The sequence below is a fragment of the Grampus griseus genome, assembly GCF_964374135.1.
Source record: "Grampus griseus genome assembly, chromosome: 12".
NCBI lineage: Eukaryota > Metazoa > Chordata > Mammalia > Artiodactyla > Delphinidae > Grampus > Grampus griseus.
The window spans coordinates 7379412-7492400 of record NC_139006.1 but is presented as its reverse complement, the minus strand read 5'-3'; the positions used below and the strand labels follow the sequence as shown (position 1 = coordinate 7492400).

General features: G+C 50.9%; 2 protein-coding genes across 5 annotated transcripts; both read left to right on the top strand.

Moving 5' to 3' along the window:
• The first annotated feature begins 2506 nt into the window (after positions 1-2506).
• On the top strand, positions 2507-32302 carry BCL7A (BAF chromatin remodeling complex subunit BCL7A). 2 transcript variants are annotated; one of them, XM_082667958.1, is made up of 7 exons: positions 2507-2918; positions 3366-3461; positions 10381-10462; positions 13919-14015; positions 18659-18826; positions 25953-26137; positions 29420-32302. In XM_082667958.1, exons 2-7 carry the CDS (start codon positions 3370-3372, stop codon positions 29489-29491), a joined length of 696 nt encoding a protein of 231 aa, XP_082524084.1. In that variant the 5' UTR covers positions 2507-2918; positions 3366-3369; the 3' UTR covers positions 29492-32302. The 2 variants fall into 2 exon arrangements, with proteins under 2 accessions (XP_082524084.1, XP_082524085.1); XM_082667959.1 differs by lacking the exon at positions 2507-2918 and having other exon boundaries at positions 3249-3461; positions 25953-26074.
• A 13695-nt stretch (positions 32303-45997) lies between these two features.
• On the top strand, positions 45998-106055 carry MLXIP (MLX interacting protein; the record flags this gene model as incomplete). 3 transcript variants are annotated; one of them, XM_082667311.1, is made up of 17 exons in its annotated part: positions 45998-46410; positions 88402-88508; positions 89171-89256; positions 91023-91112; positions 91539-91580; positions 91932-92103; positions 92762-92851; positions 93425-93516; positions 94480-95134; positions 95566-95687; positions 95789-95969; positions 97926-98053; positions 98605-98706; positions 98801-98928; positions 99125-99248; positions 100653-100782; positions 101370-106055. In XM_082667311.1, 17 exons carry the CDS (start codon positions 45998-46000, stop codon positions 101489-101491), a joined length of 2784 nt encoding a protein of 927 aa, XP_082523437.1. In that variant the 3' UTR covers positions 101492-106055. The 3 variants fall into 3 exon arrangements, with proteins under 3 accessions (XP_082523437.1, XP_082523436.1, XP_082523438.1); XM_082667310.1 differs by having other exon boundaries at positions 95789-96005; XM_082667312.1 differs by lacking the exons at positions 99125-99248; positions 100653-100782; positions 101370-106055 and having other exon boundaries at positions 95789-96005; positions 98801-98960.
• Positions 106056-112989: the final 6934 nt, after the last annotated feature.

The window sequence follows — 112989 nt, the reverse complement described above, 5'->3', positions numbered from 1 at the left end:
ATGAGGCACAGTTAGGTCAAGACACAAGCCATGACTAAGTAACTCACCTCTGGAACCCCACGATCACTCCTTTAACGTGTCTAAGATTATCACAAACATTCAGAGAGAGCTTGACTTCCAGTCTCTGGTAACTAGTTATTCAGACCAACGCTCAAGCTGAAAGCAACTAAAAATGCTAGAACATATGCTAGAAAACATATTTTAAAAAATCCTAAAAGCCACCACATGCTGACAAGATAGCAAGGAATAGGTGAAACTGAAGGAAAAAGAGAACCCTGACAGCTAATCCAGCAAGGAAGCCACTCGAACCCTGTAGATATTTGCCAAGTCTGGCATATTTGAACTTCAGTGTGAATGGTTTTCTTGAGGCAAGAGGTCGGAAATCAAAGTCCAGGGTCCACACTGGGTGGGAGATGAGACCTTGCCCAGTGGTGTGCTGGTAAATGCTTATCACCAGCCCTTGGTGGGGTTGGGAAAGGGTCCTGATGTATTATAGCATTTGCCAATTTCCATAGCGTAAATGTTCCGCCATGGCTGATTTAGAACTATTGATAGGAGGTCACTGAACAGAGTTGGGAAGCGCAGGCTTGGCAGTCAGCTGCAGCACATCACTGACCCCACCCTGGGTACAATAAGCAAATCAGTCTCACTCACTTAGGCAACCTATATTGGCATCACCTGGGGGTCCAGGGACCCACGAGCCCTGAACTTGGATGTTGGTCATCCTGCACTAGCAGTGCCCTCAGGAGTCCGGCAGAGCAAATGTAAAGCAACTCGAGAGGAAGGTAACTTCACTCTAGGCCTCAGATTATCCCTATAAATAAATTTTAAAATACAATGTCCAGCAAGGTCAAGGAGAACCAGACAGATCACAAAGAAATAGGACACCATGAGTAAGAACCAGCAGAAACAGACTCTCAGATACTTCAAATATCAGAATGATCAGACACAGACTATAAAACAAGTGTGCTTTGTTGAAAGAAAGAAGTGTAAAACTATCCACAGGGGACAGGAAACTATAAAAAGTGCCGTACTACATTTATAAAGAACATTTGTAGAGAGCCTTATAGTTTAATCGGAGATCAAACACACAAACACCTTCGGGGCCATGTGGTAACAGAAATGAGTACAGCGACTGGGTGACACGTTGGTGGCCTAGTGAGCTCTATCTGAGGGGCACAGGGCTTCTCGGCTCCAGCTGACTGTTGCCGTGTGGCGCGTGGGGCCCAGTTCGCAGGTCTTCTGCTATCTCTAGAGAAGCTGGATATTTGGATTTCTTTGTATGGTGGCAAAATACACATAATGTAAAACTGGCCACTGTAACAATTTTAAAGTGTGCGATTCGGCGACAGAAAGCACATTCACAATGTTGTGCAACCATCACCACTACCTACTTTCAGAACTTTTTTATCACCCCAAAAGGAAAACCTGTACCCATTTGAAGTCACTCCCCATTCCCCCCCCCCCAGGGAGCGGCTATTAAGATGTCATCGATATCATCGTACGTCTGTCTGGCTTTCTGTCTCTAGGGATTTGCCTAGTCTAGATAACTCATATAAGTGGAATCATACAATATGTGTCTTTTTGTGACTGGCTTCTTTTACTTAGGATGTTTTCAAAGTTCATCCATGCCGTGGCGTGTATCAGTACTTTATTCCTTTTTGATGGCTGAATAATATTCTATTGTATAGATATGCCCATTTGTCCATTCATCATTCAGTACTTGGAGTTTTAAATATATGTTCCCATTTTTAATTCAAATATATGCTTTAAAAAGTTCTGTGTAACCTTAAGCATGTATCTGCTGGCCAGGTAAGTCAGAGGGCCAATGGTATGAGACTGCTGTCTTATGACCCACTGTTACATGTTTTCCCATATAATCCTCACATCAGGAACTTGGGGTTTGGGATGGTAAAAGGACATGCATAGGAAAAGGCCTGCAGTGCAGCTTCCACTCCGTATCGCCAGAAGCTTTTCTCCCCCAAACCAAAACCTCAGGGGAAAGGGCTTGGTTTTAGAATGAGCGGAAGACAAACATCTAGCTCATGGCTGTGTCCTTGAACTTCCCTGGGACTCAGTTTCCCTCCATGTAAAATGACTGATGTTGGGTTAGTTGATCTCCAAGGCACTGGGCTTGCTAACGGGGTCATTCTTTTTCCCCAGCATCCACCTGGGCACGAATTGGCTCTGGTCAAGATAATTTAGCTGCAGCTGAACATAAGGTTGAGGCCCCTGGCTTATCCTGGTAATTGCAGATTCGTGCGGAGCTGTCGTAAGGCACCACGGGGAAGAAACCAGCCCAGAAGTCCTCCTTGTCGCTGGCCAGTCCATTTTACCTGCCAGGGTCATTTGTGAGGTGGCAGCACCTGGGCTGAGCCTGGGACTTACATCAGGAGTGACTTAAACTCAACTCGTGGTTCTCGAACAGAAACCCCAGCGTGGGCTCCCTGACCTTATTTATGGCGAGGGCAACTTATCACTAGGAGGAAAGATCTAAGAGCCCCTGTTGAAATGCTGATAAATAATCATCGAGCTTTTACTGCGCCGAAAGCTCTTTCATAAGCAAGGTCGGATGTCTCTAGTGGTCACCCCAGGCACCTTTCCTCCCACCCTCGTTTTCCAAAAGGACGAAGGATAGGGAAGCGACGTCCTAGCTCGCGTATTTAAACCGGGCAGAGGGTCAGCAGAGGTCCGCGTTTCTCAACTCTTTCCAAGAGCGCCTCGCGTCCCGAATCGGCGCCTTCAACTCGGAGAAGTCGGGAGCCCCACAGGAAACTTCCATTACTGTAGACGCTGCCACACACCCGGGGCAGCGGATGGGCTGCCGCGCTGGCTCCCCAGGAATGCGCTCCCTCCACGGCCGGCCGCCCCGCCGGCCCGCCCTCTCCCGGGGAGCCCCCGGCACCTGCGGCCTCCGAGTAAGTGTCCGCGCGCACGTCCGCCGGCCCGCCTCCCCTCCGCGTGCCCGGAGCCGGGGGTCGCCGGGTACCCCTCGCCGCCTCCCCGGGGAGCGGGGGGTCGCGGGCGCCTCCCCCGGGTGGGCGGAGAGGCTCGCGGCGCTGCCCCGCGGCGGTAGCGGCGCCCGGAGGCCGCACTACCGGCGGCCGCGGCGGCGCTGCTCCCCCTGCTCGGTGCAGCTGCCGCCCGGCGCTTGCGCACTGGGCCCTGGGCGCGCGGCGGCACTAGGCTTTGTGTGTGTGTGTGTGTATGTGTGCGAGTGTGTGTGTGTCTGTGTGTGTGTGTGTGTGTGTGTCTGTGTGTGTGTCTCTGTGTGAGTGAGCGGGCGGGCGGGCGCGAGTGTGGCCGCCGCGGAGCGCGAGCAGGACCCGGCGGGCGCGCTCCCCCAGCCTCTCTCTCCCCGCCAGAACCATGTCGGGCAGGTCGGTTCGAGCCGAGACCAGGAGCCGGGCCAAAGATGATATCAAGAGGGTCATGGCGGCTATCGAGAAAGTGCGCAAATGGTAAGCGGAGGCGCCGGCTTGTTCTCTCGTTCGGTTGCAGGCTCGCGCCGCGGCCGCCCCGAACCCCGAGACCAGATACAAAAAGCCGGCGGGGCGCAGCGCCCCGGGCCGCCCGCGGGCCCAGGAGTTGGAGAGGGCGGGCGGCGCGCGAGCCGGGTCACCTGCGCGCGGCGGGGGCCGCGGCCGCTGCCCAGGTGCGCTCGCGCCTGTCGCCCACCTGGCGCGGCGGCGGCAGCCTGGAGGCGGCGGGCGCCCCGGGCCGGGCGGTGGAGCGGCGGGCAGTCCCCGGCGCGGCGCTCGGCTCCCGGGAGGGGGGCTCGGGGCCGGCCCCAGAAGCCATTTCGTTTTGTGCAAGTCACATGAAAGCGGCTTCCCGCGCGCCGGGGCCGCGATGCAGGCGGCAGAGGGGAGAGCGCGAGCTCCATTGTGCAGGCACCGAGCGGGCCGCCGCCGCCGTCTCCGTCTCCTACCCGCGCGCCCCGGGCGGCGCAGCGCCGGCCCCCGCGCCCTTGCCCGCGCCGGGCCTCCCTCTCTCCCTCCCTCCCTCCCTCCTCCCCGGCCGGCTGGCTGGCTGGCTCGCTCGCTCCCCGCCTCCCAGGCCCGGCGCCCTCGAGTCTGCGGAGTTTGCAGAGCGCGAGCCGTTTAAATTTAGCGCTTTGGGCTGCCTGGAGCGAGGGCTCTTGGCGAGGAAAAAAGATGGGGGCGAGCGCGAGGAGGAAACGCCGGCGGCGGCCGCGGGGCCCGGGGCTCCGGGCTCCCCCCTCCCGCCCCGCTGTGCCCGGACCCGGGCGCGGGGGTCTGGGCAAGCGAATGTTGGGGGCCAGACCCCGGTCCTGGGCCGCGTCTGCCTGTCCGAACCCGGCAGCTTGCGTTTGTTTTGCGGAGACAGCCGTTGTTTTTGTTCTCTGCGCGGGGGGCGAGGGGGACTCGGTGTCGGCCGTGCGGTTTCTCCAGCTCACGTGAGATTCCGTCCGGCGTGGCCTGGTTGTAATTAATACGACTGAACGTTTCCCCGGCCTCGTCCGGGTCTGTCTCGGAATCAGCCCGAGGGCCAGGCCCGAGGCGCGAGCCGATCGCCAGGTTGGGGCGGACTTGTTGAAAACTCCCAGCTCCCGGATTTCAACTTTATTATTTTTTTCCCACGGCCTCACCAGGGTCAGGGAGGGAGAGGAGCCGCAGCGCCGTTCGAGTGTCAGCGCCCGCGGGCTCATCCTGACCCTTTATTTAAAGCCTGCAAACCCCCGCAGGCCCCGTGGCAGGCTCTGTTTATGTTTAGGGGTGTCATTTCTTGAGTAACGCCTCGCCTCGGTCCCTCAAAACCACTGGGGGCTAGCCTCCAGTCTAGCCGTGTCACAAGTTAGCTGTCCTTTCTGAGTCAAACCCAACAAAAAAGGCAAGAGGAAAATCAATAAAGTCCACGTGCTCCCGGGCCTCCTATGGAAAGGGCTGTCTGCAGATGGCCGGATGCCCGGCCGAGGGCTGGGTTTGGCTCTAGTGGGACAAAGAATTTTCAGAACCGTGAGAAGGGAAGGCCTTCCAAAGTTGAGATCCAAGTCTTCCCTGCCGTGGGAGCTCCCCTGCGCCCCGTGCCCGGACTGGAGCCATTTAAAAATGGCAGAAACAGCTGCAGGCCAAAACGCACACGGGAAAACAAGCCCACCACCCCCTCTCCTGCGGGATTCCCAGAGGGAAGGCTGGAGTGGTCCCCTGCCTGAACGCCTGTGCAAAGAAAGAGCTGTTGTCTGGGCCTGAGTCCCTTCTGTCAGCAGCCTGGAGGTGAGAAAGGGGTGGGGGCCAGCTGCCTTTCCGTGCTGCGGGAGGCTTGGCGGGGCCTTGCGCTCCAGGTTCCCGGCCTGGCGGAGGCTCCTGCACCCTGACAGCTGCTCTGCTGGGAGGGCAGATGGAGCTGTGTGGGGTTTTCCACCCTGCCGGCCCCAGAGCAGCCGGCCTGGTGGCCCTCAGTGTTGCTTAGCCCGCTGCCGGCGAGGCCTGTGTTTGGGGGGACGAGAGGAGAACGTGTCTCCCTTCCTTTTTTGTGTCTTGGGAAACTACGAGTCAAGTCCCCTAGAAGACCTCAGGCTTTGGGATCTCATGGCTGGGCTTCCAGTGTGACCTTGGGCTAAGCACATAACTTCTCTAACCACGACAAGAGGTTCCTGTGCTACCTTCTCCCCTTCTGGAATAGCATCATGTCTCGAAAAGCACTTATCCTGCACACAGGAGCAGTCATTAAATGCGGTCCTTACTGTGGGGTAGAAACTTGCATTTTGCTGATTTTTTTTTTCTTTCTTTTTCTTTTTCTCCTGCCCATTCTAAGTAAAAAAAAGCCTTCGCCTTGTTTCCTGGGTTTCCCCAGCCCCGAGAAGCCAAATCTCACCCTCGCTGTGCCTTCAGAATGCGTCTTCCAGTCAGCCCTTGTGGTCTGGGGTTGTTTATTAACTGTGTGGCCACCAACTGTGCATTTCACCACTGGCTGGGACACTGGGTTGCCAGATTTAGCAAATAAAATTATGGGACACCCAGTTAAATTTGAATTTCAGGTAAACAAAGAAATAATATTTTTAAATACTTCCTTTTTTTAGTGTAAGTATGTCCCATGCACTAATTGAGACATACTTACACTAAAAAAATTATTCGTCATTTATCTGAAATTCCAATTTAACTCTGCATCCTGTTTTGTTTTGTTTTGTTTATTTAAATCCAGAATGGAGGTGCCTGGCATACCACTTAGCCTGTAAGCCTAGGGTGGTATTTCTCCTCAGTCCCAGGGACCCCTAAAAATTCCCCCTTCTGCCAGCCCTACCCTTCCCCTGCCCTGGAAAAAGCCAGCAGCCAGCCGTGGCCACCCTGTCGGTAGCTGCCGGCCGTTTCTCCTCTCCTTTCTGTGTCCCAGCAAGGCAGGTTGGTGGAGTGAGAGGCAGCTAGAACAAGAAGGAAGAACGAAATGGTGGGCTCCTTTTGGGGAAGCTGGGGCAGGGTTAGGAGGCCCCGTGTGGGCGGAGAAAAGCAGGGCAGGGGGAGTCCCTGGGCGGGAGGCAAAGCCTTGAGCCTCGAAGTAGGCTTAGGCCTGGGACCCCTGGATCCGTGGTCTGAAGGGTCCCTCGGTGGCTTGTGAAGACAGAGAGGCCTGTTCCCCGAGACTTCCCGCCTGTCTCTGGGGGCGGGGGGAGGTTTGACTGTGCCTAAACCCTCACCTTGGTACTTCCAGGGGCACCCTTCTACCAGGCACAGGGCAGGTCAAGCGGGCCTGGGCCTAGTTAGGATGAGGCCAGCTGTAGCCAGGCCTCCTGCAGCATCAAGGACTAGCCCTGAGAAGTGGATCGGAAGTGAGGGGTTCGGAGCCCACTTTGAGGGAGTCAGGTCACCCTGGCTGGCTAGCCCTTCCTTGGACCTGACCTTGGGGGAACATTAGAAATTGCCCTCGGTCTAGAGAATCTGGGGAGAAGGGTGCGCATAGTTTACACAGGAGCCTGTGCTGGGGAGGAGCGTTTGGGGCTCTATTCCTACAGCTGGGACCTCATTTGCTTCTTTTGTCCAGGAGCCCAAGCCTGGTGGGGAAGAGAGAGGCACTTAAGCCTGGCCTGGTTACCAGGGGCCAGCAAGGCAGGAGGGCTCAGGCCGTGCCCAGGGCAGCTTTGTGGCAAGGTTGGGCTGCGGCCTGGTGGTTGTGGTGAATCCGAGCCCAGTGCCTGCAGGTGGCGAGACCTGGGGGATCCGAGGGAGCCCCAGGGCCCCATCTGGAGAGAGTCAGTGCTCCTCGGGGCATGTGGGCCCCTCGTGGCCAGGACGTGTTTTTGAGAGTGGCCAGGAATCTGCATTTTAATGTGGGGTCTGGCTTCTTTTTTTTTTTTTTTAAGTCTGGTAATTGATTCAAATTTTTAAAAGTACCGTGGGGGCCAGACAAAACACGCCCGTTGGCTACTTGTTTGCCACTGCGGATGTAATTAAGTACAGCTTAATACCTTCCTTTGGGCTTGGGGGGCTGTGTGTTCTAGGGTGATGGATTTGGAGGTGGTAGTGGGAACTCTCAGCTGCTCTCTGGAGTCCCTGTGTCATTTCCCGAGGTGCTGCCAGGCCGCTGGCTTGATGACACACCCGGCGCTCCCTGGATGTGTCTCCGAAGTACCGGCTACTCACTCAGTGACTCGCCCCTGAGCTCTGGGGCCTGTGTCTCCCTGGGTGGCTGCTGGCCGGATACCAGGCTGAGGTCGGGTTCTCAATGTTCTTCCCTCTGTCCCATGGCCCCTCAATGCCCACACCTAGAAATGCAACTGGAGAACGGTTTCTAATCCCTGGGGTGAGTTGGGAACTCGGACCGAGGGAGGCACCAGAACCTAGCTGTGTTCAGGTCCGAACCTGCAGGGCCTGTAACCTCTCTGGGAAGCTACCTGCCACTTGGTACATTCCTCTTGGCTCAGGTGTGGGCTGCGAAGCCCAGATCTGGCATACTTTCTGCCCTGAGAGGTGTCCTGTGTATTGCAAGTCAATTACTTTTTTTTTTTTTTTAACACAATCAAGCCTTGGATTTGCTGACCTACTGGGGCCCGGGCCAAAGAAGCCAGTTGAGGGGCTTGTGAGTAATGAGTGCCTTTGGCCATTTGCATGGGATTTGGGCGATTTGTCCAGCTTCTGTCACCGATGTGCTCTGTGGAGTCATTTCTTAGTAGTTTTTCATGGGAGACAGAATAGCAGGGGTCAGAGCCCGTGTCCAGTCCTGGTTCTGCTGTTGACTAGCTGTGTGACCGTGAGCTACTGGTATAACTTCTCTGGGCCTCCCATTTCCCCATCTATAAAGTGGGGTGACAGTAGTCTCCCTCTCACAGGTCTGTTGGCAATTGTCGGGAGAGAGGGCATGTAAGTAAAGTGCTTGGCACGGAAGCCCTCAGCGCACAATGGCCATTAGGATTGTTGCTTTGTCACCAAGGTTGTTTCTTGGAATGTCTCTGTCCCTTCCAGGCACCTGCTGATTATTCAGCATGAAGGTGGGGAAAGACTTGGGGTCGTGAATCGTCCATCCTGCCTCTGAGAGGCTGGGGACAGGTGGGTGGTGACTTAGGTGCCTGACTTTGTTTAATTCTCTCAGGGCTAAACGGGGCAGGGATGGGGCAGGGGAGGTTACTCCAAAAAGCAGTGCGGCATGGAGCTTTGAACACCGGCTCTGGGGAGAATGACTCCACCTCCCCCTGCCTCAGTTTCTTTATCTGTCAGACAGGAAAGGTGACAGTTACTGCCACGAGAGGTTATGGGATGATTAGAGTGTGTACAGTGCTTAGCACACAGAAGGCACTAGAAATGGTCATAGTAGAATAAGGAAAAGCCAGGCCCTCGCTTCCGCCAGCCGGGGGCTTTGGGACCCGCGCAGGCACAGTTTGGGGTATGGAAGTGTCCGTGGTTTGGCTCAGCTGGTTTTGAGTGTGCTTGGGCACCCGGAACCCCCAGTGGTGAAGGGGTGCCAGGTGGCGGTAACGTGTCCCACCAGCTTGGGAGGGCTACTTGCCCATGGAGGAGAGGACCCAAGGCCAAGGTCTTGGTGGGGAGGCTGGACGAGGCGCCCACAGCCACACGTAATTCTCGGCTCCGGTGGACCCCGTGTCGCTAACATTGCTGAGGGCTCCCGGCCGCTATGCCATCTACAGCAGGTGTACGTCTGACTGTCCCATCAGTCGTGGACTCCAGAGCCCAGCTCCCTGGTTGAAACCCCAGCTTTCCTTCTGAGGGGGGCTCTCCCTTAGCCGTGGTGTCCTCAGGCACGCGGCCTCTGGCTGTCACTCCTAGTGTTAGGGGCAGGAGGTGACAGGACCTGACTCGTAGGCTGCCAGAGGTTGAGGACCGAAGTTGGGAGGCTGGGGTGATATAGCTAGAGAAGGACGATGCTCGAAGCAGAGAGGTAGGAGGAGAGAGTGGTAATTACCATCATCACCCTTAGTGGAAAGCAGTCACCCCCTTTCCTTCTCATGGCTTGTGATTTGCTTCTCACCATCAACCTGCCTTTGGCAGCTGGGGGCCCCTGGGCACTGTGCCCCAGGAGTTTAGGATGCGGCTGGGGGTGGATCTGGGGGCAGACGTTAGGAGCTGAGACCCTGGAACTGAAGCCTGTCTCCGAACCGACGTATAGGGTCTCAGGGCAGGCAACCTCCCGGCCGTGGCTGCCCGCAGACGGGGCTGTGCTTCCCTGTCGCAGCCCCTTGGTTTCAGCATCTGGGGACTGCCCTTGGGGCCGAGGCCACTGGGCATCCAGGTTCCCCCCTGCTCTCCATTCCCCGGGGCTGATCTAACTGGCATTTGCCCGGAAGAGCCTGGGGTGGTTACTCATGCTGTCAGCTCCTGCTTCCCTTCCCACGACCTCGGAGGCAGGGTGCAGGGTGAGGGGGGCAGGGTGAGCCCCTGGGTGCCCTTGGGGAAGACCCTCCCACCCTCACGGAGGAAGTGCCCTGTTGGTCTGAAGCCCTCTCTGCTGCCCAGAGGGTCTCGGGTGGCCCAGTTCGCCGGCTCTGGGGGGTGAAGGCTGGAGGAACCGGGGCTGATTCCCTCCATCCAGAGGAATCATCCCAGTGGCAGCCCCGCCCTCCCCTCCTGTCTCACGAGGCACTCTTCCAGGCACAGGAAGCAGTCGACATGCGACATGCTTTGTCTCACTCGCAGCAGCCTGGAGAGATTGACGACCCCATGTGGTCTAGGAGATGGGGAAACTGAGGCTCAGGCTGGCGAAGTGACTTGCCCAGGGGCCCCCAGCCAGCGAGCGGCAGAGCTAGGATTCAAGCCCTCGTCTGTGTGATCCGGAGATGTTCTCTCAGCCCTGCCTGGAGCTGTCACCGCGTCACAGCTGCTCCAAGGGAGTGCGGCCTGTGCCCCCTGCCGGCGTGAGCAAGGGCCTGCCCCCGAAGCCCCCTGGTAATGGGTTCTTCCTCATCCTCTGCAGGGAGAAGAAGTGGGTGACTGTGGGTGACACATCCCTGCGAATCTACAAGTGGGTCCCTGTGACGGAGCCAAAGGTTGACGATGTGAGTATGTGGGGCCGGTCCCCTGGGGTGGGGCTGTCCATCCACACTCCCTCCCATCACAGGGAGAGGGGGCTGTCCACTGCCACCCACCATGCGGGGACCCTGGGGCCAAGGCCACTTGGGCAGCAGAAGGACCCAGCTTAGGGCTGGAGAGGCTGCTGAACCTGTGTCTACCCCTCCCCCCATCATCCAGCCCCAGAGTTTGGCCCTCAGAGAGGTGGGGAATGTCCCCTGTAAGTCACCTCTTCAGGGCTGACAGCCCCATGGTTTGCCAGTGGGCACACTGCTTAGTGCAGAGTTATCCTCTCCCTGAGGCCCTGGGCACCATGGCTTTGCGGTGGGCTTGGCGGTACCTGCAGACAGGTACCTCCCCCATCGTTGTGGTGTCATTCCTGGCACCTGACCATCTGCCAGGCACTACTTTGTGGAGTGAGCTCTTTATCCACTCTGGACAAGGGAAGACACAGGCTCAGAGAGGCAAAGCCGTTTCCCCAGAGTCACACAGCAAATGTCAGGTCTTTTGACTCCAAAGCATATACTCTCCACTCTTGGAGAGCCTTCTGGTGGTTGGAGCTGCTGGTGAAGGGTGACCCCAGCGTGAAAGTCTGGTGCGGAGAAGCAGGGGCCATTGACAGGGGAGGGTTCCAGGAGGGGCGGCGACTATGACCGCTAGAGGAAGGCCTCGTGGCTGCGCTTGATCTCAGGGAGGCATTGATGACAGACCTGCCCCGCATCACGGATAGTTTTTCAGCTTGGTGGGTCCCAGGCCAGTTACCCTCAAAGACCCACAGGTCAGCTGCTCTCATTTCCAGTCAAAATCCAGAATGGTCCCACTGACAGGCCTTTGCATGGGCTGTTCGTCCTGCCTGAGTGCCTTCCCTACTATGCAAGGATGGCTCAGCTCACACTGACCACATGCCTCCAGTCGTGACAGTGGGCATGATTGGTAGGTTTCTAGGGGCCATAAAGCGGGGCAGAGACTTCCCTGGCGGTCCAGTGGTTAAGATTCCACAGTACCACTGCAGAGGGCACGGGTTCAATCCCTGGTCGGGGAACTAAGATCCTGCCTGCCGTGTGGCGTGGCCAAGAATAAAAAAAGAACCGCGGGATAAAGCCTCCCTCCACAGTCTCCAGTGACCTGCCCCACGAGTCGTGGGTCTCCTGGCAGGGCTGAGGCTCCATTCTTGACCCTTTGATCACATGCAGCCCCTGGGTGGGTCGGTGCTGGGCGGAGAACGTGGGGGCTCGTCATCCCCTCTGGTCCTCGCCTGGGCTGGTTCGTGGAGCCACCAGGGCTGCTTTCCCCAGAGGCACCGACATAGACTGTCCTGGCCTTTGGTGCCGGCCGTTCCGGAGGGAGAGCAGAGTGCAGCCAGCCTCCTCGAAGGCAGCTCCTGGCTCTTGCCCACGTCTGTGCCTTGCACATCATTAGGTGTTGTATAAACGCCGGTTGCGTTTGAGAAGATGTGGTCCCTGCTCTCAAGGAATTTATAATCTTGTTGGGGGAAGATAATTATAGAATAGCATGAAACAGACATCAGGGAAGTGCCAAGTGGATTGTGACGAAGGAGAGAATGTAATATATGGGCTGTCGGGAAGGACAGGGCAGCCTGGGGCTGGGCAAAGACCTCAAGATTTGGATTTGGACGGACTACCCCCAATTAACTTGTGATGCCAGACGGGTGACCCCACCTTGCTGGGTTAGTTCCCTCTTTTGTGCTGTAGAGCAGTAACATCCAGCTCCTGGGGTTTCTGCAACAGAGCAAAGGCAGTATATCATATGGGAAGAATTTAGCTCAGCACAGCTGTGCAGACAGTGCTCGGATGCTAATTCGCTGTCATCTCTGAGCCAAGATGTACAATACTCCTCCCCCCTTTCTCTAGGGTGGTGGGTCCCGCCCCTGGCTGAGCCTTAGATCCCCTGGGAGTCTCAACAAAATGCAGGTTCCCGGGCCTCACCCTGGATAGCTGGATCCGAATCTCTGATGGTTGTGGCCGGTAATCTTCAGTGGGAAGAGATAGCTTTCCATGTTTTTGTTTTTGGTTGGTTTATTTTTGGCCGCACGGCATGTGGGATCTTAGTTCCCTGACCAGGGATCAAACCCACGTCCCCTGCATTGGAAGCGTGGAGCCTTAACTACCTGACCGCCAACAGAAGTCCCTCTTTTCTTGTTTTCAAACACCCAGTAATGACGTGGTTACATCATTTTTTTTTTCTTCAGAACTCTTGAAAATTGTCTTCTCTTAAATAGGTAAAACACGTTACAAAATTCAATTGTTACTTTAAAACTCTTTTTTAAAACTAAAACGATTCACGTGCCATAAAATTCACTCTTTTAAAGTGTGCCAGTCAGTGTCGGTATATTTACAGTTGTGCAACCATCACCGCTATAATTCCAGAACATTTTCATTACCCCGAACACAAAACGCATACCCTCCCCAAGATCCTGGAAACCACCAGTCTACTTTCTGTTTCTATAGGTTTGCATATTCTTCAAATGTTACTTTTTTTTTACAGTCTTATCTTTTTATACATCTGCTTCCCATCCCGGCTGAACACCTCCAACCCCATCCAGCTCTTTTCCTTGGAGACAAGCAGTGTTTGTTTATCCTTCCAGAGAGCTCGTGCACGCAAAAATACAAACACACGCTCATTTATGCTCTTCCTTTACCACCAGTGGCAGCATCCTGTTCACATGTTCTGCACGTTTCTTTAATACATCTTGGAGATACTGAAATATTTTAATATGTGAATATTTCTGCGGATCCTTCCATATTAGTACAGGAAGAGCTTGTACTTGGACTCTGTGATTGTCACATCCCACTGCGTTGAATGAATGTACTGTAGTGTGTTTAACAAGTCTTTTACCAATGGACACAGTTAGGTTGTTTCCACACAATTCCATTCCATCCGTAAAAAATGGAACCATGTACAAAAGCATCCCCTTGACCTTTCCCTCCTCCCCTGGGCTTTCCCTCCTCACCTGGTCCCCAGTGTCGGGCCGGAAGTCAGCTGACTGTCTTTGAGGAAGGCAGTCCCAGGGGCCTGATGATGGTGGAAATGTGTGAGCTGTCTTTTCCATCCCTTACCTGGCATCCCTGTACTGTACCTGCTTCGGGCAGGGTGACCATGGCCTTTTCCCCAGAGGAAATTCCCGCCAGCCAGCGTGTTTGCATACCTGCGGGGCTGGCCCCAGAAGCAAGGCAGCCTTACCCCCAGCCTCCCAGCGCAGCCCCAGAAGCCTCCCCTCCACAGGGCTCCTTGATTTCAAAGCAGGTGAGCCTCCTCCTGGGACGTGTTCAAATGCGGGCCAGTGGAGCCCTCCAGAGCCCTGGGGGCTCCAGGATGAGTCAGCGGAATAAAATATTCATCTCGCTCCCCAGGGTCTCACTCGCGCGTGCACACACACACACACAATTTGATGACTCGGTTTCTGCTTCATTTTTCTCCTCCAGAAAAACAAGAACAAGAAAAAGGGCAAAGATGAGAAGTGTGGCTCAGAGGTGACCACCCCGGAGAACAGCTCCTCCCCGGGAATGATGGACATGCACGGTGAGCTCCCCGCAGCCAGCCAGCCAGCCGGGCCCCTCTCCTGCCCGCAGCACTTGGTTGTGTTTTTGTTTTACCAGCAGGTTTGTTCACATTCCAGTCGAGGGGTAGGAGGGCTGGGCAGGACCGGGAGGCTTCTGTGCCAAGGAGGAGGCTCAGCAGAGGAGAAGAAGCTGCTTTTCCCAGAGCAGCAAAGCCAAGAGTCATAAAATGAGCCAGAGACATTAAATAAGACCTCCTTCTCACCCAGTGACACAAATGTCACAGGACGTGTTCTGTTAGCCCCATGTGCCCAGGAAGTTTTTTGGGGGAATCTTATCTTTTTCCCTCCTGGGCCTGACATATCATATCAATGATTCTTATTTCCTATTTCGCTTGGGCTACTGGGAAGCTCTAACTGGATTTCTGACTTCATGTGAATCAGTCTGGGACCCTAGGACCTTCCCTTCTACATCAACTGCCTAACTTCCTTTGCTGTCTTGTTTCAAAAGTTGTAACCAGTGTCCCACTGATCAGATCCAGGCTGTTGACATGCTTTAGCCAGTCTGCAGTTGTTTTGATGCTGCTGGTGGGTTTTTTTTTTACCTTTTTATCTGAGAGGAAAGGCACAGATCGTAAGTGTGTGGCTCCATGAGATGTTCACAAACTGCACACACCTTTGTCACCAGCCCAAATCAGGACAGAATGTTCCCGGCAATCCCCGTGTTGTCCCCTCCCGGTCATTCCCCAACCCACCATGGAAAACCACTACCTGACTTCTAACCTCAGAGAGTTGAACCAGAAGTTTCTAAAAAATTGAGTTTCTGATATTTATAAATCAGAAAATTTGCATTTCTCCCATCCTTTGAGAAATCAGATCTGCCAGCCCTTGGGCGTGTTCTTCCTCGAGGCCGCAGCCCGCTGCAACAGGAGCAGCTGCCCCTGTGGGGAGAGCGTGGCCTCTCCAGACCCACCAGGCTCACCTCCTGTTCTGTCCCCAGCCTGGCCCTGCCGGTCTAGGAGCTCCCAGCACTTGCCTTTCTCTGTCTTGATCCCAGCTTCAGTGTCTTTGTACTTCTGACCACCCAAGCCTTTTTGCGCAACAAGGTGATGTTAGATAAATAAACAAGTAAGTCAAGAGGGAATATTGGTTGGATCTAGTTTGTAACCCTCCAGATCCGGGCTGTCTTACTCTGGGGGAAGGGAGGCCAGCAAACTTCCCCATTTGCCCAAACTGACTAGTCTGGAAAACAGTCACAAGCTCCAAGGGCAAGGAGTCTTGCTTGTTGCTGAACTGGCTTCAGAGAAGCACAGGGGGGGTGTTCACTGACAGTTAACGTGTCAAGAAAGTGACACACACACACACACACACACACACACACACACACACACACACACACACACACACACACACACACACACACACACACACACACACACAACAACTGGCCGTATAGTTTTAGTCGGGATGCATTTCATTTTCAGAAATAGGTATTTGAGTTGGGACGCACCCTGTCCCTCTGTCACTGGTTAGCATCCCCACTCTCTGGGGACTGAGGAGGCCCCTGGCCTGGCTCAGTTTCAGTTAATTCATAGAATTACAGGTGAGAACCTTTTCGAGCAGAGGGCAGGATCCCACCTGGATTCTAATGTGACTCTCCTAGGATCTACCCATCATGGTGTGATCCTGGGCTAGGTATTGAACACGTAGCCTTGGGGTGGTAATGCCTACTTCCCAAGGTCGTTATGAATATTGAATAAGATAATCCCTGAAAGGCCTTGGCGTACCAGTAGCTCACATTTAAGAAGCCGTCGCAGTGTGCCAAGCATCTTGCTCAGCCCATTTTGGGCATTACCTCATTTAATCCTGGTGATGAGCCACCTTTGTACAGACGGCGAAGGTAAGGCTCGAGGAGGCGAAGTAACTTGTGCAGAGTTAGGAAGTTCATAAAGGCCAGTGCTGGCATCTGCAGTCCTTTTGGAGGAGGCAGAATTCCAGTTCACGGCCACTAGCCCAGAAAAATCTAGAACACTGAGCAACCCAGGTCCCTGACTCAGGAACCATGCTCACCTCCCATTTTAGTACATGTGCAGCCGAGAAAGACCGAGTCCGCCTGCAGGAAGTGAAAGCTCAGGGAAAGCTATGGGCCCGGTTAGAGTTACCTGGAAGGCTACAGGCGGGAGGATGGCCACAGGAGGACATGAAGGGACAGGGCATCCGTCTCCAGGATCCACCTGAGGTCAGCCCAAGCATCCGGGTCACGCCGTTAACAGGTTACCGGGCAAGGCTCAGGGCAGCTGACTTGTTAAACATTAGCGCTTACTGTCCTTAATGAGCACGACCTAACGCTGGGACCCAGAGGTTGAGCCTCCGCCTTCCGTGCTTCCAACACACACGGCCATGTATCTCGGCATAGGAAGGAGGCTGAGATTTTCTCGAAAGGTAAATCGAGGGAGTTTATATCTTTTTTTTTTTAAGTCCCAGAATTCACGAGAGGATGCTTTTGTGTAATGAGCGCCCCAGAGTACACTTAAAATAAGATGCAATTTACCAAGTCAGGGCTGCAGGGCTGCCTGGCGCTTCCTCACCAGGTTGAGGTAGAGGAAAGACTCGGGGTTTGGGGCTGGTCTGCCCAGCCCGACCCAGGGGCTCTGCTGCTGGGACTCAGTTTCCCTATCCGGGAGGTTGTTGAGATTAAACGAGGTGACTGTAAATGCCCTGGCCTGGTGCCTGGCATGTAGTAGGTGCCCTGGATGTGTCGATGTGCTTCTCGTTTTCTCTCCTCTCCTTCCTTCCCTGTCTGTTTCTTTCTTTCTCTCTCTCTCATTTTTACAAAAATGGCCTTGATCCCAGGCGCACAGCATGGCCCAGGAAAGCAGGGTAACACCACATGGGTATCTGTAGTTTAAAATGACTCTTTGCTCGCTTCTCGGCCTTTCGGCTAAGATCGAGTGTAGTATCTGTTCTTATCAGTTTAATATCTGATACGTCCTCTATCCAAGGACAATATATTGAATGGATTTTTGGAGCAGGCGGTTGGAATAGGAGCTTGCTGTGTGTGGATGTGTGTCCCCTCCACACATCGACCTGGTATTGCAGTACCCCCAGGAATGGTGCACCCCCTTGGGGAATAACTCAGTATCAAAAGGCAAACTGTGGGGCCTTCCCTGGCGGTCCAGTGGTTAGGACTCAGCACTTTCACTGCTGAGGGCCTGGGTTTGATCCCTGGTCAGAGAACTAAGATCCCACAAGCCTCACGGTACGGCCAAAAAACTAATAAAATAAAATGACTCTTTGTGCCCAAGAAAGGGTGTCCAGGGCAAGGGGGGGGATGTGCCCCAGGATCCCCAGCTTGGCCCCCCAGCTCAACCCCTAATGCCCTTGCCCAGCTAACTTTCTTCCCCTTTTCCTTTTTATTATGAAAAAATGTCATAATAGAGAATAGTAGAGAGAATAGTATGATGAAACCCATGTGCCTACCCACCTAGGTTTTCGTAACGTTATGCCACATTTGCCTCATCTATTTTTTTGAATGTGTTAAGTTTTTTAATTGAACTACAATTTACAAGTAAAAAAATGCACAGCTCTCGAGTGTAAAATTCAGGGAATTCTGACAATTGTGTGCAGCCCATGCTAGAAGATTTTAAAGTGCGTTTCCCCACATCACGATACTTAAGTCTGTACCTAAACACTTCAGCACGCATCACTGATAAATGACATTTCTATCTACCCACTGTACCATTATCACTCCTAAAAAAATTAATTCCTTACTTTTAAACTCCAGACTGTATTCAGATTCCCCGTTTGTCCCAAAATGTCTCTCAGAGCTGGCACCTTCAAAACAGGGTACAGATAAATTCCATACGTCATGCCTAGTTGTGAGGTCTCTTAAATTTCTTTAATCTGTAATACGACAGTAATCTTCTCTGCTTCTCCTTTTATTTTTTTTTCTTTAGTTGCGTTGACTTGTTGGAAAGCCTGGGCTGGTTGTCCTGTAAAATATCCACTTTCTGTTGTGAACTTGTTGCCCTTTCTCTGCCTTTTATTTTGTATCAAGTGGAATTGGTCCACAGCTGGATCAGATCTGATGAAACGGTTTGACAGTGCTGCCTTGTGGGACCACTTTGGCCTTTGCAGTGCTTCAGAGCCAGGCCCACGAGATGTCTGGTTTCTTCACCCAGAACGAGACCTCACGTGACCCCCAAAGATTTTGTTTTATTTATTTATTTTTGGCCACACTGCGTGGCATGTAGGATCTTAGTTCCCCGACCAGGGATCAAACCCGAACCCGTGTTGCCTGCAGTGGGAGCTCGCATTCTTAACCACTGGACTGCCAGGGAAGTCCCCCTTTTTTTTTTTTTTTTTTTGGCCCAAAGATTTTCAATGTGCCGGGCCACCGTCTGCAGTCGGCTGCCGCTAACACAGGAGTCCCCTCAGTGAGTCGGGGAGGGGGAGCTCAGATGAGCCTCCACCCCGCGCAGGACGTGTGGGGCGGCCCTGGGTGGGCAGCTCAGCGGCCTCAGGAGGAAGAGGTGTCTCCTCCCCCGGGAGAGCGTCCTGTAGGGCTGCGGGCAGCAAGGCCGGGGGGACTGAGCCCCCCCAACGCCTTGAGTCAGCAGCCGCGGCATTTCACGCTGTGGTTCTGTTCCCCCCCCACCCTGTGCAGATGATAACAGCAACCAGAGCTCCATTGCAGACGCCTCCCCCATCAAACAGGAGAACAGCAGCAACTCCAGCCCCGCCCCCGAGCCCACCTCGGCCGCGCCCGGTGACGGCACCGATGCCAAGGCGGATGAGGCCCAGGCCGACGGGAAGGAGCTCCCCGGGGCCGAAGGTATGTGCCCTCAGGGGCTGGGCTCAGAGGCGGCCTCTCTCCGGCCAGCCTTCAGCCAGGCAGTTGGAAGGGTCTTTAAGGAGGTCCTGCCAAGTGCCGGCCCCCAGAAGGTGATGGTAGAAGAAAGGTAATGCCTGGAGCTCATATTCTTGAGGAGCAATTAAAAAGAATCATACAATGTAATATTTGGAAAATAAGTGCTTTGGAGAATTATAAAGTAAGAAAGGGGAGTGGGTTAGGGTTGCATTTTAAATAGGATAGTCAGGGAAGACCTCACTGAGAAGCTGACATGAGAGCAAACGAGGCTCAGGTTAGGGGAGGGAGCAAGCTCAGGTTAGGGGAGGGAGAAGAACATTGGGGGCGGTGCAAAGGCCCTGTGGCAGGAGCGTGCTCAGCGTGGCTGGGGAAGAAGGCATGAGGGTCTCAACAAGCGAGATGAGGTCAGAGAGGAGGCGGGACCTCGAGTGTCGGGGCTCATAGGCCACTTCACAGACCCGGGTCTTTATGCTGAGTGAGACAGGAGCCCTTGGGAGTTTGAATGCCGTGATATGAAGAATCACCTTGGTTGCCGTGATTGAATCAGACGATGGGGAGGCCAGGGCGGAGGCAGGGAGACCAGCGAGGGGGCTACTGTAGTTGTCCAGATGGGAGAGGATGGTGGCTGATGAGGTGGTAAGAAGGGGTCTGATTGCGGAGGACGTGTGTATACGTGTATATGTGTATTTATAGGCTGGTTTATTTTGAGGTTTCTGGCTTCTCTTTATTTGTTTAATCTTGAGTCTTCTGTTTATTTATTTATTTTAATGTTTGTTTATTTGGCTGCACTGGGTCTTGGTTGCGGGCGCGCGCAAACTCTTATTCATGGCACGTGGGATCTAGTTCCTCAACCAGGGATCGAACCTGGGCCCCGTACGTTGGGAGCACAGAGTCTTAGCCACTGGACCACCGGGGAAGTCCCTCTGGATTCTCTTTAAGTGAAAAATTTTCCAGTATACAGAAAAATTGAACAAATAGTATAATACTCTCCTGTATACCCACCAGCCAAACTCGTCAGTTGTTAATGTTTAATGTTTTGGGGTTTTTGGTTTTTGTTGGAGGGGGGTTGTGGTTTGGTTTGGTTTTTTGTGTTTTTTTGTGTTTTTTTGCTTTGCTTAAAAGTATTTTTTTCTGAGGCCATTTGACATTGAGTTGTAGACCTTATGACGTTTTGTCTCTAAACACTTCAGCATGCATCTTTTAAAAATAAGGACATTCTCTTACGTAGTCACGATGACCATTATTGCACCTAAGAAATTGAACAGTAGTCCCTGATTGTCTAATATCAAGGTGTGTTTCGGGGGCAGAGGTGAGAGTGTGTTCGATGGGCGGTGTGTGGGCTGTGAGAGAGGGGACTGGAGAGTGACTCTCGGCACCTGGAGGGACGGCCTTGCCCCCACCTGTGATGGGAGAGGTGGAAGGGCTGGGCCAGTGGGGTGTGGAGTGTGGAGGGGCAGGGCCAGGGCCATCTGGAGTGCCTGCAGATGCCCGAGTGCGGAGTTGGGGGTTCCAGGGAGAGGTCCGGGCTGATATGCTCTTACCTGGTGGGGCAAGGCAGCTGGCCTGGAGTCCGGGCTTCCAGATGCTTGCATCTCCTTGGGAGAAGGCCGTCCTGTGTTGCGGAATTCATTCACATCCCCTTCCGTTCTGTTCCACACACTTCACCCACGTCAGCCCCATGCAAAACTCCATGCCAGTCCTGGGTGACAGTCAGCTGAGTCCCACTCCTGACTCCCAAGAACTCGCGGGCAAGACAAGCACTGAAGCTGAGAATTACAGTCTACAGAGGTCGCAGACAGACTAGATCGAGCATGTGGTGTGCGGGTGTGACCATGGAGCCCAGTGGTGTTTTTATTTTTAATTGGAACTCGAGGCCGAAATTTTTTTTTTTATTGGAGTAAAATTGCTTTACAATGTTGTGTTAGTTTCTGCTGTACAGTGAAGTGAGTCAGCTATATGTATACCTGTATCCCCTCCTTGGACCTCCTTCCCCCCCATCTAGGTCATCACAGAGCACTGAGCTGAACTCCCTGTGCTTTACAGCAGGTTGTCGATGCCGAAATCGAAAAGTTGAGCGATTTCACTTAAAATAAGATCGATTTCCAGCCTCTCTTGAAAAGTGGGAAGATCTGGCAATACTGGACCTGCACTTCCATTGAGCAGCAACCAACTAGAGCAGAGATGTGTCTGCCTCTCCAGAGAGGGCCAGGAGGACCTACATTCACCAGTTACCACACTCCCCACCACACCCTATTGTCTCCCTGACGCTGAGGCCAAAGGCAGTTGCCATGTATTACACCGTGAGATCACTGTTGTTTTCTGTTTTTGTTTGTTTGTTTTTTTTGTCTCTGTGGCTTGTGGGATCTTAGTTCCCCGGCCAGGGATTGAACCCGGGCACTTGGCAGAGAAAGCGCAGAGTCCTAACCACTGGACCGCCAGGGAATTCCCTGTTTTTCTCATTGTTGATTTAAAAGGAAAGTTAATATGTTTCTTGAACCTTTTTCTCTAGTAAGAGTGGAAAAGTAAAAGGCTGAGAGGCTGGGGGAATGTACATTTCTTTGAGGAAGAAGAGAATATTCCTTTAGATTTTCTTTACAAAGCTTATTTGTGTTGGAATTAAATATTTGTCTCATTCATGGCACTGCCTGGCCCCTAAGGGGGCTTTTGAGCTCACAGTGAGATGCAGTAAGGAAAGGGAGCCTGGAAGGCTTCCCAGAGGAGGTGCTGTCTGACTTAGTCTTAAAGGATGAGCAGAGATAGGAGGGAACTGAGCAACCCAGGCAGAAGGGACTGCAGGGCAGTGCCTGGGAACGTGCGGGGGAAGATGCCCATGTGCCAGGAGCACCTCTGTGAAGGGGGTGCAGGTAACCCTACACAGGGGAAACAACCATGAATTAGGATGCAGATTGAAGTGCGCCCCCAGCTCTCCAGGGTCGTCCCCTTCCTCAGGGCGGACCACTGCTGAGTCTGTTTTGTAGCCTTCCAGAGACAGTCTGCACCTAGAAGCATCTGTATAAGATGATAACCTTTCTCTTTAGAACGCTTTCGCTTAGCCATCACCATGGAGATAATTCCACGTTAGGACACACGGGTTTGTCTTATTTTCTTTACCAGCCTATCATTGAATGACGTGAATGTGCCATGATTTATTTAAATAGTCCCCGCGTTGGTGGTCATTTGGGTTGTTTCTGTCTTTTTCCTACACCGACAGTGCTGGAGGGAGTCTTGTGTGCACGCCTCTTTGCTTCTTTGCTCAGGTGTGAGTGGGTGTGCAGGACGCGGCCCTGGAAGGGGGCTGTGGAGACGAAGGGCACGCCCTCTGTAGGCCCTGCGGGGTCTTCCTCCAGCGAGCCGGTGGGCGGAACGGCAGAGCAGGGCCTTTCAGCCTGGGCACTGTGGGCATGTGAGGCCGGATGAGTCTTTGCTGTGGGGAGTCCTGTGCGTGGCGGGGTATTAAGAAGCACCCCTGTCACTAGATGCCAGTGGCATGCCCCACCCCCAGTCGTGACACCAAAAATGTTTCTAGATGGGGCCAAATGTCCCCTGGGGGAGCAGGGGACAGAATCGTCCCCAGTTGAGAACTCTGTCCCAGGGACTTTGGCGCCGCCTTCTCCCGTGTACAGCACGTGGGCATCCCCTCTCGTTCCCATGGGGCCCCCCCGCCCAGGCCTGGCGGGGGGAGGTGCTGGGACGGGGCCGTGGACACAGGACAGCTCGTCACATCTGAGCCGACCCTTGCTGGCCGAGTGGCCTCAGGCCAGCAGCATCACCTGCGTGCCTTCCTGCTTCCTTGTTCATAAGATGAGACCAATAAAAGTTGCCTCTCCTCTGGAGGCTGGAAAGGAGGCGGGGCTCGCGGGGGTGGGGCAGCGGGAGGGCGGAGCGATCCTGGGGGAGCTGGGGGCGGGGCCTGCGGGGCCCGGTGCGGACCACTCCTGGCTTCTTGCTTGCTGGGTTTGTTTGTTTGCTTGTTTGTTTTTGCATTGGGAGTCTTAACCACTGGACCGCCAGGAAGTCCCAGTGGCTTCTTACTTTCTGGCCATAGCCTCGTTTCTCCCGTGTTTGGGGTGTGCGGCTGCTTTGCCCTAAAGGGTCCGGTAGAGCTCGGCAGCGGGATTACGTCTGGGGTCGGTGCTTCCATAACCTCTCCCTACCATCCGCAGCCCCACGCCCCATCACAGGTCCAGGTGGGAGCCACACCGGGGTCCCTCCTGGCCGGGCCAGGCCTCTGGGCCGGCACAGTTGCCCAGCTTTGACCAGGAGGGACCGCGCTGGCGGCCAGGCCTGCCTGCCCACAGCCCGGGGCTGCCGAGCTCCTGCGGGAAGGACAAGAGGCGGACCCTCGGGCCTTCCCAGGTTGGGGCCTACTGCCTGCGGGACAGGGCGGGTTGGTCGCCAGCTGTTGACCTTGCTTTGAACTTGTTTACTGCTGAGTGAGTTCAGGGAATGACATAATGTCCAAACTCCCTGGACTAAATTTAGGCCCTCGGAAAATAATTTCCCCTGAGCTGGTTCCAGTGCTGTTGGGTTAAGAGAATCAGGCCGCTGCAGCGAGGCCTGGAACGCTCCGCCAGCTCTAAGGCCAGTTCCCACTGCGCTCTTGGGCCGGTCAAGGGATTAGTGTGACTTTCTGGGTGACCGGCCACCTTCATGATTTCTAAGCCTGCAACGGGGCCCTTACCTTCCTCTCCACTCTGCAAAGCCCACCGGGTAGGGCAGGAAAGGATCTGTAGTCACAGAGAAGGAGGACGATAACGGCTGCAAAGGTTTGTTAAAGCAAACATATATTATGAACTAGAATATAAGGTTAACATGGATATTTTCTTTTTTTTAAATTGAGATGAAATTCCCGTAGCATAAAAGGAAGCATTTTAAATTGAGCAGTTCAGTACCGTTTAGCACATTCATAATGTTGTGCAGTCATCACCTCTGTCTAGTTCCAAACTGTTCTCATCACTCTAAAAGGAAACCCTGTATCTTTTGGCTGTCACTCCCCATTCCCCCCAGTCCCTAGCAACCACCAGCCTGGTTTCTGTCTCTGTGGACAGAGACAGAAACATTATCTGGACATTTCATATATATAAAGAGAGTCATGGAATATGTGACTTTTGGCGGACTTCTTTCAATCAGCATCATGTTTTCAAGGTTCGTCCACATTGTAGCCTGTGTCAGTGCTTCATTCCTTTTTATGGCTGAATAATATTCCATTGTGTGGATGGACCACATTTTGTTTATCCGTTCATCCGTTAATTGACATTTGGGCTGTTTCCACCTTTTGGCCGTCGTGAATAGTGTCGCTGTATTTGTGTACAGGTGTCAGTTTGAGGACCTGTTTTCAGTTCTTGTGGGTCTATCCTACAAATGGAATTGCTGAGTCGTACAGGAATTCTATTTTTAAATTTTTGAGGAACTGCTGTTACATGGATTTTAAAGGTAAAACTAAAAATATCAAAGATATGGCAGGTTTATGGGGAGTTTGTTTCTCTGCCCTAGATAATCCCTCATTTACTCCCACCTGGGATTATTTTGCTGCTTGGATACTTCTGTCTTTCCATTTAATCCTCACAGCGGCTCAACGGGGCGGCTACTGTCAACCTTGACTTGACGGAGGGTGAGGGATCTGAGACCCAGGAACAAGGGGCAGAGGCAGTATTAGAACCCAGGCCGGTTTCTAGACCCTGTGTCCCCCTCCCCAGACACCAGCTTGTAGGTGTAGCCCAGGGACCTCAGTGAGGTGGACCCCTGACCCTCCCCGTGGTGGCAGGAGAACCCAGCTCAGACCCTGGCGGGGTGTCGGGTTTCCTGGCACTGCCCTGAGCGATCAGGACTGCTGGTTTAGGGGAAGTGAGAGCGTGTGTTAACCGAAGCTCCCCTGGGCTCCCCTGGGATGGATGGGCTGAGGGTCAGCCTCCTTGGGAGGAGGGCTGCAGCTCCTTCCCGCCCTGTCCCCAGCCCTGGAGTGCTGCCTGCTTTCCCCCATTTCCCCATGTTGCTTGCCTGCTTTAGAACTTAAGCCTGGAATTTTTTTTCCCCTTTGTTATGCCTCTGCCTCAGAAACCCCAGAAAGTAAGGCGTTCTTGAGTATTTTAGTGCACTCTTTACACATTAGGGTGACATATGTTGTTGGTGTCTCGAATGCAAGCAGAGCTGAGCCCTGGGCGTGATGTGGCTGCTCCCTCCCTGCGCTCTGTGCCCAAAATAAGCTTCAGGTACGACGGCCGTTCCCCCTTCTTCCAAAGCCGCATCACCTCACACAACCCGCTAGGGCCTGCACCTTCCTTCTGCTGAAGGAATATGGTGGGGGGAGCAGGGAGACCGATGCATGAGAAACAGCTCAAATGACTGGCAAAACGGGACTCATTAAATAAGCGATTGCTTGATAGAATGCTGTGCGGCCATCTTGGAGGCTCTTGTATTTACAGAGTTTTTGAGGACATGTATTTTGGAGAAAGTCTTCCAAAATACTATGAGGTCCCTAGTTGGGGAGAGTGTAGAACTGTAGGCATGTAGGGAGAAAACATCTGGAAAGATGGATCCTCTAAATCCTCTAAAATGTTAGTGGTGTGGTAGCTGTGGATGGCAAGATAGTTGGTGATTTAATTTTTTTCTGTATTTTCTGTTTCTTGCAATGACAATCAGAAAAATATCCATATTATTAAGAGAAATGTTTACAAAGGGGCAAGTTACCTCTGTGGATTCCCCAGCTGGAGAAGGCAGGCTCCCTAAAGGAAGAGGGAGGAGTCAGCAGCCATGATGGTTGGAGCGTGCTGTGTCCACCAGAGGGCGCCAGGTGCACGCAGCACAAAGCATCCTGTAGCATCCTTTAGGTGGCCTCTCAGGGCACTTGGTAGGTAATAGGTGTGCAAGGGGAAGGGTCAGAGGCCGCAGGGCTAGAGTGGGGCCTGGCTGCTTAAAATGAGATCCCTAAGAATAAGCAAGGCACTTCCCAAGCCCCCCAGCCTCCTTGCCGTCCTGACAGACCGCCTGGCCACAAAACTACCCAATTCCAGGTATTTTTAGTAGTTGGTCCATCTGGCTCCGCATCTCCCGTGTCTGAAAACAGCTTCTGTCGTCTTGCTTTTTCCCTCAGATGCTTCTGACGAGCAGAATTCACAGTCTTCAATGGAAAACTCGATGAACAGTTCAGAGCAAGTAGAACGGCAGCCATCTGGAGATGTGGGTCTGGCCGCAGAGACATCCACAATCTCTCAGGTACCTCGGTCGAGGTCTCAGAGGGGCAGCCAGGTCGGCCAGGAGCCCGCTGGGGTGTCGGGGGTACGTCAAAAGGCGTTTTGCTGTTCTGTTGCGTTGTTTGCTCTTTGGACGATTGGAACTGTCTGGTACTCATTGAGCAGGATGTGTGAGCATCCTTCTGTGTCAGAGCTGGTCACTGGGGCCCATGGAGAAGGAGGAGACACACGGGTCTGGCCCTTGGGGTGGGTCCTTTATCCCAGCCTCAGCCTCACCACTTTGTTTATTCGGGTCCACAAAAGCACTGCCCGGTCTCAGTGACCCAAAGTCAACTTCCCTTAGAGCTGGGAAGATAAGACTTCAAAGTCCGAAATGCCCGATGAATCATCCTTTGGAATTTCGCGGCTGACAGCACTCCCCCTGCTCGGACCCCTTTCTGGGTCATCACTGTTTGCCACGATCTGGTCTGAATCAGACAGTGCAGACTCAGGTGGCTTTGTGGACAGGAGGAAATGTCCCGGGTTCGAATCCCAGATCCTTCACTTGGCACACATGAGCCTCAGCATCTCCAGCTGCTAAAATGGGATCACGGAACTGTCTTGGGGCCTGGGTGCGGGCGAGAGCAGAGAATGTGGCTAACACACTTAACACAGAGCTGCGCGCACGAGGTGCACCCGTGTTGCCTCGGCCTCCATGGTGATTTTTTTACCATCAGCCCTCTGTGCTTATCTAAGAGGTCTGAGGACTCAGGTATCAAAACTTCAACTAATAAGACTGTTTCCACTTTGCTGAGTATTTTCATACCTGGGGAGAAATTGACAAGTAGCAGAAAGAAGTCTATACTTCTGTCTGTCTGTACTCTGGGGAGCCTTCAAGCAGGCCTTCCGCAGAGGAAAGTGCCTCTCAGATTTTCACATCTCCAGCCCTTGGATCTGCAGCCCCCGTTCAGCCTGTAGAACACCCTTCCAAAGGCCCAAAGACCCAGAGGTGGTGTCGATGAAAGATGTCTTTGCAGTGGCAGAAAATCGGCCACAACCTAAGTGTATTGGAAGGATTCAATAAATCTGGGGTCATGGATAAAACAGCCTGCTATGCAGCTGTTAAAAAGAGTATGTTGACCCAGGTACAGATAGAGAACAAAGAAATATTCTCACAATGTGAAATGGAAAACACAAGGCAGAGCCTCGAGCATAGCACGAGCCCATTTGATTAAAACTGCGATACAAGTCAAAGCCTCATGTAGATAGATCTGGTAAAACCAAGAAGCAGCTGGGGTCTCCCGGCCTCTTGAACTCAGTGGAGGAAAGATAGCTTGAAACCTGGATCCACACCCTGGGGGCATGTAATGCTCTCCACTGACATCTGAAAAGTCCAGGGGTCTTCCATTCTAACACGCCTCCCCCACGCACTCCCATTTCCAGGGACCCAGACCTGAAATGGGATCTCTTCTGCCGTTTTCATGCTCACATAGACATGCCACCTGTCTCCAGAGCTGCGAGGTTTGTGAGCAAGGCGAAGGGTGCGCCGCACTAAAGCGAACAGCTTGGCCTTGGTGTGCAGCCATTCCTGTTCAAAAAAGAACAGCGCCTCCCCGTCCCCTTTCTCAGCCCCTCCCTCCTGCCCTCTCCCTTACGCAGGACAGTTGTCTTGTCTCCAGGGTCCACTCCCAAACTCACATACTGTCCCCCACCGCGCCCCCCATGCAAGTGCTCTGCAGACACTTCACCCGAACGGGATCCACCTTCCCCGGAAGGCAAGAGCTTTTAGCACTTTAATAAGGAAAAGGGAGGGGTGCCTCCCTGCTGTACCTGCTCTCAGGGTTTTCCTCAAGAAACTCATACACATCCTACATCAAGGCCCAGGGCTCTCTGTTTCACATTTATTGGGTACCCACTGTGTGTCGGGCAGTAAGCTGGGTACGAGGTAGCCCGGGTGAGCCAGCAGACATGGTCCCCCAGCCCTCGCGGGGCTCACGATGGGGTTGGCGGGTGTGGGGGGGGCGAGACACAGCTGGGAGACAGCAGACACAGGTGGGCCACAGTTCATGCCGCAGGAGGACGGGAGTGGGTCAGTGAGGAGATGCTTAATAGGAGCAGAGTGCCCTCCTGGATGGCGTAAGCGGGGGGCAGTGGAGGGCTGAGAAGTTAGGGAGGCGAGGGCAGGCTTTCTAGGCAGAGGGGACCGAGGGTGCACAGGTCCGGAGACAGGAGCCGTCCTGAGGAGCGGAAGGGGAGGCTGGACGAGGAGGACGGGACGGAGGGGAGAGTGGGAGGCCGCCTCTGCCTGGCGAGGAGCTGGGCTTCTGTTCTGAGGCCAGTGGGACAGCAGTCTATGTAGAATCTCTACTTTGAGAAGCTCTCTTGGGCTCTGCTCAAGGCCGGGTAGGGCGGCCGTGGAGCGGCTGCTGCACCAGTCAGATGAGGGTTGGAGGCTCATGTGTGGACAGGGTGGCAGGCAGAGGGCAGAGGGGGTGGGCCGAGGGTCTCTGGAGTTGGAGTTGGGCATGCGGGCATGGAGAGGAGGGAGGGCTCCAGGGTCCACTGTATCCCAGGCAGACAGTGGTGCTGTCGCCAGCTGTGGGAGCACCGGTTAGGACGGGCAAAGTCAGGAGCTGAATTCGGGTGGTGGGTCAGGTTGGAGCTGCCTGGGATGGTGGCGTGAGAAGGTCGAGGGAGAGGCAGACGAGTGAGCGTTGAACTTTTTTTTTTTTTTGCGGTACACGGGCCTCTCACTGTTGTGGCCTCTCCCGTTGCGGAGCACAGGCTCCGGACGCGCAGGCTCAGCGGCCATGGCTCACGGGCCCAGCCGCTCCGTGGCACGTGGGATCCTCCGGGACCGGGGCATGAACCCACGTCCCCTGCATCGGCAGGCGGACTCTCAACCACTGCGCCACCAGGGAAGCCCTGAACTTTCTGTTTTTTGAGTCCCGGGACTTCTTGGGAATTTGGTGGCAACGATGGACCCTTCCCCCAGAATAACAGACTTGTGTACATTCCACAGTGCTGAGTGTCTGCCCCGGGCCGGGCACCTGTGCTGAGCCCTGGATGAGCAGTTGTTAACACGGCCAGATTGGTCTAGCCTTCGAGCTTGCAGAGGTAAACCTGAAACTGCGGATATAATTACCCTGCAGCTAATGAGAGATTGGAAGACATGAGTGACATGGGCTTGGTGGACACAGGAGCAGCTTGGGTGTGAGGCTCCCCATGGGTCCACGAACCTTTTTAAGTCCACGAAAGGGTCACAGGGTCAGAACCGCGGACACCCGCCCTTGGGTCCTTCCTGGGCTGATCTGCAACCTCCCGGCTGACCTGAGTCGCTTTCCTGGGGTCTCAACCTGTGTTTCTCTTTTCTTCTTCTGCCCCCAAGGACCTGGAAGGAGTGCCACCCTCCAAAAAGATGAAACTGGAGGCGTCGCAACAAAACTCCGAGGAGATGTAGACACCGAGTTCAGTCCTCTGATCCACTTCTCACGGGAGATGCATCAGCAGGCCTAATTCTAGAACAACCTCACCCGAGCGGATCCCTGTTGGGTGCGAAGGGAACTACTAACTTTTCAAGTTTACCAAGTGCAAATCCAAGAAAACCTAGAATGGCGTAATTTCTCAGACACTGAAGAACTTCTTGCTGTGAAGCAAAACACTCGAATCTTGAAGTGACTGTCCTGGGGAAGGCGGGGTCGACAGCTCAGGAGCGTCTGCACACTGTCTCTGAAGCCAAGATTACATTTGTGTTGCTGCTGTATTTTTTTTTTTTTTTCCATTTCTCTATTTAAGGATGTAAGCTATCTGAGGGTGGTACCGATCAGGAATTCGCTTTTTCATCGAGGCTTTTCACTGTTCAACTGATTTCTTCCACTTTCTTTTTTTGTGCCTTGTGCCCTTGAGGTGACCTCTGGCATGTTTTCCTGGTTGTTTTGCATCTCCCCTTGCAAGTGCCCTCTTGGTTCAGTTCAGGCAGCCATTGCCCCAGTCCTCACATCTCTCTCCTCCCTGCCCCAGGACTTCAGCTGGAGCGGACCAGGCAGGGACAAGGAGAGCCCGAGGCTGCAGAAGAGCAGGACCTCCCCGGCAGCCTGACTTCCCGGTCCAGGGGGCTGAGGGACACACCCTGAGCCCCAGTGGGGGACAGCACCAGCCTCCAGGGTCCGAGGAGTCTCCGATGTCTGGGCACCGTCCCTAAGGGCTTCCGCAGAGCCCTTCGATTGTCCTGGCACCTCCCCCTCTGCCGCCACCACACCGCGTCCTCCCGCACCTCCGAGGACGGACTGGCTTCTGCCGCTGACTGCAGGGTTGTCTCCTTAAGACGATAAAGGGGCGGAGGAGGCTGGGAGCAGACGGGAGGAATAGCTGGTGCTGAACTTTCTCTCATAGGACGTTGCTTGGATTTCAAATCCACAGTCACCTGCTGCCCTCTGCTCGCCGCCCTCCCCCCCAGCTCCACCCGTCCCCACCTGCAGAGGAGGCGAGGTTGCAGTCGGCCAAAATCCAAAATCCGCTTGCTTCTACATACCGTTCCGACTCCCAGAGCCAACAGTTGGATCGTGTCTCATTCCCGGATGCGCCGACGCTCCCAGACGCTGCCATGGGGGAGTGGGCCTTGAGGGTTGGACCTCGAAGGCCAGAAACGAGGCACGGAGGACCTGGAGAGCTTTGCGCTCCTCCAGAAAGGGGCAGCCGGGTCCCTCCCCCGCCTCCATCCCCTGCCTGCACTGGGACAGCTTCATCTCACTAAAATGGAGATGCCTCCCCCCCCTTGGACAAACTGCCTAATTGTTGGGTTCTGAGGCCTGGTTTGCTCTTAATTCCTACACGGACTCCTCAGACCTTAACCCTTTCCCTGAGCTTTCTTTACTGCACTGGAGTTCCAACTCCCTTTGAGTTGTATGGCGGGGAGGGAGGGTTCGGGGGTTTGTTGGTGGTTTTATTCTTTTTTTCTGTTTGTTTGTTTGTTTTTGTTTTGGCTAATTGGTGCATATTCAGGTACCACCTTGTTCCCATGTGGATCTCTCTCCTGACCACCATGGAGAGCGTCTGCCAGATTCCATTTCTAAGAGTGTCTGAGGGTGAGGCTCTTACTTGTGTTTTAAGGGAGCCAATCTATTTCCTGCACTTCAAGAAGAATCAAAATGTTCCTGAATTTCAAATACCTCATGCAAAAATGTCTCCTGAAACAAGGGAAGAAAAAAAAAAAAAACGGACTTTGAAAATCTTAATGTTGAAGTTAGCGATGCCGAAAGGTTTGTCTTAAAAAAAAAAAAAATCCTTATCAATTTCGCCCCTTAGGCAGGCAGTTCTGCGGAGAACTGTGTCCTGCGTTACCTCTCAGCGTATCTCAAGGCGGCTTTACCTCCAGACCCTATAGAGTTAGAGTTAACTTTTTCCTTTGCAGCAAAACTCCATTTGGATGAAAGATGAATTCGGATATTTATTTCCTCTTCTTTTTTGGGAAACGAGAGGTTACAAGCAAGACAGCTGAAGGAGAATCACACACGCATCCGTGGAAACAGCAGGGTCCTCTCGACAGGCAAGGGGAGTGGACACGGTTAAGGATGAACGAAGAGGACACCCAGGATACGAGGCTGTCATTAGTTTTTCTCTGAAGTGCCTGAAGGTAGGAATGGGCCGGGGGTCGGGACCGACGGGGCCCCTCCACGGCCATGCCAGGCAGAGCGCCAGCGGCCCTGCACTCCATCCACGCCGGCCGGGAAGGCCTTCCACGCGGGATGATGAGACTGCAAAAATCCAGACGTGCTTCCTTCCCCGACGCGGCTCGCTCCTCAGCCGCCGTTCCCCACCCCTCGCCCCCAGTCCCACCACAGAATCTAAGACCTTTCAGCCGGCGAGCCAGAGGCGGGGGTCCTAAGCGAATGCCTTCCGCGGACACCAGGCCCCGCGGCCTAAAGGGCTCCCGGGGCAAACTTACTCCCCGAAAAACTTGAAGTTGGGGATGCTGCAGCTACACATTCCACAAAGTGCTGGCACTTAGCCCCATAACCCGAAGGCGGTAGACCGACTCAAAGGGTGGTGACCTCCCATTACCAACGATGTCATGGTTTGGAATGTTCATTATCAGCCAAGGACCTGCTTAGAGGTATAAAGACCTTTTTTCACTGTTACCTAATTTTTTTTTTCCTTAAGATTTTTTTTTTTGGTGTGTTGTACAGCAGTATAATTTTTCACTTATTTATTCCATCAGTAGATATGGTTTGTACAATGTACAATGGTTCCATTTCAGAAAATAAAAACTCAAATCATGAACACGATGCGATTTTTGTAGCATCATGATACAGAGTAAATAAAATCCAGTGGATGGTGAGAAGGTCCCCCACCGGCTGGCGTCTCCTGCACGGCCACGTGGCCCTGACTTTGTACACGACTTGCATGCAGGCACTGTGGCCTCCGCCTCCTGTGGTCGGTCGTGATAGCTGCCATCATTAAGCACCAGCTGGATGCTGTGGGCGGGTGTTGTTTGCCATCTTATGCAGACAGCCTCTTGCCGAGTCAGCGCCCCGGTGTAAATTACAGCCACGCTTGGCCCCCCAGCCTGGATCCTGGCCCAGGACACAAGTTTGCTGCGTCCCTGACTTTGGGAGGCTCTGGCCCATGGCAGGGACTCTGAGGTGTCAGTTCACAAGCAGCTTTGTCTTGACTTGTCTTAACTCGTGGTCAGGCTGGAGGCAGAGCTGCCCCAGGGCCCTTCTCCCGCACCCCACCGCCCACCCCCAGCAACTCAGGCCCTTTCTCCCACTCAGCTCAGACTCCCTCCCCCGGTGGACTTTTTCCTTTCTTTGTGCAGTCTCTCCTCTTCCAACTCTCGCACCTGAAACCGGGCCCTGGGGGTGGGACGATTGTTCTAGTGGAGGCCTGTGCTAAGTCACCCATGTTGACCGTTGACCGACCTGCAGGCAAGTGTTCTCTCCTTTTTGTTTTGTCTGACTCTCTTCCCCACCCCATTCCTTTTTAACATGTTCCAGTGTTTTTACCGGGATTGGTTGCTCAGCAAAATAAACTGATACAGAAAGTTCAGCCTGACAAAACACAAATTATAGGGGCCTTGTTTGCTTAACAACAAAAAAAAGTGCCTTAGCGGGCACACTTTTACTCTCTCCGGTGCTCCTGTGCTCTTTTCCCTGGGTCTCGGTCTCTGGATGAAGGTCCCTTCCTTCCAGACTTGTCTCTCTGGATCTCCCCCCTTCGCTCTGCCACTCTTGTCTCTACCCCCGTGGGTCTCTGTCTCAGGCATTCTGCTTTACCTTCTCTGTCTCAGCTCCCTGTCTGTCTCTGTGGAGGTGTCTGACTTCTCATCTCCCTCAAGGAGCAGTTGTGCCCAAGGGCGGGAAATTTAGGCTTTACAGGCCTTCGTTGAGCGCCATCTGTGTACTGGGCCCTGGGCAGCAGTGCCTCAAACTTGACCCTTTCTCTCTAGGCAGTTAAGCTGGTGCATTAGGATGCCCAGCACAGTTTGGAATTGGGGGGGAGGTGCATTTTGATGGCAGGGATCAGGGAGGCTCCTGGGATGGTGAGGAAATCCAGGCATGGAGCTAAGAAGCTCATTTTTCCTTGTGGACGCTAAGGAGTGGTTGGAGGTTTCTGAGCCAGGGCTCTGCTGGACTGGGGGCAGTGTTGCTAGTGAATGGCATGGATTGGAAAAAGCCAGGCTGGAGATGGGGGCAGGGCAGCTATGGAACTGGACAGTAGGTCAAGCAGGAGGTCAGGAGTTGGCAAGAGGGCCCGTGTGCCCACAGGTGATGTGAAGGCAGTCAGCACTGCAGCCAGGTAGGGTGGGGACAGGTTGGGGAGGAGGCAGGCAGAGAAAGCTCTAGTCCAGGTCCAAGACTGGACCAAGATAAGTGTCATAGAAGTCCATGGTTGGGCTGAGGAGGGATTGTAATCCCTAAAGACCAAGTCTACCCCCCCACCTGTCTGGTGAGGAATGCATATTTTCCTCCAGAGGCTCATAGTAGACACTGGTTGTCTTTGCCAGTTGCATTCCCTTCTTCCAGTAGGGGTCCCCCTCACCCACTCTCAGTCCCAAGTCTGGCCAAGTGACCCAGGCCCCTCCCCCTGGCAACAGCAATTGGGTCAAGGATGATCACATGACCTAAAGTGGCCCAATGAGAGTCAGCCCTGGGATTTTTGTGGGAACTGTTGGGAAAGAGTTCTGCTAGAGTGTTGGCTGGAGTTGTTAAATGGAGCCGCTGGGGCCACCTTCGCTCCAAGGTGGGGAGAAGCCTGCCTGAGAATGAAGCCAACACAGGAGAGTGTTGAAAGATGGTGAGTGTGAGCCTCCTGAGAGCAGCATTTGAGCCCTGGGACCCAGCCAGCCCTGAAGCCAGCCCTCCTCCTGAACTTTTCTATTTTGTGAGCCAATAAATGCCCATGATAGTTTAGGTCAGTTTTCACTGGGCCTTTCCCCACCTGAGCCCCCACCCCTCCACCCAAGGGCTTGGAGAGTCTCCTGGACAAATCCAGAAAGAGGGATGGTTGCTAAGATGGTAGCTCTGACTCCTGACTGGGTGTCATTTTCTTGGAGGGAGTGTCTCTTTCCTCCAAACTTTGCCCTTTCAATGCTCCCATATGAGAAGAACTCGGAAGTTTCACAGCTTCTGACAAACAAGGAAATAAGCAGAGACTAACATGGACCTGTTTTGGACTTCTGAAGCAGCCCCTTCTAGAATCCTCAGAACTCCAGCACTTCAGAGCTGTGTGACCTCAGGTAAGTATCTTAACCTATCTGGGCCCCAGCTTCCTCATCTGTAAAATGGAAAGAATAATTGTGCCTGCTCAGGTTGCTGTGAGGATTAATACATGTAAATTAATAAGTACATGTAAAGTGCTCGGGACAAGCCCTGGCACATAGTAAATCTCAGTGTTAGCTGCTGTTGTTATTACCATTGTAGTTATTATCCTCAGGCACATCTAGACTCCAGAAACCCAGCTGCTAGAAAATGAAGCACAGGGACAGGCATAATCGCCCACTCCCAGCTGCTTTGGGCTTGCGCTCTGAGTTACACTTTGCTCCCTGAAGACTCACCTCTCCCCCAAATGATTGACACTGGAGTTATCCACCAAGCTCGCCCCATGTGATCCAGAGCCTGAGTGGTGCCTTGTGGGATGACTAGAAGCCCACCAGGAAACAGGCAGAAGGGAAGACATTCCTGGTCGAGGGAAGGGCTTGAGCAAAGGGCTGGAGATTTGACAACACATCCCCGCTGCAGGCACTGGCTGCTCTGTAAGACACGCCCAAGCAGGGAGCTTCAGGCCCAGGTCTCAGAGGAACAGCTCACTGGGGACTCATTTTTCCAGCCTCTCTCCTTTACCATTGCTCTCCCTCCACAGGCTTTGGGGGGGAAAGGCCTCTGGGAGGCAAGGACCAGAATGTGGGGCCAGGCCTGTGGATCCTGTCTCCCTCTGGGGTACCCCTGGGTACACTGGTGCCCGTGGATGCACTGGATGACTTGGAGTCAGTGGCTTGATCTCTTTAGACTTGGCCAGAGATAACAATCTGCTTTGCATCAAAGAATCTCAAGAGACTCTTAAATCCCGCTTTTCTCCCTCAGGGCTCTCTCAGTCCTGAGCTCATTTGACCTCCTTGTCACCCTGGATAGTAGTTTAGAGCAGGGATCAGCCTCCCCATTATACAGATAAGAAAACTGAGGCCAGGGAAGTGACTGAACAAAGGTCCTGCAGGGACTCAGTGAAGAAGGCTTTGGAACCCAGCCTGTCTTCCACTAGACCAGGGGTCAGCAGATCCGGCCTGCCAGCTGTTTTTGTAAATAAAGTTTTATTGGCACACAGCCATGCTCATTCACTTACATATTGTCCCCAACTGCTTTCATGATACAACAGCAGAATTGAGTAGTTGCTACAGAGACTGGCTTGCAGAGTCGAAACTATTTACCACCTGGCCCTTTGCAGAAAAAGTCTGCCAACCCCTGCACTTGACCACAGTTTCCTGTTGAAACACTGTGTGGCTGAAAGAATATGATAATAATGATATTAATGATAATAACTAATAATTACCTACTATGTGCCAGGCACCAAGCAAGACTTTCCTGAATTTTTTATTGATATGAAAGGGCATAGCTCAATGAATTTTCACTGAGTACACCTGCAAAACCAGCACCTGGATCAAGAAACAATATTACTAACCCCCTGGATGGCCCCTCCTACCGCTTCTAGTCACTACCCCTTGAAGGGTAATCACTACCCCGACGTCTCTCTTCACAGATGTTTTCTAAACTTTAACATTTTCTGAACTTTCTATTCATGGAATCGTACAGAATGTGCTTTTTTTTTTTTTTTTTTTTTTTTTTTTGCGGTACGCGGGCCTCTCACCCCTGCGGCCTCTCCCATTGCAGAGCACAGCACAGGCTCCGGACGCGCAGGCTCAGCGGCCATGGGTCACGGGTTCAACCGCTCCGCGGCGTGTGGGATCCTCCGGGACCGGGGCACGAACCCGTGACCTCTGCATCGGCAGGCGGACTCTCAACCACTGCGCCACCAGGGAAGCCCCAGAATGTGCTCTTTTGTGTCTGGCTTCTTCCACTCAACAAGGTGTTTGTGAGATTCATCCATATTGTTGCATGTCATTGGAGTCATGACACTCCTGCTGATGGGCATTTGGCCTGTTTCCAGTCTCCATGGAGTATTATGAATATGCAAGATATTGGACCTCATTTCACCTCGGCTTCAACATGAGAGGGGGACCAATTAGCCTCATTGTGCAGATGTGAAGACTGACGTTAGAGACCATGGTGCCCGTGAGGTGACACAGCAGGTAGGAAAAGCCCTCGGCACAGGAGTCCCTGCCGTCCTGGCTCTCTGCCTTCCTCGTTAGATTCTGGCTTGGAATCCCACTGTGACTACAAACTGTTAGATCCCATTTATAAGAAATTTCTAGAAAAAGCAAAACTATGGAAACAGAAGGTAGAGGCTGAGTTGTTTGGGGTTGGGAGCAAAAGACTGACCACAAAGAGGCAGGAGGGAATGATTTGGGGCAACTGAATTGTGAGAATAATTACACAACTGTATCAACTTATTAAAGCTCGTTGAATTGTACACTTAAAATTGGTGAAGTTTATGGGATGTAAATTACACCTCAATAAAGCTCAAAAAAGAAAAAATCCCAAACCCACAGGCATCTATTTCTTCACCCCCCGTACTCACCCCCATGCCTGGATTTTCCCTAGAGGTGTGAGAATGGCTGTGCAAACTGTCCAGAGCTGTTGAGCCGTGGAACTCTTGTCACTCCCCACCAGTCTGGCCTCTCCCTGCAAAGGCACGGGGGTCTCCCTCGCAGAGGTTTCATCTGAAGCAGTGGGGATCCTGTTTGGCTTTGCTATATCCGACCTGCGCCCGGCGGGGGTCAGAGAGCCACGCGCAGCGGATGCACCGGCCCCAAACTGTTTCTCCAAGTAGTCCCCAGAGATGGCCGCTGCCTTTCAGTTTCTGCACTTGTTTATTTTCAAAGGGACGTTGCCAGACCGCTAGGCCCCCCCTGCCCTTTCATGGTTTGTTTTATGCAAGAGATTTCAGGAAGAAAGAGAGGAGGTAAAGTGACCTGAGACCAATTATTCTGCCGGCAGAGAACGGCAGCAGGCCCCAGCTGATAGGTTTGAGGGTTGTGTGGGGTCAGAATGCTCCCTTGTTGCCCCCAGAACAGGAATCCTGATAGTGTTAATAATCATTGCAAGGAATTCCCGGTGGTCCAGTGGTTAGGGCTCCACACTTCCACTGCAGGGGCACGGGTTCCATCCTTGGTTGGGGAACTAAGATCCCACATGCTGCACAGCCATAAAAAGAAAAAGAAAAAAAGAAAGAAAAGAAAAGAAGAAAAAAGAAATCACTGCAAATATTCAACAATGGACACTGGAGGAGTTGGACGTGCATGTGCAAAAGGAGTGACTCTCAGCCCATTCCTTACATCTTATTGCAAAATTTACTCCAAAAGGCTCATAGACCAAAATGTCACTCTAAAAATTCTAGAGGAAAACACATGAGAGGATCTTTGTGACCTTGGGTTAGGCAAAGCTTTTTTAGACATGACATCAAAGGACTAACTATAAAAGAAAGAATTGATAAATTGGATTTCATCAAAATATAAAACTTACGCTCTGCTAAGGACATTGTTAAGAGAATGAAAAAGAAAAAACACGGACTGGCAGATAATCTTTGCAAAACACTTATCTGATAAAGGACTTGTATCTAGAATATATGAAGAACTCTCAAAACTCAGTAATAAAATAGCAAACCCCCTGCTCTCACCCCTGCCCCCCAAAAACTAGCAAAATATTTGCATAGACATTTCATCACAGAAAATATACGGGGACTTCCCTGATGGCGCAGTGGTTAAGAATCTGCCTGCCAGTGCAGGGGACGTGGGTTCAATCCCTAGTCCAGGAAGATCCCACATGCCACAGAGCAACTAAGCCCGTGCACCACGACTACTGAGCCTGAGTTCTAAAGCCGGCAAGCCACAACTACTGAGCCCACACGCCACAACTACTGAAGCCCGTGCACATAGAGCCTGTGCTCTGCAACAAGAGAAGCCACTGTCATGAGAAGCATGTGCACTGCAAGGAAGAGCGGCCCCCGCTTGCCGCAACTAGAGAAAGCCCGCGTGCTGCAACGAAGACCCAATGCAACCAAACATAAATAAAATTAAATTTAAAAAAATATATATATACGGAAGGCAAATGAGCACATGAAAGATGCTGAACATCATTAATTATTAGGGAAATGCAAATTAAAACCACAGCAAGATACCATTATACTCCCACTAGAATAGCTGAAAAGACCAGAATACCAAGTGCTGGTGACGATGCAGAGCAATGAGAACTCTCCTCCACTGCTGCTGGGATGGTAAAATGGTACAGCCATCTGGAATATCATTTGGCAGATCCTTATAAAGTTAAGCCTAAACTTACCCTACAACCTGGCCATCCAACTCCTAGGTACTTACCTAAGAGAAATTAAAATGTACAAAAGCCTGTTTTCGTAATCACCAAAAACTGGAAACAACTCAATTGGCCTTCCACTGGTGAGTGGATAAATAAATTGTGATACAGTCATAAGGTAGACTCAGCAACCAAAAGGAATAAACTACAGACACCCTTGGCAACAGTAAAGCATCTCAGATGCGTTATGCTAAGTGAAAGAAACCAGACTCAAGGCTGCTTACTGAATGATTCCATTTATATGACATTCTGGAAAGGGCAAAACAATAGGGACACGAAGCAGAGCAGTGGTAGCCAGGGGCTGGGGTGGGGAGAGGGGTTGACCGCAAAGGGGTGAGACGGAATTTGTGTGTGAGACAGTGTTGGGAACTATTCCACTTTTTTTTTTTTTTTTTTTTGGTCACACCACATGGCATTCAGGATCTTAGTTCCCTGACCAGGGATCGAACTTGTGCCAGGGAAGTCCCATCATTATTATTATTATTATTATTATTATTTTTTTATTCCACATCTTGATTGTCATGCTGATTACACGATGGTATATGTTTGTCAAAATTTGTGGAACTGTACAAAAAAAAAGAGAGAAATTTGTGTAAATTATACCCCAACAAAACAAGACAAGAATAATAATAGCCAACATAGCGCCGCCTACTGTGTGCCGGGCACTCTTGAAGCTCTTTACATATACGTATATTAACTCACTCAATCCTCACGATAACGCGGAGAAGTAGGTATTAATTAGTCCCAGATTGTGAAAGTTTTGTCCCCAGAGCTGTCTCACCTTCTTAATTTCCTTGCCTTCGGTCTGATCCCTAGTGCCCGCTCCCTTCTGTAACCTTCACCTTCTCCTGTGGCTGTCTTCTCTCTCCCACAGACACAGCAGGAAAGGTTTCCACTTAACTTTTTTCCACTGAGGGGCACAGAGCTAATAATAAGGTTTAGCAGAGATTTCAAACTCAAATGCCTACTGGAACCAGGCAGGTAATGTAAATAGCAAAACTCACTGGGATGACAGGGAGTGGTGGGGACTGTGGAAAACTGGAGAGCTATGCTGTGTCTAAAGGGAATTGTCCCTCCTTAGCTCCAGCTTCTACCATGTGGAAATAGTAAGAGCCCAGTGTTGTCAGATCTTCTGATAGTTCAAGAAAATCCTAACACCCTCACATTTATATGAAGTGTCATGATTTTTTTTTTTTTGTCCGCGTCGTGTGGCATGCGGCATGTGGCATCTTAGTTCCCTAATTAGGGATCAAACCTGCGTCCCCTGCATTGGGAGCACAGAGTCTTATCCACTGGACCACCAGGGAATTCCCATGATTTTTTAAATGTTAGCAAATAAAAAACTTGTTTGAATATTAGTTTTTACTCTTGTAAAGGCATGTTCATCCCTTTCTTTTCCTCCAAAATCACCCACAAAGTACAAGAAACCCAGATACAGAAGCAGAAAATTCATAGTTAGTGAAACAAGGCAACATCTGGAGCCCCAAACCACCATATACAAAAGTGGACAGGAGGGTGGAGGAATGGAAATGAACTTTGCGAGGTGGAGGAAGACCAGACCCAAGTGCTGCAGAAGTAGATCTCAAAGAGAAGCAGGCCAGTCCTCGCTGAGAATCCCAGAAAGCCCCAGGACTGCAGAAAGCAAGGGACTGAAAATGGGGTTTGGCTGAAAGTCTGTATGTGAGATAGTCAGACCTCCACCCCCGAACCCTCTGCAACCTGCACACACCCCCATCTTGCACAGTCTCTGCTGACTGCCCCTCTCTCCCTTCTGCTGCAGACAGGAGGTTTAGCATCTGGAGAAATTAAATCAGAGAAGCTCCAGAACCAGAGGCAGTAGGCACAGAGGCAGTTGTTGTGCAGGGAGTTGTTGTTTTTTTTTTTTTTGCGGTACTCGGGCCTCTCACTGTTGTGGCCTCTCCCATTGCGGAGCACAGGCTCCGGACGCGCAGGCTCAGCGGCCATGGCTCACGGGTCCAGCCGCTCCGCGGCATGCAGGATCTTCCCAGACCAGGGAACGAACCCCTGTCCCCTGCATCGGCAGGTGGTCTCTCAACCACTGCGTCACCAGGGAAGCCCTGCAGGGAGTTTTTTAATAAGCCATCTAACATGATTTAAATTTTTAAACGTTATTTTATTTTAAAAAATCTTTAAAAATCATAATTTTAAAAATTCAGTTTTAAGTTTTACTTTATTTTTTTGCTCTGAGCCGTTTCTTGTGTCCCATATCTTTCTCTTACTTGAACTTTTGTTTTGCTGGAGAACAACCTCCAGTAATTCTTTCAAACATGGACTACACATGAAAAGGCGATTGAACCTGTATCCTCCAAGATTTATTGAGGTATAATTTACATAAGTAAACTTCACCCTTTTCAGGCATAAACTTCCATGGATTTTGAGAAACTTACACAGTCATGTAACCACCACCATAATCAAGAGCTATTTTCATCACCCCAAATAGTTCCCTTGTTCTTCTTTGTAATTAGTTCCTACCCCTCCAGCTCCTGGCAGGCAATAATCTGGTTTCTGTTCCTATCATTTTGCCTTTTCCAGATGTCATATAAATCAAGTCAAACAATATATGGCTTTTTAGGTCTGGCTTCTTCTACTTGGCATAATGCTTTTGAGAGTCATCTAGAGTATTGTATTTATGGAAACGTTTGAAATCCAAAAGTATAGTCATCATCGGTCATCAGTGCTGTTCACCAGATATCTCTGGCTATCTGTTTTCTGGTCTTATGATGGGGTTGTACTTCCTGCCTCCCTTGTGCTTGGGTGGGGCCATGTGATCAGTTCTGGCTGGTAAGTTGCAAGTACGCATCACTTCTGGCTCAGACCATTTAGTTGACCCCGTTGAGCTCTCTCTCGCCGTGCCACAGTGATGGACAACAGAGTCTGGGAGTGACTCTGACCAGCAGAGCGCACTGCCACCCTGTGATGGACATGTAGCCAATAGACAGGTAGCTTAAATCAGAAGCACGCCTTAGTGGTTTTAAGCCTTTGAGATTTGGGTGTGGTTTCTTATCAGAGCACAATCAGCCTATGCTGACCCATACAGAAGGTTTGCTTTTTTAGCACTGGGAAATTTTCTTTTATTGCTGCTTTAATTATTTCCTTTCTCCAATTTTTCCTCTCATTTTTACTTCTTCCTTTCTGGAACTATCAGGCAGCTGCTGGAACTTTTGTTGGAAGAATCCTCCACGTCACTTAACTTCCCTTTGTCCTTTTGGCAGTTTCTGGGAGAAATTCTCAGATTAATCTTTCAGTTTATGACTGTGTTTTCCAGACTTGTTCATTTTGCTAGTCAACCTGGCATTTTTTAAAAATCATAATTTTGTATTCATCGTTTTCCAGGACCTCCATTTGCTTCTTTTTCATAATGGGTTGTTGCTTAATGTGTGCAGAATCTTCTACATTCTTTCTAGGGCTATTAATTATTATAAAGTCTTCTGTTTGTTCTGTTAACTTTATCCTTTCACTTGTTAGTTCTCAGGTAGCTTTCTTCCAGAGTGTTGGCTTTCCTTAATTGTTTGCTGACTTTTGCTGGTCTGTAATACTTTGTATTGGAGACTTTTTTTTTTTCCCTGCACCGTGCAGCTCGCGAGATCTTGGTTCCCCGACCAGGGATTGAACCTGCCTCCTTGACAGTGAAAGTGCAGAGTCCTAACCGCTGGACCGTCAGGGAATTCCCTGTATTTGGGAATTCTTATTTGCCTGTTTGCTGGTTTGATTACCATGGAGTGCTGCTTCTGATTTGGGGGGAGAAGATGTTTATCCTATGAGATTCTCTGTTCTTATGGTTTGTCGGGTGTGGAAGCTCTTTGTCCTTTATGGGAGTTGTTGGCTCCCCTGGGGCACTGCCCTGCGTGTCCCCCCGGGCACTTGCTGTTGCTGCCCACTACTCAGTGGGGGCGGGCAGTCATCTGCAAACTCTTCTATATTTTCCAGAAAACTGCCCTTGAGACCTCTTTCTAGCCATTGATTTGTGAGCCTGGAGCAACCTCCAGGTCTCACTCTTGGTGGTCCTCTGCTTTTAACTGAATTTTTAACTGCTTTTCCTCAAGTCTTGCTTCTCTTCTAATACAATCTTTAGGAATTTATGGTGAGGATTAAACAAAGCATGTGTGTGCACGGAATATGGCCTATACGTTGCCAGTTTGCAACTTCAGCCTTAAGAGTTTATCTCCTCCCAGGAAATTAATATTTATTTATATATATATTTTAAAGTATTAATATATATCCTTGCGACTTCCCTGGTGATCCAGTAGTTAAGACTCCACGCTTCCACCGCAGGGGGCGTGGGTTCGATCCCTGGTCAGGGAACTAAGATCCCACATGCCGATCAGTGTGGCCTTAAAAAATTTTTTTTTTAAATAAAAGTATGTATCCTTCCACATAGATGCCTTTTGTGTTAAGAAACCAAAGAGAAATAAAGAGTGCCCTGCAAAGAAAAAGGGTATACAAGTAATAATTGTCTCTTTTGGGAATTAGAAAATAGTCACCCCCCCACCCCCAGAGATAACCAGTGTTAACATTATGGTGCACTTCTGACATACACACATAAATATATGAATTTTAAAAAACTGGGGACTTCCCTGGTGGTGCAGTGGCTAAGGCTCCACACTCCCAATGCAGGGGGCCCGGGTTCGATCCCTGGTCAGGGAACTAGATCCTGCATGCACAACTAAAGATCCCCTGTGCCACAACGAATATCCCACGTGCCGCAACTAAGACCTGGCTCAGCCAAATAAATAAATACTAAAAAAAATTTATATCAAGCTACTGATAACTTTTTTTTTTTTTTTTGGCTGTGCTGTGTGGCTTGCAGGATCCTAGTTTCCCAACCAGGGATCCAACCCGTGCCCCCTGTGGTGGAAGTGCAGAGTCCTAACCACTGGACTGCCAGAGAATCCCCACGGCTAACTTTTTAAAAGTTCTTTTTCCACCCAACAACCTATTATGGACATCTGTCCATGTCAATAAATATACATTTGCATAATTTAAAATGCAGTGTTTTGTTATATTGGGGACTATAATATATTCAGTGAATTCCCTCTTGTTAGACATTATGTTGTTTCTAATGCCCACTCTTTACAAATGATGCTGTACTCACCATCCTCGTACCCACAGCCTTAGGATAAAATCACAGAGGTGGAATCGCTGTATCAAGTGGCTGGGCATTCAAGCGTTTACCAAGGAGAAAAGCCTTCGAATAAAGGAAGGCAGCTCAAAGGGTGGACTTTCAGACGTTTGCAGCCAGAGTTGGGAGCAGTGGTTTGGGCAAGTGGGGAGACCCTCAAACTCACACCAGCTGCCAGTCCATCTGGCCTATCCCTCCTTGGAGACATCCAGGGAAGGAGTTAGTGCAGCCACTTTGGTAAGAGACATTTGTCCCAATACGCTCTCCTTTAGGAGGCCCTTGTCAGGAGGAAGGCGGGAGAGGGAGCTCAGCCTCCACCCGAATCTGGAAGTGAAACTGGCTTCAAAGCAGAGCACAGGAGCAGCGGCAGAGGACACCGGAGGCCCTGCTGAGACTAGAGTGGGAGCTCCTGTCCCAGGGACATCACTGGCCCTCTTGCTGCCCTGTCATCCCCTACTGTCCCTACGTGGCCCCCACCCCAAGCTGGCATTGAGCCCCTTGACAGCTTTCTATAAATGTCAACTCTTAGGTTGGACCATATGAAATTGCTGTTTCTATAGTCAAAAGTGGTTGAGTATTGGCAATTTCTAGGTGCCTCTGGTCTGGCTGCTTCAGTCTCTTCAGTCCGTAGTCCATTTAATACACAGTGCTCATTCTTTGCTAGGCACTGTGTTAAGTACTTTATAGTCATTTTTTAACTGTCACAACTTTCTGAGACAAGGAATCATTCCCCACTTGACAGAGAAGACAACTGTGGCTCAGAATTGGAATTGTTTAGGGGCTGGTTTGCCCTCCAAATTTAAGATCTTAGCAATAATGACAGTATTTTGAGTTTTAGTGGCTCTGTCACGTACTAGTTGCGATGCCCTGGGAAAGTGCCTTAAGTAAGGTTGACTAAAAAGGCAGGTTCCACCTTTGTGGAGGTGAGAAGCGTTAGTGATCTTTCTTTTTTAATTAATTAATTTTTGGCTGCTCGTTGGGTCTTCGTTGCTGAGCGCGGGCTTTCTCTAGTTGCGGCAAGCAGCAGCTTTTCTTGCTGCAGAGCACAGGCTCTAGGCGCCCAGGCTTCAGTAGTTGTGGCACGTGGGCTCAGTAGTTGTGGCTCGCGGGCTTGGTTGCTTCGCGTCATACGATATCTTCCCAGACCAGGGCTCGAACCCGTGTCCCCTGCATTGGCAGGCGGGTTCTTAACCACTGCGCCACCAGGGAAGTCCAGTGAAGGTTGATTTCGCGTTAGAAAAACCCCTTTGGTATTCAGCGACTCAGTTTTATCAGTAAAATGGGGACAAAACCCACAGCGCCCAGCAACATCTGTGAAGAGCCACAGTTCCGGGCCCTGCAGGGCCTGGGAGACGGAAGGAGCGCCACCCCCACCCACCACGTGGAGCGCCCGCCCGGCCTGCGGCGAAGCAGCAGAACGATTCCCCGGAGCGTGGGGCGGGATCGGCACGGCCCGCTCGGCCAACGCCTCTCCTAGGCCAAGACACTGGAGAGTGGCACCGCCCGGTTACCAAGTCCCGCAGCACCCCGGAGGGAAGGGGGTGGCGAGGGGCGGGACCTGGAGGCGTGGCCTCCGCCTACCCCTGCCCCCCGTTTTTGTCCGCCCAGACACGGAAAGGTTCCCCTGCGCCTTTAAGAGGCCGAAGCGGGCGCCCGATTGGCCGAGACACGCCGGTGACGTCACGCCGGGGCCGGCGCCGAGGCGGCCCTGACGGCCCGTGCCCTCCCCCTCCCGCCCCGCCGCGCGCTCGCGGACAGTCGGCGCGCGGGCCGGGCCGGCGCCCCGTCACGTTTCCTCGCGCGCGTCGCCCCGGGCTCCGGGGGATGCCCCCGGCCGGGCCCCCCCATGGCCGCCGACGTCTTCATGTGCTCCCCGCGCCGGCCCCGCAGCCGGGGCCGCGCGGTGCTGCTCAAGCCCCAGGTGCCCGAGGACGACGACGACTCGGACACGGATGAGCCGTCTCCGCCGCCCGCCTCCGGCGCGGCCACCCCGGCCCGGAGCCACGCGAGCGCCGCGCCACTGCCGCCCAAGGCCGGGTCGGGCAGCGAAGAGCCTCCGCGCCGCCAGCAGATCATCCACAGCGGCCACTTCATGGTGTCGTCGCCGCACCGCGAGCACCCGCCCAAGAAGGGCTACGATTTCGACACGGTCAACAAGCAGACGTGCCAGACCTACAGCTTCGGCAAGACCAGCTCCTGCCACCTGTCCATCGACGCCTCGCTCACCAAGCTCTTCGAGTGCATGACCCTGGCCTACAGGTAGGACCCGGCCGGCCCCACCTCTCGAGCGGAGCTCCCTTTGACAAAACAAGCGTGGAGGGCTGGGCCGCCTGGGGATCTCTTGGCTTCAGGCATTCCCTTTGGGTCTTCCCTCTTCGGGAGGGTTTATGGGTCTGGGGTCCCTAGTGGAAGCGAGAGGGGCGGGGGTTCCTGGCCTCTTCCCTGTCAGCAGGGATTGGGTTCTTCCGGCTTCACGTTCCCCATGCAGGCCCTCACCTCCAATTCCGAGGCCACCGATTTCGGGTAAGAAAAAGGTGTCAATACAGGCTGTACCTTGTGTTACCCGACTTTATCCACCCTTCCCCCAAAAGCTTTGTGTGTTTCCAGCAATTGCCAGTAGTGGTTAGGACCACCTGTCTAGGGTGGCTTAAAGTCGCTGGTTCCAGTATTTAATGGTTGAGTCAAATTTCTGAGCCTGTTTCCTCCGTTATAAAGAGGGGAGGACAGTAGTATCTGCCTCCATTGGCTGCTGTGGGGATGGAACAGCAGGTAAAGTGCTTATTCCAGTACCTGGCACATAATTAGTTGCTCCAGAAGAGTGTGAGCTCCTTTTCTTATTGCCCCAGCAGAGGGAGGCTGGGTCCTCTCACATCCCCTTTATTGGGAAGCCCTCCCCCAACTTCGGAGGGGCCCTGGCTGCCTCCTAGGAAGACTTGGAGCCACAGCTCTTGGAGGTGCAGGCTGTCCTCCTGGCAAGTTGGAGGGTTCTTTGGCTGGCTCTGAAACGTTATATGGAGATGTCAGTGTTTAGGGCAGGCATCCCAGGCACCATCCTGACCTGTGGCTCCGGCTCTAGGCGGAGATCCCTTTTTTCTAAGTCACAGAAATGCGTGGTCCTCATGGGTTAACGTGGCCTTCCACTTTCCCTTTCTCGGTGTGTTTGTTAGGTATTTGCTTCCGATAATTTCTGCCTCAGCAACAGAACTTCTGTGGACTAGCTGCAGTACAGAGCAGCCCAGCCCTGCCCAAAGCTCATGATAGGATCTCCGCAGAGTGGAGGTTACTGCAGTAGTAACTGGACTGGCTGGGGTTGTCTCAGGTCTAGTCTGCAGGCAGCGCAGGGAAAGTTTCCTTGGAGACTCCAGAAGCAGTGTAAAGAAGAGTAGGAACGTTACCCTCCCCCTCCCCCCTATTTTTGGAGAGTAGGGAACCCCAAATATATCCAAGGTGCACATTTACCTGAAGTTGAAACACTAGATATACATGGCTCTGGGTGGCATTTTCCCCTCTGGAATAAATGATTAGTCAACTTGTTCCTTTGTTATGTTCCTGAAACACACCCCACTCTTCCCGCCCCCATTTCCTCTCTTGAAGGCTTCCCTGATGGTTTGTTTGCCACATGGCTGCATTACATTACCCAGAGCTCTCCTCCAACCCCCCTTGCGTGGCACATTGGTTAGGCTCTGCTCTGATTCTCTGGTCTTGCCAGTTTGAGCTGGCACTGAGCCTGTGAAGATGTTCTGTTTTTTTTTTTTTAAAAAAAAACCAAACGGCATTGAGATTGCAGCCCTCTGCCCTCGTTTAGCCCTGCTTACCCAGTCTCAAATTTTGAGCACTTCATTGGAATCAAACGCAACTAGATTGTAGCATATGCTACAGTGTGAGAGAGCCCTTTCAAACAAAATTGGAGGTGAAAGACAGGAATGTGCTTTATTAAGCGAACTTAATCCTCTTCTTTATTTTAATATAAACTTCTCCGCGTACAAAGAGAGAATGGTTGCTTGCGTAGCAGGGGGCATGGGCTCGAAAGCACTCACCTAAGCTCTGCTAAAGGAAAAATAAACCAGTCTCCCCGCTTTGCCCTCCGTTTGGATAACCTAAAGGCTTATTATTAAATAACACCAAAGAATTTTAGTAATGGTATTTTTTTTTCACTTCTTTCAAAAATATTTTGGCAGCTGTCCATTGCTCATTTAACTTTCTTGGTTGCAAAATGCACCCTTAGTTTGGTTTGAGGCTCACCTGGTTCTTCAAGACCGCCAGCCCCTTTGGCTCTCCTGCTTTGCTGTCATTCCCCACGTAGAGTCCTGCCACTGCAGGTCCCTGATATGTGTCCACCTAGTAATTGCTCATGAAGATGCTCTTTGTGTCTCCGCCTGGGGCTCGTTTGGATGGCCCCAGAGTTTAGTTGGCAGTGTGGAACCCGGGTACAGATTGACAGAGGAGTGACTCGAAACCAGTTGTCTGGGCTGTAGCCTCTGGCCCAGAAAGCAGCATGAGAACAGATGTGAGTTTCTGACCTCAGCTGTCCTGCACGACCACTAGCTGGCTTTCAGAGAAGAGGGGTTGAGATATGGGGGGCAGGGAGGAGAGAAGAGTCAACCCCAGAGGTGGCCTGACTTCCCTTTCAGTGCGGTGTGAGCCTTCACCACTGGTTTCCAGGTTTTCTGCTCCTGGGGCTGAGAGGAAGGCCAGCTGGGCCTCCTCTTCTGTCTGACTGTTTGTGGCCTAGGCGCTTTCTAACTTCAACTTCCTATCTGTCCCCTGGCCTCTTCGTTCTAGCCGCCTAACTCTCCCTGGTACACTCTGTGCTTTTTTTTTGGTTGGTTTCCTGTTAACTGCTGCCTCCCAGCTGTTTCCAGATGAGGCTCAACAGCTCTTTGGGGGAGGAACTAAGTGCAGGGGAAGTTGTGGTTGTTTTTTCCCCAGTCGTGTGAAGTGGCCTAGGGACTCTGAATATGATCTGTTCCTGAACATGCACTCCTGAAGGATCTTTGGCAAGACTGACTTCAGGTGGGGGAATAGGGTCTTTGAGGAGTTGGGACTAGGTTGTGAATGTGCCCCGTGGTCCACCTGGGCAAGTGACAGTGCGGATGGATTCCAGCTTCATGCAGCTGGCATCCCTGTCCTTCCCACACTGTGATGCTAAGAAGCCCTGTAGTGAAACATCTTGCCTTGGTCCCACAGTGTGTGTTCAATTACTGGGACGTTTGGGAGGGGAAGAAGTCGCCTCTCCCCAAGGCAGAGCTTAGAATTTCATGGCTTACCTTCTCTAAGGCTTCCTGTCTGCCACTGTAAAATGGGGAGGATAAAGCTCCGCTGCAGGGTGGAAGTGCGGATTAACTGAGATAATGTCTGTGGATGTGTCTAGTACCTGACAAATAAGAGGCAAGAGGAGGTTTAATGGGCTGAATCCATTCTGCGTCCTCATTCAGCTGACATTTATTAGGAGCCCAAGTTTCTCATCTGTAAACTGAGGGAAATAACGTATCTGACTGGGGTCTTTAGTGTGGCTTTCAAATGCCTGCCTGACAAATGCTAAATGGATGCATTCGTGGTTTGTCCATACTTTCTAAGGCCCCACAAAGGAGCTGTGCACTCTAGAACATAGTTCATGGTCCTTGCCCTCTTAACACTGTGAGGAATGTCACACATGTAAATCACCCTCGTGGATTCTGAACACATCTAGTAGATAGCTTTTTGTGGTTGGTTTTGGTTTCGCTTCTCTCTCTCTCTCTTTTTTTAAATGTACGTTATTTTTGGCTGCGTTGGGTCTTCGTTGCTGCGCACAGGTTTTCTCTAGTTGCGGCCAGAGGGGCCCACTCTTCATTGTGGTGTGCGGGCCTCTCATTGCGGTGGCCTCTCCTGCTGTGGAGCACGGGCTCTAGGCATGTGGACTTCAGTAGTTGTGGCGCGCGGGCTTCAGTAGCTGTGGCTCGCGGGCTCTAGCGTGTTGGCTCAGCAGTTGTGGCCCATGGGCTCTAGAGAGCAGGCTCAGTAGTTGTGGCTCACGGGCCCAGTTATTCTGCGGCATGTGGGATCCTCCCGGACCAGGGCTCGAACCCATGTCCCTTGCAATGTCAGGTGGACTCCCAACCACTGCACCACGAGGGAAGCCCATCGCTTCTCTTTTTATGTAACTCTTTGTTAGGGAGCCTTGGTGTGAATGTCTGGGGGGTGGGGGGAGAGACAGTCCTTTTATGTATTTAAAGATAAGCTGTAGCTTTCTGGACAGTGGATTTCTGCTCCAGTGGATATTTGAGGAGACCTTTTAATTTGGACCTGTAAGATAGCCTTGGGATACAAGTTTCTAGAATGTAACCCTGTATACGTATGTATAGTAACCCTCTGTTCCTGATCCCCAAGTATTAAAGGTTTAGAGCATCTCGTCCTTCAAGTTTTAAGTTTTCCATAGAGGAACTTCCTAATCCTAGGTGCGATAACTAGCTGTAAGTGGGAACCATTTACACAAATGACTAAATTAGTTTTATTCTTCTGCAACCGTGCTGAAGAGAAGCAGTTTCTCTTCTCTTGCGCTTTCTTTGGTCTTTAATCATAATATGGTGTCCATTAAAGGGCCGCACTGAGATGGGAGTGCAGGCTGCAGAGATGAGAAAAGGCCGTCTCTGTCCTCCAGGAACTCACAAACCTGGGGTGGGGGACAGATAAACAGACAGTTGTAAACAGTTAGCAAGGGCTATGATAAACAACGTGAACCAGGTCCAACGGCAGCACCAAGCAGGGTGCCGAAGCCAGTGTGTGTGTGTGTGTGTGCGTGCGTTTGCATAATCGGGATCAGTGTGGACAGTTTCCCCTGACATTGGGGTTTCATACCTATCTCCCCTTTCCCGTGTTAACTGTCAAAAATCATGCAGGAAGCCCCAGAGTTCCTTTTGCCTATCTTCTCCTTGTTGGTAGTCCAGGACCAAATTTCCTTTTTCTGTAGAGGCTGAATGGCTGATTGCCGTCCTGATGGAAGGGCGAAGAAGGGTGATCAAATTGGGAAGAGCCCGGGGAAAGGGGTTGGAGGGGAGGGTGGAGGGAGTTCATCTGCTAGGGTGGGAGGAGGGAAGAAAATTCGCACCAGCTGAGCAACTACCGCCCTCCTGGAGTCTCTGCTGCGTTGTCCTAAGTCACAATAACCCTCTCAGGCAGGTGATGATGGAATTCCTATTTTTAAAACTTACAAAAAAAAAAAAAAAAGGAAAGAAAACCTGAGCACAGAAGTTAATTTGCCCTGTTGCTGGGAGGTGAGGCAGTTTGTCCAAGGCGGTGTCTCTGGGAGCTGAAAAGGAGTTGAAAAGTCACCTCCCTCATCTGCTCACAGAAGCCTGCAGTTCTGTAAGAGAGGAGGTGAAAGTGCCAGTTCCTCTAGGAATGTAAGGCGGGAGAAACCAAGATGGGGAAAACAAATGCCCTGAGGCAGCTCCATGCCCTTCCTCGGGCTGCCCTTCCCCACTGGTAAAATCCTGCCCTTCCTTCGAGACTGTGGCCCTGCCGTCTTTCTCGAAGGGAGTGAATTCCACAGTCCTCTGCAAATCCACAACCTTATTGGTTCTGTGTGGTATTCTTCCATAGACCTGACTTCCCAAGATTCCTGCTCTCTTCACCTTTGACTTTCCCACGGAGCCTAACAGTTGTCTGGCACGTACTGGGTGGCTAAGAACTATATATGGAATTGAAAAGGGAAGCTCAGGGGCCTAAGCGGCCAACATCAGAAACTTGCCTCTGGTGAACCTTGTTTATCTTCAGCTCTGCAAAGACAAATACACCCTCTGTGGAACAGTGCTTTAGGGGTGTTGGTGTGGAGTGGGACAACGAGGTGTTGTTTTGCTGGGTAGTGTTTGTGTTGTGACCCACACGGACTGGGGCTGTAGGCAGATGAGTGGCCCCTCAAGACGTCCACGTCCTAATCCCCGGGGCCTGTGAATATGTTAGGTTACATGGCAAAGAGGAACTAGGGTTGCTGATCAGCTGCCTTCAAAGTGGGGAGATTATTTTGGATTATGTGGGTGGGCCCAGTGTAACCAATCACAAGCGTCCTTAAAAGTAGATGAGGAAAGCAGAAGAGAACCAGGGAGGGAGCAGCGGGAGAAGGACTTGACCTGATGTTGCTGACTTGGAAGATGGAGGAAGGGGCCATGAGCTAAGGAATATGGGCAACCTTTAGAAGCTTGAAAAGGCAAGGAAACAGATTCTCCACTGGAGTCCTCAGACGGGACCCAGCGCTGCTGACATCTTGATTTTAGCCCCAGAGACCCGTTTCAGACTTCTGACCTCCAGAACTGTAAGACAGTAAATTTGTGTTGTTCTAAGCCACTCATTTTGTGGACATTTGTTACAGTAGCAATAGGAAACTAATACAGACTGGTCTCAAAGTTTCTTGAGATGATGTTTTTAAGCACATAACACAAGTATAAAAGTCTTTCTTAAGGCTTCTTCCCCCACAGGAGAGCATAGCAGCCCACCCTGCAGTTATGTCAAGCTGTGCTGACTGTATTAGGCACCACTTCAGGGGATCTAGTGATAGGAGGGCCCTCGATATAAAACAAAGTCTGTAAAGTGGTCTTATCATGGTTCCCTAGCACAGTTTCTAGAGTAGGGTATTGTAGAAAGTTAATAGTACTTATCTTTAAGGATTCTTATATGGCTGATGAAAAATTCAGAGTGTGAGCTCCTGTTCCCCAGAATTGAGTTACTTCTTGGGTATAAAATGTGCAGTTCAGACAGCAAATATCTTAGGTATTTTCTATCTTGTTGGAATTCTGTCTGTGGTTAGAATTCCAGGCCACAGGGCTTGAGTTTTAGGCAGAGCCCTTTTGGCCGCGTGGATCAGGGACCCTCTGGTGCTAGCGCGTGTGATGGGGGTTTAGTGCAGGGGTCAGGAAGGGTGCTGGTACTCCCGTGAGCCTCCAGGGTTACCAGGACTGCCGGGCTTCAGTGCACACTGGAGTTGGGTCCCAGGGCACTGTGGGCCCTCGGTAGGGGGAGCTTGCCCTTCCCTTAAGGTTCACCCCCATCAAGTGACTCAGCTCCTCTCTCAGGCTCTGCTTTTCTTTGGGATCTTCTGCTTCCAGCTGGCGCTCTCACCTGCTGTCCTGCTCTTCTCTGCTTCCAAGCTCTTGCTTCTGGGAGCTTCTGCGTCTGCCTGACTGGAGCTCGCCCGTGGCCTGTGTTTCGCACACAGACCTGCTTAAAGCTTCCCATTACTGTCAGTGAGTGCTCTTTGCCAATTGTCTAATTAAATTAGTCCATCGTCTCCAATTCAGGTACTTGAGAAGGAGACCAGCAGCGCCCTCCCTCTCTGAGCAGCACCTCAGGGACCCCAGAGCATGAGTCGAGCCATGGCCTTTGGACAGGATGCCCTTTCCTTCCAGAAGTATTAATCAGGCCTCTCTTGTGTGCCAGGCACTGTTCTAGCCCTTCAGGGTACAGTAGTAAACAGGACCGATTAGTCATCTGCCTTCATGGCATTTATATTCTTTTTTTCCTTTCAGTTTTATTGAGATGTAGGTGACATACAGCCCTGTACACATTTATGGTGTACGGCACAATGAGCTGACTTACAGGTATTGTAAAATCATGGAGTTTGTTGTCAGTTGGGGGATTCAGTGTGCAAATCAGGTTTATATCGTTACTGCAATAAAGAACATAAAACACGCTGGGAGATGGAAAGTGATGGGGGTGGGCAGGGTGGGGGACACCGTATCTCCGCGAGTCGGAGAAGTGTTCTGACGAGGTGACATTTCAGGTTGAACTGAAACCTGAGTGGCGAGTGGGAACCAGACGTGGGTAGTCATTCCAGGCGGTGGAAGAGCCCGAGGCAGAGGCCCAAGGTGGAATGAATTTGGCACATTCCGGGGCTAGGAAGAAGGCCAGCGTGGCTAGAACATTGAGGGCAGGGTGAGTGGTAGGAGAAGAGGAGGGAAGGGGCCTTGGTGGGTGGTAAGAGGTCAGGATATTTGCTCATTGCTCTGGGGAGTTGGCTTGTTGAGGCTGCTCAGTGGGGACTAGGGGATGGAAGGCAGGGGGAGCGCATGTGGGTCCCAGAGTGGGGGCAGCCTTGGAAGTGGTGAGAAGTGCCTGGATGCAGGGTGGCTTTGGGCTTGCTGGTGGATCGGACCTAGGGGATGTAAGGAAAGAATCAGCAGGGACCCTGAGGCTTTTGGCCTGAGCCGTGGGTGAAAAGAGGAAGCCGAGGGAGCCCTGTCAGCCGCGTGGCTGGTGTGAGTGGTGCTGAGGACCCTGCTGTGTTGCGCTGTTCACTAAACTTGGCCACGTGGGCCGTGGGCGGAGCAGCTCCCCAGGAAGGGGCTGCGAGGGGCTGTCAGCGTCGGGGGATACCGTGGTGTCCAGGGAGGTCCTCACTGTCTCCAGAGCAGTTCTCCACTTAGCCCCGACCAGTCTAGACCAGTCCAGGCGCCGGGCTTCTTTCTTCTGTCCCAGCTGCTCTGTCTTGCCTCCCTAACCCCTGTTGTGCCTCATGAGGGGCCGGTTGGCCGTGGGAGGTTTTGGCGTTTTGAGCTTGTATTTGGGATGGCAGGTTTTGTTGTTGTTGTTTTTTCCTGTGAAATGTATACTATCATATCCCGAATGATATTTTTTATTCACTTGGGTCTGGTTGTGGTAGAGGAGTACCGCCTGGTCTTGAATGCCCTACAAGGAAACTTCTCCAGATCTAGCATTCCTAATGTGTTTGGGGTCAAACTGCACCATCAGACAAACCTTCTAGGAGGAGGCAGTGTAGAAGAGGTTATTTGGTAGCTCCAGAAGGATGTACAAGATCTGGAAAGATAATTCCAGAAACTGAATTCCTTGTCAATAGCTTTTGAGTCTCAGAAGTGAACATAAAGAATCCGATTGAGGAACAGTGAAGAGCGAGGCCAGGGAGTAAAGAGCTCATAAAGGGACAGCAGGGAGAAGCAGGCTGCTGGTAGGAACAGCAGTGCAGAGGGAACCCCGTGGGGATTGTGTTAGCACAGTCACACTGTTGAGGAATATTCTGTGCATAGGAGGGTCTATTTTGAAAGCTAGTTACCACTTCTTCCCTCTGTGGCTTGTGGACATAGGGAAGAAGGCAGCCTCTTTTGCTCTGTCACCATGGAACAAACAGTCATCAAAACAAAAAACAGCTTCTTATGTAGAAAGTAGGAGAATTAACCTAGTTTCTAGATATTTACCCAATATTCTGGCTTTTTAAAAAACAACCAAGGGCTTCCTTGGTAGCTCAGTGGTTAGGAATCCACCTACCAATGCAGGGGACATGGGTTCGAGCCCTGGTCTGGGAAGATGCCACATGCCGCGGAGCAACTAAGCCTGTGCGCCGCAACTACTGAGCCTGCGCTCTAGAGCCCACGAGCCACAACTACTGAGCCCACGCACCACAACTACTGAAGCCAGTGCACCTAGAGCCTGTGCTCCGCAACAAGAGAAGCCACCACAATGAGAAGCCCGCGCATAGCAACGAAGACCCAATGCAGCCAAAAATAAATAAATAAAATAAATAAATTTATTGAAAAACAAAACAACAACAAAAAACAACCTAAAGAACCCCTTCATATGCTCAGGTGGTAACTGACCCATTTGCAAATGGACTACCTCATCTTATGGGACCTGCCCAGATAGCTGGATACTATGCTTTCTAGAGGAAGTGAATTTATAAATTCCTCTTATTTATTAAAATGAAACACTTTCGGACTTCCCTGGTGGCGCAGTAGTTAAGAATCCGCCTGCCAGTGCAGGGGACACGGGTTCGAGCCCTGGTCCATGAAGATCCCACATGCCGCGGAGCCGCTAAGCCCGAGTGCCACAGCTACTGAGCCCAAGTGCCACAACTACTGAAGCCCACGTGCCGAGCCGGTGCTCTGCAACAAGAGAAGCCACCGCAATGAGAAGCCTGCGCACCACAATGAAGAGTAGCCCCCGCTCGCCACAACTAGAGGAAAGCCCGCGCGCAGCAACAAAGTCCCAACACAGCCAAAAATAAATAAATAAGTAAATAAATTTATAAAATGAAACACTTTCAGCGAATTCTTAAAACAGTATATGATTATATTAGCTTGCTGTTTTGAACAACTATTTTCCAGTTGAGTAGCGGGGTCTTTTACATTGCCTCCTTTGTTCTTTAAAATTATTAAACGGATCATTCTCTGCCTTGGAGCAAGACTCTTTCTTCCACTTGTACAGACAAGTTTTTTTTGTTGTTGTTGTTAACAGCTTTATCAAGATATATTCATGTACCATAAGATGCAGTCACTGTAAGTGTGCAGTTCATTGATTTATTTTTTTGTTGTGCGGTCATTATCACAATCCAGTTTTAGAATATTCCATCACCCCACTAACTTTTACGTTTAATCCCGGTTCCCACTTTAGCCCCAGACAACCATTAATCTGCTTTCTGTGTCTATAATCTGCTTGTCTGTGCCTTTTCTGGGCATTTCATATAAATGGAATCATACTGTATGTGGTCTTTTGTGTCTGGCTTTTTTCACTTGGTGTAATGTGTGCAAGGTTCATCCATGTTTATAACACATACCCATATTTTGTTCCTTTTTATTCCTGGACAGTATTCCATTGTGTCAATATACTACATTTTGTTTATCCATTCATTGACAGGCAAGTTTTTGAGGGAAGCCTAGTAGCTTCATTATTTGGATGTTGACTTTCCATTTCCTGTAGTAAAGGTCTCTTGCAGATTCAGCTAGGAACTTCCTGACAAGGTGAGAACAGGAAATGGCAGTGAATATGGTGGAAAGATGATGGATTCAACACCACTGGATAGTGGTGCCACTGGTTGGCAGCATATCCCTTAGCCTCACAAGTCTGGGTGTCTTTAACCGTAAAGAAAGAAAAAAAAGTGAGAGGGGAAGGGAGGGGTTAGACTAGAATCATGGTTACCAATCTTATTTTTCTTCCACGGACCTCATGTTTTTGAGAGATAAAGCCTTAGAAACAAATTGTACTCAACAATTAAAAGGAACAAACTACTGGTATGTGCAGCAACACAGATGAATCTCAGAAACATTACGTCAAGTGACACAAGCCTTACCTAAAAGATTATATACTGATTCCATTTATATGAAGTTCTAGAATAGGCGAAGCTAATCTACGGTGAAAAGAAATCAGACCAGTCCCTGCCTGTGAGGGAGGTTGAAGAGGGAACTGGCTGGTGAGAAGCAGGGGAGAACCTTTTAGAATGATGGGCACATTTTATATCATGAAGGGGTTGTGTATACATTTGTCAGAACTCTCTGAATGGTACACTCAAGATTTGTGCATTTTATTATGTGTAAATCTCACCCAAAACAAAAAGAACCATTGACAAATGTTGAACTCAGGGACGAAGTGTACTGATGTCAGCATCTTATCTTTGAAATGCTTTAAAATAGTGGCTCTCAAACTTTTTGGTCTCAGGACCTCTTTGTGCTCTTAAATATTGAGAACCCCAAAGAGCTTTTGTTTGTGCATTATATCGATGTTTACTATATTAGAAATGAAAATTGAGAAAAAGTAAAAATATTTGTTAAAGTACTTTAAAAAATAATAAACCCCATTTACCATGTTTACATAAATAACATATCTTTATATAGAACAACTATTTTCAAAAAAAATAATGAGAAGAATGACATTGTTTTACCCATTTGCAAATCTCTTAGTTAATGCTTAGTTCGAAGACAGCGGGATCCTCATATCTGCTTTTGCATTTGTCTGCTGCAATATCGAATGTCTGGAAAACCTCACCATTCTTGAGAGAATAAGAGTGAAAAAGGAAAATAACCTCTTAGTATTATTTTGAAAATAGTTTTGATATCCTGGACCCAGAAGGGGTCTCAGGGGCTGTCAGGGGTCTCCAAATCACACTTTGAGAACCACTGCTTAAGCAAAATAAGATGGGTTGTTGGGTGGGTAGATGACTTTTGGTAAAGTAAACACATCAAGGTGGTGATCGTAGCATTCAGGTGGTGGGTGCATGGGCGTCCCCATCTGATTCTTTCAGTTTTTCTGTCTGTTTGAAAATGTTCATAATGTTAGAAAAATGAGAAAATCACATTTAAACAGTGGCCACCTGGCTTTATCATGGACAAATAAATATGTTTGAAAATATTGAAAACAACTTTTGGAATGAAGTACTGACGCATGCTACAACATGGATGAACCTTGGAAACATTTTGCTGAATGAAAGAAACTAGTCACAATGGACCACGTGCTGTGATTCCATTTGTATGAAATGTCCAGATTAGGCAAACCCATAAAGCAGAAAGTGGAGCAGTGGTTGCTGTGGGAGGGAAGGGTGGATGGTCACTGCTAATGGGTATGGGTTTTTTTTTTTAATTAATTAATTTATTTATTTTTGGCTGTGTTTGTTGGGCCTTCGTTGCTGTGCGCGGGCTTTCTCTAGTTGTGGCAAGTGAGGGCTACTCTTCGTTGCTGTGCCCGGGCTTCTCATTGCACTGGCTTCTCTTGTTGCGGAGCACGGGCTCTAGGCGCACGGGTTTCAGTAGTTGTGCACACGGGTTTAGTTGCTCCGCGGCATGTGGGATCTTCCCGGACCAGGGCTCGAACCCATGTCCCCTGCATTGGCAGGCGGATTCTTAACCACTGCGTCACCAGGGAAGCCCAAGTATGGGGTATTTTGAAGGAGTGATGAAAATGTTCTAAAATTAGGGAACGGTGATGGTTACACAACATTGTGAATATACTAGAAACCAGTGAACACTTTTAAAAGGTGAATTTCTTTTAAAATGGTGTGTAAATTATGTCTTTTAAAATGGTGTGTAAATTATGTCTCAGTAAAGCTGTTACTTAAAAAAAAATCCAAACAGTTTAGGTTTTCAGCATTATCTTCAGGGAGGCTTACTTGGGAAGCACTGGACGATATGATCTTGAAGATCCTAAATATGTCAGTGTCTAGAAATTCCATGACTCTCTATCTTCCATCTCTTCTGTGTACAGTAAATGAGAGACTGTTTGGGAAGGTGACCTGTCCTGGGCATTTCCCCTAGATTAAAATCGACTCAGGAATTCGGCTCTCCAAGTTACCTCATAGCTTGGCAAATCACCCTAAGGTTATCCTGATAAGACCTTTTTTTCTTTTAACATTGTCTGGGTCAGGGGTCACAAAGTCAAATGCCCACAAGGACCAGGAAATAAAGTGGTCATCGGTAAGGCAGAGAGGACATTTGCTGTCTTTTATTTTCTGGCTTTTGATATAGTCATGGTTACAGAGAAACATTTCTTTATTATGAAAATCATGCAAGCATAAACTGCAGTTGACTGGGCCTCCCTGATGGAAGGGCAACAGGGAGTGGAGGGGTCTGTCGTGAACTGGAGGGTACGTGCCTGGTCTAAAGGGGGCAGCCATCACTCAGCTCCAGGCGACTTTTGCTATTTGGGAATGTGAGCTCAGTGTTACATGGTCTGGCATATTTGAAAATTGGAAGAAATCTGAATTTGTATGTGAACTCTACATTTCAGTTTCTACCTAATGTCTGAGTTCAGGTATTAGGAATTCTGGGGAAATGAGTTTAATCTCCGTTGCATCTAGTTTAGAAGTGAGTCTTGGCCTACGAGATGAAGGGGTGTGTGGTGCTGTTTGCTGCAGGTCAGCCCTGGCACGAGGAAAGTCCTGTTAGGTGTTCTTACTCTTAGTGTCCCTTCATGCTGTGTTGAAGTTGATGCGATCACAGGACCATCACCTTCTGAATACAAAACCTAAGACTCTCCTCCTGGTAAACCCCAGAGGTATACGTGCTGCTCCTGTTCGACAGTTACTCTGAGTTATGAGGAACTAGGGCGATTATTTTAAATAATCCTGACTTGGAGGTGGAGGGTTGACTCTCCATTTTGTGAAGTTATTGGACGGTAGGTTACTCATAGCTTTACATTCCATTTCTGACTGTTACCCCTTAACTTCACCACCGTACCTGCCTGGGGTGGGGCTGTTTTCATAGGGTGATTCTGGGGTGGAGGAAAGGCATAATCACTTGACTTAACTCCAGACAGTTGATTTGGTTGTAGTTGAAACAAAATTATAACTTGAAGTTAGCCTGAGGAGGCCTCTCACTTGGCTCTTGTTTAAAGTTTCTAACCTACGCTTTTGATGTTGCGTTGCATGCCTCTGGCTTTGCTTCCCCAGTTAAGTGTGTATGTGCGCGTGTGCACTTGTGTGTGTGCTTCCCCAGTTAAGTGTGTATGTGAGTGTGTGCACTTGTGTGTGTGCATGCGTGTGTGTGTACGTGTACTTCAGGTGGTTAAGAAAGGAATGGACATGCTTCCTTTGAACTCTCCCCCCAACACACACTCACACACCTTCCCATGCAGCCACCCTGCGCACGTTCTGAGCCTTTCCAGCTCTTGGATTTTCCGTCTATATTTGATCTGATCTATAAAGGTGTTGGCAAATAGCTTTATGGCTCTTAAAGGCCATGACTTTGCTTCTAAGCCAGATTGAAATAGAATTTGTACTTCTCAGGGGTGCAGTTAAGCACGCTCACTGAGAAATTGGGGAAGCAATCTTCAAAGCTTATTTAGCACCTTACTTTTTGGAATTTGACTGTATTTCTGGGTCTCCTTCCAGGGGAAGAAAAAAAAAAATCCCAACACCCACAGATAACTATTGTCAATTCCCTGGTGTTTATCCTTCCAGACCTTGTGGGATTTTTGTTTTTTTGGCAGGGTAAGTGTATTTTGTTTTTCTGTTTAACAGACTGTGAACACCTTTCCAAGTCCCCAAATACTCATCTGCAGTATTTTTTAGTGGCTGAATAGTATTTCATTGTCCACACAGTGAAATGTATTGTTATTTATTGGAACCCTCTCGGGTGGTCATTGAGAACATTTCATGATATTTTTGTGTTTCTGAGCCCCTGTTCTATTTACCTTATCATATCCCTACTTTCTCTGAAAATGTCCCTCTGCCTCTTCTTCCTGACAGAAAGAACCATTTACCTGAGAACCTTTGGAAAAAAGGCACCTGGCCTGGCCTGTCCCACCCTCCTGCCCGCATGGATAAGGTGTGTGTGGAGGTGGTGGTGACAGGTATGCAGCTCAGCAGCAGCCTTTGTCTGTGCCTCAGGCTGCAGAGAGGAAGGCTGGCTGCATTCTCAGCCTGCAGAAGGGCAGGGGACGCGGCGGAAGGCGTCTGACGCACCCCTCAGCAGCATGCCCGGACCCGGGCTGAGCTTGCATGTTCACGCCCCGAGGCCAGGGCTCCCTCACTAACGCCAGCAGGTGGATGCCATCGCTTGGCTTTTTGTGTTTCCAGAGGCAGGGAGAGCGTTGAGCTTCACGAAAGGTAGTGATTCCAGCTGTGAGTCTGCCCAGCTGTGGCGAGCTCACCTGAGATGGGGAGTCGAGGATGCGTGTTCCTGCGAGTCACAAACCAGACGCTGGTGTGACTTGGTATATGGAAGGGAAAGCTGACTCAACTCTCTGGAAAACGATTTAAATACTGTCTGTCGCATCGAGTCCAGAGATGCTGATTTCTGGCTTTTCGGCAGCCTTGTCAGCGTGATCACTGGTGGGGCTTCTGTGGTTCTGTCTATCCGACCACCCACACTGGTGACAGAGTGGTGGCAGAGGGGCTGAGCCAAGACAAGAGGCCTTCGGTGACGTTTTAAACGCTGGATCAGGTCATTATGCCTCCCTCGGCCCAGTGGCAAGGTTAGGCTGCCCCTGTGGCGTCCGGGTCCGCCGTCTACATCCTGGCGCAGAGCCCCTTGCTGTGGCCTCCATCTCCTACCCCAGCAGAGCCTGGCCCCAGCCTCCTAGCGCTCTCCCAGGCTGGTTCCCTATTTATTGGACCAGTCTCTATTTCCTTCTGGCTTTGAAATTCATGATTTTTTTTCCCCCACAAGAAACCTTGGCAGAAGACTTTGTTCCATGGGAAAAAAGCCTTCTCAGAAAAGCAAGGAACCCACTTATGAGCTCAGCCCCTGGCTTGTCCTTGGTGATGTCCTTGCACAGTACCTGAGAGCCAGCAGGCAGGTGGTGCTGGGGAAACTTACCCGTGGTGGGCACGGCCTCCTGCAGATGCTTCTCTGGTAGAGCAGCCTACCGGAAGACCTGCTGATCGCAGTTGAGCTGGCTCAGCCTGTATGTAGACAGCTGCTTTTTGCCCCATAATTTTGTTTGCTTATCTCTGTTTTTATGCCGATTGCTGGCTCCTTGGAGTGATGGGTGTGTTTGTGGTAGAGTGTGAGGTGATTGCCACTGATTGGTAAAGTATGGATGAAGTGAGCAGGGAAGGGTGTGGTATGAGAAATATTGTAATCTTCTGGTCCCTCTCGTCTCTCAGTTCTTCCCTGCAGAGAAAATTTCTTCTGCTTCCTATCCTAGAGGGTAACAGCTTTCAGGCTCCTGTGAAGCTGGGAGCAGCCACCTCGGCTCAGTAGCTCCAGTTGAGGTCTTGGGTGTGCTGCCGTCCCTGATCGACTGGAACAGTGACCCAGCAGCACTGTAGAAAAACTTGACATTTCAGCCCTGTGTTCTTTGTTGTCTGGGATTGCTGGAAATGCTTCAGTATGTGAGACTCAAATATGTCCCTGGAGTAGGAGCTCCACGGCTGCACAGCAGTCGGCTCCGGTGACGTGTCCTCACTGAATGGCAGCTGGCCTGCCCGTGTTGAGTCACATGCATTGGCCGCTGTTGATAAGTTTATGTGTGTAACTTTTTCCCCTCTTTTTAGCATGGTGTCTCAAAGTCAGGGGTAGAAGTGAGGAGAGGAGTGCAGGATTTGGTGGGCTGTTGCAGTCTTCTGACAAAACCATCATTGTTTGGAATGAAGTACCAGTTGGTTCGGTTTGAATGGCTCCATCGCTTCAGTGCTCTGAAACGGCTGTTATTCTTCCACCTCAGCAGCGTTCCTGGGGGGAGGTGGAAGGAGGACTGCCCGATCCAGAGGGGAGAAGCTGCTCTCCTTTGCCCTCTCTGCTCAGCAGCAGATCAGTTAACCATCCAGAGCAGACAGTCTTCTCCTGGTCAGCGGACATCCCAGGCCACTCCTGGACCCCAGCTGGGTCGCAGCCATCGTGGCCTCTTGGAGGAGTGGAGCTTTTAGGAATCAGGCTGCCTGCTCATGGCCTCAACCTCCCTTGGCGCTCACCTGTCCCGGCCAGGCTCCCTGCCTGCTGCGCTGCTGCCCAGCTGACCTCCCTGCCGACCTGTTAGCCTGCCGTCTGTCCCTGTCATGTATGATAGCTCAAGCTGCGGAGTTAATCCAAAGAGCGAATCATTCCTCTGGCTGGACTCCCAGACACAGTCACTTGAGCCTGGGACAGACACTCAGTGTTTTGGTTCTTTCTGATGCTGATTAGGTTGCGTCGTCTTACCTCTGCCCCTCGTTCAGTTTCATGTTTGTGTGGTCAGATTAGTCAGATCCAGCTGTGTTTGTGGAAATCCCAGCCTCTCGGGTGAGGACAACAGGAACTTGCATTGCAGTGGAGGAGCTCACATAGGAAAGACTGAGCCTCCTCCATTTGCTTCCAGAGTCAGGAACTTCATTTTCCTGCATCTGAATTGATAGCTCTCCAAATGCAGTGTGGTCGCAATATGACATTTGAAGAACTTAGGAGAAATGCAGAGTATGAGAAACCATTTTTTTAATGACCCTGGCCCCAGACTGGCAAGTTAAAGTGATTTTTCTCAGAGACGGAGATGCAAAGGCAAGGAGATTCTACGAGGAGGACAGAGCCAGACGGACGGGAGGGGGTGATGTAAAATGACCTTGTCCACAGCGTTAGTTCTTCCTCAGAGATTGGAAACCACCTACATGGTGTACTTTGGGGAGCACAGAAGAATCTATCAGTGGAGCTAAATTACTTCTTTAGTTCAGTCCTTTGAGTTTTGTGGTATTAAAGTTGGGTGGATAGCTATTAAAATATGTTTGCAAAAATGACTCATTTATTTGCCCTTCTCTTAAGGACTAGAGCTTCCTTTGATAGAAGCCAGTTTTCCAGATCACTGTTGTTTATTTCATTAATCATCTCTTTTATAAAATTAACCATTCTTAATGGGAAATGGAAATCCCTCTCAAATACGTAATAATCTTCACTGCTTTCTTGAACATACTGAGTCTAATATAACATTTGATTATTTAGGAATCTATTTCTGAATGTTACTTATTGTAGTATTAGTACCATAGTGACTTCTTGATGAAGTTGCACTGATCAGGTATGTTTACTTCTCTACTCAACCATCACAGCCTCTCTTGTGAGTTGAGTTTTCAAATCTTTAATGATCGTCTCCTCCAGGCTGTTGGCTGCCACTTGTTCTGCAGTGAGTTTGCCATTTACTCTCCCTTTTTGTCTTGTGCCTCTCATTTTCTATTGGTTTGCATAACTTGTTAAATTGAGTGTAAAATGAAAGTAATTAACTTAGTGAGAGTTTAGAGACTCTCTGAGTCAATTGCACAGACCTTTACTATCTATCTTGAATTATTTTTACTTACTTTGGTATAACTAAATTAAGCTCCAGATAGTTGCGAGATAATGCTATACATATAAACTTCTTTTACAGTGTAATTTTAAGCCATTATTATCCAGTTACATCACTGAAATTTGTTGACCAGGCTAACTTGTTTGTATGAAAGAAATTATCTGCAAATCTTAAGAATATTAAGCTCTTAAGAAAATTACAGTTTATTCTTATTTCTGAAATGTTAACTCCAAATCACAATGGTAAACTATGTCCCCTGGCTAATTAAATATTGCTTTCTATTACTTATCAGAAGGAAAATCACTTTTTCCCCTTTTCAAAATGGAAATAGTTTTATGGAGGGTCCTCTCCAGCTCTTCTCCTTATTATATAGAAATGCATACTCATTGTCAGATGGAGAATTCAGACATTTCAGAAAGATAGAAAAGAGCAGCATCCTCTGAAACGTTCTTCTTGGATTTATTTACTTTATTTTGTCACTGTGCCCTCTTCACTTTTTTCTGTGCCTCTATAGGTAAAAATAGACCTGTACCATCATTTTCAGTTGTTTTTTGAAGAGCAAAAGTTTTTAATTTTGATGAAGTCCAATGCGTGTTTTTTTAAATGGTTCATGCTTTTTGTGTCCTATTTAATAAATGTTGCCAAACGCAGGGCCTCTAAGATTTTTTCCTACGTTTTCTTCAAGAAGTTTTATGTTTTTAGCTCTTACATTTAGGACTATGCTCCATTTTGAGTTAATTTTTGAATATGGTGTGAGGTAAGGGTTGAGATTCAGTTTAAGAAGTACTTTGATGAATGTTCTTGTTTATAGCTTTTCTCATTCTACTTCTTTAACTATTTTCTTAAGATAAAGTCTTAAAAGTAAAACTGTAAGATCAAAGAGCATTCACACTGAAATCTTTGATATATGTTGCCAGACTGGTTTTCAGAAGTTGTACCAATTGGAAAAGAAAACCTCCAGAATGGGAGAAAGTATTTGCAAATCATACATCTAATAAGGGATGTGTATCTAGAGTATATAAAGAACGCTACAGGGCTTCCCTGGTGTCGCAGTGGTTGAGAGTCTGCCTGCCGATGCAGGGGACACGGGTTCGTGCCCCGGTCCAGGAAGATCCCACATGCCGCGGAGCGGCTGGGCCTGTGAGCCATGGCCGCTGGGCCTGCGCGTCTGGAGACTGTGCTCCGCAACGGGAGAGGCCACACAGTGAGAGGCCCACGTACCGCAAAAAAAAAAAAAAAAAAAAAGAGAACGCTACAACTCATAAATAAAAAGACAAAACAGCCCAATTAAAAGCAGGCAAAGAACTTGAATAGATATTTCTCCAAAGATATACAGAGGACCAATAAGCACATGAAAAGATGTTCAACACTGTTAATCATCAGAGAACCCTGGTGGTCCAGTGGTTAAGACTTCGCCTTCCAATGCAGGGAATGCAGGTTCAATCCCTGGTCGGGGAGCTAGAATCCCATATGCCTTGCGGCCAAAACACCAAAACATAAAGCAGAAACAGTATTGTAACAAATTCAATAAAGACTTTAAAAAATGGTCCACATCAAAAAAAATCTTTACAAAAAAACCTCCTCACACACACACTGAGATACTGCTTTACACCCACTAGGTTGTGATAAATGTTGGCAAGGGTGTGGAGAGATTGGAATCTTCCTACACTGCTGGTGGGAATGTAAAATAGTGCAGCCTCTGTGGAAAACAGCCTAGTAGTTCCTAAAGAATTGAACATAGGGACTTCCCTGGCGGTCCAGTGGTTAGGACTTCACGCTTCCACTGCAGGGGGTGTGGGTTCAGTCCCTGGTTGGGGAACTAAGATCCCACATGCCCTGTGGCCAAAAATTAAAAAAAAAATTGAACATAGAGGTGCCATTTGCCCCAGCAGTTTCACTCCTAGGTATGTACCTGAGAGAAATGACAGCATATGTCCATGTAAAAACTTGTACACCAATGTTCTTAGTAGCATTATTCGTCGTAACCGAAAGGTGGAAACAGTTAAAATGCCCACCAGCTAATGAATACATCAACAGCATGTGATATATCCATACAATGGGCTATTAGCCATGAAATGGAATGAAGCACTTGCTCTAACATGGATGAACCTTGAAAACATGCTAAGTGGAAGAAGCCAGCCACAAAAAACCACACATCATATGATTCCAGTTATATGAACTGTGCAGAATGGGCACATATAGAGAAACAGGAAGTGGGGGACTTCCCTGGTGGTCCAGTGGTAAAGAATCCACCTTCCAATGCAGGGGATGCGGGTTCGATCCCTGGTTGGGGAACTAAGATCCCACATGCCGCGGGGCAGCTAAGCAACTACTCAGCTCGCGCGCCACAACTAGAGTCCGCGTGCGGCAAACTACAGACCCCATATGCTCTGGAGCCCTCACGCCACAACTAGAGAGAGAAAACCCACACGCCACAACTAGAGAGAAGCCTGCGCGCCGCAACGAAGACCCAATGCAGCCAAAAAGCTAAATAAAATAAGTAAATACTTGAAAAAAAAAAAAAAAAGCAAGTGGATTAGTAGTTGCTTAGGTTTGGGAGCTGATGACTAAGGGGTACAGCATATTTTTTTGAGGTGGTGAAGATGTTCTAAATTTGATTGTGGTGATAGTTGCACAACTCTGTGAGTACACTAAAAACCATTGAATTGTATGCTTTAAATGAGTGAATTGTTTGTGAATTATGTCCCAATAAAGCTGTTACTCCCTAAAAAGAAAAGGTTTACCAACTAATATTCCCACTAGCAGTGTACAAGAGCCCATTCCCCCACATTCTCCCCAGCTCTGGGTTGTCATTGCTGTAATTTTAAATTTTAAATCAGCTCTATTGAGGTTTAATATGTAAACAATAAAATTCACCCTTTTAAATGCACTGTTATATAATTTTGACAAATGTATTCACACGTGTAATCACTGCAGTCCAGATACAGGACATTTCCATCACCCCAGAAGGTTCCCCCAGACCCTTTCCAGGTATTCCTCCCCATCTGTCTCTCACTATAGATTTGATTTGTCCTGTGTTTTGTGTAAATGGAATCATACAGTATATACACTTTTTGCCTGACTTCTTTTGTTCAGCATATTTTTAAGACTCATCTGTGATGCTACTTGTATCAGTATTATTGCATGGATTTGAATGTTTCTGTACCAGCCTTGGTGTGGACGTATATTTTTATTTCTCTTGGGTAAATGCTGGGTCATATGTAAGTGTATGTTTAACTTCATAAGAAACTGCCAAACTGTTTTCCAAAATGGCTGTACCTTGGGGCTTCCCTGGTGGTGCAGTGGTTAAGAATCCGCCTGCCAATGCGGGGGACATGGGTTTGATCCCCGGTCTGGGAAGATCCCACATGCCACGGAGCAGCTAAGCCCGTGCGCCACAACTACTGAGCCTGCGCTCTAGAGCCCACGAGTCACAACTACTGAAGCCCGGGCGCCTAGAGCCTGTGCTCTGCAACAAGAGAAGCCCCTGCTCACCGCAACTAGAGAAAGCCCACACACAGCAACAAAGACCCAATGCAGCCAAAAATAAATAAATTAAATAAATTAATTTTTAAAAATCCTTTTTCAAAATAGCTGTACCTTTACAAAAATTTTGTGTACCATTATTACTGTGCATTCAAAACTCCGTTAATCTGATAGGCCAAATTGTGGTACGCGGGCCTCTCACTGTTATGGCCTCTCCCGTTGCGGAGCACAGGCTCCAGACGCGCAGGCTCAGCGGCCACGGCTCACGGGCCCAGCCGCTCCGCGGCATGTGGGATCTTCGCGGACCGGGGCACGAACCTGTGTCCCCTGCATCGGCAGGCGGACTCTCAACCACTGCGCCACCAGGGAAGCCCTTTCTCTGGTGTTTTAATTTGCGTTTCTTTGATCTCTAGTGTGTTTTTTGTTCCCTGAATTTGACCATTTATTTTATATTTGTGAATTTCCTTTTAGTTCTTCCAATTTGCTCTTTCTTTTTTTAGTTGGGATGTGGGTCTTTCCTTTTCCATTTTTTTTCAACTTTTTATTAGAAAAAGATTGTAACAGAAAAGTTGAAATAAAGGCGCAGCCGTCACCTTTCTAACCACCGCCTACGCAGCCCACGTTTGCTAGCTTTTGCCGTACTTGCTCTATGTATACGTCTTCTTACTTTCAAATGGCTCAGGAGAAGAAGTTGGAGACATCATGACATTTTATTCCTCATTTCATAACCATTATGTCATTTCATGCCAAAAAATATTAATTTATATAACATGCGGTCTATATTAAAATTTCTCCAGTCAAAATGTCTTTTGTAACTGGTTTTTCTGAATCAGGATTCAGTCAAGGCTTATACTATGCATTTGGTTTTCATCTCTTTAGTCTCTTTTAACATAGAAAAATCATTCTACCTTTTCCCTGTTGGCATCGACTTTTGGAAGTGACCAGTCCAGTTGTCTTGAAAAACGTCCTACATTCCGTATTTGTTTTTTGTTTTGTTTGACGTGTTCCTCTGGGTCCTGTATTTCCTGTAAACCACATGGTAGGCCCCGAAGGCTTGATTACATTTAGGTTCAACATTTTTGATGAGTGTGCTTCACAGATAGTCACGTTGAAGGTACACAGTGTCAGAGTGTCCCACTATTAGTGATACCAAATCTGATCATTTGGTTGCAGGTAACTGCCAGATCTCTTCATTGTAAAGGTATGTTTTTCTCCATGCAATTACTAGGAATTTGGGGAGCTTAACTGATTGCGTAGAACTCCTTATGCAGTAACTTTTTTTCACAGTCTTTGTCTCAGTTTGGCACTGATCTTCTAACTTTGCTTCTTGATTTTTTTGATTTAGAAGAGATTTTTCACTTTTATATATTTAAACGCCCAATAGTACAAGAGATTTCTTTCCAAACGTCCCTTTCCTAAACCCTACTCTCCCCGTTTTTCCTTCCTCTCTCTCTCTCCCCCACACTTTCTCGTTCTGCTTTATTTAAATAACTGGTATGAGAAGCTAGCTCTTCCTCCTTGTCTATCATCTTTTTGGACTACAGATCCAGAAAATTGCACTTAACCCAAATGTGAGGTATGGACGCACTGACTTTCCATAGCTGTCTCTTATTTTTCCAAGAACATAACTGCTGTAGCTGATCACAGCCCTCTGGCAAAGGGGAGGCAACAGTGAGATTGAGACTTCGGTCCTTAAAGCTCCAAACAACCCATGCTCTTATCTTAGCTCCTCTCATCAAAGCTAAGGATGGAGGAGGGAGGGGACCAGAAGTCAAAACTGCTGATACTTTGAGAAAAGACCCTCTTTATTCCTCCTGCTTGAAACGCCTTTTCTCTCCATTCCCTTTCCCTGGTTAACTCCTGCCCATCCTGGAGACTCGGCTCAGGCATCCTTCTTGAGGAAGCTGTCCTGGACCCGCCATCGAGTACCCTGCCCTGTGTTTCCATACACTGCACACATGCCTTCGCTCCCTTGAAGGATGACATTTCTGTCTTTCTCATTAGCTTGTAAGGTCCGAGGATTAAGAGCCCGGGACTAGCTTTGTTGCCGAGTCCTCCACACAGAGCCTGACACATCGCAGCCTCTTGACAAATGTTGCTGGGAGGTTTCACTTCCTGGCCTGCAGATGATTTCTCCCGTACAGTTATGGATGCATTTGCTTCCTGGGTGTGAAAGCAAGTGGCGTTGCAGGCTTTTTTTTTTTTTTTTTTTCAGTACGTGGGCCTCACTGTTGTGGCCTCTCCCGTTGCAGAGCACAGGCTCCGGACACGCAGGCTCAGCGGCCATGGCTCACGGGCCCAGCCGCTCCGCGGCATGTGGGATCCTCCTGGACCGGGGCACGAACCCGTGTCCCCTGCATCGGCAGGCGGACTCTCAACCACTGCACCACCAGGGAAGCCCTGCAGGCTTTTTTTGAGAGATGTATTTCTCTGTACCTTATAAAGAGCTGAGGAATGAAAACTCTGGCCTTTCCCTTTTTAAATGTTCCAGCTGCCTTCTAGCTGCCTCCTCATCATTCTAGGGTAATCGTTTCTCACTTGGTACCTTTCATTATTCTTTATTCTTCTAGAGTCATAGAATTATGGGCTTTGAACTGAAAGAGGCTTACCCTTCAGCAACACAACCTAAAATATAAACCCACAGACCTGTCCACTTTCTCCTGGAGCACCTGCAGGGTTTAGAACTGCATCCTCAGCATTCCTTCTCGGGTTTTTCCTCTCTCCCTCCAGCCCTCTCCCAGGTTTCCCCTCGCTGGTCTGCCTGAGTGGTGCTTGATAAGGGACATTGCTGTGAAGGGGGCCTGAGAGCCGCGGTTAGGGGTGAGTGATCAGTTCCCGGTGGTGTTTTTTCTTGCTCAGGAGGCTGGGAGTGCAGAGAATGGGAGGCTTCAGTTCCTGTTCAAGAGCTGTTAGCCTTTTCTACTACGTAGATACTCGTCTGTGGTGGAGAGTGAAATAGTGCTAATAAAAAAAGAGAGACAGTTGTATCTGTGCCGCCGATACTGGTGGGATTCGATTGCGTTTTCATTGAAGAACCGCGTATCTAATCTCTAAATGGTAGTTCTCTCTGGCTCTCAAGGACCTTTGCTCATCACCCACCCCTAACAGTCATTCTTTCTTTGTCCCCTGAGTCGAGTTGCTGGGAGGGAGGCTTGGCTGCTGTGGCCTAGAGGCCTTTAATTGTGCTTTATCACAGCCCAGGGTCAGAACAGTTCTGAACATCATGGGGAATGTCAGCTGGATGCATTAGTCCATTTTATTGAGAACCTCCTGTGTTCCAGACCCTGTTAGTCCATTCTAAATACCTTCTTTGTTTAATTCTTACCACAGCTCTGTGAAATAGGTTGTTTTTCTTTTCCCCAAAGAAAGTGAAGTTCAGAAAGGCCAGATGTCTGTGCGAGGCGGCATGGCTGGCAGGTGGGCAGGTCACAGGGTGGTTAGGAAAGCGTCCTTCTGAGTAAAAAGCTTCTACTGTACTTCAGAGTCAGCCCTAATCGGGAGGCACGTGGTGTTTCCACCCGTGAAGGTGGCCTGGCCTGAGATTCTGTTGATAGATGAATTTTTATTACATCAGGACAGCACAGTGGACAGGATCAGATTTCCTCAGTAAAATCTGGAATTTTGACATCAGATGAATCAGATGTTATCCTTCTTCCTTATGCCAAGAAAGTGTAGCTGCCCCTTGCAATAATATGAAGACTCTGCAACTTTACAGTTAAAAATCCTCGTAAATGGTTGGCTTTAGGTTTCGTTCACAGGTATCTCTCCCCCTACTCCTCCTCTACCAAAATGTACACTGGTCCCCAAAGATCTGTGGAATAAGAAGCACAAAATCTCTTTGCCATTTGGTTCAGTCTGTCGTTATCGCACAAGCTCCCACCTGGCCCATTTGTTGATTTTGTGTGTGAATGTGGAGGGAATAACTCAGCATAACAGGGACTTCAATTTTGAGAAAATAAAATGTTCATCACTTTTTGAGTTGACTTTTTCCCCTGCTCTGTAGTTTGTTGAATTATTTTGCCTTAAATATTCTCATTTTATTTTTGTCTGTTTTCCCAGGAGGCCTTGAAACAGGGAAATGAGAGAGATAAGTTACCCTGACCTTGATTTTTATAGCACTGTAGTAACTAAAGGTGTGTCTACCCTCTCATGGAGGCATAAAAAACACACTTGTCTTTTCTTTTCTTTTTAAGCATTTGCAACAGCAGTTAAGATGGGAAATAACTATGTGGCTGGGTTCATAACATATAAAGGTCTGAGGTTAAAATTGGGATATGATAATAAGTCAAAACTTCTTTTTATCTTTCACCGCTGTTTTTAAGTTTGGTTTTATGAGTAACAAGTTGTTGCTTCTGACAGAAAGGGCATAGTGAAAATAAGTATATCAAAAAGGGAAAATGTAGGTATTTTGAATGTGATAAAGACGTAATATTTACGTATGTCTCAGGAGACAGTGTCAGCAGAGGGATGTTCGTCTCAGCTGGGTCGGTGTGGAGATGTACAGCGTTACTGAAGCAGAGACCAGTCTGGTGAGATCATCTAGCTTGCCTTCGATTTAGTGGGTTTGTCTCCAGCTCTCCTGCTCATCCCCAAAGGTTGGAAGGTTAGCAGGTTGATTAAAAAGCAGGCATGGGAGAAGGATGAGAAGAGGGAGACATTTAGGGTGACAACTGATTCTCAGCAGCAGACGGAAGGGAAATTCTCTTTAGCTGGCAGAGGTAGAACAGATTTTATTTTGGAACGTCTCTTAGGGGAAGAGGGCTGTGCAGAGTTTTTTATTTGTTTGTATTGCTTTTTAAAGTCCCCCTCCTCAGAGATAAGCCAGAAGTCTGTGGTTGTGGTGGGGTGTTGCAGACCTTTCTGGTCCCTCTTCTGCTTAATGGTAGCTGGTGTTACCCTAACACCCCTCTACTATGGGTGCCTCTCAAGTGTATTCTTTAGGGCCAGCCTCTCCCTTTCTGGGGAGGGGTACAGTTCTAGACCCTATGAACTGGAAAGGAAGTTGGAGTAAGCTAATTCAGTTCTCTCTCATCTAAAAAAGGGAAAGTGAGGCCAGGGCGAAGAAATGACTTGTGGAGCAGAGATGGCGTCACATTGCTATTCAGTGTCAAAACTGGGGCTGCAGCGCTGGGGCCTGCCACCTGGTTTTGTCTTGTTAAGTTTCTATTAAGACCCTTCATTTTCATCTAGGTGTCTTCTCTAAAATGAAGCAAGCCTGGAAAAAGTAACAATCAGTTAATTTACAAAGCCCTGTGGTCTGATTTTGAATGTTGGGGGGAAGAGAAGGGAGGTGGAATGTGGGGGGAAGATAAACCGAGAACAAACGGACAATAACACATCCATGTGAGAGTCTGGAGTTCAGGCCAAGGGGAATTTCAGTGTGCATGACGGGGGGCGGGGCTGAGAGGGGAAGGGACTGTCAGGGGGCGGTACTGACGGGGGGAGGGACTGTCGGGGGTGGGGGAGGACTGATGGGGCAGGGACAAATGGGAGGGAGTGCCGGGGCAGGGACACACAGGGAAGGGGCTGACGGGGAGGGGCTGACAGGGGCAGGGGCTGACGGGGGAGGGCCGCTGGAAGGGTCCTAGAAGGGTTGGGAGGTGTGGGCCGGGCCAGGGGCTGGAGTGGGGCTGGGGGGGCGGGGCCCGAGGGAAGAGGGTTTTCGCTGTGGAGTTCCCTCAGCACCGACTGTGCGGTGGCGTTTTGCTGGGCTCGGGGGGGAGGTACTGGTGAGCAAAATAGACGGAGTTGTTACCCCCCCCCATGGAAAATGCAGTCGGTTGTGGAGACACACTGTCAGCAGACACACACACAGGCAGTCGCAGATTGTGGTAGGTACAGGGTGTTGTGAGAGGTCGTAGCCAACTAACTCATTTACCTTGAGAACCATCCAGGAGGGAGACAGGGAAGGTGAATGAGGTTCTTGTTTAACCCAGACACGTGCAGCTTCGGGGCTCTACTGGGATGAATACGCAGGGATTCTCTTCTCTCTAACAAGCAGGGCAACCCCTGAAGGAGTCTCAGTGGGGGAGAGAGATGAACAGATACGGGTTGTCCAGGTCATTCTGGCCTCCTGGGTGGGTGGGTAGGGGGGGAGGCAGGAGGGGAGGAGCCCAAAGAGGAAGCCTGGCGGAGTTTGGCAGGGACCCGTGTACACCCTGCCTCCCGGCTCCCCCTCCCCTAGCTTTTGCCCCACACCACTGAGAACCTCCGGACACCGCAGGCCTGTGGTCGCCTGCCTGTCTGTCATTCTCCGGAGCATATAAGCTCCACGAGGCTAGGGACTTGGTTTTGTTCACTGCTCTGCACCTAGGACAGTCCTAGATAACAGATTTGGGTGGATGAATCAGGGTAGTGTCACAAAGAAAGTGGTATTTGAGCCAGATTAATCTGGCTACAGTATTCATGCTGTGTATAGCCCATGTGCAGCCTGAAAACGTTCTAGTTCTTACCATCAACCCGTTTCTGGTGTTAAGCACTGTTTTACACAGGGCATTATGGTAGGTACTACAGAGAATTAACGATTGGCTTCAGCTTCTGGCCCCAGAAAGGTTAGAATTTGTTAGGTGTACCCAGAGCAACTTCAGTTAATTTACCCGTAATGTCACTGTGATCCTAGTTACGTTGTCAAAGTTATTGTCAAAGGTTTGAAGTTTCAAATTCAATAAAGAACAGATTCCATGGTTTTTTTTTAATAGCCAACGTTGACTTTTAAAAAAGGACCCAGTGCTTTTTAAAGCCTATTTATAGGTCTTGGCTACCCGTAGGATGTTACCTTATCCTTTGAAATGCATCAGACAGCTTCCGATTTCTCTGCCTTTTAAGTAGGTTATGTAGCTGGCGGTGCCTCAAAAATGGCTAATAATGGTGATACTAGCAAAGTTGTTTCTTGCCAGTCTTCCTAGGAACTCAGAAACATTTGCAAGCGTGATCTATTTCTGTTATATCTCTGGCAGCCAGTTTCTTGACTCCAGGTGTGTACTCTGGCCGGAGACCTCTGTTAATTTACTTCCTCTTTACACCAGGTGTCGGAGATGGGGTGGAGTTCTTCCACTCTTTACATAAAAGTCTTAACCTTGGTGAATACTTGAACCTATTAATTACCTTTTCCTGTACGTGGATGAAAGTGCTAGGGAAAGGCTGTATTCTTTGCAGGTAGTTGGTTATTCCTGGTACTGAATATAATAGAAACCTCTCACTTATATCTGTGGGTTGGCCACTTTGATCCGGGTGAGGGTGGCAGTTACCATATCAGCTGCGCGTGCTGTGCTGAATACAATAAAGTGTGAATAGTGCTTGTGTTTGGGTGTGTAACTATGTGATTTTGTTTTGTTTTGCTGGCTTCACTTTTTAAACTTTCTTTTGACATTATTCTGCGTATTATGATTAGAGATGCGAAGGACGTTTATGAAGAAAATTACAGAAGACAGCTTCAGGTTTTTAAAAAAACCTATTTTTAAATAGGTTAAGTTGTTCGAATAAGTAGAGAAACATAGGCCAGTCTAGGATGGAGATGACCCAGCTGGAATGGTCAGTGGTGGACACACACTGTGTAGTGTATTTGTTAAGTGCAACTCCAATCAAAATGCCAGAATAGTTTTCTTTTGAGATTTGACAACGTGATTGTAAAGTTGGAACATGGAGGAATAAATAGGCAAAGATTCTAAAATTTGTTTTAAAAAATGATGGGGCCAGGGACTTCCCTGGTGACCCAGTGGGTAAGACTTCACGCTCCCAGTGCAGGGGGCCTGGGTTCGATCCCTGGTCAGGGAACTAGATCCCACATGCATGCCACAACTAAGAGTTCACATGCCACAGCTAAGAAGTCCACATGCCACAACTAAGAAGTCCTCATGCCTCAACTAAGAAGTCTGCATGCTGCAACTAAGAGCCGGGGCAGCCAAAATAAATAAATAAAATTTTTTTTAAATGCTGGGGACTAACGCTACCTAGGTAGTAAAGTGTATCACAGATTTATAGTTATTAAATCACTGTAATACTGAGACAGGATTTGACACGAATCAGTGATATGAGGCCCCAGAACAGACCCTAGTGTATATTATAATTTAATATATGTTAATGGAAGTGTCATAAATTAGTGAGGGAAGATGAGATAATCAGATAGCCTTTCGGAATTTATTTTGGTGAGCTGTATAAAGAACTAAATTGATTTTTCCCCCAGATGAGTCAGAGTTAAATGTAAAAAGTAAAACCATTTAAAACATAGGCACAAAACACCAAAAGAACTGGGGTGCTCAGAAGTGGTCCCAGGTATTATATATGAGAATGTGGTGTATGATGGCGATGGTTTTTTAGTCTAACAGGGGAAGAATGAATTACTGAGTGAATAAATAGGTGGGAACCATTGACTGAAGCAGGATCCCAGTATCTTCATGAAACCAAAACAACTTTCAGATGGAGCAAAGGATGTAAAAGGTGAAGCTATGAAAGAACTAGAAGAAAACATAGATAAGTGTTTTCACAGTCTTGGGATGGAAAAGCCCTTTTAATTATGACACAAAAGATAGAAACATAAAAGAAAGGACTTTAAAATTTTGATTGCATTAATGAACAATGTCAACTAAAACAATAACAACAAAAACTCACCATACATTAAAAAGCTAAGTAGAGTAAAAAAGCGAAACAAAGCACATCAGAAATAGTCGAGGCAAAGATAAATAGTCAAGACGGACACATTAACTCTGCCATGTGTGTGGCAGACATGTCCACCAAATTAAGAGCTTTCAAACAACAGAAACCGAGCAGAAGACATGCAGACAGTTAACATTAAAAAATCCAATGGCCAGTAAACATAAAAAATACTAATAAGTGGGAACTAAAAATTAGTGATCTAAATTTTTGTTTGTAAGATTAGCAGACACTGGGACTTCCCTGGTGGTTCAGTGGTTGAGACTTCGCCTTCCAATGCAAGGGGTGCGGGTTGGATCTCTGGTCAGGGAGCTGAGATCCCACATGCCTCAGGACCAAAAAACCAAAACATAAAACAGAAGCAATATTGTAACAAATTCAATAAAGACTTTAAAAATGGTCCACATCAAAAAAAAAATCTTTAAATAACTAATTTGAGTAATTGTTTGGGGAAGTAGGTACTATTCACTGCTATTAGGAGTGTAAATTAGTATAAACCTTGAAAGATTCTTTGACTATTACAAAATTATAAATGTACAAATACCCTCTGATGCAGCTTTCCAATTTCTAGGAATTTATCTCACAGAAACAGTCGTGCAGTTGCACAAAAATGTAAGTAGCAGTATGGTCATCGGAGCAGTATGTTTATAATAGTGAAAAACAGAAACAATGTATGTCCATTAATATAAACGAATCCTATTTATTGAAAAGTGGTTAAGTAGATTGTGATAAATGTATATAATGGAATATTTTGTAACCAATAAAAGCTGTATACAACTATAATAAGATGTCCATGACCGTAAGTGAATTATAAAACAAAATAATTCCATATATTTAAATACTTTTTTCATATGTTTTAATCTGAATAAATACACACATATATACATAATCTAATAAATATATATTGTAAGGATTTAGGGCCAACTACAAAGTGGCAGAGAGTAGTCCACAAGACTCCCTTTTTTTTTTTGGGCAAGTGTCGCAGCTCGTGGGATCTTAGTTCCCCGACCTGGGATTGAACCTGGGCCCACGGCATAAAAGCGTGGAGTCCTAACCACTGGACTGCCGGGGAATTTCCCAAGACTTCCCTCACTTCTAACACCAATTGCAAGTTCCCAAAACCATCCTCAGGTTCTGTAATTGCTAGAAGGACTCACAGAACTCACTGAACACTGTTATGCTCATGCTTACAGTTTATCTCAGGGACAAGATTCAGATTAAATCAGCCAAGGGAAGCCATGCGTAGGGCAGAGTCCAAGAGGGGTCCAAATGTGGTGCATCTGGTTGTCCTCTCCCAGTGGACGGCGTTACCTCCCTCCGGCCACGATGTGTGATGCTGTCAACCAGGGAAGCTCACCTGAGTTTTTGGTCTTCAGAGTTTCTATGGGGGCCGGATCACTGTCTGTGTGGCTGGCCTCTAGTCTCCAGACCCTCCAGAGATGGCTGATACCTTTAGTCATGGGTTCCTCTGGAGATTAGAACTGACACCCCCTGCTCCAGAGCCCCCATTGTAATTACATAGTGAGGTTGTCCTGTGGCCAAAGCCCCAGGCAAACGCAGATACTCCTGTTGGGCAGGACATTCCAGCGGCCTAGAGGTTACCCCTCAGGAGATGAGGGCAAGGGCTAGACTTCTCTTTGAATAAGGTTATTTCTTCACTACACAATGTTATCACCAAAATTTAAACAATAGTGATCTCAAGGTGGTGGAATTGCACGTGACTTTGCTTTTGTTCTTTGTACTGTTCTGTGTTGTTTGAATTTTCTTTCAATGTGAGTATATAATTTATTTAAAAATCAGATAAGACTAAAAAGGCTAAAAAAGAGATTAAAATGAAAAGTAAATCTCTGGATAGGGTGGGTGGGCAGGCAGGGAAGCAATAAAAGAAATTCTAAAGACCAGTAGATATGACTACACAAAAATATAACCTACTTATTCAAAGACATGCTATAAAAAGAAGTAAAAACCAAAACCTAGGGGAAACATTGGCAGAAATATCACAAAGCGTTAATATCATTAATATTATAGTATTACCAATATAAAATAGCAAGAAAAAAACAACTGACACTTCAACGGATGGTGAAAACTGAATAAGATCTGTCGTCTAAGTAACAACGTTCCCAAACCTGGTTTCCTGGTTTTGAGGTTGTGCTACATCTAGAGAAGGTGCCACCACTGGGGAAGGCTGGGCAAAGGGTCCATGGGACGCTTTGTACTATTTTTTTTTTTACTTCCTGTGAGTGTATAATTATTTCAAAATAAAAAGTTTTTTAGAAGACAGAGGGCACAGACAGCTCATAAAGTAAAAGAGACACATAGCTAATACGCAGATTTTTAAAAGCATTTTATTAACAAGTGATGCAGTTGAAGTGAGACACCACTTTTTCCCGTTGTAGGCCTGGTCCCATCCTCAGTCTAGAGGAGTCGGGAACACCCTGGGTTCTGGATTCAAGTTTACTCTCCTGGCAAATAGACATATGGTTATGGCTTTAACTGGTGCCCTGCCCAGCATCTCTGCTCCTGCCTGAAAGGCCAGTGGTGGCTCGAATCGGACAGGAAACTCCAGGCTTTAACGCTCAGGAACATGCCCAAGACTCAACTTCAGTGTTCAGCAACATGCCCCAGATTTGGGCAGCACTTATTCTGCACCAGGCCCAGTCCTTTCACGCCTCCTGTGGTCCCCAGCTCTCCTGTCGGGGAGGGGACATCGGCACCCTTTTTACCAAAGGCGGGGCTCTGACAGCTCCCGTTGTCACCAGCCCAGAGCCACTCTTTCCCACCGCCACTCTCTTTCCTCATTTGCTTGGGAATGGTGTAAGCATGGCGGTGTCTGTCCCCAGGTGGGAGGCTGGGACACGGGAGGGAGCACTCCCAGCAGGGACACATGTCACTGTCCTTCACAGTCAGGGCAAAGGGGGTCACCGCTGCGGCTAGCCTGATTTTGCCTCTTTCAACTCCGTCATGGTGCTCTAATTTTTGATGGTCATATAAGTGATTACTCCCTGCTTTTTACACAAAACAGACAATCACAGTCCTCACAAACATGCTCACACATGTGAGCAGACGCACACCTAGACACACTAGCACACCCACACACGCACTCTCTCACGCACACACCATACATACCACACACACACACCACACTGTACCCACATACCCACACACACACACATGCATGCCCCACACACAAACCACACGCACACACCCCTTGTCAGCAGGACAGACCTGGAATGAGGACCTTGGGAGCCCACATTCCTGCCTTGCTGCCAGCGCCCTCTGATCCTGCTTCTCCAATACGACTTTCTTTGAATGTTAAAAAAGAAAACAAGATGCCAAGTGACCCAGGAGGAGGATGAATTTGGGGTGCAGGAGAGAGGACCCACGCCTGGGCATGGGAGCAGGGCCTGAAAACCTCACAGGCTTTCTCCGGGTGGAGACTCTGCTTGGGCAGGTGGCCCAGGGCGGAGGGCCCGTGGCTCCAGGGCGGTTCCATTGAACACCGTGCCCTCCTCCTGCCATGCCGCTCGCAGGGCCGCTCCCCACGCCGTGGCTCCTCAATGAACCTTTGTCTGTCTGGAGCCTGTTAGTTTTGGCTCCTAGCAGCCTGTGGAACCAGGCCCAGATCCCAGGGAAAGCCAATAGAGACCGCTCTTTTGAAGAAAAAGAATCGGAGTCCTGGAATAGAGAGACCAGTCTGAGCATTATTCATCCAGTCACTCATGAAAGAAACCACTTATTAGCTATTATCCTCATATTTGGATCTGGTGCACAAAACTGACTTGTATACAAGTTTTATATCTGCTCATGTGATTAATTTCCTTCCCCAGTTAACTAGAAGCCCTATAAAGTCTTGGACTATACCTGGTCTTTCTCCCTTGTTTATTTTGAAAAAATAATACATTCCTGTGTTATATTTAAACACTAAAAAAATGGTAAACAGTGAAAACTAACTCTCTGACTGAGCCCCCTTAATTTTGCGATTCAGCTCTCCAACGGAAATCACTGCTTCACTGTTACCTGTTTCTTGTGTATCTTTCCTGAGAGTGACTGGTTGTCTTCCTCCCTCCTTCTCCCTCCCTTCCTGTGTGTGTGTGTGTCTGTGTGCATATCTCCCTGCTGCAAATACAAATGGTGGCCATTCTGTATATCTTGCACCTTGCTTTTCTTTCTCACTGAATACATCTTGCAGATCTTGCCTGTACATCAGCACATATAAATGTGTGTTGTTCCCAGCTTTCTGCTCCCACAAACACTACTGCAGTTTAATGTCTTCTATTTATGACTTTGTGCCCACGTGCAAATGCGTCTACAGACTCAACTCCTAACAGTGGAATCGTGAGTCAGAGGGATGTGGCTTTGAAATGTTGATAGACAGTTGCCCGCTTGCCCTCCAACAAAGGTCACAGTTGTTTTTGCCCATCATCATGTCCCCAGTGCCAATGTAATGATCAGACCTCTCTCCCTTAACCAGAATTCTGAGCCGATTGGGAAATAAAACTGGAGTCAGTTCACACCAGCACTCTTCACAGTGGCCAAAACGTCAAACAACCCAAGTGTCCATCAGCAGATGAAAGAATAAACAAAATGTGGTCTCGCCATCCAGTGGAATATGATGCAGCCATAAAAAGGAAGTACTGATACATGCTACAATGTGGATGACCCTTGAAACTATTGTGCTACGTTAAAGAAGCCAGACATAAAAGGCCACATATTTTATCATTCTGTTTATGTGAAACGTCCAGAAGAAAGAAATCCATAGAAACAGAAAGTAGATTAGTAGTTGCCAGAGGCCAGGGGGAAAGTAGTGGGGAATGACCGCTAGTAGGTACAGGGCTTCCTTTGGGGGTGATGAAAACAGCACTGAAACGAGGTAGCAGCTATGGCTGCACAGCATTGTGAACGTACTGAATGCCACTGAATTGTACATTTTTAAATGGTCAAAATAGTAACTTTTATGTTACATGTATTTTACACAACAAAAAAGATTCAGCAGATGCTGGCTAAATTATTCTCCGTATTGTTGATCAAGCTGAGGATGTGGCTTATAAGGGAACCCCAGACTGTCTTTCCAGGCAGCCCGGGACTAAGAGAGGCCTCCCTGACCCCAGGCTCTCTCTGTAGGAGCAGAACAGGAGGGGCCTGGGCCCTCAGTGGGCAGCTTTCCCACAAGAGGAAAGGAGAAGGGCCTGGCCCCCCATGTCAGTGCTGCTTTCCACACTCCGTAGCTCACCCACTCCACCTAGCTGGGAGGGAGTAAGGGGGAGACAGGCCTAGGAATGTTTTTGTTTGTTTGTTTTATTTTATTATTATTTTAAAAATTTATTTATTTTATTTTTGGCTCCATTGGGTCTTCATTGCTGCCTGTGGGCTTTCTCTAGTTGCGGCGAGCAGGGGCTACTCTTCGTTGCGGTGCGTGGGCTTCTCATTGCGGTGGCTTCTCTTGTTGCGGTGCACAGGCTCTAGGCACACGGGCTTCAATAGTTGTGGCACGTGGGCTCAGCAGTTGTAGCTCGCGGGCTATAGAGCACAGGCTCAGTAGTTGTGGCACGTGGGCTTAGTTGCTCTGCGGCATGTGGGATCTTCCTGGACCAGGGCTCGAACCCGTGTCCCCTGCATTGGCAGGCGGATTCTTAACCACTGCACCACCAGGGAAGTCCAGTAAGTATCTATTCGAATTATAGTTTTGTCTGAGTGTATGCCCAGGAGTGGGATTGCAGGATCATATGGTAGTTCTACTCTTAGTTTTTTGAGGAACCTCCATACTGTTTTACATAGTGGCTGCACCAATTTACATTCCCACCAACAGTGTAGGAGGGTTCCCTTTTCTCCACACCCTCTCCAGCATTTATTATTTGTAGACTTTTTAATGATGACCATTCTGACTGGTGTGAGGTCGTACCTCATTGTAGTTTTGATTTGCATTTCTCTAATAATTAACGACGATGAGCATCTTTTCATGTGCCTGTTGGCCATCTGTATGTCTTCTTTGGAGAAATGTCTGTTTAGGTCTTCTGTCCATTTTTCGATTGGGTTGTTTGTTTTTTTGTTATTGAATTGTAGGAGCTGTTTATATATTTTAGAAATTAAGCCCTTGTCAGTCACATCATTTGCAAATATTTTCTCTCAGTCTGTAGGATGTCTTTTTTTTTTTTTTTTCGGTACGCGGGCCTCTCACTGTTGTGGCCTCTCCCGTTGTGGAGCACAGGCTTTGGACGCCCAGGCTCAGCGGCCATGGCTCACGGGACCAGGTGTTCCGTGGCATGTGGGATCTTCCCGGGGCACGAACCCGTATCTCTTCATTGGCAGGCAGACTCTCAACCACTGCACCACCAGGGAAGCCCTGTAGGATGTCTTTTTGTTTTGTTTATGGTTTTCTTTGTGGTGCAAAAGCTTATAAGTTTGATTAGATCCCATTTGTTTATTTTTGTTTTTATTTCTATTGCCTTGGGAGACTGGCCTAGGAAAACACTGGTATGATTTATGTCAGAGAATGTTTTGCCTGTGCTCTCTTCTAGCAGTTTTATGGTGTCTTGTCTTATATTTAAGTCTTTAAGGCATTGTGAGTTTATTTTTGTGTATGGTGTGAAGGTGTGTTCTAGCTTCATTGATTTACATGCGGCTGTACAACTTTCCCAACAGCACTTGCTGAAGAGACTGTCTTTTCCCCATTGTATATTCTTGCCTCCTTTGTCAAAGATTAATTGTCCATAGGTGTATGGGTTATTTCTGGGCACTCTGTTCTGTTCCATTGATCCATGTGTCTGTTTTTATGCCAATACCACGCTGTTTTGATTACTGTAGCTTTGTAGTATTGTCTGAAGTCAGGGACGCTTATGCTTCCTTTGTTCTTTTTCCTCAGGATTGCTTTGGCAATTCTGGGTCTTTTATGGTTCCATATAAATTTTAGGATTGTTTGTTCTAGTTCTGTGAAAAATGTCATGGATATTTTGATAGGTATTGCATTAAATATGTATAGTGCTTTGGGTAGTATAGGCCTTGGAACGTTTTGCCCGTGGGTTTCCAGGAAGCATCAGGAATGGTGAAGAAGTATTGCCTCACAAGCAAATGTGGTTGCATGACCAAATGAAAGGACTCCACCACTGTCTGGGCCCCACACCGGTAGACCCCAGAACTGTTGCCTGCTTTCTTTTGGAGAGATGGTCTGGCCAGGAATTAGGACCTGGGACCTAATCCTACCTGGGACCAACAGAACCCCAAATTCCCGCCCCAGTCTCACTCTCCCCCGTTCTTCTTAATTCCAGCTCCTCCCTGTGCAAGGCTTGCATTTTAATTTTCATTCCAAAGCAGTCTCTTGCCAGACCTCTGAAAAATTCAGTTTGCTCGTTCCACCCAATGGCAGTTTTGAGAGAGACTTTTGTTGTGCTGTAGACTTCCTGCCCGTGTCATGAACCTGTCTTCTAGGAAGGGCTGCCGTGGCAGGGTGGGGATGAAGGTTTTTCTTTATGGAAAAGTTTAGTACTCAGTAATTCCATATTTAATCGCACCTCCCACGTGCCAGGCACTGTGCTGGGATGAGTCAGACCCAGACCCTGGCCTTCCCAGAGTAAGACTGGGAGAGTGGGGGGTGAATCAGGGTCATTGTTCTGATCAGGAAGCTGGTGTGTGTGTGTGGGTTCCCAGGCGTTTAAGGAGGTGGGGTTGGGAGGCAAGGCTGGAGGAGATCTTGCCAGTGGTCTTAGAAATTTTGATAATGTGTTTCTGGTAACACTTTATTTTATTTTAAAGATTTTTTTGATGTGGACCATTTTTCAAGTCTTTATTGAATTTGTTACAATACTGCTTCTGTTTTATGTTTTGGTTTTTTGGCCCCAAGCCATGTGGGATCTTAGCTCCCCAACCAGGGGTTGAACCCTCACCCCCTGCATTGGAAGGCAAAGTCCTAACACTGGACCCCCAGGAAAGTCCCAATGGTAACACTTTAAAGAAGGAATATGGCAGAACCCTGAGTTAGACTAAGAAGTATCCCAATCAGCCGTGTCTGGAAGCCGAGTGAAGCTGGAACGGGGCTGAGGGGAGCAGGAATCCGATCATGGCTGCTTTGTGGGCGTCCTGCTCAAGGGAGCTCCACCAAGGAGCCGCACGGTCCCTTTTAGAACTCTTTGGAGCAGCCTTTCCTGTATGTTCCGTGGGAAACTAGACTTGGGGTACCTCCATAGAAAGGGTCCCAGTCCTTGTCTTCGGATGTCTGTATAGGGAATGTCTCCTCACCCCGTTGAAGATTGACAGTGACATCAGCACATCAAAGGCTCCAGGGAGCCCATCAGTAAGGAAACGTCTCTCCACCTCTGCGGGCACTTTAGGTTTTGGCTTTGGTTGCAGACTTACTTCTTTGCGTTGGTTGAGCGCCGCCTGTTGGCTGTTGAGATATTACAGAAGCCTCAGTTGATGGGTGATAGCAGTTGGAAATAAACATCAAGGAAGAGGGAAACATCCCAGCAGTTGAGGAGGAAGAAGATGAGAAGCCCAAACTATACCCTATCAGATTTGGTTTCTAGCCTCCAGGGTTTGATCTCTCTCTGAATCTTCCCACCCGCTTCGTGGTAAGTAATTGAAGCTGTTGCCGTTGTCTGACTTCTCTGAGAAGATGCTCTATGCTCACATCAGCCACTTTGTCTTAAGTAACAAAGCAGGAGTAAGGGTGGGTTTATATTAAGCCCGGTGGTCAGTCCTTAACAGAATGTTGCAGGGGACTTCCCTGGCGGTCCAGAGGTTAGGACTCTGCGCTTCCACTGCAGGGGGCACGGGTTCGATCCCTGGTCAGGGAACTAAGATCCCACATGCCGTGCGGTGCGGCCAAAAAAAAAAAAACCACAGTAACGGAACGTTGCAGGACTCCAGAGTTTCTCCCCACAGGAGTCCTCGTTTTCCATCCCATCTCTTCTCCTGCTTCTGTCCTCGGCAGCTGTCTGCAGGTGGCAGATGCCGGGTCAGGATTCTGGTCCTGCTAGACACACAGAGAAAGTGGTGTTTGAATCCTGGCCTTCAACATAAGGAAGCTGTCAATTATAGAGAAGTTTTGTTTTCCCTTAAGGAAATAAAAAAGTAGGGAGGGTTTTCTGTTTTGTTTTGTTTTCTTCTGGAACAGGCAGGAACACCCTGCCTGGCTAGACAGCGGGTTGCTGGAAGATCTTTCAGAGGAGGGGAAAGAGGGTTGGTTTGCCCAGAGGCGGGACCAATATACTCTGGTGTATACTCTGCCCTCCAGACTGGCCTAGAAGCATCCCCCCGCCTCCCCCTCCCCCCAGCTCCTGCCATTCTGGGTGTTTTCTACGGCCTTGACCAGACCTGTGTTGCTGTCCTGAGGGCTGTCAAGCCAGGCAGAAGGACCAGCACAGGCCTTTCTGCCTCTCCTTGGTTTAGCTGAAGTTTTCTCATCCTCTGGGCCTCAGCTGAGATGTTACCTTCTCCAGAACGCCTCTTGTGACTGCTCAGGCAGGGTTAGTTATGCCGACTGTGTTCCCACAGCCCTTTGCTCTTGTTCGAGGCACGCAGCACGTAGGCAGGACTCATGCCTCAGCAGCTCATGTGCTCCATGAGGGCCGGGACCTCATCCGCCTCACCCATCCTTTTCCTCCCCTCCTAGCGTGTGCACGACACACAGTAGGTCCTCAACGCTTGTCGAGTGAGTAGATGGACCCAGGCCTGCCTTCCGGGCCCTGAGGAAGCGAGTGGCTCTGCAGCTGTGCGGGGGTCAAGGCTGACCTTTGCCCTGGTCTCTGCTCGCTGGTGTCGAGAGGGGTCCCGTGGGTGTCACCTTTTCTTCCTGTGGGGAGGAGGCACCCCACGACAGTGGTGGCAAACACGAAAGAGAGGACTTTTCAAGTCAGGAAGTGTTAAAAGCCAGGCCTTCGGAAAATAACTTAAATCCAGATCACTGAGGTGGTTATTAATAGCTTACCTTTACATTTTACCTTAGGGTTTACCTGTCCTGTGTGTCTAAGAACGTGTGCGTGTGCGTGTGCGTGTGTGTGTGTGTGTGTGTGTGTGTGTGTGTACATTTAATCCTTATTAAAACACTCTGGAGGCAATGGTGTTATTGTAATTTTACCCAGGAAACTGGTGTGTCAGAGAAATTAAGTGACTGTGAAAGTTCACAGCCAGTACGCAGTCGTGCCACAGAGGCTCAGAAACACTGGGCTGCTGGCTGTTAAACGTAGGTGACAGCTGGGGTGGAAGTGCCTTTGGACCGGGGAGAGGTGGGAGGAGGAAGGCGTGTGACGGGCTCGAAACCCCTGACCCTTTGAGCTGAGGTGGCTTCTGTCTGTCTGTCCCTCAGATTCTCAAAGGACTTGCTGTGACGTTTCCTCTGGGGGTGGGTCACAGCCTTCCTCCAAAGCCTGGGCCAGTGCTGGGTTGACTTGCGGGGGGGGCGTGAGGTTTGCCAGGTGCACCGCCAGGGGCTTCTGCTTGATAAACCAGGTGTTTGGGTTCAGGGAGTGTTTATCGCTCAGGCAGTGCGTCTTTGAAGACCCCAGATGTTGTGACTGCTTGTCACATGGAATTTCTGGGTGGGTTTGGAGAAGGGGCAGGGCTGTGGCCTGCAGTGATGTAGAACCCACAGAACCCCCTTTGTATGGACCAGTGACCGTGCCTTGCCCATCTCAAGCCATCTGAAGAGGGGAAGCCCTTTGCCAGCTGCTCAAAGGTGGCTCCTGGCACAGCCCTTGAAAAACTAAACTATTGAGAAGCCTGTGCCACCAGGCAGCATTCCTTGCCTGCCGTTAGCTTTGTTTTCAAGGGCCGTTTAAGTCATTCAGTGAAGAATTATTACACGAGCCCCTGCCCTGTGCCAAGTTCTGTGCTGGGTGCTTCAGATGAGGATGCCGGAAGGGCCCTCCCCTCGAGAAGCTGCAGTCTAGTGGCAGGAGGTGTGGGGACACATTGCTACACGGGGAGTGGATGAGTGCTGTCTTTGAGGTGTGAACAGTGCTCAGGGGTCCTGAAGGGATTGGCGGCAGCCTGGGAGAGGCCGGCGCCGGCTCGGAGGGGATGATGTTTGAGCATCATTTGGAAGGATGAGTGGGTGGCCAGGGGCAGAGAGAGGTCTGTGCAGAGTGAGGAACGCAAGCACAGGGGCCTGGAGGCAGGAGAGGGCCCCGCAGGTTCTGAGGCCAGTGGGACATTTGTGTGCCTGGACTGTAAGTGCCTCAGGGGGACTGGTGGCAAAGGAGGTGGCCGAGACCAGGTTCAAGCGGGCTGGCTTTCGTTTGGTGGTCAGCAGATTTCTTTTTTCCTTCCCCCAACTTTACTGAGATAAAATTGACATATAACGTTGTTTAAGTTTAAGGTGTACAACGTGATGATTTGATACACGTATGAGGCAAAATCAGCAGATTTTTAACTTTTAATTATGGAAAATTTTAAAGATATTCGAAAGTAGACAGAATAGGTTAGTGAACCCCGTGTAGCATCACCTCACTCCAGCAGTTACCAACCCATGGCCGATCCTGATTCCTCCATACCAACACCATTGCCCCCTGTACCCCATCCGTATCACTTTGAAGAAATCCTAAAGTGCCTTGTGTATCCTATCAAGCCTAGCCTGTGGCTTGCATGGGTTAATCCAGAGTTTTGAGGCCTGGAAGGATTGGGAGGCACTTTGTGATTTCATTCCATTTTCAGAGAAACCACTGAGTTTCCCCTCTTCATTGTACCTTTCAGTGGGAAGTTGGTGTCTCCGAAGTGGAAGAATTTCAAGGGCCTGAAGCTCCAGTGGAGAGACAAGATCCGGCTCAACAATGCCATCTGGCGGGCATGGTACATGCAGTGTAAGTGCCGTGTGGCTGGGCCGGAGACCCTCCAGGTTCTGCCACCAGGAGGCCTTTGCACCTCGGGGCCCCGGAGCCTGCTCTTGTAACATTGTGTGTCAAACAGAAGTCTCTCTCGGGCCATGTGCGTCCAAATCCGAGTGAACTGGACCCTTATTGCCATCGGCACTGGGGGCCCAGCCAAGCGTCTGCAGGAGGCAGAAGTGTAGGCCGATTGCTCCCAACCTAGTGTGCTCAGTGTTGTAAAGGCAGAGGAGGAGGGACGGGTGTACAGCCGAGAGGTGACATTTGGAGAGTAGGGGAACAGTTCCTATTTTCAGCAGGTCTGAGACGATGCCGGCCCAGGCCGCGTCCTGTGTCCAGCTGGCTTGGGTACAGGTGGGTCTGGTGACTTCTACAGGAGATCGGCGTGCTCGGGGTCCCCTAGGCTCAGGCCGGTGTTTCTCTTGATCAGCCAGACTCCCTTTCTTGCCCACACATCACTGCCAGACTCTTTTCCTTGGACCTGGACCCCTTTATTTCCCTGAAATCTCATTTTCCAAGGGAAGGAGAAGGAAAGAACCCTTAAGGGTCCCCCCGAGGGGCGGGGTGTGAACAGAAGAGGCGGAGCTCCTGCGGGGGTCTCTGCCGCAGTGACGCTGTCTCACCCTCTCCCCGCCCAGATTTGGAGAAGCGCAAGAACCCCGTGTGCCACTTTGTCACTCCGCTGGACGGCTCTGTGGAAGTGGACGAGCACCGGCGGCCAGAGGTACTTGGCATGTGATGGGCCCTCACTCGGGAGGAGGTGACTCACAAGGGTGGGACCGAGGGCTCTGGGTCCCGCAGAGGGAGGACGCAGGACAGGGTGCTGGGGCTGTGCTGTCCTGGCAGCTGTTTTGACCCTGAGAAGCAATGGTGATGCGGAGGGCAGGTGGCCTCTGACACCCCACAGAGGCTCCCGCCTTCTCAGACCGGGCTGACCCAGGGACTCAGGGGGGTCCTCCAACCGGGACTTACCCTCTACTTTCTTTTAATGTCAGTATTTCTCTGGAAGTCAACGGGGAGGGAATCTTTTTTTCTTTTTTAAAATTTTTATTTATTTTTGGCTGCGTTGGGTCTTTGTTGCTGTGCGCGGGCTTTCTCTAGTTGCGGCGAGTGGGGGCTACTTTTCGTTGTAGTGCGCGGGCTTCTCACTGCGGTGGCTTCTCTTGTTGTGGAGCACGGGCTCTAGGTGTGCGGGCTTCAGTGGCTGTGGCTCGCGGGCTCAGTAGCTATGGCTCGTGGGCTCTAGAGCACAGGCTCAGTAGTTGTGGCGCACGGGCTTAGTTGCTCCGCGGCATGTGGGATCTTCCCGGACCAGGGCTCGAACCCATGGACCCTGAGTTGGCAGGCAGATTCTTAACCACTGTGCCACCAGGGATGTCCCACGGGGAGGGATCTTGACTCCTTACAAGGCAGACATCTTTAACTCTTAAAGAATGAACTCGAGATCTTTATATACTGAGAGGGAAAGATGTTGAAGAAATAGTAAATGAATAAAAGCAAGTTGCACAACAGTATTGGAGTATCTTCAGGTGAATTTTTTAAAGCGTGTGTCTGTGTGATTGTACATGCATAGGAAATGTCTTGAAGGATATACAGAAATTGTTTCCTCGTGGGATTAGAGTGAGGAGGAGGAAAGACTCTTCTTTCACTTTTTACTCTTCTGCATCTTTTTAGCTTTGTCCAAGCATGTCGCACTGTTACCATGAAAAGGGGAAAACTTGGAAAGTAACCTAATGAAAGACAGTTGGGAGCCATAGGACATGATCTGGTGTTAGTATTAAGGAATATCACTTTTTTTGGTCTGGTAATAATATTGCATTATTCACGGTGAACATTCTTCACTGTCAGAAACACACAGTGAAGTATTCTTGGGTGAAATTATGTGGGATTTATGATAGGATATCTGGGACTTGCTTTAATATTTTCTAGCCATTAAAAAAAATAAAGGAATCTGAAAGTGAGGTGGGCTCTCGGAGGCCGTCGTGAACGCCTCGTCACCAGAGGTCTTCAAGGCTGCTGTGGAAGGGGCTCCCCGCCCTGCACAGTGGGGAGGCTGAACTGTATCTTAGAGGTCACTTTCCACCTGAACCTTCTGTGACGGACTGTTTGTTTTCACCCTTTGGAAACGTGGCGGAGGCTAAGGGCATTTGAGAGCTAGCCTGGGTCTCTGGAGGTTCTTCCAGCGCCGGGAACTCTGTGCTTCTCCCCTGCCAGGCACTCTGTCTGACCCCTGCTCCGGTCCAGCCTCCAGGACCTGGGCCCCCGAAGCCCCCTGGGTTATCGTGGGCCATGAAATGAAAGCTCCCCTTCACTCAGAGGCCGGGCGTGGCCCAGCAGAGGCAGGACGCACTCTGTGGACGAAGCCGCAGGCAGGCAGCCTACTTCTCGGAGCTGGACTGCCCGGACCCGACTTCCAGAGACAGACACCTGCTTCTTGGCAGGGCGGCTCTTCCAGCGCCCCTGCTCACTCTGCCCTGCGTCTCCCCACAGGCCATCACCACGGAAGGGAAGTACTGGAAGAGCCGCATTGAGATCGTGATCCGGGAGTATCACAAGTGGAGAACCTACTTCAAGAAAAGGGTATCTGGCTCGGGCTCCAAAGAGAGCACGTTCAGGAAGCCCCGTAGGGGAGGGAAGAAGTGAGCCCGGATTCAGAACACTGGCCCCCAAGGCTGTGGCCCGGAGCTGGCCACCCCTCTCCTTGGCCCAGCATTCTAGCCCAGCCCAAGTGGTGGCCTGCTTTGGTCATGTGACCCCTTTGCTCTCAGTTTCTCCAGCTAGGAGCCAGGGCTCTTTATTCCACAAACACTGGCTGGGAATCTCCTCTGTGTCCAGCGTTGGCCTGGGGATGGCAGGGGCAGGATCCCTCTCCCCGCCCGCCTCCCAGAGAGAGAAGGCCTAGATGTTTCTGGAGGTTAGCCCCTTCCAGGAAGGAGAGGCCGAGGGCCTCGTCCCCTGCCTGGGCCCTGAGTGACCACCTTGGTCCTCTCTGTCCTTTCTCCGCAGCTCCAGCAGCACAAGGATGAGGACCTCTCCAGCCTGGCCCAGGTGTGTGAGCTTGGGGGCCATGAGGACCCTCATGGGACCCCTCCCCCTTTGACAAGAAACAGCAGTGACTTGGGTGGCCCAGCACTGCAGCAGCAGGTAGCCCCTGTGCACCCTGGGGCTAGAGGAGGGCCCCCCCCACCTCACGTGAAGGATGTGAAGGAAACAAGCCAGTTCTCTGCTGGGGGCTGGAGGGGGATTCTCCCTGCAGTTCTCCACCCCCTCACCTCATCTCTTATATGGGATCCCTGGCTGCTCTGTGAAACAGTACAGCGTATTTCCCTGATGTGATGTGCTGGGAACCCCTAAGTCACTCTTGTCCCTTTGGTTTGTCCTCCCCCCTGTCGGTGGCAGGACGATGACATGCTTTATTGGCACAAGCACGGGGATGGCTGGAAGACCCCAGTCCCCATGGAGGAGGACACGCTGCTGAACACAGACATGCTCATGTCGGAATTCAGCGACACCCTCTTCTCCACGCTTTCCTCGCACCCGCCTGTGGCCTGGCCCAACCCGCGCGAAATAGGTAACCCGCCCCTAGACTCTAGACTGGAAACGTTGCCTTCTCCACCGGGCCCCCAGGGCAGGCTCTGCCTCGGGGCCGTCCCTGAGCTGCTGTCGCTTGTCTAGGGTGAGCAGTGAGGAGAAGGGTTGACCAGCCTCCTTGCTGTGTGGGGGCCCCGTCAGGCCCGTGGTGCCACCGCCAGGGAACAGTGGAGGTTTGGTCTGAACCAGTTTCACATTTCTGATACTGTCCCTCAGCAGAGGACAGGGGCCTGGGGCGCATGACAGGGCCTGTGACTCACTCTCAGGAAAATCATTCGCACTCCTGGGCTGGCCTCTCACCTGGCAGCGTGCAGCTGTCCAGTTAACCCCTCAGGGAAGAGCCCACAGGCTGAAATTAGAACCTGGGGTCTCTGCATAGCTGCTCATGGCTTCTGGGGGGTGTCTGTTCCCAAATACTCAGTTTACCTTTCCTACGAAAACTCTCTTTCCTGCCCTCTGAGGGCGGACGATGCCCATGAACTGATGAGAAATCCCAGCCAGTGGCCTACGTTTCTCCTCGGAAGAATCTAGAATGCGAGCAGGGCCAGGAAGATGCATTCCAGGCCCTTAATATGTTCCTACAGCACATGGTCTGAGAAGGCAAAATGATTCCTCTGTCTCCTTTCTGATTCTTACAGCACATCTGGGAAATGCAGACATGATTCAACCGGGGCTGATTCCTTTGCAGCCCAACCTGGACTTTATGGACACTTTTGAGCCTTTCCAGGGTGAGGACTTGGGGCAGAGAAAGAGCACGGCTACCTGCATCTTCCTTTACCCAGGACAACGTGGATGTTGCTTCCCTGTCATAGAGGCAACTGTTAGAATGGACCAGGGAGAGGACTTAGAATTTTTCCAGAACTTTTTTTTTTTTTGCTAGTAGCTGCAAGGCCTGGAAAGTGTTTCTGGGATGTCGTTCTGTCTCCTCCTCCACGTCTCAGAGCCTCTGGTTTGGCTTTGACTGTAAGCAGTTCTCCCACTAGGCAGCAGAGTGCGCTGACGACACAGCCACCTCCTCGCCGTTTCCTGCAGTTAGAACTGGTCCTTGAGCTCCTGCCACTGTAAAAGCGGGTGCCACCCAGGCCTGGGAGTGTTTCAGAGGCCACACTGGTTGCCAGCCTGTGCAGCTCCAAGCAGAGGGCCTCCTTCTGCAGAGTTACCTCGTGGTGGGGGGGCGGGGAGATGCCCTCTAGCCATGGCATTCCTCTGGGTAAGGTGGGGTTCAGTGCCTGATTTGTTTGGGTCTTAATGCAGTGGAGTGATGGGCACAGAGCTCACAAGCCCCTGATGTTGTCTTTCAGACCTCTTCTCTTCCAGCCGCTCCATTTTCAGCTCCATGCTGCCTGCACCCGCCTCAGGGCCTGCACCAGATCACAACAGCCCACCTGCTCAGGTAGAGAGAACTTGGGGGAAGGAGCACCGGACTGGTCCTCAGACCTTTGCAGCCATAAGCAAAGTGCTAGGGGTGACTAGATCCAGCAGTGAACTCACATATAATGTGTAAAGAAGTTATCCTAGCCCTCCTTGGAAGCATCCTTAGGTGTCTGTGAGGTGGGAGACTCTATCAGTAAACGTATGCTCCTGCCTAAGGCCCAGATAACCTTGTGTGCAGCGGGCTCTGTCTTGACCAGTTAAGACTGGGCCAGTGAGACAGCAAAGAAAAACGCAGATCGCTAAGAAAAGGAAGTTCTGTGTATTTCTTTTACTTTTTACTCAGCACTCAACGCAAGTTGGTTACCAGCTGCTGGGACGGCTGAGCTGAGTGAGGCATGGCTCTCTGCCATTAAGAGACTCTCGGGCTGGTGCCCATATCCAGTTAGGCGCCCGTGACCTGACCCTCTCTCCCTCCATCTGGCTCCGTGAAGAGTTTCTCCTATAGAGACTGAGATCCGAACAATTGATTCCTTGTAGCGTTTCCCTTTTAGGAAGAGGTGACCTCTCTAGAAGTTGACATGTGAAACTGTCCTGGGGGAGCCTCGTGAGCAGCTGTGATCCAGGCTGCCCCTGCTCTGTAACAGAAGATGGCAGGGACTTTGGGGGGACCCCGCTGGACTCTAGAAACAAGATATCCCCAGGCCGAGAGCCAAGTGTGTGCAGACAGTCGCTGTGTCTGAGCCGTGTTATCACTGAGTTCCTAATGGAAACAAGACCCCTGCAGATGCCTGGGGAGACCCAGATCCAACCCCCGCAGATTAGCAGTCCCAGGGCTGGGAGACGTCGCCTCTGTCCCTTCTGCCCGGGGCATTGTCCCAGGCGCCGGGTACTGTGTCGGACCTTGTGGTGTGCAGCGCTGGAGAGTGACAGCGAGAAGTGTGACTCTAGCGTTCGTTCCTCACTTCTTCTCTTCCTTCCTTAGGAGAGCATCCTGCCAACCACCGCTCTGCCCACCCCGAGCCTCCCTGACGGCTTCATTGCACCCCCTGCAGCCACGGCCCTGGACCCCACGAGTGGGCAGGGCTGTGAACACACCTCCCAGCCGGGGGACCCCTTTCTCCAGCCTGCAGACTTAGGTCCCTCTGCACCACCACTGAGTGTCCCGCAGCCCTTCTTGCCCGTGTTCACCATGCCTTTGCTGTCGCCCAGCCCAGCCCCTGCACCTGCTTCCCCCGTCTTGCCATTAGGCCCTCCTCCCGCCACTGCCCTGAACCCCCCGACTCCCCCTGCCTTCCTGCAGCCACAGAAGTTTGCCGAAGTCAGCAAGTCGCCCCCTGTCATCACCCACACGGCCTCTGCCACCCTCACCCACGACGCCTCTGCCACCACCTTCAGCCAGAGCCAGGGCCTCATCATCACGACCCACTATCCCACCCCCTCCGTGTCCCCCTGTGGCCTGGCACTGTCTCCGGTCAGCCGGCCACCAACCGTTGGGCCTCCTCAACCCCGTTTAACTTTCGTGCACCCCAAGCCCGTATCATTGCCTGGGGGAAGGCACAAGCAGCCCCCCAAAATAGTGCCTGCTCCCAAACCAGAGCCCATGTCCTTGGTATTGAAGAATGCTTGCCTCGCCCCAGGTGAGTCAGGTGGAGGGAAGCAAGTGGGAATCTCCCCCTGCCCTCATCCCCCGCTGGGATGTTTCCCGTCCCCAGGCTTGCAAACTCGTGACACACACATCGTGATAGGAGACAGAAGGGTTATGAAAGACTACATGTGTAGATCTAGTCTATTTTTTCTATTCTATGTTGTTCTTTTAGTTAGTCTCAACCCAGTTTGAAAAAAACATGGTCCTGGTCATCTCTTTCCCAGGTCTGTAATCTGTCCCCTCCAAGGAGAAGCTGCAAAAAAGTAGCTTTGTCTCCATGCCCTGCAGCAAGGAGGTGACGTCTCAGTGGCAGCAGAGGGGTCGTGTGCTGCTCCTAGGCACCCCCGCCCCGCCCTGTGCAGCCTGGTCAGCCCTGGGGCCCCCAGGTGGGCCGCCACCCTCACCTCCCCCTTGTTCTGGCAGCTGCCTTTTCAGGACAGCCCCAAGCAGTGATCATGACCTCAGGCCCTCTGAAGAGAGAAGGGATGTTGGCTTCCACCGTGTCCCAGTCCAACATGGTCATCACGCCTGCTGCCATCGCCAGGGTGAGTGGCCCAGACAGGCCCTTAGCATCCTATAACCTTGGGTGGCCCTCACCCAGCATGACTGTGGTTGGGGGTGACCTCTCTCCCCTGTGTCCCCTCAGGCTCCTGGGGTCACAGAGTTCCACAGCGGCATCCTGGTGACAGACCTTGGCCACGGCACGGGCAGCCAGCCTGCTCCCATCTCCCGGCTCTTCTCTCCCAGCACAGTGCCGGACTCCCTGGTAAAGGGCGAGCAGGTCCCACCACATGGGGGCATCGCCCAGGTCCCTGCCACAGGTGCCAGTGAGTCTGCTGTCTGGTTGGAACGGTTGGGACCGCGTGAGTGGAGTGACGGGCCCGCTCTGGACTGGGGAGGCTGCCGATGGTGCCCGGGATTGACCCTGGGTTTCCAGGCCGGGTGGTGAGAAGCTGCCAGTGGCCCAGGCTAGGGAAACGCTCGGCAAAGGGCAGAATAAACCAGGGAAAGCAGCCGGCGCATTGCAGTGCAGGCAGTTCGTGTGCTCGCAAAGACATCGCTCAGCCTCCTTCAGAAAGGCCCGGCTCTGATGGGGATTTCCCTGGGGGTCCAGTGGTGGAGACTCTGTGCTGCCAACGCAGGGGGTGCAGGTTCATTCCCTGGTCAGGGAACTAAGATCCCATATGCCATGCGAAGTGACCAAAAAAGATTTTTAAAATTTAAAAAGAAAAAAGAAAGGCCTGGCTCTGAGCTGCCAGTTCTGATCCACAAAAGCGATTGAGTGGGGCTTCCCTGGTGGCGCAGTGGTTATGAATCCGCCTGCCAATGCAGGGAACACGGGTTCGAGCCCTGGTCCGGGAGGATCCCACATGCCACAGAGCAGCTGAGCCTGAGCTCCACAACTGCTGAGCCCGCGCTCTAGAGCTGCAAGCCACAACTACTGAAGCCCATGTGCCTAGAGTCTGTGCTCTGCAGCAAGAGAAGCCACCGCAATGAGAAGCCCACGCACCACAACGAAGAGTAGCCCCCGCTCACCACAACTAGAGAAAGCCCACGCACAGCAACGAAGACCCAACACAGCCAAAAATAAATTAATTAATTAAATAAATTAAAAATAAAAAAGGAATTGAGGGGTCCGCGTCGACAGTTTCCAGAAAGCCTGAGCCTGGTGTTGCCGTAGCCACAGGAGCCCCCGGCCTTGTCCGGCACTGGCCGGTCTTCCCCTCCCCCACGGTGTGCCGGCACCACGCCTCGGGAGCCCCCTTCCTTCCTCCCCAGCTTTGTCTTCCGTCGGTGAGGTGGCCGGGGTAGGACTGATATTGCCCAGTGACGTCTGAAGAGCTGAGAGGTCAGGGTAGATGATCTTCCCGAGGCTGTGCTGCTGCGGGTTGGGGAGAAGCCAGGTACTAGGTCGGAGGGAGACCAAGGTGTCTTCCTGTCTCAGGTAAAACCGTGGCAGCTGCTCCCGGCACCCTGTGCAGAGGCATCTTCCCGAGGTGGAGTGCAGGACACGAGGGAGAAGGCTTTCTACTTACAGGAGTCAGACAGGGACTTGTCCCAGGACAGGCTTTGAAGAATAAGGACCCTCATCTGGGAAGATACAGACGCAGACTGGCTATGAGTCAGGCCCTGGAATACTGTATGGGGCTCCGGCTCAGGGAAACGGCGCCGTGTCCACTGAGGCAGGTCCCCGGAGGTTAGAGCCTTGAGAGCAGGGTGGGGAGAAGAGCCGAGCAGAGGGGACTGAGCCTGAGGCATCTGTGCTGTGAAGCGGGACTGACCGGGAGGGTCAGGGAGGGGCTTCCTGCGGGTGTCTCTGGAGCCTGGGCCACAGGTTTCTTCCACCATGTTCTTTGTGGGTAAAATAGCGCTTTGGTTTTTTTTTTTTTTTCCTTTGGTTTTTTTAATTAAAATATGTCAGGGGTGGGTACAATTGAAAAAGGTGTGAGAAAACATATATGTAGAAATTAAAGAACAAAAAAAAAAAAGAACAGGTAGCCGTGTGCTCGCCACCTAGGGTGAGAACTACAGCCTTGCAGACACTGAGGGGCCTTGCAGAGGGGCCCCTGGTGGCCCAGGAGGCAGGCCTCCTCGCAGCCCCCAGACCTGTGACTGCAGCGTCCAGCTGGCGTCCGTCAGGCCTAACGGAACCCACCCCCTGCCCCCGCCTGTTGGCAGGGGTTCCTCCTGTTTCTGCTCTGGGGCTGCCATGGAGGTTCAGGGTGGGTGTCGTGTGCAGCTGGTGCAGCCTGGTCCCTAAGGGGAGTCTCTGCTCTTCTCAGGTCGAGACTGCCCGAACTCAGGGCAGGCCTCTCCGTGTGCTTCAGAACAGAGCCCCAGTCCTCAGTCTCCCCAGAACAACTGCTCAGGGAAATCTTCTGCAGACCCCAAAAATGTGGCTGCTTTAAAGGTACCTGTTGGGTCTTGATTCCCTTGGAAGGATGGGGAGGCAAGGGCTTTGGGGATGACTGCGGCCCTTACTAGAGACGCACTGGAAAGAACCGTGGGCTTGAGGGGTGTCCCACGCCAGGCTGGGGTGGCATCAGAAAGAGGGAGGTTTGCTGCTTTAGCCTTGAGCCTGGTGGCCCCTCCCACCCCCCACCTACCCCCAGCCCCGTGGTGACAGTGGCCCTCAGCCCAGGAGCCAGCGCTGAGCCCTGTGGAGCAGAGGGAGGAGGCGGCAGCTGTCAGAACTGGGTCCAGGTGTGAGGGTGGCTGGGAGGGGCCGAAGCAGCAGCCTCGGGCCCTTGCTGTGCTCTCTCCTGCAGGGATGGTTTTCTAGTCCCGTCCGTCCCCCTCCTGGCTCCCGCTGGAGCCTTTTAGCTTCCTGTCGCCCCTCCTTCCACATAGCTCTCTAGAGGCCTCAGGGTCCCAATCTGCCCCTAATCTGGGCAGCAGGTGGGGGTGGGATGGGGAGGGGAGGGGTCCCTGTGTCACAGTGACGGGTCGATTTCCCCACAGAACCGGCAGATGAAGCACATTTCAGCCGAGCAGAAAAGGCGCTTCAACATCAAGATGGGCTTTGACACCCTCAACAGCTTGATCTCTAATAACACCAAGCTGGTGAGTGGCCGGAGGGCGGGGAGGGCCGACAGGATGGGCGGACATGGCGGGCTCGCCGCGCCCGCTGCCACCCTGACCCGGCCGCCCCTTGCAGACCAGCCACGCCATCACGCTGCAGAAGACCGTGGAGTACATCACCAAGTTGCAGCAGGAGCGCAGCCAGATGCAGGAGGAGGCCCGGCGGCTGCGAGAGGAAATCGAGGAGCTCAACACCACCATCATGTGAGGCTGGGCCTGGGGGCTCAGGTGGCACCCCGCCCTCACTGGCACGGCACAGGGGGGGCACTCATCGCTGGTGGAGGCCTCTGCTCAGCGCTGCAGCCCTTGCCCTCCTCCTTCTCCCCAGGCTCCCCGCCTGGGCCTGCCCACTTGGCCCCCAGCCACGCTGAGCTTCCTTGGACTCTTCCTGTCGTTTCAGCTCCTGCCAGCAGCTGCTCCCTGCCACGGGCGTCCCCGTCACCCGGCGCCAGTTTGATCACATGCGAGACATGTTTGACGAATATGTGAAAAGCCGGACTCTGCAGAATTGGAAGTTCTGGATTGTATCTTTGGGTTTTCTTTGCTCATCCCCCATCCCCCCACGCAGTGCACTAGAACCGCAGACACTGACCCTTCAGTTGCTTTAGAAAGATGCTCTCTAAACGGTTGTCGTTGAGTTTGTCAAGACAGGTAATGCTAGTTTCTGTCTTGAGAGGGAGGGGCCCGGCCGGGCCCACGGTGTGGAGCAGGCTGTCCTTGGTGCCCGCCCAGGCTTGGGGCTCCCTGGGGACCTGGAGCAGGCCCGCTCTGCGCTCTGAGTCCTTGAGAAGTAAAGACAAGGCTGGAGCCACTGGCAGAAGCAATAAGGTGGGAAGGAGGTGGGATCTGGTCTAACACGTCCTGGCACCAGCTCTGTCCTGGCAGCGGCGGGGAGTGTGGTACCACCCGATACCAGGGCTCACAAAGCGACTAAGTGGCAGAGCCTGGATTTGAAGCCAGTTCCCTCCAGGCTGTTTTCTGCGTTTGTGCCGCAGGGCCTTGACTGCTGTAACGAGGCACGGATACCTGAGTGCTGGGCTCTGTCTCTGGGGCCAAGGCCTCCCTGCACTTGGCCTTCCAGATGTCAGCAGGGCCCTTATGGGGGAAGGCTCTGCCCTTGTCACTCCCCACCCAGCCACCGCTGTGCCTCTGAGTGGACAGTGTGCACAGGGGTGGGGTCGGTCGCCGTGCCTGGGCCTGGGGTCTGACGGGCTGTGGAGGGGGTCACGTGGGAGGACGGATGCTCCAGCCTCAGCTCTGACAGGGCGGGTGGTGTCTGTGTGCACTAAAGGGCGGGTTTTAAAGGAAGAGACGGCAGACACCAGCTCCAGTCCCCCAACTTTGCTCTGGTCCTGGTCCTTGAGTGGAGCTGGCATGAGTCAGAACCTCTGTGGTCAGTCGCAGGTTCCTTGGCATCAGGCTGAGTGTGGTGACTGTGGTCGCCACCTGGGCTCAGGAACAGTTAGGGACCTCTCTCTGTTTCTCCCTCACTCTCTCTCCCCTCTCTCTCTCTCTCTGTCTCTCCCTCTCTCTGTTTCTCCCTCTCTCTCTCTCTCTCTCTCTCTCTCTGTCTCCGTCTCCCTCTGTCTCTCTCTGTCTCTCCCTCCCTCTCTCTCTCTGTCTCTCTCCCTCTCTCTCTGTCTCTCCCTCTCTCTGTCTCTCCCTCCCTCTCTCTCCCTCTCTCTCTCTGTGCTTCTGTCTCCCTCTGTCTCTCTGTCTCTCCTTCCCTCTCTCTCTCTGTCTCTCCCTCCCTCTCTCTCTCTCTGTCTCTCTCTCCCTCTCCTTCCCCCTCTCCCCACCCCACGCCCCGTCACAACTATGCACAGTTACTTGCCAGTCCTGAGGGGAGTTGGTCACAGGCAAGCCTGTGACTGGACTTCGTTCTCTCCACGCTCGCTTCCCTTTTCTTTAACCTGCGTGCTGTGCAGTTCAGCGTCATCATCAAGCCGCTGTTTGAGTCCTTCAAGGGTGTGGTGTCCAGCAGCAGCCTGGAGGAGCTGCACCGGACGGCGCTGTGCTGGCTAGACGAGCACTGCTCCCTGCCGGTTCTCAGGCCGAGTAAGTGGGGCCGTGTGGGCTTGGACGCGGGCAGGGCTGCCGAAAACCCAGGCTCTGCTGCAGGTGACCCGCAGACAGCTGGGGTAGGGAGGCGAGGCCGAGCCAGAGGCGCCCCTGCAGGGTGGGGGGCGAGGGCTCCCAGAGCCTCTCCTCAACTTCCTGCCACCTCCGTGTGCCCCTTTGATCAGATCTAGCTCGCATTTAGTGAGCACCTACTACTTACCAGGCCACGTATCAAGAATTTTCAGATACATTTTCGTGTTTAATTCTCGTAATAACGAAAAGAGCTGTGTCCGTGTATAAAGGCTGTAGAGGTGTGATGCTAAGACAGGGGAACAAGCAGGAAGAGGTCAGCGTTCCCCGCCCACCCGCAGCGTAGGAGATGGGACTGGGGGAGTCGTCTTAAAGGCAGAGGTGTGAGTGTCCAGACCTCAGGCGAGAGGCTCTCCTGGTGTCCGTGCCTCTCCTGCTTTGGGGGCCTGAGAATCCCCACGCGGGATGTACACACGTAACCGCGTGTTGTGTCCTCTGGGGGCTTGGAGTTCGCACCCCGGCCGTGTCTGCAGGCTACCCCCTCTGTCTTGCAGCCGTGCTGAACACCCTCCGGCACCTGAGCACCACCACGTCCATCCTGACGGACCCGTCCCAGCTGCCAGAGCAGGCGGCGGAGGCCGTCACCAGAATGGGCCAGAGATCTGGGGAGTCTTAGCAGTGCTTAGCGGGCACGTGGCCGCTTGAGAAGCCGTGGAGACCCTTCCCGCCTGTGGAGAGGAGGCCGCGGCCCTCACCTCTCCTGATGCGGAGCTTCCGGGCCTCCCTCCGACTGCGGCCCAGCCCGCTCAGAACGCCGCACTCAGGTCTGAAGCAGGTTCGGGTCCTGCCCAGAGCAGTAGCCCAGCTTAGGGAACCCCTTGCTGTGAACTCTGACTCAGCGACCTCTGTCACCGACCTCCCCTTCCCTCGGGGTAGCCCGGGTGAAGGGGAACAAAGGGGAACGCTGCCCGTCCCTGTCCTGTCCTGTCCTGTCCTGCTGGTGGGATGTCGGGGCCACGGCGGCAGTGCGGGGAGCAGACGGGGCAAGAGGGGGCATCACCCGCCCCCCCAAGTTAGGAAACGTGAGGGTCCTTCCCGGCTCCTGTCTAGAGACTTACACACGCTGCCTCCTGTCACCTCTCAGGCGCCCGTGGGGCAGTTGGAAGGCATCCTCCTTCCTGCCCCGACTCTGACCTTGTAGATAGATTGGACGTCTGCTCAGGCTTTGCAGGGCCGGCTGCTGGGGAAACCCCGCAACACACGTGTGCAAAGTGGTGGGTGCGCGTGCCCGCAGACAGGAACGGAAGCACAAGCGATGCGGAGCTGCTGCTGGCTTGGAGGGCCGCTCGGGCGGGACTTCGATCTGTCCTGATCTGGTTCCACTTGGCGTTGCACCTCCGTGGTGACACCGGCCTGAGAATCACGTGGCGGGGCTCAGCTGGGGCCCTGCTTCCGAGCCGCAGCCGGGCGGGCGGCCGTGTTTGATGGATGCTGCTGGCCCTTCGGGTGCAGTGTGTGAAAGACCAGGCTCCACAGTGCTGCCATCGGCCTGGTCGCCTTGTCTGGATTGTCCAGCTGGGAGCCCCAGATCATAACAGTTCCTGGACCAAAGACGCCACCACACCCAGCGTCTGTCTCGTGTTTGGAGGCAGAAGTTGAATGTTGACACCAGGCTCCGAGGTGGCTGCCTCGGAGCTGTCTCTAGGCGGCTCCAGACCAGACTGTAGAGAGTTGTATTCAGATTTGGTCCAGGTGGAGGGGGCAGCAGGCTGTTTCCGGATGTGGGAATTGCACTTGGAAGGGTTCAGAGGAGGGCACGGCAGGAGGGGCGGTCCCGGGCCCGTCCTCCTCTCGGTGTGTCTGCAAGAGCAGCTCTAGATGGAAGGATGCTCTCTAACACTCAGGAAGCCCAGCCAGGGGTACCTCCTCATTGAAAGAATGTGCTTTTCACGTCCTGCTGTGAAGTTCAGAGGCCAGCAGGCTTCCCGTTCAACCTCTGTCCTCCGGACCCGAGATGGAGACTGGGCAAGCGCTGGGCAGACCAGGAGCCCAGGGGCCCCAGGAGGGGCCGCTGTGGGCCACCCTCTGAAGCTTGGATCATTTCGGAGGCTCCTGCTGGATCCCGGAGGCCTGTGGAAGGTGCTCGGGGGTGCAGGCAGCCCCACCTCAGCCTCGGCTGTCGGAGGACGGAGGCGGGGTCCTCTCTTTGCCGCTGGCCGTGCCACTGCCCCTGCCACGGGTCACGACCGATCACCTGCTTCCTCATCCGTGCTCCAGCCCCGTCAAGGGCGCCTCAGCGGCACCCCTTCCCCTCCCCAGAACCCGTGTTTACAGGCTTTCGCATCGCTCTCCTGAGGCGCGAGCACGCAGCGAGGCTGAGCCAGCCCTTCGTTTCCACTGGGAGGAGGGACAGGAACTCAGCCTTCCCCCGGAGTGGACACGAGGTCTCCCTCAAAAGTGGAAGAGCACCGTGGTAAGAACTCCGTGAGGCTCAATAGGGAAAAAGGAAAGCCAGAGACGTTCCAGCCATGAGGCCTTGTGGAGGGTCCTGCCCTCGGCCTCGCCCCGTTCCTGTGCCTTCGTTAACCGCGTGGTGGCCGCGGAGCTCGGCCTGGCCATGACCTCTCCGAGATCACTAGCTTTCTCCCCACCCCTTGCTGGGAGTCTTTTTTTTTTTTTTTTAGCTCCGTGGGATATAAAATTGGCCTCTTCCTTCTCTGGCCTACCTCTCCCTCCCTTTGGCTGATGTAATGTTCATGATTCTGTTTTTTAAAATATTTAAGGCTGTTAGGTTGTATGAGGCATTGAAGGCTGTGTGTGTGTGTATGTGTGTGTGTGCGTGCGTGCGTGTGCGTGTGTGTGCGTGTGTGTGTGCCAGCAGACGTTTAACTAGATGCATGTTTTGTTTTGAGCTGTTTCCTTACATCCGTTTCTCTTGGTGCTCACCGTCATGGCTGTAGGGCTGCAGAGCCGTATCTCTTACTACAAACACGTTTGTTTCTTGCCCCGGCAGTTTTCCTGTTGTGGATTCTTGCCTGATGAGTCTGGCCAGACGGGGGCCTAGCCTGGACCTCTGTCCTGGGGCCCCAGGCCGGGGTGCAGGGACCCCGGGACCCCCTGCCGACCGCCTCCAGTGGATGCTGTAGTTTGTTTACACTCACTTTCACCCCTCCTGTCCCTCCTCCCGTAAAAGAGACTTAAAAATGCTGATGCTTTGGAGAATAAGAAAATCAATCTGAGAAGGAAAAAAAAAAAAAGCCCGTCTGGCACGTAATCTCTGAAAGTGTTTCTGTGAAACCTTTCTGTGCCGCCACCTCCCTTCCCACTGCTGGTTGCTGTTTGACACCGTGTGGGAGATGCAGGGAGAGTGGGGCTTTCCGCAGTTGGCTGGCCCGTCCCTCCCTCGGTCTCAGGTGGGTGACATCCAACTGTCACCCCTCTCCCACCAGGCCCCCAACCTGGCTGGGGTTTTCAGGGCACAAGGGAAGAAGCAGCCCCGGCGTCAGGAGTCAGTGTCGATGTGAGCACCAGGTCTCGTTGGGGAGGGACTGGCAGGGCGCTGCGGGTGACCCCGTGCACCCAGCTCCCTCTACTCTGTCCTTGTGACCTGGTCCCGCCTCCCTTTCTAGATAGCGCTCAGCCCTCCAGCTTGTTATTGCTCTGGCCGATAGAAAGAGAAACTTCGATTCTTAGGGGACGTGGCATCCCAGGGTGGGGGCCAAACCCCTTGTCCCTCCCCAGGTGAAGGGGTGCGGTGGCCTCCTCTCAGCCTGGGCCTCCCCTCCCTGTACAGCCGGCTCTCCACCTGGATGAGTGAGTCCGAGCGGCAGGCTCGTCGTCGTTTTCAAGATCACACGTTCTCGCTGTCCAGCTGAACGAGGGCTCATCAGGGTGGAGCTGGGGCTGTCCAGGGGGCCCGTCTGCCCGCGGCCTGCACACTTGCTCAGTGTGGACCCAGCCCCGCGCTGGCTAACCTGCCCCACTTCTGTTTTTTTATCTCACCTGGGCTGCAGGGGGGCAGGCTTGGAACACCGCTTGTCAGAGCAGCTTGGCTTCCTTGGTGGTGGGCCTGCTGAGGAAGGGAGCTGGGGCGCCCCAGTGTGGGCTTAAGGGCAGCAGTGGGCGGGGGTCCTTGGCTCCATACCCTTGGTGCCTCGTACATGAAAGAGGATTGTCACCATGTCTGAGCACAGATGACAGGACAGGACGCGAGGGTGGAGGGTGGAGGAGCTTGGACCTTCAACACGTACATTTCAGTGGTCGCGTATCCTTGACCCGCTCAGCAGGCAGGTGTGGGGATCGGAGGGGCTCCAGGAGCAGAGAGAAGCCTCAGGACCCCCCGGCTGCCTCCACACAGATCACCTGCCCTGTTTTCTTTTCCTTCTGACGCCTTGGCTTTCCCAGCTCACCACACAGGGCTGTTTCCTGTCGAGGCTTGTGAAAATAAGCCTTTGATAAAGAAAAGGGAACTTTTCCTGTTGAATGTTGGCTTTCACTATGCGTGTGTGTGTGTGTGCGTGCGCGCGCGCGTGTGCGCTTGCACAAGCCTGTGTGTGTGTTTGTGGGTGTTTACTTAATGGAATTTTATTTTTGTGAAATTCTTTTATAATTATGTAGCAAAATTCAGCTCCATCTCCCAGTCCAACTTTTAGTTCCAGAGTCAACCCTGGGCGTCACTAATTTGAAGAATTCTCTCCTGGGTTTCTGAAGGGAGATGCGCCACTGTCAAGAGTTGAGGTTGTGGAGAGGGTTGGGAGAAACAAGTCTGATGCATTTCCGTAGAGTTTACATCCTGCAGTTAAAAGGTAGGAAGGGCTCAACCAGGGAGACACGAAGCCCAGGCTATGTTTCTTGCGAGGGAGCTGGACCGCGGCCTCAGCCCGAGGTGCCCTGCTGCTGCTTTATCTGAATCTGTTCACACGGCTTGTTTTGCTTGTTTTGTAACGCCACAGCTGAAACAGCACGTTCTTTTCCTTTTTTGGGTTTCAGTTCATTGTATAAATGGTTCATTTTTTCTGTTGTGAGCTCTGGTGACTGTGTCAGGCCTCCGGTAGGAGACAGTCACCCCTTATGGGCAGAAAAACAAAACCCAAGGAGAGTTTTGTGAATCGGAGGCTCCCTCAGGCCTGCGCCATCCAGAGACGGCCCTTCATGCTCCACTGTTGAAAAGCGAGTTTCCACCAGCTGTATTCAACACTACAATGCAGTTCAAAAACTATATTTGCATCCAAGACAATAAAAAGCCGTATTTTTTTGAAAAGCCTGTGCTGTGTGGTCTTTGCTACCCTGCTGAGCAGTGGAAGATCAGAGCAGTGATGTTCACGCCTGACTCACTCGTGCTAGCCTTGGGGGAAGTGGGTGCAGCCTGGAGCCGAGGGGCTGGGAGTGAGGAGACAGGCCTGAGGCAGTGGGGCTCCGGAGGTGGCCCTAGAAGACTGCAGTCCTAAAGAGAGGCCTCCGCCGAAAGGCCCGACAGGACAGATTCTGCCCGTGAACTCACCAGGGCCAGGTGCTCCAGGCTTTTCCCAGGTGGACAGAGTCCAGGGGTACTTGTACAAAACTACCCGCTTCCTCGTGTGGAACTCGGGCAAGCAGCAGCCGCCCTGCCCTCTGTACTGGGTGGGCACGAGGGTCACATGAAGTCACGAGCGTCTGGTGCCCAGAAAGCACAGGTTATCACCAGTGTGGCCAGCACTGGCCCCAGCACAGAGCTGTTGGTGGTGGTGGTGGTGGTGGTGGGGGCTGCGTCGCGGTGATGCCCCCCGAGAGGGGGGGGCCCTGCTGACTGTTGACCCGACACTGTAGACAGAAAATGCTGGGAAGTTGACCAGCAGAGATGTCCCTTTGTTGTGCTGAGATGTTGATGATCTCTGTTTAATCTAAAAGCCTTTCTTTTAGTCCTACCATCTTCCTGTGCCCCCAGCTCCTTGGGGCTGGGCAGGGTGACTGTAAGATGAGCCGTGCTGTCCCCTTTCAGGCTGCCGGCCCCTCTACAGAGCTGCTGGCTTGTTTCACTGAGCAACTGCCTGGATCCATATCTCCTAAGATGCAGTGGGTTCATATGCAGGCCCTTGTTTGATCAACCCCCCACGCCTCCCCCGAGGAAAAAAGTCTTCATGACACAAAGCCAGATTTGGAGCCGTGAGAACCAGGGCCCCCTGAGAGAGGTGAGTGGCTCATGGACTCCTTGAGACTAGAAGGAACTCAGTTTCCATTGACCTCATCAGTGGGTGTCCAGTTGGTTCTTCTAACTTTTTTTTTTTTTTTTTGAGGTACGCGGGCCTCTCACTGTTGTGGCCTCTCCCGTTGTGGAGCACAGGCTCCGGACGCGCAGGCTCAGCGGCCATGGCTCACGGGCTCAGCCGCTCCGCAGCACGTGGGATCTTCCCGGACCGGGGCACGAACCCGCGTCCCCTGCATCGGCAGGCGGACTCCCAGCCACTGCGCCACCAGGGAAGCCCGGTTCTTCTAACTTTTTGAGCCCAGCCCCATGTTAGGTATGGGATCTTAAAGATAGTTGGGGTGTAATTAGGAGAAGAAGGGAGAGTTTGGAAGTGGGGAGGGAGGAGCGGAGTGTCTAGAGGGAGAGACCAGGGCACTGGAGCTTCCCTGTCTCAGTGTCAGGCACTGGGCCACATGCCCCACTCTGGACAGTTCTCGAGTGGGTAAGGCGGTTATTCCCATTTTATAGAGGAAGAAATCAAAGTCGTTTCCAAGGGGGTGAGGCTGCATGGGTCAGAGCCAGAAGGCTAAAGGTTCATTTTTTATCCTGTAACGGTCCTCTCCATCCACTGAATCCGGAGGATTATCCGTGACGTCCTTCCCCTCCCCTTCCCCTCCTCCAGCAGCAAGTCCTGTCGAGTTTGTCCTCCAAATGTCTTCCAAACACATCATCCACTTTTCTCCAGCCCCACAGTCATCATCACCCAAGTCCGAGTTGCCATCATTTCTCAAGTTCACACGATGGTGTCGTCCATCCCTTCTCTGTCTTGTAGCCTCGACCTTATAGTCAGTGGGAGCTTGAGGAAGTCCTAGTCCGGGCACAGCACTGACTCCACGCAGCCCTTCAAGGGTTTCCAGATAAAGGTCAGTCCACCCCGCTCCGTTGAGCCCATCCTGCCCCTACTTGCCTTTCCAAGCTCATTTTTGCTCTTTTCAGTTCCTTGAACATTCCATGCTTTGTTTTGTTTCACTCTTCAGGTTTTCCCAAGGGCTCTTTCCTCTGCCCAAGCCTTTGCCCGTCTCCACCCCTTTTCCTGAATAGCTCCTATTCTTTCTTCCTATTTTAATCCTTAAATGTCAGTTCTTCAGAAAGCAGCCCTAATGTTCCTCCCACCAACACACAGGTGTATGCACGCTCGCCCACGTACGCGCACACACGTGCACACACCAAGTCAGACCTCAGAGCAGCTGTATTTCCTCCGGATGCTGGTCATGTTTGTCATTATCATTTATCTTCCCCGCCAGGTTCTGAGGCCCATCAGAACAAGATGCCCATGACCACTGCTGTGCCCAGCTCAGAACCAGCACGGCAGGTGCTCAGGGCACCTGCCCAGTGGCCCTCAGGCCCAGGCCCTTCCACCAGCCCAGCGGCCCCTTCAGCACCTCCATGTCAGACAGGTGGAGGGTGTGGGGAGCCTGACGAGACGGGGCGGTGGGGGCAGGCAAGCAGCAGGTGCAGAGCTCAAGCTCAAGTGGGTGTCCTGCAGGGTTTAAGGTTGGCTCCTACGATTACATACTTAATACATCAACTTCAGTAATTCAGGTTGTAGATATGATTAGAATAGTCTCCAAATGGCATTTGAGAGCGTTTCATCTTGGATGTGGACTTGATTCTATAGAACACAGTCTGCCTTCTTTAGTAGCTCTGTTTTGTTCGTCAAGCTCTGAATTTAGCCTTGTGTAGGCTGCTGGGATTACACTCAATGTGTGTTTTACCTTTTTACTTCAGAAAATCTCCAGCACACACACAAGTAGAACAGTACAGTGAACCCCTACCTACCCGTCATCCACTGTAACGATGACCGACTCGGGGCCAGTTTTGTTGGCTATATACCTCACCCCCACCGCCATCATTTTGAAGCAAATCCCAGACACCATATGGATTTCATCTGTGAATAGTAAATGTGCTTTTGTTTCCAGAATTGCATCTACGCCTGCAACGTTGGTCGTTTGAAAACGCCCGAAGGCTTTGTGAAAAACTACCAAGGCACAGTTGATGAGAAACCTGGGGCGTAGGGAGTTCTGGTTGATCAGCTTTTCTGTTTCCCTGAATCATTAGCTAGAAAACCCTTATTGTTTAGAGAAGGGGAAAAGCTTTCTAAGTGTGTACTTTCATGCCTTATATGGGTTTGTACAGCAAACAGTCTAACCTCTTGATCTAGTCTGACTGACTGTCGCTCCTGGGGGATGTGACTGAACAGGGCTGGTTGGTACCATTACAGGTTTGTGGCGGGGATGGGGCCTTCCCACCTGTCCCCTTATCTGTCCCGCAGCCCAGATTCCAACCTATCGGTGTCTCCTGAGTCCTCAGCATAACTGAACACCCTCCCCACCTGCCATAGACAAAGGATCCTCCAGTTCCGTGCCCCGCCAGAACACCTGCCACAAGTTCCCCCAGCTTTCTCTCTTTCCTCCAGACTTTGATCAAGACACATGTGCTGAAGGATGAATTTGTACTCAGCTCAGGGGACACACGGTGAGTTTATTGGAGACACGACAAAAGTCTGTCTTGGTACCAAGGGGTGGGGAGAAGCACGGGGTGCCAGGGTGCCGTAGAGGAGCGGCAGGGAGACTGCTGGGGGGGGCGGGGAGGGGGTCAGGGAGCGGCCCCTGGAAGGTGGCCCCCGAGCCAGGACCCAGCAGGACAAGAGTCAGCCATGCAGAGGGGGCAAGACCTGCAGGGAAGAGCACATCTCATGGGAAGAAACGTTGACCAGACGCAACACCTGCCTTCGCATGGAACCTTCCCTCCCTCTCCACTGGGGCTTTTGCTCGTCTGTGGCCTCTTCCGTCCCGTGCAGTTTTCTCTTTTTCCAGTTGACTCCTTCCTCTCCCCCGAGAAGCGTCTCAAGTCTCTCTCCTCATAACCAGCCTTCCTTTAGCTTTCACCCTCCCCGGCCTAGAACGCATTCATTCCCACATACTCCACATCTCCCTACATGGCGTTGCCATCTGCCCAGTCGCTCAGGCCGGAGACTCACACGTCACCTTCGTTCTTCCTTTTCCCTCGCTTCCCACCTCTGATCTACCAGGAGGTCCTGTCAGTGGTCCCGCAAACCAGCTCGAACCCAACCGTTTCTCCCCACCCCCACTGCCACCACCCGTCCGGACAGTGTGCATTCCCAGGTTCCTCCTCTCGCTGCCCTCTGTCATCAGTTCCCCCCAGAGCTAGAGCGATCCTTTTAAAGACACCTACCACTCACCGTCCTTCCCCTGCTTAACGGTCCAGAGGCTTCCTGCCGCATTTAGAGGAAAATCCCAACTCCTCACCCTTTAGCTCCCGACTGCCTTGCGAGTGACAACATTTCTGGGCCCGAAAATCTGTAAGATGTGGACAATAATTACGCCTGGGGACTTCCCTGGCGGTCCAGTGGTTAAGGCTCTGTGCTTCCGCTGCAGAGGACGTGGGTTCGACCCCTGGCTGGGGAGCTAGGATCCCACTTGCCTCGAGGCGTGGCCAAAAAAAAAAAAAAAAAAAAAAAATCCCCACGGTAATTCCGCCTGCCCCGCTGGATCACTGTAGGGGTTCAGGGTGCTTGTTTTATAATCAGCATCTCCAGTGTCAGCTCCTCTTACTCTTCTTTCCCTCCCACCTTCTCCCCCGTCCCCTCTTCCAAAGTTCCCCGTTTTTATTAAGGCATTGCTAAGACCATCCTCCCTTTCTTTTTTATTGAAGTGTAGTTGATTTACAATGTCATGCCAATCTCTGCGGTATAGCCGAGTGACTCAGTTATACACATGTAGACATTCTTTTTCATATTCTTTTCATTATGGTTTATTACAGGATATTGAATAGAGTTCCCTGTGTTATGCATTAGGACCTTGTTGTTTCTCCATTCTAAATGTAATAGTTTGCATCTACCAACCCCAAGCTCCCAGTCCATCCCTCTCCCTCCCCCCTTCCCCCTTGGCAACCACAAGTCTGTCCTCTATGAGTCTGTTTCTGTGTTGTAGATGGGTCCTTTGTGCCATATTTTAGATTCCACATATAAGTGATGTCGTATAAGACCATCCTCCTTTGTAGGACACTGGACTCATTCTAGTTCTCCTTCCCCACAGCATCCTGTCCGCCCCCTTTTCATTTGTCAGATCTTGTGCTGTGAATTCTTTCTCTAGAACGTCGCTGACTGGTCCCGGGGCCTCGCCGCGGGCCCAGCTGGTACGGGTCAGAGTTGAGCTACTCCCCAGTGAAACTTCCCAGCTCTGGCCTGAAAAGTTCAGGAAATAGCATGGAGCTTCCCACCACACCCATCCTTGTGTCAAAAAATCTGCCCCCTCCCAGCCCTTGAGAACTTACTGCTCTTTTAGAACAAAGCCCCGCCCTTAGCCTGGCCTTCAGCTCAGCACTGACACTGTCTGCCATTACAGGTTCCAGGCAAAACGAACTCCCTGTGGTTGTGCAGTCACACCCCGCACTTCTTCCCTCTGTTCCTTCGCGAGCACTCCCCCCGCCCCCCCGAAGGCCGGGCTTCCTCCTCTCCGTAGCCTGCCCTGGCCTGGTCCTCCCCACTTTGGACTCTGAACTACCACCGGTGCTCCATTTCTGTCACTTACGTCACATGCTACCTTTTTTTGCTTGGTGCTGTAAATGTCAGTACTGCGTTCATAACATCACCTCTTCCTAAGGTAGGAACCACATCTCGTTTTATCAGTCATCTACCCTAGCACAAAGCTTTGGTGTCCTGAGCTTATGATCTAAGTCATATCTACTGCTACCTGCCCTATGAAATAGGTACTGTGATTATCCCCACTGTAGAGATAAGGAAGTTGAGGCTGAGAGAGTCACAGAACTTGCCCAAGGGCATCATCACGGAGTGCGAAGCTGAGCTGCAGGCCCAGGTGAGTCTGACTATAGCGCCTCCTGCAAATGGTAACAGCCGACACGTGCCAGTCCCCAGGCTAGACATCTTTACATAACCTGTTGTTATCCTCAAAAGACCCCATATGGTGGGGATAATTATCCTCTTTTTACACTGGAGAAAACAGAAGGCTTACCCTCTATGATAAGAGCACTCAACAGACTGGCAGTAGAAGGGCAGTTCCTCAACCTGATAAAGGCATCTACGAAAACCCCACAGTGAACATATTTAATGGTGAAAGACTGAATACTTTCCATCGAAGAGAGGAAGCAGACAAGGATGCCTGCTCTCACTAGGACTGGACAACACTGTCCCAGAGGGTCTAGTCAGGGCAGATTGACAAGACATAGAAACTCAAGGCATTCTGACTGGAAAAAAGGAGTAAAACTCTCTCTCTGTGCAGATGACACGATGCTTTATATAGAAAACCCTAAAGGATACACACACACGCACACACACACAAACACACACACATACACATAAGAGCTAGTAAATGAGTTCAGCAAGGTCCTAGGACACAAGGTCAATATACAAAAATCAGCTGCATTTCTGGACACTAGCAATGAACAACCCAAAAATGAAGAAGCAAGTCCATGTACAATAGCATCAGAGAGAAGAAAATACTTAGGAATAAATTCAATCAGGGAAGTCTAAGGCTTTTACACTGAAAATTGTAAAGCATTGTTGACGAGTATTATTCAGCCATGAAAAGGAATGAAGTACTGACACAGGCTACTACATGGATAAACCTCGAAAACATGGTGCTCCGTGAAAGGAGCCAGACACAAAAGGCCACACGTTGTATGAGCCCATATAAGTGAAATATCCAGAACGGGCAAATCCACAGAGACAGAAAACAGATTGGATGTGGTCGGGGGAGGGAGAGCAGGAGCGTACTTAATGGGGTCTCCGTTTGGGAGGATGACAGTGTTCTTGGGACTTAATATACGTGGTGGTCACGTGACATTGTGAGTGTATGAAATGCCACTGAATTGTACACTTTAAGATGGTTAATCTCATGTAAATTTCACCTCAATTTTTTTTTAATGTTGACAAAAATTTAAAGAAGACCTAAATAAATGGAAAGACATCC

Bases quoted from the DNA above. Each gene is read 5' to 3' on its own strand.
- BCL7A (XM_082667958.1), top strand. From the start codon at position 3,370: ATGTCGGGCAGGTCGGTTCGAGCCGAGACCAGGAGCCGGGCCAAAGAT. The intron at 10,463-13,918 runs GTGAGTATGTGG...TTTCTCCTCCAG, and splicing joins CGGAGCCAAAGGTTGACGAT to AAAAACAAGAACAAGAAAAA. The intron at 14,016-18,658 runs GTGAGCTCCCCG...CACCCTGTGCAG, and splicing joins GGGAATGATGGACATGCACG to ATGATAACAGCAACCAGAGC.